This window comes from Sinohyriopsis cumingii, chromosome 8 (assembly GCF_028554795.1).
Source record: "Sinohyriopsis cumingii isolate HCF-2022 chromosome 8, ASM2855479v2, whole genome shotgun sequence".
NCBI classification, from domain to species: Eukaryota; Metazoa; Mollusca; class Bivalvia; order Unionida; family Unionidae; genus Sinohyriopsis; species Sinohyriopsis cumingii.
The window spans coordinates 69,560,013-69,704,191 of NC_142968.1; the positions used below are offsets into that span (position 1 = coordinate 69,560,013).

At 36.5% G+C, this 144,179-nt stretch overlaps 2 protein-coding genes across 6 annotated transcripts; one reads left to right on the forward strand and one right to left on the reverse strand.

Moving 5' to 3' along the window:
* The first annotated feature begins 30,860 nt into the window (after positions 1-30,860).
* Positions 30,861-119,663, forward strand: LOC149793769 (uncharacterized). Of its 5 annotated transcripts, none has more exons than XM_089967757.1 (8): positions 30,862-31,367; positions 93,517-93,642; positions 109,554-109,634; positions 110,917-110,985; positions 112,647-112,763; positions 114,344-114,684; positions 115,137-115,241; positions 116,474-119,663. In XM_089967757.1, exons 2-8 carry the CDS (start codon positions 93,618-93,620, stop codon positions 116,978-116,980), a joined length of 1,245 nt encoding a protein of 414 aa, XP_089823883.1. In that variant the 5' UTR covers positions 30,862-31,367; positions 93,517-93,617; the 3' UTR covers positions 116,981-119,663. The 5 variants fall into 5 exon arrangements, with proteins under 5 accessions (XP_089823887.1, XP_089823883.1, XP_089823884.1 ...); XM_089967758.1 differs by lacking the exon at positions 30,862-31,367 and adding an exon at positions 44,728-44,982; XM_089967760.1 differs by lacking the exon at positions 30,862-31,367 and adding an exon at positions 44,728-44,982 and having other exon boundaries at positions 93,517-93,632.
* On the reverse strand, positions 52,754-53,290 carry LOC149793770 (uncharacterized). The gene has a single exon (XM_089969048.1). It carries the CDS (start codon positions 53,288-53,290, stop codon positions 52,754-52,756), a length of 537 nt encoding a protein of 178 aa, XP_089825174.1.
* Positions 119,664-144,179: the final 24,516 nt, after the last annotated feature.

Below are 144,179 nucleotides of genomic sequence, written 5' to 3' on the forward strand. Positions count from 1 at the left end.
ATGCGGAAATTCTCGTTGTCTCCCAAAGAACCCAGAACATAATCAGAAAACTGTACAGGATGACCACTGAAGATAATTCCATTACCATAACGGAGTTCAAGACCATGTTGTCGGAAATGGAAAACATGCGACTACTACATGCGCAGATACGAGCCCCGAAAAAAAGTAATTGATTTACAGTCATCAAAATCGAGTAAAATCATTCGCTGGAACCAAATCTGTCTAATGAGTAGTATCATAATAAGCGTATACGAGATTACCTCTAATGGCTCACATCACATGCAATCGGGTCACAATTTATACTTCCAGTTCAGTACCCACGAATGTAGTTCTAGTCTGTTTTTAGAACATTTTTTCCTCTCTCATTTTGGTGGTGATAGAAGAGTTTTATTTATGCTTTATTGGTAGGGATTTAAAGGTAATTGTTTATTCTTGAGAATATGAGCTCAGGGTGTTCTTGTCTGTGTGTATTTCGGCGACAGTGCACAGTGAGTAATAAGGTCTTGGTGATGATCCGGAAGTGAAATCTGTGTTATGTTTACATGCTATGTTGACAGTCCAGCATCTCAAAAAAGAGCAGGTCAACCTTTGACGAGAACTTCACCGTGAAGACATCTTTGAAGGTATTTTAGATTAACATATGATTTGTATTGATTGTCACACATTGGAAAGGTCAGTACTGAGAAACAAATATAGAGAACATATAGTAAAATTAATTGTGTTCTATGTCCTGTCAGGGCAGCATTGACTCAACTTTAAATCTCTATTAAATTTTTATTATTAATGATAGACACATGAGATTTCCACACCATGTGTATATTGCCTGTATCAATCAGACAATATAATTAAAATTTTAAAAAATTAATTTATTTTTAAATTAATTTTAAATATTTAAACATTTAAAACAAATTTTTCCTTTTAAATTCACAGAAATGGTATATGTTGGAGATGACACTCATTATTATTAGCTGTAATGTATTCATACACCATAATAGAAGTTGCAATGGAGGATATATTTCAAAGCCTGTCAGCGAAAATCTCATTAAATTCTGTAATAGCACATACTAGTGTTTGTAAAATATGGACAGGAAATGTAACAGCCAATGGATTATATGGCCTATTGTCATATAAGGATCCTGTGTAAAACACATGGAAGAAAACACATGTTCACAGACTGGCACTGATTGTGAAGTTGATAAGTCTGACTATACCAAAGGAGCTGGATGCATCCCATTTATGCCATAATAGCTTGTGTGTGAATGTGATCATCTGATTCTTGAGCGTCATTCCGTTAACAATAATAGGCAGTATTGCAAAGGTTATGGCCATTGCATTGGCCATGGTGACTATCCAGACTGCATGATAAAGTTGTACTTGTAATATGGAATAAATTCAGATATCATGATATATCCTTTACAGCCACCCACATCCATATCAATTTATATCTGGCATGGAAGGAAGGATGGATGGATGGATGTGTTGAGTAACAAGGAGAAAGGAAAGAGTGTGGTCTTTATTTTTGTAGACCATGCAGGTATGACAGATCTTTCTTAAATACATTCCTCCCTCCCTCCCTCCCTTCCTTCCTGCATTTCATTCATTCATTCATAGTTTCGTTCATTCATTCATTCATTCATTCATTCATTCATTCAGCTAGTCTAGTAAGTCATGTCTTGTCATGTCATGTTATTTGAATTTTGAATTTTTTAATCTTTATTTATTTTGCTTTTTAATTTCTTTATTTGTGTCTGCGTATTCCGAGAAAACTGTTTCGACCTCTCCATACGTCTCATCAGGTGGTAGTAAGTAACACAACTACACATAACATGCATTGTGTTACCTACGGATTTCACCACTACAGTTTTCCCTTCTGTACAATGTGTTAATTATGGATTCTTTGAGCACTTTCATCTTACACATGGAATTAAGATAATATTTTCTGTCTGCAGTGTCCATTGGCTCCTGCTAAACCTTTACGTAGAAGTGATCGCCCTTGGTGTCTAGCAGTCTTTTGCAGTAGTCAGACGTCCTATTGACTTGCTGTGTCATGTACCTCAGATGGACCTGTATCATATTTCCTCGTCTTGCTAGAATACGTTTCCTGGTTTGTGGATGCTTTTGATACAACTGAGGGTAAGTGCAGCCTTTATCCATTGTCTCCAGCGACCTCAGAGTCCTTGTTGAAAGTTTAACTCCCAAGTGTGTCACTTTTATTTTCAGTGATGATCCCAGGCCGTTATTGAGTCTATGTATTGTTGAATGCACTCTTGACTAAAAGTTTCTGGAATAGTTCACATTTTCAGGTAATGAAACACTGATTGATCTGTTCACCGCCTCACATTTCTGTTTGTTTGTGTTAAGTCGCCGTCTTTCTACAACATCACAGGAGAGTACCATTTTCTGAAGTTCTAGCAGGATATTCTTATCATTTTCTGTCATGTTGAGATGAGTCACTTGATGAGGGCCATGGTATGCTGATCGCATCCACCAGCTGTTAGTACTTCCTCCCCAACAGACCTTTTAATAATGCCGGCATTTTGAGCAGTCCCCTGAATAATAGCGCAGAGTGGCAACCAGTACTTGGGGAAGTTGACATTTAATTTTTGTAACATTACCACTATTGTCCTCCATCATTTGCTTGAAGATTAAACCGCAAAGTGTTTACCGCCCGTAACTGTCCTATTCATGGATGAAATTCCTTAAAACTTTGCTTCAGTATTTAAGAGACATTAATTTAATCACGGATGGAAGTTTTGTCCATGGAGTTAAAATTGTCTAAACCTGTCAGGAATCGGGTCACAATTAATACTTTTAGCTGACACCACTGTAACACAAGGACAAGCCAATTAGAAATGGCCGAATTTCAAAAATGCATAAAACGTAAAGTTTAATTATGACTTTGCTAATCAAGATAAACACTTCAAATAAACTAATTAGTTTTTAGTTTTTACACTAATCTGGAAATTACTAGAAATTAAACTTGGCTGTTTAACTTTCTTAGACAATTCAATTTTAAAAAATGATACATATTTTGATATGAAAATTTAAATTTAACTTAAATTTTAATGATATTTTAAACTCTAAAGTTTACTAAAAAAATTATATGGCAAAGTATCTCCATTCCTTTGTCATAAACATCAATGGTTTTCCTTATCAGGTGTGAAACAATTAAACCAGAGCTTGTCAATCAATGGTAACACCTGATATCAGTTAGCATCTAAATATGCAAGCTAGGTCTAACCAAGTACATGACATCATTTCCACCCATGAAGGGGGGGGGGGTTCAGATGTTAGGCTTCCAGTAGTATTAAAGAGTTGGTGAAGTTCTCTGAAACCAAGCGAGCATGCCTTCTCCTAGCGATATAAAGGAGAGAGAGAGAGAGAGACAGAGAGAGAGAGAGAGAGAGGCAGAGACAGATGATAATTCTTGTATTTTACATGCAGTTATTGTAACTGAAACCATGAAAGGGTACAAGAAGAGGAAGACAACATTTTTAAACCTGGATCTATTCCACATAACAAAGGAGTCACATATGCGACTGATGATACTCTTCCAAGTTCCAGTGCTGTATCTGTTCCAGTGACCAGAAGAATGGATGCAGACATGTTCTTTCTGATAGCAGTGACAAAGCCGAGAAATTGGGGTATCAAGTCCGTTCAGGTACCATACTGTAATGGCACATCTGGGTTTGCAAAAATGATACGACCATCATCCAAAGCAAAACTGGACCTGAAAGAGACATATTTGAATGAGCACGATGGGACACGTATGATCTGTATGAAACAAACATGTTGAAATGTGGAATGATATCATTCATCGCCATGGTAATCAAGTCAACATATGTGGCAGACCAGAGTTCCAAATTGATAATCAAATAAAATGGGGACTTGCTTGGAAGCATACTATGATGTGTCAAAACTGCAGCTTTAAGTCACCAAGAGTATAACTTGTATGAGGAGATAAAAACAAATAAACCTGGGCGAAATCCTGTTGCTGTAAAAATGATGTTTCAAACTGGACTACAAGATACTCCAATGGGCAACACCAGGGCTACATACTTGCTTGCAGCCACTGACATTCCGCCACCTAGCAGAAGATATATGCTAAGGACCTCCAACCTTATAGGCCAAGCAACTGTGGATCTCAATCAAATGGACATGACAGACAAGCTGAAACTAGTCTGAAAAGTTAATGGCATGCGTGGTGTTCAGCATCCTGAGCACATAAATGTTGCTTTTGATGCAAGATACAATGCTATTAGCTTTGGACTTGAAAAGAAACCTGGTCAAAGTTCATCACAAGCTGTTGGAATTGCCTGCGAAACTGTTACAGAGAAGCAACACATTTTGGGGACTACAGTAGAAAACATGCTGTGTTGGACTGGAGCATGGCTGAAGGGGAAAGGTTTTGATGTGCAATGTCCAGGAGGCGATGTTGACTGCACAGCAAATCTGTCACCAGTTGCACCAAGTTCAGAGTATGAAATGGCAAGAGAAATGGGAAACAAGCTTGTGCTGCAAGAGATTCTCATTGGACATGCAACAACAGATGGAGATGCACAGGCTGCTGCTGGCTTCCAAAATACTTACACCATTCTGCATCCAATGTTGAAAGTAGAAAGACTATCGGATCCCATCCGTTTGGGTTGTTTACAGTTCAAACGGTGTAATTCTGCAATATTTAGTGAAAACATGTTTCCAGGAATAAGAAAAAAGGCTCAAACAGACAATTGTCAGTCAAGACATTAAAGCACGTTGCGCTTTAATCTTCAAGGGACTGCTCCAAATGCCGACATCATTCAAAGGTCTGTGGGGGAGGAAGTACTAACAGCTGGTGGATGCGATCAGCATACCTGGGCCCTCATCATGTGACTCATCTCAACATGACAGAAAATAATAACAATATCCTGCTAGAAGTTCTGAAAATGAAACTCTAATGTGATGTTGTAGAAAGACTGCGACTAAACACAAACACACAGAAATGTGAGGCGGTGAGCAGATCAATCAGTGTTACCTAAACATGTGAACTATTCCAGAAACTTTGAGACAAGAGTGCATTCAACAATACACAGACTCAATAACAGCCTGGGAGCATCACTGAAAATAAAAGTGACACACTTGCGAGATAAACTTTCAACAAGGACTCTGCGATCACTGGATACAATGGATAAAGCCTGCATTTACCAACAGTTGTATCAAAAGCATCCACAAACGAGGAAACGAATTCTAGCAAGACGAGGAAATATGATACAGGCCAATCTGAGGTACATGACACAGCAAGGTAATATGAAGTCTGACTACTGCAAAGGACTGCTAGGCACCAAGGGCGATCACTTCTATGCAAAGGTTTAGCAGGAGTCAATGGACACTGTAGACATAAAAGGATATCTTAATTCCATGTGCAAAATGAAAGTGCTCAAACACACCATGAAGAACACAGTGTACAGAAGGGAAAACTGTAGTGGGAAAATTACTAGGTAACACAACGCATGTTATGTGCAGTTGTGTTACTTACTACCACCTGATGAGACGTATGGAGAGGTCAAAACAGTTTTCTCTGAATATGAAGACACAAATAAAGAAATTAAAAAGCAAAATAAAGATTAAAAATTTCAAATTTAAAACATAATGACGTGACAAGACATGACATTTATACTAGCCGAATGAATGAATGAATGAATAAATGAATCAATGAATGAAGGAAGGAAGGAAGGAACGAAGGAAGGAAGGAAGGAGGGTATAAAGGAAGGTATGAAGGAAATAAAATGAAGGAAGGAAGAAAGGAAGAGAGGGAGGAATGTATTTAAGAAAGCACTATCATATCAGCATGGTCTACTAAAATAAAGACCACACTCTTTCCTTTCTCCTTGTTACTCAACACATCCATCCGTACATCCTGCCTCATATGCCAGACATAAATTGATCTGGATGTGGGTGGGTGTAAAGGATATATCATGATATCTGAATTTATTCCACATTACAATTACAACTTTATCATGCAGTCTGGATAGTCACCATGGCCAATGCAATGGCCATAACCTTTGCAATACTGCCTATTATTGTTAACGGAATGACGCTCAAGAATCAGATGATCACATTCACACACAAGCTATTATGGCATAAATGGGATGCATCCAGCTCCTTTGGTATAGTCAGACTTATCAACTTCACAATCAGTGCCAGTCTGTGAACATGTTTCTTATTCCATGTGTTTGTCACGGGATCCTTATATGACAATAGGCCATATAATCCATTGGCTGTTACTTTTCCTGTCCATATTTTACAAACACTATTATGTTCTAATGCAAAATGTAATGAGATTTTCGCTGACAGGCTTTGAAATAAATCCTCCATTGCAACTTTTATATGGTGCAGGAATACATTGCAGCTAATAGTAATGAGCGTCATCTCCATCATATTCCATTTCTGTGAATTTATTGGGACATTTGTTCTTTTAAATGTTCAACTTTTTAAAATTAATTTATAAAACAATTTAATTTTTTTAAATTTTAATTATATTTTCTGATTGCTACCGTCAATATACACATGGTGTGAAACTCTCACGTGTCTATCATTAATAGTAAAAAAATTTATAGCAATTTAAAGTTGAATCAATGCTGCCCTGACAGGACATAGAACACAATTAATTGTATTATATGTTATCTACATTTGTTTCTCAGTACTGACCTTTCCACTGTGTGACAATCAATACAAATCATATGTTAATCTAACATACCTTCAAAGATGACTTCACGGTGACGTTCTCGTCAAAGGTTGACCTGCTCTTTTTTGAGATGCTGGACTGTCAACATAGCAGCATGTAAACAGAACACAGATTTCACTTCCGGATCATCACCTTATTACTCACTGTGCACTGTCGCCGAAATACACACAGACAAGAACACCCTGAGCTCATATTCTCAAAAACAAACAATTTCCTTTAAATCCCTTCATAAAAAGCATAAATAAAACTCTTCTATCACCACCAAAATGAGAAAGCGATAAATGTTCTAAAAATAGACTACAACTACATTCGTGGGTACTGAACTGGAAGTATTAATCGTGACCGGATTCCTCCTAGCAGGGATTTCGGGCATGATAACATATAATTGGTGAGATGGTCTTTAACGCACATGATGAATCAACTATTGGACAATATACGGTGTCGTCCTCATTCGTGGTCCAGCTAATGCATAGCCACAATAGGATTTATCGACAGAGTTTATCGTCATACATTTAAAAAGAACAGTGACCGTGACGAATACTCCAATCATGTAAACATACGACTTCTTGTCGACGGTATATGCGTGATGGAGACGACTCGTGCATTTTATAGCATCAAAACTGAAGAGTTGAGCCCCCTTTTGTACATAAGCTTTAACTTAACTGGCAAAGGTTTATTGTCATAGCCATTATTATTTATTCCGTCTAGCTACCTTCTGAGAGGTTAAATGTCCTTGGCTCTTACTTTGTGTCAGGTTTTAGTGAAATTATGCCCATGTAGTTTTGAGACAGGTCGAACATAGGACAATGAATGCATGTATGTATGCGCATAAGTATGTATGTTCCAAAATGGAAATAGACAGACAGAGACAGACGGACAGATAGATAGGTAGGTTTTGTTGTTGTTGTTCAGTTGAAATTTAGTGGCGTGCACACAGTTGTGCTTGTGGCACTTTTTTCTGATTGCACCGCATCGTGCTAGTTGTTCCTGGGGAAGGGAATGGTGCCACCTTCCGCAGGCTTTTGTAGATTCAAGGAACCCTGATAATTGGGCCTCAATCTGTGGGTCCATAAAGGTCCCTTACAGCTGAATGGTTGGCTGTCATTAATGGGAAGGAGAGCTCGGGAACGGTCCTGGTTGCTTCACATCGCTGGTTTCTTGTTGCATCTACCTGGTGTTTCTTGCGTTTTTGTTGTTGTTGTTGTTTTATTTCTTTTCAAAATGTTCTAAAAGGTGGGGGGTGGGTGTTCTATGCTGTTTATAGAGGTTGTTAGTAGAAAACATGTATGAAGAGAGATTTTCAAGGTTATTATAGTATTACTAGTCGAGATGTTTAGGGTGTGCTTCCTACGTTATGTTATTTATAAGTATTTAGATATTGCCTCTTTAAGTTATTTATGTATTAATGTTTTTGAAGATTGAATTTTTAATTATACTTTATTTAGCAAGAGACCGGAGTCCTAGCCTATTACACGGTTCGTTAAGGACGTCTAAGACATCCGATTTTGCGGTTTCCTTAGTTTTGTGATAGGTACATCGTATGTGAATAATTTATTAATAATTTTATAACATCGAATAATATGTTATGGGTTATTAAGTGAGGGCATCTACATTTATTTAGCTAGTTACTGGGTCTTTTGGTTTTGTAGGGATATTAATTATATTTTGTTCCTAAGTCCTGCGGAGTCGATGACTTTATTTACATTAGTATATCCTGATTGTTTTGATCCATCGGTGTAAATTCTTGTGTAGTTCTTAAATTCGGTGTGGAGTTCATAGTATGAGTTGTGGAAGACAGAAGGGTTTGTTTCGGATTTTGTTTCCATCGTGTAGCGTAAAAAGTACTTTTGGTTGTTAAAGTAGCCGGGGTGGTATTTAGGAGATGTAAGTTTTCTGAAATTTAGAAAGACCTATTTTTGTACTTTCAAGGCTAGATTATCTTCTAATGCCAAAGGACCGTATGGTATTTGGTTTATTATCGTTTAAGGTTTTGTATTTGGGTTGAAAAACAGCCGAAAAAGCAGGATTCAGAGGGTTTGATTTTAATTTGAGAGCATATTGTGCGGAAAGCATTTCTCTACGATGCGATAACGGTGGTTCGTTCGCTTCAGCTAGTAGGCTTTCACACGGGGATGTTTTAAATACTCCCAGAGCCAGTCTTATTCCCTGATAATGCATTGGATCAAGCATTTTATGATTTTCTGGCTGAACCATACACAACGTAACCATAGTCCAGTTTGGAGCGAATAAACGTTCTATATAAATTCAGGATGACTTTTATATCAGCACCCCAGTCAGTGTGCGCTACTACTTTAAGTAGGTTAAGTGCTATTAAGCATTTAGCTTTTAAGTTCTTTAGGTGTGGAATAAAAGTCAGTTTTCTGTCAAAGATTATACCTAAACATTTTGTTTCCTCAACAACTGAAATAGGTGCTCCGTCCAGCGTGAGTTTAGGTTCATCGTGGTGACTTCGTAACTGACAGAAATGCATGCATACTGTTTTTGATTTCGAGAATTTGAAGCCGTTCGTACTTGCCCAATTTTGAATATTGTATATATTTTGCTGTAGTTGTCTTTCAATTGCATGCATGTGCTTTTATCGATAACATATGAGAAAATCATCAACATATAGCGAGCAATCCACACCAGGGGTCAAACACTTTGTGATGCTATTGAGTTTGATATTGAAACGTGTCACAGATAAAATACTGCCATGGGGCACACCCATCTCTTGCTCGTGCAGATCTGAGAGAGTAGAGCCCACTCATACCTTGAATCCTCTGTCTGAGAGAATGTTGGATATGAAAGAGGGCAGACGGCCTTTTAGACCTAGATCGTGCAGGTCATTTAGTATCCCGTACTTCCATGTCGTATCATAGGCCTTTTCTAAATCAAAGAAAACCGCTACTAAGTGTTCTTTCATGATAAATGCATCGTGAATGAATGTTTCTATTCTAACCAGATGCTCGTTGGTGCTCCGGCCATATCTAAATCCACTTTGGAAAGGAAATATTAAATTGTAAGTTTCCATGTACCATAGAAGGCGAGAACTGATCATTCGTTCCATTGTTTTGCACACGCAGCTTGTGAGTGCAATAGGTCGATAGTTGGTAGGATCTTCGCTATCTTTACCTGGTTTGGGAACTGGTATTACTGTTGCTTCTTTCCAAATCTTAGGTAGATCACCAGTAATCTATATATCATTGAAGAGTTTCAAAAGAGATATTAGTGATGATTCTGGAAGGTGTTTCAAAAACTGGTAATGTATTTCGTCAGGCCCAGCGGATGTGTCATTGGCCTTGTATAAACCCTCCCATTAGCTCTGATAGTGAGAACAGTTGGTTGTAACTTTCCGAGTTGTTGGATGTGAATATTAAATGTGGCTCTTCTTTTTTAGTTTTTAATCTTCGGAAGGCTTCTGAATAATTAGATGATGATGAATTTTTGGAGAAACTGTCAGCAGGAGCATTTGCAATGTCACGTTTTGAACTAAAATTGTTATTGTTCAGCTTCAGATGTCGGAGAGAATTGTGTTTTCTCTTTCCGTTTATTTTTCGGATCATTTCCCAAACTTTCTTAATAGAGGAACAAGATTTTAAAAAGAAACATGTTTCTTCCATGATGCTCGTTTACTTTCTTTGATTGTGCGGCGAGCTTTGGCCCAGAGAATACGATATTTACTTAAATTTTCAGGCGTCGGACGATTGTTAAATATTTTCAATGATTCTCGGCGTTGTCTAATGGCTTTCTTACATTCCTTAGGTGAACCAAGGTGTTGGGGTTCTTTTACAGTTTGGTGAGAATTTGGGGATATATTCTTCTGCAATCTCGGTTAAAATAGATGCAAAATGCTGAATAGGATCATTAGCATTGTAAACTGTATCGTCATTCAGCCTAGTTTTACAGAGTGTTTCAAACTTAGCCCAGTCGGCCTTCTTCATATTCCATTGTGGAATTGCGTCATCAACGGTAGAGTTAATATTTTCAAGGAATATTGGAAAGTGATCACTGCTGTGTAGGTCATCAGCGACCTTCCATTCATATTCCAAAAGCAGCGAAGGAGATCATATTGTCAAATCGATACATGTGTATGTACCCGTTCCTGGGTGTAAATATGTCGGTGATTTGGTGTTTTATAGACACAAATCGTGTCTGGAAAAGAAGTCTCCTATTTTGTGGCCTCTGTCACTTATGTGATTTGATCCCCATAAAATGTTATGGGCATTAAATTCCCCGAGTAAAACAAAGAGTGCGGGGAGTTGTTTAACAAGACTGTCTAATTCGTTTGGTACTAGTTTGGTGTTTGGTGGTATGTAAATAGAACAAAAGGTAATCACTCGATTTAGGGTAACGCTTACAGCAATGGCTTGTAAATGTGTGTGTAAAGAGATGACGCTATGAGGGGCTCTGTTGTTCACAATAACAGAGACTCCTGAGGCCCTGTCAACAGTTTGAGAGTGGGTGTTAACGAGGGAGTAGTTTTTAAGTGTGATGTTATCCATATCTTTCAAAAACGTTTCCTGAAGACATAGTACTGCAGGATCGTGTTGGTTTAAAAGTAGAAGAATATTAGTGTAGTTGGCTTTAAGTCCTCCACATTTCCATTGTATGATGGTGTTCTTCATTACAAGTTCATATTGAAGATTCTGGAGCTAGGTTAGACATTTCGCGGAGACAATCTGCTTAGTTATTTATCTGGAGGAAGTACGGGGGTGTATTTTTTCGTTGTTGGGTCTGGACCTACCATGAGGACATAGAGCAGTTTCTTCTGCATCCATATCCTCAAAGTCTACAAACCTATGGTGCAGCTTTATGGGGTCATCAGACCCCTTTTGCTGCCTATTAGTTTGCGACGTTTTTATTGTTTGGTGATCTTGGTAGTGGAGTATTGTTGAATGTTGTCTGAGTAGAAACTGAATTCTTCGAAGGTTTGTAATGCGGAATATTCCAGCTGGAAGGGGTTTCATGTGGGATTGTTTGGATTTGTGCGTCTTTCGTTGCTTTTTGGTTGCTTTTCACTACAGTTACGAAGGACGGGCCGGAGAGTGATGTTCGAGCTTATACAAACTTCATGGCCTCTGGATAGCGGATGTTAGATGTGTATTTAACCCTTTGGATTTCCTTCTCCTGTTTCCATTTGATTTAGCGTGGTGTTCCTTTCCGCAGTTGACGCGATGCGGAGTGGCTTTGCACTCGGATTCCCGAAGAGAATGGTCTCCACATCGTCCACATATTTGGTTTCTGGAACATCGGTCTTCATGATGACAGTATTGTTGACATTTGTAGCATCGGAGGGGATTTGATATGTATATTTCAACCTTAACTTGTAGGAACCCAACTTTGACAACTTTAGGTACTGTTTGTTTGTTTAAGGTGAGTATAATGGTGTTGGTGTCCTGCAGATTATTGTTTCGTTTGATATAAATCCTACAAACTGCTCTGACACCTTCATTTTTCATCCCCTCTACGATTTCTTTGCCGCCGACTCCAGCTAAGTCACGGCAACGAATGACGCCTTTTGAGGTATTAAGTGATGACCCGTTATGCCACCACCTTCTAGAAAGTCTTCTAAGACTTGGGAAAAGGGAAAGATAAAGGAATAGACTATAGGGGCAACGGTGGTCTCAAGAGAGATAGATACAAGGAGAAAGATAAAGAAGGTGAGGGAGTAGATAAAGACATCCTAGGGCTCGGCCACCCGTCTAGAAGAAGTAGAGGCCAAAATAGTGTATTGCATGGAAAGCCTCTGCTCAACTACCAGGATCCTTTCCTCCCCCGAAACGGAACGCAACCCACGGCAAACAGGTTGCCTCTACTTAATTCGCCTTTAACGACACGTAGCGAGGCACGTCGGGCAAATTATTCAACCCCGGACCCGCAGGGGTGTGAATATGTGCATCTGTGATTGTAGACAATACGAGTTCAGGCGTAAACGTTGTTTTTCGTATTTTTGGGAACTGCAATGCTTACAGATTGATATATAGGGCAAAGCATAAGTGAGTCACTGTTAGGGAATTTCGGTAGGCTAGTACGTAACGCCAAAATGAAACCACAGTCTGATACAAATAGCATTATAAAATAATTTAAGTCTGATGTGAATTAAGTTACCAGACCAATCGAACGGTTATGACGTCACAAAAAGATAAAGTATCTAGTTAGATTGAACGATTCAACAACTGCAACACTTGCAATGTCACAGGAAGCGAAATGGAATTGTTCTCGGAACCATATCAATAGTAACCGGTATCACAGACCGTGATGGTAAAATAATTTCGCTACGATTACAACATAAAGCACGTATCTGCTCAGATTTTATCGCTGCCTCCCAAAGAACCCTGATCATAATTAGAAAAGTCTACACAATGACCAATAAAGATAAAGCCATTACCATGGCGGAGTTCAAGATCGTGTTGTCGGAAATGGAAAACATGCGACTACTACATGCGCCGATACGAACCACGAAACAAGTAATTGATTTACAGTCAGCACAATCGAGTAAAATCAATCGCTGAAATCTAATATGTCTTGATGAGTAGTATCACAATAGGCGTGTACGAGACCACGCTTACCTATAATGACTCACATCACATGAACCCGAAAGGCAGATGTCTGAAACAAAGTTTCCAGGTGGATGCACGCGTGTGTACAATTATGTCCGGTTGGGTAAAATCGTGTGGGTCCTAGCAGGGATTTCGGCATGGGAACAGGCAATTGGTGAGATGGTCTCTAACGCACATGATGAATCAACTCTTGGACAATCCACTGTGTCGACTTCATTCGTGGTCCATCTAATGCATACGCACAGTAGGCTTTATCGACAGAGTTTTCGCCATACATTTAAAGAGAACTGTGGCCGTGACGAATACTCCAATAATGTAAAAATACGTCTTCTTAACGACGGTATATGCGTGATGGACACGACTCTTGAATTCTATGGCATCTAAACTGAAGACTTGTGCCCCCTGTTGTACATAAGCTTTAACTTAACTGGCAAAGGTGTATTGTCATAGCCATTATTATTTATTCCATCTAGCTACATTCTGACATGTAAATTTCCTTGGCTTTTACTTTGTACCAGGTTTTGGTGAAATTATATCCAGGTAGTTTTGAGACAGGTCGAACCTACGAATCATGTATGTATGTATGTATGTATGTATGTATGTATGTATGTATGTATGTATGTATGTATGTATGTATGCATATTCCAAAATAGAGATAGACAGACAGACATACATATAGATTTATTGTTGTTGTTGTAGGGTTTAACGCCATTTTTCAGCACACAATTGGCTATACATGGCGGCCAGAATTAATGGTGGAGGAAGAACCCGGGAAAACCCCAGAAAGAACCACCGACCCACGAGAAGCTACTGGCAAGCTTTCTCACATACTGACATTAGTCGAATCCGAGACTCGAACCCACGCAGGCAGAGGTGAGATGGCAGTGATCCGTAACGGAGAGCGCTTTAGACCACCTGGCCACTCGGGGCCCCTGACAGACAGACAGACAGACAGACAGACAGACAGATAGATAGATAGATAGATAGATAGATAGATAGATAGATAGATAGGTAGGTAGGTAGGTAGGTAGGTAGGTAGGTAGGTAAATAGATACATAGATATAGACTAACTGCATTACATTAATTTTCGTCTTATATAACAACACCAGCAGCATTCGTACAATCGGGACTTAATTTCCTTAAATGCACATTTTAACTGATCATGATCTAAACCTATGATATTATAAGAAGTATCTTAGGTTTAAGCAAATGTAAATGTCACATTTGAATACAGAACGAAACTTAATAATTCTTCACATGGTCCGAATCAGCACATAATTTGGTCCGAATAACCCCGTCATGTAGGCCGTATCAGCCAGTAAGGCACACAACATATTTTCCACGTAGACAGGCCGTCTTGTTTTTTAAATGACGACCCTAGACGTTCCCATCCCAACCCCAACAGTGTAATTTTGTGTTAAACAAAATTCGCGAAAAGTTGATTTCTGCATCTGAGTCGGTTTTGCCCAGTAATTGAAGTGCTAATTACATTTATATACTTACACTTATACTTAAACTTATTATTATTATTGTTATTATTATTATTATTTTGTTATTTATTTTTTTTAAAAAAAACAGATCTACTATAATTTTTAAACCAGTGCAGAAGGAAACTAACATATCTTTGGGTCCCATTTGGGCCAAATAAACCTGGCACGAATCAGTATTGGTCCGAATCAGCCCATTACCCATTACTCCGTCGCAAGTCACATTGTTTATATTTCTCTTAGTGATAAATATTAGGAATGGTCGGACTAAAACAGATTCATTTTCATTGTCAGTAATTGATGACTGCATCTATAAAGTTGGAAACACAAAATATTTCACCAAGTTTGACTTTTGAAAGGATACTGGCAAATTCCACTGACGGACATGGCAAAGGAAATTTCGGCATTCCTAACTCCAAAATAGACTTTATCGATATTAAGTAATACCTTTTGGCATGAAAGTTTTGACTTGTACTTTTCAACTGTTAATAAACATAATTACATCTGGTCTAGATAACTGTCATGCTTACGTCGATGATATTATCATCTATCAAGACACCTGGAAAGATCACCTGGAGACGAATCGGAATGTTTTTGACAGACTCATTGACGTAGATATGACAATTAATCTACCCAACATTGCGTTTTCTAGTGCTTGTGGCATGTTTCTCGGCCATATCATTGGATATGGGCATGTTGAACCTACAGATGCTAAAGAAAAGGCTACCTCTTAATTTACTGTGCTTATCAGTTAAAAGCAACTGGTGCAGTTTGTGGGTATAGTGGGATATTATCGAAAATTTTGCTTCAATGTTTCCATAACTGCTGAACCTCCGACAACATTTGTTAAGCAAGAAAACGAAGTTTTATTAGTCTGGAAAGTGTCAGGAGTCTTTTCATAAGTTAATCTATACTTACGAGTGTACCAGTTCGTTAGTTCCAAATTTGAGTCAATCATTTAAAATGTATGTTGATGCAAGTGATGTTGGGTTTGGTGCAGTATTGATTAAAAAGGACAAAAATGGTGTTGATCATATATTGTGCAGGGCCCCGAGGGGCAATGTGGGTATGTGGGAAAGCTTGCCAGTAGCATGTCGTGGGTCGGTGGTTATTTCAAGGGTTCTCTCGGGTTTTTCCTCCACCATTAATACTGGCCGCCATGTATAGCCTATCGTGTGCTGAAAAATGGCGTTACACCCTACACTAACAATAAATATATTGTGAATTCTTCTGAAACCTTAAAAACGCACCGGAAAAAAATAATCCATAATCGAGAAGGAATGTTTAGCATTGATATTCACTTTGCAATAAATTGAATACTTTGAAGTGTATTTAGTTTAGCCCCTGCTCCACTTTTTGTATTTAGTGATCACAGCTACCTTTGTTTCATTGGCAAGATGAAAACAAAAATCAGAGATTATTTAGATGGAGTTTTGATGCTGAAGGAATACAATATTAATATCAGACATATACAAGAAAAATACAAATTAATAGCAGATGCACTTTCACGTGTATTGAAGTATGATATTGCTTCATGTATGTTATGTGTCATTCATCAGACTTCCTCTTATGTAATTTTTTATCGCATCAACATTTGACAAGTAGTTACAATAAATTTATCACTTCTGTGACAGAATCATTTATTAATAGTCGCTTATGTCAGAGATTTTGACGTCATTGGTCACTGCCGGCTCCAACACTGTCGAAGCCCTCAGGCAGTCAAAATCTTGGGCCCCCCCACTCAGTTTATTTCCTAATACGTTTTAAATTTTACCATCCAACAATTTTAATAAACCAACTTTGGTATTCTAGATAAATATTAACAATTAATAATGTTATTAAACGAAATAACATATTTTCTTATTAAACAAACTATTTTAAATATTTTTAAACAATATTCCGTTTTATTTCTGTCTTCTGGAAACAATTGAACAAACCTTGATTGTAATTTTCTTTCAAGGTGAAATCAATATTATTTTGATCCGTTGTCGCGAGCCCCTAAAATGAATGGGGTCCATAGGCCGGTGTCTACTCTGCGAATTTTGTATACCGGCACTGAGTTTGGTGATTGATCATACACAATTCAGATTTGTGTTTAAATTCTGAACGTATATCATCCATGGCGATATATCCATATAGCAATCAAATTTTTTATAAGCTCCATGTACAGCTATGTGTTTGATTACTTGTTAATTACATGTTCTGATTAGTTCCTGTTAAGAACGAGATAATTTCCTTATTTCCTCTGTTTAACGCGGTACGCACTATTCTGCTAAATCCATCATTGAAATCTCATTCACATCATCGTCTTCAGTGTCTTCGCTAAATCCACTCCCAACCCAAATTCATCAGCATGTTCAAGTTTTCGATTTAATTTCTACAAAAGGGTATTGAATATATTTTTATGTACTTGTCATCGTTTACTTGACATCAATATCTTTAAAGTAATATTTTTTTTATTCAAAAGAAACATTGTGTTTAATTTGTTAGCTTTTCTAATGGCAATACTCTTCTAGTTATTTGAAATATGTGATGATTTCATTTCTTTTGGAAATTTTACTGTGATGTCCCTATTGTGTCATTTCATGTAATTGTTCGTGTTTATTGCTCAATCCAAAGTGCATACATGAAACAGGTGGCACGACAAATTTACATTTCTCTTTTATGTGTGCTTATATGCATTTCGCCTCAAACTATTATTTTTGAACCCTCATACTAAAAGTTTCCTGTAAACAATACAAACCTTGCCACAATATCAAAAGAATATTAAAAACGTATTGGCAGCGATAAGATCTGACAAGAGAAAATGCATTTTAAAATAATTAAAATATTTATATAAACAGTCTAGTTCTTACAGATTGGTAACTGTCTTGAAAATTTAGTAAAGCATTAATACCATTTTAAAATGTCAACAGTTAGTCGGTCATCAGTCTTGCCTTGACTTGTTCAACATTTTTAGTACTGTAAATGTTAAGAGATATCTTTACATTGTAAATTTAACAGGCATCAAAGTTCAAGACACGAATCGCAAATAAATGAGATACGATGATGGATTGTATGTTTGTTTTCATGGTCGCGCTTACTCTACTAAATATTGAACTTTATAAACTACGATATTCTTTCTTCGCAATCTTTCGTACTAAAATCAGCATGATGTAAGGCATTCATTACATAGTTTTGTTCTCTGTATATTTACGTATTTATTTCAGAGCTAGAACTCCCCCACATCCTTCTTTTGCATCTTATTTTCAAACCACTAAATAGTCGTAAAAGAAACACGTTATAGGCCTTGAAGTCTGTCAATTCTCATTTGTTAGCCTCTCGTCTCTCGCACATTTGACTATTTTAAATTCAACGTCTTTGCAGGTGCAAAACCACGCTAAATGAAATATGATTCAGGAAGCACTGTTTCATCCCTACGTAAAAACTCGTGAGAAAAACAGGTGTTCAAACGGTGCGACTGATAATGCAGTTCAAGTAATGCGGCCCACAGAGAATGCAAGCTTACAGAAAAATGACAAGTGCCTTATTAGGGTAAACGTTTTCTATAATTATTCTATAATTACATTTGAAACTTTCTATTCAAAGTTAAACAATAAATTAGACAAGATTGTATCTGTATTAATTCTTTTTATATATAATTATTATTCTAAACATCAAGGATGCGCTTGTCATCATTTGAATTTGATTGAAAATAATGATTTCTTGTTTATTAAGCAAGCATAAATATGATAATTATTCATTTTAACATTTAGCTGATACTCAGATTTTCAGAAACCATAATGCTCATATATGAAAACATAATGCTCATATCTGAAAAAATAATGCTTATATCTGAAAGTTGTCCAAAAATAGTGAAAATATAGTAAAAATGCACTTTGATATTGTATTGTTGAAATCTTAATAACTAGGCAAGGAAAACATTAGAAAGATAGAAAAAACAGACAGATAGATAAATGAACAAATAACGTTGTGTGTATATAAAGACATGCCATTTAAAATATGAGTCATTTTATTATGTCTAAGAATAGTGAATAGTGTTATCAGGATACATGACGATTAATGTTAACGATTCGAATTTATGGAGAACAAAACAAAAACACAACAACAAGCAGCTTACGTCTACCAGAAATTTTCTATGTTTCTCAAGAAAAATGTCAATATTGTCTGCTTTCAACATGCTTGTCTTATTTACAGCTTTCCAATTAAGTGTCCATAGTTTTAGCTGTATATTTAAGTGTCCATATTGTCAGCTCGTAGAGATGGAGTGTTAAATATTGACACATTATACGGCTTTATACACCAACAGCCAGTCTAAAGTTCCTCAAGCTTTCCTCAATTAACCTTGTCGTATTCGTTTTGCATTATCAGAATGAAACAGTACAACTTTCTTCACATTTCGCTAGAGCTGCTATAAACACGATATTATTTTCATTTGAGGTTTTCCTTTTTTTAAACTACATATATATTGTCAAGTCAGTCTATAGTTTCCTTGCATAAAATAAAATAGAGACAGCAAACTCAATATACGGTGTTTCAGATGCGCTTCATTTGTACTGTAGCATGCTGCCTTATAAAGTCTAGAGGCATATGCCCCATTTCCGCAAGAAAAGAGTATCTGACTTTCTCCTACTAATTATTACGTAAAATCGTGTTATTCTGCAATAAAGTCATTGTAGAGAAAAGATTGCAGAAAATGCAGTATAAATTGAATGTGTTGCAGTTATCAACTTGGGACGGTTCTGTCCTGGTGACACTTCAGATCTGCCTCGCTTGGCGCTCAGCATTAAGAGGTTAATGTTAGGACTGGTCGGCCTGGTGTTGATATAATGTGGCTGAGTGGGACATCATCTTTCATGTCTGCCGTTTGATGATCCAGTGCTAGACATCACTATAAACTGTCATACTGCAGACATCGTAGCGATATGACTGAACAATTGTAAAACCTACGTTAAAAATCCAAATCACACACACACACACACGCTTCAGAGCTATATTTGTGTTATTATTCTTCCAAAGGAAGGGAACCCACTGTGAAGCGTGGGCAATATAACTTGTTAAAAAATATGAGTAAGAGTTACTTTTACTCTTTGCATTAGATATTAGGAACAATAAATTTTCATATAATTCGAAATGTATAATAGAATAGATGCTTCATTTATTAAAGTATCATTCGATATTTTTGTCCAGTGTAAAAGGTATCATTACAGGAAACATAATCCCCATTCATATATTAAAACATCTAACGAGCTCAAAACCCTCTACGAACCAATCTAAAAAAAGGTATCATACCTTGCAAGAGTGCTAAAATACCTTAAAACTTCGGTAAACATTAATTTCTTTATAAGGATAAAATTAGTGAACGGTTCTTAACTGAATTCGTCCAGCTTTGAGACTGGTGCCTTTTTTACTCTAATGTATTCAGTGCTAAAATCAATTTAAACATTATATAATAATATAAACAGTCCTCTTGAATCCGCGCGCCCCCAACCATATCTCTATTTTTCTTCTTTCACTGATCATCCTCAATCCGTACGCCTCAAAACCCATCTTTCTTCTTTCACTGACGATATTTGTATGTTGTTTCTTTAAAACATACGCTGTTCATGTGGTTCAATATTTATTTCGTCCTTTCCAATCTTATACGTTTAGGTAATAGAAATCAAAGTAGAGGCATTTCTGAGTGTGAACTAGGCAACGCATCTCTGTCATGCATAATTCCATGCTGTATCTAATAAACAGTGAGATAGGCCTTTAAATGTCTGCATCAGATGGTATGGTGACACAGTGGGTCTTCCAATTAAATCAGGTATTTGTCAGGCTTTATAATGAATTGGGAGTACTAGTGCCCATTAATTCAGTTCGTATATATTAGAAAATGCATGCGATGAACCGATATGCACATCTGAACTCGTATAGATAGTAACATAGTGTTTCTTTACAAAAAGCAGCAACACTAAATAATTAGAACTTTTATGAGAGATAACAAACGATATGTAAATTAATGGATACAATCAATTTATCGTCTTTTTTAACGTTTGATACATGATAGGATATATATCCGTTTCAATGGAGAGGTATACTAATTGATGTATGAGACCGTCTCACCATTTTCCTGCCCCGGACCAGAAATCTCTTCTAGATCCCTTCTGAAATATCTCCTCTCGAAAGGGACGATATATATATATATATATATATATATATATATATATATATATATATATATATATATATATATATATATATATATATATATATATATATATATATATATATATATATATATTGCATAAAACTGCACAAGGTGATACCATAAAAGTCAGAGTTTAGAGTAAATATTCACTGCTTTCAGGAACTCTATAATACGAGTCATGTTGATAGCATCAAAAATTTCGTTCATATTATGCACATTGTAATACTGATCGCGCGTTGGGTGTAGGTCAAAACACTCCATCATAAAGTGCTTAACAGTGAATGGTTCATTGCCAGAAACGCACTCTGGTGGGTCTTCACCTTTTAGTATGTGGGAGTGGGTGATATAAGTATGACCAATTAGGATTCTTGCAATGACTATCTCCTCCCTACGCATGGTTCTGTATGAAGGAGTCCATTCTCCTAGAGTTGGCTTAAATTGCATGAAGTTTGTTATTCACTGCATCATTCCATGATGCCTGCCACTTCTGACATAAGGACGTTCTGACACTAGGTTTAAAATCAGTATACGGTATTTTAAAATCAGATGGTTCTTGAGTAAGGGCCATTTTAGCAGCGCAATCGGCTTGTTCATCACCTTTAATACCAATATGGTTAGGTAACCAACAGTATATTATATTGTGGAAGACACTCAGCTTGGTATTTTTAACGAGTATGCTTTTCAATAATGGATTCTCCAGTTTTTCATTGTATAGTGACTGAAGTACTGATAGCGAGTCGGAGAAGATGATGCTGTTTAAAATACGTTTGTTTTCTATATGTTGCAGAGCAAGGTCTATTGCTCTGATTTCGGCTGAAAAAATTGATGTTCCATTTGTTAGCGAACTTGCGTTGTGTGATTTCCACAAACAATGGCTGCAGCAGACTTTTCCTCATCCTTTGATCCATCGGTGTAAATTCTTGTGTAGTTCTTAAATTCGGTGTGGAGTTCATAGTATGAGTTGTGGAAGACAGAAGGGTTTGTTTCGGATTTTGTTTCCATCGTGTAGCGTAAAAAGTACTTTTGGTTGTTAAAGTAGCCGGGGTGGTATTTAGGAGATGTAAGTTTTCTGAAATTTAGAAAGACCTATTTTTGTACTTTCAAGGCTAGATTATCTTCTAATGCCAAAGGACCGTATGGTATTTGGTTTATTATCGTTTAAGGTTTTGTATTTGGGTTGAAAAACAGCCGAAAAAGCAGGATTCAGAGGGTTTGATTTTAATTTGAGAGCATATTGTGCGGAAAGCATTTCTCTACGATGCGATAACGGTGGTTCGTTCGCTTCAGCTAGTAGGCTTTCACACGGGGATGTTTTAAATACTCCCAGAGCCAGTCTTATTCCCTGATAATGCATTGGATCAAGCATTTTATGATTTTCTGGCTGAACCATACACAACGTAACCATAGTCCAGTTTGGAGCGAATAAACGTTCTATATAAATTCAGGATGACTTTTATATCAGCACCCCAGTCAGTGTGCGCTACTACTTTAAGTAGGTTAAGTGCTATTAAGCATTTAGCTTTTAAGTTCTTTAGGTGTGGAATAAAAGTCAGTTTTCTGTCAAAGATTATACCTAAACATTTTGTTTCCTCAACAACTGAAATAGGTGCTCCGTCCAGCGTGAGTTTAGGTTCATCGTGGTGACTTCGTAACTGACAGAAATGCATGCATACTGTTTTTGATTTCGAGAATTTGAAGCCGTTCGTACTTGCCCAATTTTGAATATTGTATATATTTTGCTGTAGTTGTCTTTCAATTGCATGCATGTGCTTTTATCGATAACATATGAGAAAATCATCAACATATAGTGAGCAATCCACACCAGGGGTCAAACACTTTGTGATGCTATTGAGTTTGATATTGAAACGTGTCACAGATAAAATACTGCCATGGGGCACACCCATCTCTTGCTCGTGCAGATCTGAGAGAGTAGAGCCCACTCATACCTTGAATCCTGTCTGAGAGAATGTTGGATATGAAAGAGGGCAGACGGCCTTTTAGACCTAGATCGTGCAGGTCATTTAGTATCCCGTACTTCCATGTCGTATCATAGGCCTTTTCTAAATCAAAGAAAACCGCTACTAAGTGTTCTTTCATGATAAATGCATCGTGAATGAATGTTTCTATTCTAACCAGATGCTCGTTGGTGCTCCGGCCATATCGAAATCCACTTTGGAAAGGAAATATTAAATTGTAAGTTTCCATGTACCATAGAAGGCGAGAACTGATCATTCGTTCCATTGTTTTGCACACGCAGCTTGTGAGTGCAATAGGTCGATAGTTGGTAGGATCTTCGCTATCTTTACCTGGTTTGGGAACTGGTATTACTGTTGCTTCTTTCCAAATCTTAGGTAGATCACCAGTAATCTATATATCATTGAAGAGTTTCAAAAGAGATATTAGTGATGATTCTGGAAGGTGTTTCAAAAACTGGTAATGTATTTCGTCAGGCCCAGCGGATGTGTCATTGGCCTTGTATAAACCCTCCCATTAGCTCTGATAGTGAGAACAGTTGGTTGTAACTTTCCGAGTTGTTGGATGTGAATATTAAATGTGGCTCTTCTTTTTTAGTTTTTAATCTTCGGAAGGCTTCTGAATAATTAGATGATGATGAATTTTTGGAGAAACTGTCAGCAGGAGCATTTGCAATGTCACGTTTTGAACTAAAATTGTTATTGTTCAGCTTCAGATGTCGGAGAGAATTGTGTTTTCTCTTTCCGTTTATTTTTCGGATCATTTCCCAAACTTTCTTAATAGAGGAACAAGATTTTAAAAAGAAACATGTTTCTTCCATGATGCTCGTTTACTTTCTTTGATTGTGCGGCGAGCTTTGGCCCAGAGAATACGATATTTACTTAAATTTTCAGGCGTCGGACGATTGTTAAATATTTTCAATGATTCTCGGCGTTGTCTAATGGCTTTCTTACATTCCTTAGGTGAACCAAGGTGTTGGGGTTCTTTTACAGTTTGGTGAGAATTTGGGGATATATTCTTCTGCAATCTCGGTTAAAATAGATGCAAAATGCTGAATAGGATCATTAGCATTGTAAACTGTATCGTCATTCAGCCTAGTTTTACAGAGTGTTTCAAACTTAGCCCAGTCGGCCTTCTTCATATTCCATTGTGGAATTGCGTCATCAACGGTAGAGTTAATATTTTCAAGGAATATTGGAAAGTGATCACTGCTGTGTAGGTCATCAGCGACCTTCCATTCATATTCCAAAAGCAGCGAAGGAGATCATATTGTCAAATCGATACATGTGTATGTACCCGTTCCTGGGTGTAAATATGTCGGTGATTTGGTGTTTTATAGACACAAATCGTGTCTGGAAAAGAAGTCTCCTATTTTGTGGCCTCTGTCACTTATGTGATTTGATCCCCATAAAATGTTATGGGCATTAAATTCCCCGAGTAAAACAAAGAGTGCGGGGAGTTGTTTAACAAGACTGTCTAATTCGTTTGGTACTAGTTTGGTGTTTGGTGGTATGTAAATAGAACAAAAGGTAATCACTCGATTTAGGGTAACGCTTACAGCAATGGCTTGTAAATGTGTGTGTAAAGAGATGACGCTATGAGGGGCTCTGTTGTTCACAATAACAGAGACTCCTGAGGCCCTGTCAACAGTTTGAGAGTGGGTGTTAACGAGGGAGTAGTTTTTAAGTGTGATGTTATCCATATCTTTCAAAAACGTTTCCTGAAGACATAGTACTGCAGGATCGTGTTGGTTTAAAAGTAGAAGAATATTAGTGTAGTTGGCTTTAAGTCCTCCACATTTCCATTGTATGATGGTGTTCTTCATTACAAGTTCATATTGAAGATTCTGGAGCTAGGTTAGACATTTAGCGGAGACAATCTGCTTAGTTATTTATCTGGAGGAAGTACGGGGGTGTATTTTTTCGTTGTTGGGTCTGGACCTACCATGAGGACATAGAGCAGTTTCTTCTGCATCCATATCCTCAAAGTCTACAAACCTATTGTGCAGCTTTATGGGGTCATCAGACCCCTTTTGCTGCCTATTTGTTTGCGACGTTTTTATTGTTTGGTGATCTTGGTAGTGGAGTATTGTTGAATGTTGTTTGAGTAGAAACTGAATTCTTCGAGGGTTTGTAATGCGGAATATTCCAGCTGGAAGGGGTTTCATGTGGGATTGTTTGGATTTGTGCGTCTTTCGTTGCTTTTTGGTTGCTTTTCACTACAGTTACGAAGGACGGGCCGGAGAGTGATGTTCGAGCTTATACAAACTTCATGGCCTCTGGATAGCGGATGTTAGATGTGTATTTAACCCTTTGGATTTCCTTCTCCTGTTTCCATTTGATTTAGCGTGGTGTTCCTTTCCGCAGTTGACGCGATGCGGAGTGGCTTTGCACTCGGATTCCCGAAGAGAATGGTCTTCACATCGTCCACATATTTGGTTTCTGGAACATCGGTCTTCATGATGACCGTATTGTTGACATTTGTAGCATCGGAGGGGATTTGATATGTATATTTCAACCTTAACTTGTAGGAACCCAACTTTGACAACTTTAGGTACTGTTTGTTTGTTTAAGGTGAGTATAATGGTGTTGGTGTCCTGCAGATTATTGTTTCGTTTGATATAAATCCTACAAACTGCTCTGACACCTTCATTTTTCATCCCCTCTACGATTTCTTTGCCGCCGACTCCAGCTAAGTCACGGCAACGAATGACGCCTTTTGAGGTATTAAGTGATGACCCGTTATGCCACCGCCTTCTAGAAAGTCTTCTAAGACTTGGGAAAAGGGAAAGATAAAGGAATAGGCTATAGGGGCAACGGTGGTCTCAAGAGAGATAGATACAAGGAGAAAGATAAAGAAGGTGAGGGAGTAGATAAAGACATCCTAGGGCTCGGCCACCCGTCTAGAAGAAGTAGAGGCCAAAATAGTGTATTGCATGGAAAGCCTCTGCTCAACTACCAGGATCCTTTCCTCCCCCGAAACGGAACGCAACCCACGGCAAACAGGTTGCCTCTACTTAATTCGCCTTTAGCGACACGTAGCGAGGCACGTCGGGCAAATTATTCAACCCCGGACCCGCAGGGGTGTGAATATGTGCATCTGTGATTGTAGACAATACGAGTTCAGGCGTAAACGTTGTTTTTCGTATTTTTGGGAACTGCAATGCTTACAGATTGATATATAGGGCAAAGCATAAGTGAGTCACTGTTAGGGAATTTCGGTAGGCTAGTACGTAACGCCAAAATGAAACCACAGTCTGATACAAATAGCATTATAAAATAATTTAAGTCTGATGTGAATTAAGTTACCAGACCAATCGAACGGTTATGACGTCACAAAAAGATAAAGTATCTAGTTAGATTGAACGATTCAACAACTGCAACACTTGCAATGTCACAGGAAGCGAAATGGAATTGTTCTCGGAACCATATCAATAGTAACCGGTATCACAGACCGTGATGGTAAAATAATTTCGCTACGATTACAACATAAAGCACGTATCTGCTCAGATTTTATCGCTGCCTCCCAAAGAACCCTGATCATAATTAGAAAAGTCTACACAATGACCAATAAAGATAAAGCCATTACCATGGCGGAGTTCAAGATCGTGTTGTCGGAAATGGAAAACATGCGACTACTACATGCGCCGATACGAACCACGAAACAAGTAATTGATTTACAGTCAGCACAATCGAGTAAAATCAATCGCTGAAATCTAATATGTCTTGATGAGTAGTATCACAATAGGCGTGTACGAGACCACGCTTACCTATAATGACTCACATCACATGAACCCGAAAGGCAGATGTCTGAAACAAAGTTTCCAGGTGGATGCACGCGTGTGTACAATTATGTCCGGTTGGGTAAAATCGTGTGGGTCCTAGCAGGGATTTCGGCATGGGAACAGGCAATTGGTGAGATGGTCTCTAACGCACATGATGAATCAACTCTTGGACAATCCACTGTGTCGACTTCATTCGTGGTCCATCTAATGCATACGCACAGTAGGCTTTATCGACAGAGTTTTCGCCATACATTTAAAGAGAACTGTGGCCGTGACGAATACTCCAATAATGTAAAAATACGTCTTCTTAACGACGGTATATGCGTGATGGACACGACTCTTGAATTCTATGGCATCTAAACTGAAGACTTGTGCCCCCTGTTGTACATAAGCTTTAACTTAACTGGCAAAGGTGTATTGTCATAGCCATTATTATTTATTCCATCTAGCTACATTCTGACATGTAAATTTCCTTGGCTTTTACTTTGTACCAGGTTTTGGTGAAATTATATCCAGGTAGTTTTGAGACAGGTCGAACCTACGAATCATGTATGTATGTATGTATGTATGTATGTATGTATGTATGTATGTATGTATGTATGTATGTATGTATGTATGCATATTCCAAAATAGAGATAGACAGACAGACATACATATAGATTTATTGTTGTTGTTGTAGGGTTTAACGCCATTTTTCAGCACACAATTGGCTATACATGGCGGCCAGAATTAATGGTGGAGGAAGAACCCGGGAAAACCCCAGAAAGAACCACCGACCCACGAGAAGCTACTGGCAAGCTTTCTCACATACTGACATTAGTCGAATCCGAGACTCGAACCCACGCAGGCAGAGGTGAGATGGCAGTGATCCGTAACGGAGAGCGCTTTAGACCACCTGGCCACTCGGGGCCCCTGACAGACAGACAGACAGACAGACAGACAGATAGATAGATAGATAGATAGATAGATAGATAGATAGATAGATAGATAGATAGATAGATAGATAGGTAGGTAGGTAGGTAGGTAGGTAGGTAGGTAGGTAAATAGATACATAGATATAGACTAACTGCATTACATTAATTTTCGTCTTATATAACAACACCAGCAGCATTCGTACAATCGGGACTTAATTTCCTTAAATGCACATTTTAACTGATCATGATCTAAACCTATGATATTATAAGAAGTATCTTAGGTTTAAGCAAATGTAAATGTCACATTTGAATACAGAACGAAACTTAATAATTCTTCACATGGTCCGAATCAGCACATAATTTGGTCCGAATAACCCCGTTATCTAGGCCGTATCAGCCAGTATGGCAGAAAAAAATATTTTCCCCGTAGACAGACCGTCTTGTTTTTTAAATGGCGACCCTAGAAGTTCCCATCCCAACCCCAATAGGGTAATTTTGTGTTAAACAAAATTCCCAAAATTGGTTTGTGCATTTAACTGAGTCGGTTTTGCCCAATAATTGAAGCGCTAATTACATTTTATATACTTATTATTATTATTATTATTATTATTATTATTATTATTATTATTATTTTGTTATTTATTTTTAAAAAAAAAAACTTTCTACTATAATTTAGAAGCCAGTGCAGGGGGAAACAAACATATCTTTGGGTTAGATTGGGCCAAATAAATCAGCCCTTTACCCATTACTCCGTCGCAAGTCACATTGTTTATATTTCTCTTAGTGATAAATATTAGGAATGGTCGGACTAAAACATTTATTTTCATTGTCAGTAATTGATGACTGCATCTATAAAGTTGGAAACACAAAATATTTCACCAAGTTTGACTTTTGAAAAGATACTGGCAAATTCCACTGACGGACATGGCAAAGGAAATTTCGGCATTCCTAACTCCAAATAGACTTTATCGATATTAAGTAATACCTTTTGGCATGAAAGTTTTGACTTGTACTTTTCAACTGTTAATAAACATAATTACATCTGGTCTAGATAATTGTCATGCTTACGTCGATGATATTATCATCTATCAAGACACCTGGAAAGATCACCTGGAGACGAATCGGAATGTTTTTGACAGACTCATTGACGTAGTTATGACAATTAATCTATCCAGCATTGAGTTTTTTAGTGCTTGTGGTATATTTCTCGGCCATATCATTGGATATGGGCATGTTGAACCTACAGATGCTAAAGAAAAGGCTACCTCTTAATTTACTGTGCCTATCAGTTAAAAGCAGCTGATGTCGTTTAGGGGTATAGTGGGATATTATCGGAAATTTTGCTTCAATGTTTCCATAAGTGCCGAACCTCCGACAAAATTTGTTAAGCAAAAAACGAAGTTTTATTGGTCTGAAAAGTGTCAGGAGGATTTTCATAAGTTAATCTACAATTACGAGTGTACCAGTTCGCCAGCTCTAAATTTGTGTCAATCATTTAAAATGTATGTTGATGCAAGTGATGTAGGGTTTGGTGCAGTATTGATTAAAGAAGACAAAAATGGTGCTGATCATACATTGTGCTATTCTTCTGAAACATTAGAAAAGCACAGGAAAAAATATTCCACAATCGAGAAGGAATGTTTAGCTTTGATATTCACTTTGCAATACCTTGAATAACTCGAAGTGTATTTAGTTCAACTCCTGCTCTAATTATTGTATTCAGTGATCACAACTACCTTATTTTCATTGGCAAGATGACAACACAAAGCAGAAAGTATTAAGATTGAGTTTGATGTTGAAGGAATATAATATTGATATGAGACATATAAAGGAAAAAGACCAATTAATTGCAGATGCACTTTCAGGTGTATTGAAGTATGATATTGCTTCATGTATGTTATGTGTCATTCATCAGACTTCATCTTATGTAAATTTTTATCACATCTACAGCTGACAAGTAGTTACAATAAATTTTCATTGCATAAATCTGTTTTATGAGGGGATGCGTTGTGTATATTTAATTTGCATTTTTTTTAGTTTTCTTAATATATTATGTGCTGTAATTGTATGTAAAATTGTATTTCTGTCAATGACTGTTCAAAATAGAGTTCATTTTGTAAACAACATTGTTTATATTTCTGTAAGGGAAAGAAAAAGTTTAGGAACATTATCTTAATCCGAATCAAGGATATTAGTATTTTTCACATATGTAGACCTGCTGCGTGTGTTGTTTGTCACGTGAATTTCTGTGGTTTGGGTGACCGTCTTTCTATAACTTAGATTGCTCTAGAACAATGCACGTTTGACTGTTATCCGAGTTTTCCTTTTGTCTTAGTTGTGTTATTAATATAAATCATGTTGACCTGGAAATTTGTCATTCGTGCGATAACATCTGAGAAGTATTTTGATTCGAATGAAATTATTTAATTCAAATTGTCTTTCTTATGAAATACGAAGTGATCTATTATATTAATCTTGGACAAAAGGACTTGATATTATAGTGAAACTGAAACAAAGATACATTTTTGGATTATATTGCAATGATTCAACAAAAGAGTGTTGGCACATCGTTAACATTCAGGACACTGGTACATTAGTACAGGCTACTACAGACTCATCAACACCTTCAGTATTTTAAATTATTTGGAATACTATGGGATTATTTGGGATTTTTATGTTTCACTTGGTATTCTCGTGAAATAAATTATTTGCTGAATGTAAGAAAAGCTTCTTGCTTCTCCATAGAGTCGTAATATATATATATATATATATATATATATATATATATATATATATATATATATATATATATATATATATATATATATATATATATATATATATATATATATATATATATATATATATATATATATATATATATATATATAAGTGTATTTGAATGAAAACATGAATTAATTAAGATAAAATCCAGTCAATTATCTTGACAATAATACTTCTTCCGCAAATTTAACAACTGACGCAGTTACACAAATCTTTACATGGGTTACGTCTGCCTGAGGTTTTGTCAAGCTCTGTTACCTAAACTGAATACAACGTTAACTTGAATGTACAATACTCAACAAACTAATAAAACTTGCAGCCCAGCTTTGCATTTCCAGGTATATATCAAATTGCAGGTATGATTTGCATATGTATGTACGTATAGTACCTTATTCGAATGATCCTTTTGTGTCCAGATCCGGGTCGAATGACACATTTGCCAACTCGGCCGTAGTATCAGGCTTCGTTTATGCTGGGTGTTGCTTTGCAGCCCATTAGACCAATCATTGAATAATGAATTTTAAAATGATGGTATATTGAAGCAATAGGTTTTCTGTTCTTCTTCTGCTGTAATCGCTAAAAAAATATACCTTGTCCTGCAGGCGTATATAGTGACGGGAAATGTGCGTCGATGTTCTCCACAGTTGTTTGTACGCTAATGCCACTAAATACGGTACACTTCTTTTATGACCTTTCCACCCTTTAATTACTTCTCAGTCGGTTAGTTCTGGATACACAATTGGTCTTATTGTTGGACGAACTCGTGATTTTCATTGCATTCATACCCGCAAGGTTATATCCGATCAGCTAGACGTGCATTCAACCCCAATGTGTACACCGTTTGACTGAGCAGAGGAAAGAAGAGAATCATTACTGTAGAAAACCATCGAATTCATAGGTAATACGTGACAACATGGGGCAGTACGTCGTAAAGGCTTGAAGCAAAGGTAAGCTTCAGTATTGCTTATATGTAATTTTCCCCTTAAAATTACGGTTTTAATTCTTTCACTTGTATTTTTCTCTTACTTTTGCTGTCTTTTATCCAAGGGGGTCGGCGGTACATGATAATCAGGTCTTGCTGTTTGTTGCTGAAAAATAATAAGCTCAAGCATTTTTGTATGAGAAATTATCGATTACCGATAGAAATAAATTATTGATTTTGGTAATAGATCGTCTCTCATTTATTTTGGACAATTACAGCAGGTGGAATATCGTTTACGTGGAGGAGGGTGTGTTATTGCACGCAACTGTGCATGTTAATGTTGGTGTATTTTTTTCTCCCACCCCACCCCAACTCCTAAAACTTCCGATATAAAAGATTATCATTGTTTGAAACAATAATTGTCGACGTACTCGACTAGTATTCCCAGCGTTACATGGCACGGCTGCTTTGTGTGTGGTGGGGGATTAGGGAAAGGGAAATAAATGGAGGCAGGAATGGGAGGAAAAGTATACCGTAATTTCACCACATATTATTCTTTACGTTTTTGACCCATCCTGAAAATGATAAATAACCGCTACTTGTAATATTAAATCCCCGGCTATAAGTAATAAACTGCAGCTCTGCTCCTCCCAACCCTAACATTAACGTATATATCCAACTTTTAAAATAAGTTATACAAAATATAGTGTACTTTTAAATGGCGTCTGCACGAAGTTGTATTGACTATCTGCTCTCGGCCATTTTTTCCCCTGACATTGGAAGGTAAACTCATTGGTCCGCAAAACTATACAGCTTACATTCCATTTGCTGATTATAATCAGTTCTACACTCGACAGTGGCGATACACCACATTAATTTTATGTATGTATCGAAGTATGATTCGCCCATGGCGATTTAATACACACAAAATGTCGTTTATTGACAGTTGTTTAAGTACTATCGAACTATCAATGTTCGTTTTAGCATTTATAAGCGAATGCATCTATTCGTGGCTATATATCCTTTTATAAATAATTCGAGTTTTAATGGATTTATCTCCATATTCAGGTATAGGCGTATAACAGTAAGCAAAGATTTTGCTTGAGCACGCGGAGGAGAATGAATACTCTCTCTCTCTCTCTCTTATATATATATATATATATATATATATATATATATATATATATATATATATATATATATATATATATATATAGTGTCAATTCAGAGCAGACCAGAACAGAACAAAATGTTTGCTAATGAATGAAAGTAAATCTTAGGTCATGCATAAGTGACAAATGACAATACCATAACTGCTAAAATATTATAAGGCAACATCAAAAAACTATTGAGACACAAATCACATCATTGGTAAACATTACAATTTGAACAAGAATAACATTCAGAGGTACTGGGAGAACATTTCGGTACATAAATGTAACATTGTTATCGCATGAAATACTGACTCTCCTGGAGTGCACAAAAGTCCTACAAGAAGAAGCAATAATATATTTTTTGGAAGTATGACAAATTTCAGTATCCACAAATAGCCCGAAGTTTATGATATTGTATTTATTATACATTACAAATTTGGCAACATTTTGAAGAATGTTGCGTGTATTGGTAGCAAATAAGGTTTGTAGCTTTACAATAGAAGGTTTGTTGTATAACAAATGTTTAGAAACATATCCATTTCTTTGATAAATTTGGTAAACTGACTAAAAGATGGTATTTGTCAACGCTGTCGTTTTTATCACTCTTATTACATGTTTTTTTTATATAAAAACCGTGTATTGTCCAAACGATGGGTTTCAACGGGGAGTCTGTGTCTGGAAGTGCTCAACTTTTCAACACCGATCCCTAGGTAACAGTAATAAATAATTTTCCATATTTTGGTCTTCTTTTTTAAACAATGGTACAATTAATTTTCATATGGATGCTAAAGTCACCAAAGATGGTCTTTCTTGTATATGAATGTCTTTCAAAGTTTATGTTATTATACCCCGCCGTCATACGAAAGACTTATACAAATGCTACTAACACCTGCCTCGCTAGGCGCTCAGAATTAAGAGCTTAGTGTTAAAACCGGTCGGCCTTATGTCAGGATAATATGACTGGGTGTTACATCTGGCAACACTATAAGCTTCCATACTACAGCTATCGTAGCGATATGACTGACAAATTGTTAAAGCTACGTTAAAATTACAAATTAGACACACACACACACACACACACACCTTTCGGATTATCAATACATTCATAACAAAACTGGTCTGGTCTCAGAACAGTTATCAAAGTGCTTGTTATGCTGTTCATTAAGTATTAACGTTAGCATTGGTCTCGTGCAAATGTATTTGATAAAGGAGACTCGATGTTTTAGCTCATTTACCATCGATAATAGACATCCAAAATCATATCATTCGGATTTGATAATTATATCAATAATGATCCTTCTGAGTTCTGAATAAAGCATATAAGTGGGAGTACTTTTCATCAGTCTAAGAATGCTTCTTAAACATTCAATATCCAAATTTGTAATAATTGTGATACTTTCAAATCCCCAACCTTCACATCCATTGTTTAAAATAGTTAATATAGCATAATCGAAAAGATGCTATTGGTAGATTGAATTATCCAATTTTTCGGTCATGTAGGTGCAGGGCTTTTCTAGTTCGATAAACGGTGTATTTATATGATTTAACAAACGTTCGAGTTTTAGAAAGAAAAGCACCTAAATATTTAAATTCAGCACAAATTCTATTAGAATTCCGGCAATTGCTGCTCTGTATTTATCACCTTTTCGTGTATCAACGAGCAAAGTCGTGGTCTTTATGAAATTGGTACTCAATTTTCATAACTTTGAGTATTCATCAAAAACCGTTAAATTATGTTGTAAATATTGCTTAGTCAGTACCAGATGTTAGTGTCAACGGCGTAAAGCAGTGTAAAAATTCGAAGGAAATAGGACATACAGTACTCGGAAAAATATAACTGCATACTAGTGCACACATTTTATAACATATTTTGTCAAAGTCATTTATATGCGTGATAAATAAATGGAATGAAAAATTTTCACCTTGCTTCGTCTCACCATTACTAAACTGAAAGAAAACGGATTGCTCTCGCGCATAACTGACGCGAGACTAATTTTATAATATACTATTGTTAATATTTCCTCAGTGACATTGTTTTCTAATCGTTTCATCTAGAGCCTCATACTCCAAACATTGTAGAAAAAGCTATTAAAAGCACAAAACAGGTACATCTTGCAAGATTTTAAATTTTTAGTAACAGCGTGAAAGGAAAATATTTGATATTTAGCTGAAAAGCCTGACCTGAATCCGGCTTTGTTCTCTTTAAGAAAATCACGACAATGTAATAACTTCTGAAGATTTTTTTATAAAAAAACCAAATGTAAAAAGTTTACTAAAGCAGCACAAAATCATGATACGGCTATAATTATCAGGTGAGGTTATGTCCCCTTTCCCTGTATATATTGGTCTAATTAGTCAAACGTCCGGAATCAGACCAGTATCGAATATTATATTGAAAACAAAATAAATATAAGGGCATAAACATATCAGAGGTGCATTTATATATTTGTTTAATACATTATCATGCGAGACGTGTCTATATATTCTTGAGACTTTAAAAAAAAAACTCATAATTTCTGCCTCAGTAATTTCAGAATTAATAATTTCATCGTTGTAATTACTTTCAATATTTATGTAATCTGCAGAATCAATTTTGTTTTCCATTTCGTTGTCAGTATTCACTTTACAAACCTATTAGCAATATTTTTTGCGTTAAACAGTTTTCCATGTTTTTGCAAAGGTTTATTGGGTATTTTTATTTTATTTTACTTGCATGCCCAACAAATGTCTTATTTTTATGTGTTTGTTTATAGCTATGTATTTTTCTTACAAGGTAATATTGTCTGCGGGCCTTTTGGAATACTGTTAGTACAAATGTTATTGCAATTTGAAAAACCATAAATAAATGGGGGGAAAATAAAATATAGAAGAAAATATTTTTACAAATATCGCTTCCGAAGAAACCCCTTTTGTCGACATTAATCCTAACATCATCTGTTATCTGTATTAGTAGCAACAGTGGTAGCAACAACTGCATTAGTATGTGTTACTTTGAGACGGCATGCAATTCCCTTGACCGTTTAGACCTAATACATTAACTGAACCGCTACCGGTATACATCCCAAGTGCATTGCAAGAACTGACAAGAATTGACTTTGTCTTAATAAAGAAATATTAAAAATATTTCATTATCAGATACACACGACAGACAACTCTGTATCGCCTTCACAACGGATGTAATAATTTAGTTGTCACACTACCTAATGTACTTCCGAGTTACTTAAGCATCCGTGAAAAGGGCTTACATTTCCGCGGGTTTTCGTATGCAGTGTAATATCATCCAGTTGTATGAAAGGTGGACACTTTCTCTGTAAAAGTTGTTGCAGGGATTGTTCAATAAATTATTTTTGCTTTAGATCATTCTGGTTTGCTATTATTTGCGAGCTGAGTATATACTTTACATTCTCAATCCCCGGGATATCATATAATATGTAACCACGTTCTTTGTCTTTCATGCTTTTACATCTTTCTTTAATTTTATCGAATCTATTCCAGTTATTATTAATGTATAAATGTACATAAATACATTATATATATTCTGTAATAAAATGTGCTAAGGTACTTGTACCAGTGTAATTAACATATTATATATGTTGAAATCAATTAGATCAAATAAATCTGTCGTGTACATTTTTCCCTCTAAAGCGCGGGCCTCATAACGATCTTTTTTAAAGCCACAACGAGTAATATAAAATAACTAGATAAAATCAGGTTGCAAAAGCCTGCTATAAAATGGATCAGAAAACTTTCGAAGTAGATACGTTCTATGATAGCCAATAAATCAGTATCTGTATGAATTGTTCTGTCATGCCTGACTGATAACTCCAGCATAATAAATGTTTCCATTTTCTAAAATCCTGTGAAACTCAACGCGTTGCACCACCTGACACATATATTTCCCGAACGAATGTATATTGTATTGAAAGCTTGACGTCATCCCAAAATATTGAAGTTGTGTATGACTCGATCCGTTTATATACTATATATTATCGAAAATATGTCAATTAAATTATGTCAGTTATACGTATTCGTTACTACATTACATGAAAATATGTGACGAATCCGTAATAGGTAATTAAAACTTATTATATTTAATAAAGAGGGAACTAAAGGAGTGAAAATGGGAAAGAAATGTTTCCAGAAAACATCTTAGGTGTCCCTAGAAGTACAGAATATATTCCACTGATAGCATTTCAGAGAGGATGTACTAAATTTAAGAAAGATTAGTTTAAGATATTTGCTAATAAAACTAAATTCCCCACAGAATAACCGATAGAACAACATCTGTTTTTTGACAAACATGGTAGCAATGTGTAATAAAACACAGATTTTAAAAGAGTCGAAAGCCGCCAAGGGTTTTACTGGTTGCAAACAGTTGATGTTTGCTTATTATGGAAAATGGTGGTTTCATTATTCGAGTAACTTGAATATTGATGAGAGAATGTGTTTTCAGGTGTAAGTACTATCTCTTCAGAGAAGAAATGAATACGTAATTTTATACACTCATAACCATTTTAAAATATTTAATATCTGAAAACGGTTAGTTTTTAAGCTTCCTGTTTCGCACGACGATGTGGTGTGTTATTACTGAAATCATGTTTATTTCAGACTCTGGTTGGAATTCTCGCATGGCGAGAATCACGTTTTATGTTGCGGGCGGCATTTAGCTCCATTAGCCACTGGGTGAACATTACCATACTATCCACTAAAAACCATACAATGATGGCCACTTAAAGCAAAATGAACGACCCTCAAAACGAAATAAAATCGTTCACATCCTTTCCCCCTCGACAAAACAATTCCTGGATCCAGGAATAGTGGTGGTGGTGATTGCAGTATTAGTAACATCAATATAAGCAGAGGCAGTAGCAGTGGTAGTAGTAGTGACAGCCATGATGATATTAACGACAATAATGAAACGTGTGCGGTTGTTGTTGTCGTAGGTTTAACGCCATATTTCAACACAAGATAGGCTTTACATGGCGGCCGGAATAACTAGTCGAGGAAGAACCCTGGAAAACCCCGGGAAACACCACCGACCCACTAGAAGCTACTGGCAGGCTTTCTCACGTACCCATGTTAGCCGAGCCTGAGACTATAACTCACGCAGACAGAGGTGAGATGGCAGTGATCCGTAACAGTGAGCGCTTTAGACCACTCGACCACTCGCCCTACCCCCCCCCCCCGAAACCTGTGTGGCTGTTGACATCTGAGATTATTTTACTGTATTTTACTGGGCCGTTTCATTTATTGGTTTTATCGACCGGAGAACATTTTAGACCCGGGACCACAAATAATTAGATCGACTATTGTACGGAGCTGAAATTCGAACAATAAATGCTCTAATGTAATAGTTTCATTATAGCGTTACCCTTTCTTCCGCGTACGTAAAATTGAGAGAAAGTGAATATATATATATATATATATATATATATATATATATATATGTACACACACACACACACACACACACACACATATTAAGGTTTCTGTCTCTAATATTGAGGCAAAACGCTTACGGAATTTGACTTTCAAAATTACAATACTTCAACGCTTACTATTTGAAAAGATGTAATTAGGCAATTATCACCAGAATATTCTGTTCTAAAAAAACATTAAGTATGGACACACGGGATACTACCGCCGTGATTGAATCACTCGCGATATATTCAGCCTATTATGTGCACAGCTTTGCAAAGATGTAATATTTATCTATCGGGTTATACAAATGTAATACATCACTTTCGGCTGTTTTTGTCGGCAGTAATTCGGCCAGGTTTATAGCTAGTTTTACAAAATTCAACGTAACAATGCAAATAAATGGTAAAAGATATTAAGCAAACTAAACCGATCTTGTAAAAAAATTATAGTAAAATTCAACATTGTATTAAAAAGAATAAGCTCACACGTAGAAGAGAATCAACAATGAATATGACGTAATGTGTTTACTACGTGTCGTTTATGGGGAAGAATTACTTAAGAATTTAAAAACAGACTATACGCCGTGAAATTTCTTGAGAATGTCGTTCTTGCGACACGTTTGGTAGCATAAGATATTGTACTTGTGAGGCAACTTCTTACAAAATTGGAAACTTGGATTGAGATGGAGAATTTTTTAAGGTATACGTTTCCATCTTTTATATAATGTATTTATTTATATGATTCTAACATATACATAGTAAATAAGATTTTCTGGGGTACACGATCAAGACAATCGTGGAGTGGGTCTTCATGCTGGCATTTCGAAATCACATTTTCATATGCATTTTGAGTCGACATATGGGATATGTTTGCAATTTATGAATATCACATTTCATAATTATAGTAAGCGACCGTTCAATCTTGATACAAAAAGGATTTTTGACCCAAAATAACATGTGATCCAATGTTTACAGAAATGACGTAATATATATATATATATATATATATATATATATATATATATATATATATATATATATATATATATATATATATATATATATATATATATATATATATATATCATATGACCGCTCCGGTGACCTAGTGGATAAAGTTTCCGCCTCGGATGCCGGAGATCGTTGGTTCAATCCCCGGCCGAGTCATACCATAGACTTACAAAAATGGCACTAACAGCTGCCTCGCTTGGCGTTCAGCATTAAGAGGTTGGTGTTAGGACTGGTCGGCCTGGTGTCAGGATAATGTGACTGGGTGGGACATCGTGCTACATGTCTGCGGCATGATGCCCCAGTGCTAGACATCACTATAAACTGCCACATAGCAGACATCGTAACGATATGACTGAACAATTGTCAAAAGCTATGTTAAAAATCAAAATCACAAATCATATGGCGAAAAAACAGTTCTTTCAAGTGCACTGGATCCAGCAAGGGATCATGTGTGTCATGGATTGATAAAGATAAATGCAATAAACTGACAACGAACAGTGAAAAACTAGTATCTAACTAGCCTGAGCGCTTTCGAGTCTTAATTAGTCTTTTTAAATGGCAAATACAAAACATAGACAGGACAAACAAATAAAACAGGAAAAGCCGTTGTGTTTGCAAAACTTTACCTGGATGTTTCTACATGAATTAAACTTTTATTTCAACTTGTTGATGATGTTGGACAATATTTGTATTGACCAAGAAATTGATGAGCCACAACGACATATGTTTTCTTTTTTTTCTTTTTTTGTGTAAATTTATGTAAGCACAAATTATATCCCGGATATTTCATTGCTATAGTAGTAGTTGTAGGCTACTAAGCAAACTTAGAGAATTGTTTAAAAGAAAATGTTTCGGCTATAAAATACATTTTTACTTGCGCATGGCGGTCTGTTTCTAGTCTTTTTGGTTTAAACCGCTTGGTGTGAATGTTCTAAGGTGGCGCATCCGGTAAAATTCCTTTTCTTTCCTGGTTTTGGATCTCTAGTTGTGGATGTGAGCAGTTTCAATAAGTTTTGTATCACTGAAAGTGTTTTCAGGGATGGAGAAATGTTCTGCGACCAGGCTTCTGTCAGATTCTTTTTCATCCAGTCAGAGCTATGACGGTTGGTCCTTTTGTGTAGCTCTTTACTTTCTCCGACATAATGAAAACTACATATCTTACATGTGATTAGATAAATTACATTCTCTGTTTTGCACGTTTTGTTTGGACCGTGTATGTTTAGCATTTTTTTAGTCACTGTGCGAGAAAACGTCATGGTCTCTATCATATGTTGACAGATTTTGCACCTTTCATCGCCACAGGGGCCACCAGATTGATTAGGGAGGGTGGTCTTGATTAGTGATTGGCTTTAGTTTCGCCATGACTAGGATGTCCTTGAGGTTTTTCCGGTCTTCGGTAGGTTACCACATGTTTATTCGGAAGGATTAATTTTAGTGCGTTCGACGATTCCACGATCGGCCAGTGTTTCTCGATGATTTTACCTACTTTGGGGTTATCTGGATGGTAGGTGAGGATAATGGAATAATATCAGCCTTTTCCTTCTTTCCACATTTTAGGAGGTCATCCCGGCTTGTTGTTTAGCCCTTTTGGGTTGCCTCTGCAATCAGGTCTTTGTCGTAGCCTTGGTAAATTAAATAGTTAGATAGCTCTTCAGATCTATTCAAGAATTTTTCACCGTCGGAGCAAATTCTGAGCATCCTCAGTGCCTGGCCATATGGGGTGTTTCTAATGCAGTGTTTTGGATGACAACTGGTTGGGAGGAGATACTGGTGTTTGTCGGTTGGTTTCGAGTATATAGTAAATGTCTGTATGTTGTTTGTTTTCTACTAGTCTGGTTGTTGTGTCCAGGAAAAACGTGGTGTGAGGTGGAGACATCTGCCGTGAATTTTATTGAAGGATGGACGTTGTTTGCCTTTAATATGAAATCATCTAGACCTTCTCTTCCGTGTTTCCACTTCATTTCTATATCATCGATAAAGTGTACCCATTGGGATGGTGTAAGTTCAACCGATGTTAAAAGATGATCCTCCAGTTTTGCCATAAACTTATTAGCATACGAAGAGGCTATGTATTTACCCATTGCGGTTCCATTGGTTTGGCGGTAGTTTTCTTCATTAAATTCAAAGTTTCTGAGTTTTAGGATAAGCTTCAGGAGATGGACTAGGAAGTGTGTGGGTGGATTGTCTACAGTTCTTGTTTCCAATGCTTCTCTATACGACTGTATCCCTTTGTTGTGTGGTATGTCAGTAGACAAAGATGTGAGGTGGAAGGCAACTACCAATGTATGTGGCAGTAATGGTTCGCTTGTTTTGCTTTTCATGAGGTAATCTGCCGTGTCATGAAGATATGATGGTAATCTTTGGACGTGTGGTCTCATAAAATGATATAACTATTTTGATAACCTTTATGTGGGGTGCCAGTTACCGGAGATTATAGGTCTGCCGGGTTTCCTTGTCTGTGGAAATTAGATAAAATATAAAATCTACCTGCCCTTGGGTTTTCTGGGCTTAAGTAGTTTCTCGTTTTCTGGTATATGTGCCCGATTTGGTACGCTTCGTCAATAATATTAGTGATGTTTTTTCATATTGTAGTGTTGGATCATGGTCTAGTTTTTGGTAGAGCGTAGTGTCACTTAGTTGTCTACTTGCTCCACTAATGTAGTCTTCCCTATTTATAACGGACTTATCGGATTCCTTATATGAAGACTTAATTATGATATCTGTTCTGCTTTTGAAAGAATGTAGGGCATTTGTTTCTTCTTTTGTTAAATTAGAGTATATTTTAGTATGGTTGATGTGTCTGGAAGTGTCATTTTCAAATGAGTTGAGAAAGGCTTCTAGATTTGGAATTGAATGTTTGGTAGAGTTCAATTACTTTACTTTCTAAATATTGGTTGGACATAGCTTATATTTTTCTCTGTTTTTTTATTGGCTGCAAAGCAAAATGGGCCATGAGTATTAGTCGGCGGCTAACCAAATCAGTGTCTTTTTTCAGCTTCCATCTTTCATGTTTCTTTGGACGGGGACAAAAATTCAAACCTTTCGATACAAGTTTTACTTCTGCCTCGGTAAGTTCTAACTTTGAGATATTGACCATAGAGTTAGTAACAGTTGAATTGGATTTTGCTATATAGTGCTTACTATACTTCCTTATACGGCGATTTTTCCTCTTACATTTGTTTTAGAACAAACTTTGTCAGTTTTCTACTCACAAGTGATTTGGTTGTAAATCATGTCTCCTAAGTTTTCTTTCTCTGACCTTGTATAGTTTTGCAGAAAGTCTTTGTTGATCCTTTATATATGAATAATTTACTTGGCCAGGGGCCTGGGATCTTTTTTAAAATGTCCAGCTCTCACATAACTGATAATTGATCATGCTGTGATTAATCGCAATATTCCAGCATGTTGTATCAATTACACTATTTGAATAAATAAATGAATTATCTTGAGATAAAAGAAATTAATATGTCTCAGTTCCAATGAAAACCACAGGCCCTCACCATCCAGAAAATGAAATGGCCAGACCTAAGAGGGCACACAGATAAAAATCGAAAGTATTGATACTGAAGTGTATAGTTTACTAGCTACTGCTATTATTTTAATAGAAAGGGAACATTGAGTGGGGTGTCAAAAGATAAATGTAAACACCAAGTTAAGACATTTACCAGTGAGTTATAGCAAAACAGTGCTTCAGCAAACGAGAAAATTGTTAGAGAAATTACGAAAACGTTTGAGAAGAGAAAACAACAACCGGTTAACAATGGTCATGTGCCGTTTTGAAAAGTAAACAGGCGTGAAGAAGATAATGCTCATTCGTTTGTGAACTAGCGACAGTTCGTTAATTCATGTGTGCACACGATCATATATATATATATATATATATATATATATATATATATATATATATATATATATATATATATTGTTATGTATATTTAATTTAATTATTTATCTTTTTGTTTTTAGATTTTTATTTCATTACATGCTAATGTAATGTAATATTGTTTGCTGGATTTGACTTTGTCCACAGTTGAAACATGATATTTGTTGCTGACCTTGTTACAAAATCATTTGCAGTTTTGGTAAGCAGCTTTCATTTTTTATCTGTCTCAGAGTAAGAATCATTAAGTTGAGTCAAGGTCATACCTGGACAATGTGATAATTATCGTGTAACAAACTTCTCTTATTTACAAGGATGAACTCTTGACCCCCATCCGGGTATCTGTTTTGCCTTTTATTTAGTCTTATAACTGATGTTCTAATAAAGAATTGTCAGTCCAGCTAAAAGCATTTGGCACGTTAAGTTGTATTATGTTATGACTAGTTGGAGTTGAATTCATTTTCCTTTCCCCTCTTATGTGTAAGGGACAAAATAAGGAAACATAGGGAGTGGGAGAGAAAGGCATATTGCGCTGAATGAAAACATTAAAACTGAACTTGCACCAAGTAAGCTACAGTAATCTGGTTCGTCGTAACGGTATGTTTACGATTCCCTTGGGGTCTGTCTTTATGTTTATAATATCGATGATACATAGCAGCAATAACAAGTCAACAATAGACCTTTATATTAAATTTGTCGGTTACAAGGCTAACATACTGTAATGTATTTAACGCCTTGTTGTTGTTGTTTCTTAAACATATTATAATGCTCTAAAAATCAATTATTAATTATTTAATATAAAAATATCTAAATGGACGCCATCATCTCTCTCTCTCTCTCTCTCTCTCTCTCACACACACACACACACACACACACACACTGGGTTATTGTAGCTAGATATGGGCAACAATCCATGAAACCCCGAGATTTGGGGATTTCCGCTTGTGTCATACGACGATGTCTTTGGACCTATGAATGATGGTGAAAGTTAGTCAAACCGTTCAAAGGAGAGAGAGAGAGAGAGAGAGAGAGAGAATGTTATAGTCTTTATAAATGTTAATTAAAGCAGAATAATGACAGATGAACTGTCAATATAGTAAAATGTTTTAATTAGTTTTAAGTATCTTTTGTTGGTTTGTCATTTTGCTTGGTTTCTATTACACGCTTATTTCCATACACCAGTACGTGAATGCCTGACAGTTCAGGTTCAGCGTACAAGACGTTAACCATGTTTTAGTTCACTACTTTCTTCATAAAAATCATGTTTCATGTTTAAATCATGAGTGAGTCTTATATTTATTTAATAAATGTGAACAAAAATAGAAACTCAAAAAGAAAACAATCGATTTATCATTGTGCATAAGACTGTGAACAACAACAAAATTCGTAGAACTATATTTTGTAACGGACACACTCAGAAGGATGTAAGGAGTTTATTCACTCAGGCAATGCACAGTTGCCCGGAGCATATCGTAACTCCATTCAAAGTGCAAATATGTGTATATGCATGTGATATAAATAAAATATATGTATAGTATGTACGCTGTATCAATGATATACGACTCGTATACATTTTCCATTAAAAGATAACTCGCCAAGTCTCGTATCCTTTCAAGGAAAAATTTATACATCTGCTCGTATATCATTGATATATCTTACATACTATATATTAGTATTACATCAGTTTATTTTATTTGTAAAGTTGGCCATCTGGTCTGATTCCAATTAACAGAAATTAAATACAACATGACTGGTATGTGTTCCAGCGTAATCAAGTAGAGAATAACACCGTGTATATCAGGATGTTATTAAACCTTCAATATTGCTTGCTGCATGTATACTACTGACCTGCAACACAGTATCTCTAAGCTGAATGGGAAATTTACCCTTGAGAACGACAATGCATGATTCACAGGTTTATCAAATATGGGCGTTTAATAACTTTCACATGACTGACAAATTGAATTATTTATTCATGCATGAGGAACACCGTAAGCTATTTGAAATGTTGGAACACCGTGAAACGTCGGGGATGGCATTGATGAATACTATTGATTTGTTATTAGTAATAGTGATTATGGGACTGGCTTGAGATTCAATAGCGACGTTAATGATATAATGATACATTATGTTATTTTTCTACATGAAAAGGATAACGATCTTCACAGGTACGCGGTAAGTCGTCTTATTTTGTAAGTACTGCCAATATTAATGTGTATGGAATACGCGTACACACATACCCGTACATGCACTCTCCATGATTGCACTCTACATGATTGGAGTTACTGTATTGTGTTCCAGATGTAGACAGGCCTAATCACACCGCTGTAGTTGTAGCAAGTGCGTCATTTAGCATTTAAATAAGAGAAGTAGTGTGTAAGGTAATATATATATAAATATATATATATATATATATATATATATATATATATATATATATATATATATATATATATATATATATATATATATATATCCATCCATTAATATTTATAAAACTACGTTATGGTTTTCAAATGATCGATAAGTAATCATTTAATAAAAAAAATTCTTATTCTGCTCTCTCTCTCTCTCTCTCTCTCTCTCTGTTTCGTTTTTTCAATGTCGAGAAATATTGAGTCTCAGCCTTGTTTTGATTTATTGCATGCACGAACCTTTGATGTTATGTCCAAACGCATGATTGTATACCGTTAAACAATCTATATATATATATATATATATATATATATATATATATATATATATATATATATATATATATATATATATATATATATATATATTTGTAAATAGAGTAGGTTCTTGCTCATATTAAACCGGTTTAACAATGTTCTGGACAAAATCCTTAGCTCACCAACATGTGATCCCCACTGGTTTCAACCACTTTTTTAAAATGAGTCATCTGGAGGTAACATTACTATTGTTAAACGTTTTAAACTCGCCCGGCTCACTAAGATGTGGCCCTCCACTAGTGTCTTTTTCAAAACATCCTTGCTCACAAAGACGTGACCACATCGTTTGTTTCTAACAAGCTCAAGATGTCACCTCTACTCAAATCATTTTTAAATTTCTAAAATAGGAAGAAAATAAACTATCTCACTAAAAATCTTTATTAAAAAAAATTCCATTGTATTCACATATAACAAACAATCCCGACCGCCATTTTTTTAAACACTGATTAAAAGGGCACAAGCTTCAACGGAATATATTATATCGCCTCTTTGCACATCCATGATGCACCATTGAGAAAGGATAAGTCACTAAGTTAAGACATAAATAAATAACCACTTGTAAAACATTATATTATATAAACTCACATGTCATGGAGTTTCAAATGTTCCCTCACCATGACCAGCATAGTTCAGCTTAGCTTTTCATAATCTGAAAAAGTCGACACTGTGCTGCTTTGTAGGCCTAAAATGTCCATCTTATCTTTTAAAGTATATTGTAGAGTTGATATGGACTTTAACAGATGTTGTGCACTCGACATTACTCTAGATGTTCCTTTAGCTGATAGCGTATTGCTATCTTGTTAAAAACAATAATTCCGAACTATTTGTTTCAGCATATATCTTTCGTCAATATTCAACTGTTCTGACTCCTGAAGTATAATGTCATTTATTGACTCAAACACCTCAGATGGTGTACGTTTTACAAAAGCGACAAAGAACAGCTTTATTCATATATATTTTTTAATTTTATTATATTTGTTTCTTTATTATTTATTTATTTATTAGTTAAATGTTTGCCCGTTAATATGTAATCATATATGATAAGTAGGAGCGAATAATATTTTCCAAAAATATTTAAAACTGCCTTAAAATTTATATTATTGTTTTCCTTGGGATTAAAAGATATGGGTATTTTGCATTAAGACAGTTTTTGTATTATTTTGAAAGTAAATGCAAAATCTAGATATTTTATAAATGTATTAGGAACATGCGAATAAGATACTCAATACCATTATATTGCCATCCATACTGCCCAAATTACGTGATCTTGCCAAAGTTTGTATCACTGTGTACTATATCTGAACATGGAATCATAATTATCATATCTAAAAGTACAAATGGGAAAATTATTGAATGGTTTCCATGAAACATGGCTATAGTATGTGTTGTATAGATTAATCAGGTTCATTTGCTATTGTATTCATCAGCCTATGCATCAAACTGAATTGCAGCAGAAGAGAAAGGTGCAATCCGTGTCCTTGTACGTATCTGAACTACATTTATGTCATAAAATTATTTCAGTAAATTGTACTTTGATAATAATTTTTCCCACATAAAATGGCTACCTCTCCCTCCCCCCCCCTTCACCATACCCGTGTAATTTGCCTTAATTTCGTAATGTTTGTATTGCTAGTTTCACACGGCTTTTTATGGAACTCATACATTGATATTGCACCTTCCTAGCATCTTTATGGCTGATAGTGGCTGCTTCATTTTTACGAACACATTGTGCTGTATTTAACTTTGTGTTTCCTTCAGCATCTTCTCTGCGCCTCGGATACGAGAGGTCGCGGTTTCGAACCCCGGCCGAATCATATGAAAAACTTATAACAGTCGTATTAGCAGCTGCTTCGCTTGGCACTCAGCATTTAGAAGTTAGTGTTAGGACTGGTCGGCCTGGTGAAAAGATGATGTAACTGGGTGGGTCATGATGCTACCTGTTTGCGACATGACGCCCAGGTGCTAACCATCACTATAACCTGCCACACTGCAGATGTCGTAGCGACATGACTGAAACATTGTTAAATTTGCGTAATAACATCAAAATCACACACACACACACACACACACACACACACACACACACTAATATTGTGTATTCGATGTTAAGATTAGTTTTCTCTTCTTCGTTGTGCTATATGTATGAATCAGTAATGACACCATTTTATAACTATGAATGATATGTGCCGGGTTGCAAATATTGCATGCCTGTTTTATGGCTGCATCATCTGGGTTAATATACCAGTCATTAATGTTTGCGATATAAAGGACACTAGCATCCCTAGTTATTTAAAACGATTGTTCTCTTCGATGAAGTGTTTAAGTTTAGACTAATTAGTTATGCGTTGGTGTTTTATTGGGTTCATGCGTAGCACACCGGCTGAGCCACGAGGTGCACAAATTATTCAGTTTAAATATGTGAATGTATGTATGCTTTATCTTATTTTAGATAGGTGTAGTGAATTGCAATATTACAGACTGCCTGAGGATGCTGTAAAATATATTAAATTAAGAATATAATTATTCATCGTATTGCTTCAATAGTTGGTCTCTATTGATTCTTAGAAATTGTATTGGTCTTGGAATGTTTAAAAATGTTGGAAAACGTGTAAACTGATTGTGTTCGATAGGGTGTTTTTAAAGTTAGAATTAAAACGGCCAAATGTTTGTGAGCTGTGGTTTATTAAACAACGAAACTGGTGGGCCTAGTTAACAGACTTTCCAAAACTGAAAATGGGAAGAAATCATATGCTTTGCTTTAAACACTGGTCTAAAGTGATTGAGTGAGCTAGGTCGTACATTACTCATCTGCTTGTCTCGATGCTGTCTATGTGTCCAGTGCTTTTTTTCCAGCTGATAGTATATGTCTTCAGCATGGTATTATGTTTGATGTTGGTAATGTGAGCAGGCTTTATATAATGGATGAGGGTCTATAGTCAAATATCATCTTGAGAACTATTAAGTAGCAAATTATACAGTGTTTACTTTTCACACTGACAATGGAATGAGCCGGTAGAAATTGTTTTGCGGAAATGATATTTACAAGAGCTAAATTCTGATATTGTATTTTAGGCCAAAACATAAAGACCTTGTTAGAATCGAGCGATTGTGTCGTAATTTTCAGGTTGTATAAAGGCCAGATAAGGAGCAACGAATTCTATAGTTTGCATACATATTGCGTCTTGCGTTCACTGCATGCGGCAAGCATCATATTGTCATCGAATGGATGTTGCCATATTGATCCTGTTCCAATCAATGTTCAAGTCCATGACTTAGACTAACATTACAAGCATATCCGTAGCCCGATCGCTATCACGGTTTCTGCAGACGGATGTGAAACCGTGGTTAACTAACCTGTCTGCAGGACTTCGCCGCTGAATACTTAAAACTTTGGCAAGTATTTTCAGCGTGCAGTGGACTTAAACCGTCACTGCTTGTGATGGTCCATACATGAAAGCGCTCGTGTTCACATGCCTGTATGTTGGAATATGTTATTAGTTGTCTTAGAGATACATTTGTCGCGAGATGGTTTTTATTCATTTTTGGATGGTGATGTTTTGCACAAAATGATTACAAGTGGATTGATAGCCCTCTTTGGCATTAAATGTTAAAAGAAACGATTATATATATATATATATATATATGAAAGCACATTTTCGTTAATAAAAAACAACAGAAAATACAACAACTCGTTGGTGTGATCACATATCAGATGATAACTAACTTTATCATCTAGCTTAATTTACTTTTTCATTTATTTTTTCATTCAATCAACGATATGAAACACTTATAATGTCATTGACAAGCAGTAGAAACAGCTACCTCACGTTGTTTATGTATCCACTTAGTGCTTGGTTAATATATTTCCCTTTCCTAGTGAAAGTAATAACGATGTTACAACATATGATTTATTTAAAAACAAAATCACGTAATACTAAACACAGTTTAAGTGTCCTGTTTGCATCATGCATGTGAGTAAAAACATATAATATGGACACTGTAAGTTTGCATATTGTCTGTAAAAGGAGCGTGCTGTTCACCTCTCTGTAATAATGAATCCATTAGTCAAGCAGAATTCACCCATATTAATATTTTAGTGAATGTGAATTGCCTGTGATAATATAGTCACTCCAATTTCAACATAAAGACACGGAACAAGTTTTCCCTAAGGTCAGTAGCTCTAAAGTATGTGATTACACAATTATATTTCTAAACTCGATAATTCCTGGGACAGTCAAAAACAAAATATTGACAAAAGCTCTTTATGATTATAATAAAGAAGCAACTGAAATTATATTGGTTCTATGTTTATTATTTAAACACTAACGGTGGTTGTAGATTAGTAAGTCGTGCACACGTTTACCATCTTTGATTGATTGGTCATGGATACTGGCGTCACATACTGCATCAGTCTCAATTTTTTGTTGTTGAGCTTCTCTATTGCTTTTTCAATATGTATCCGTAGATTAGAAATGTTTTTAGTTTGTTGTAATTTGCGCTTGGATAACTTACTATTACATTTAGTTGGTATAATATTGAGTTTTATACCTTTTGGAGTGGTTAGGTCTGATATGAAAACTCTACATCTACAAAAACGGCATATCCACACTCACGTATTTACGAAATGCCAGACATGATAGTAATTTGCCTGTCTCGCTATTTTGCACAGCTTTATACAAATTATTGGTCTTTCCGGGACCGATGTGAACATGTGCAAAATTACCTTTTGTGCATTTTTCAACTTATTACTGTCAATGGATCAAATACAACAATGGATTTATACTGTTGTTGTTGTAATGGTCAAACATATCAACTCGCGTGCAATGTCATGAAATCAATACCTGCCGGAAGTTGGTTTCACCGGTTCCTCGAATGCAAAAGAGTGCTGCCATGAGGACAGATAAATCATATTTTTACATTCGTCTTAGAACGTACATTTATGGTCGATAATGTTAATAGCGAAGAAAATTCGGAAACGCGTGCTTGCCACCAACTGAGTTATTCCAAGTTTTATTTAAACTAGATTTGATCCATGACGATTCACTGCAAATAATTATATAAAAATTAATTCCCGTCGAAAAGTAATATAAACTAAGTTAAATTTTATACATACATACATACATATATATATATATATATATATATATATATATATATATATATATATATATATATATATATACAATAAACTGTACAATAAACTGACAACGAACAGTGCGAAACTAGTATTTAACTAGCCTGAGCGCTTGCGACTCTTTAATGAGTGTGTTTCAAAGGCAAATATAAAACATAGACAAGATCAACAAATGAAACAGAAAAACTGTTATATTTGCAAAATTTTACATGTCTGTTTTCACAGGAAATAAACCTGTAACTTTGTTATGTTTCGAATAGTTTATTTAAACTCGTTGCTTATACTGTAAAATATTAGTATTGACCTAGAAATCGATGAGCTATAACGACACCTGTTATTTTATGTAAATTTATGTTAATTATGTAAGCGCAAATTAGATCCTTGATATTTCATTTTTATAGTAGTCTAGTCATTTTTGGCTATTAAGCAAATTTAGAGAATTATTTAAAAGCAAATGTGTCCGCTGCAAAAGATAATTGTATTTGTGCATGGCTGTCTTTTTCTAGTTTTCTTGGTTTAAACCGCTTGGTTTAAATGTTCTAAAGCGGCGTATCCAGTAACATTCTTTTTTTTTTATTGGTTTGGGAACTCCAGTTGGGGTTGTGAGCAATTGCAGTAAGTGTTATATCACTAAAAGTGTGGCCAGAAGAAAAGAAGTATTCTGCTACCGGTCTTCTGTAAATATTCCTTGTCATCCGGATCTATGAGGGTTGCTCGTTTTGTGTAGTTTTTCAGTTTCTCCGACATACTGAAGGCTACATATTTTACATGTTATGAGTATCAGCAAATAAGTTGAAATAACTGAAACAATCATTTGAGAATGAAAAATTGGTCTATTAACATATACATATTATTGCATCAGATCGGTTGGTTATGATTGTCACTAATTTTGAATTCTACGCGAAGTGTATTATTACCTGGTCAGAGGCGGTGAGTCTTATATGAATGTATATGTAATATGAATGTATATGTATTTATCTCTTCGTGTTCTGCTACAGTGTAATCTACAGACTGCTAGTTGGGCCATGTTTAGGGTAAAAGTTACACATTAATCATCGATATACTTATATACATATTTTGTTGTCTTCTTGACATTTATGGTATTCGTATTAAATACTTTGTGCATTTGCAAATGATTATGGGTCAGAAAGCATGTTCAGTGCTACATAGTCGTTTGAAAAAACATGTAGTGCTTTAGAAAGAAAAAATAAAAGAGGCAATTATATGCCAATGGTGGTGGTGGTGGTGGTGGTGTGTGTGTGTGTGTGTGTGTGTGTGTGTGTGTGATTTGCATTTTTGACGTAGCTTTAACAAATTTTCAGTCATATTGCTACGATGTCTGCAGTGCGGCAGTTAGTAGTGATGTATAGCACTGGACATCATGCCGCAGACACGAGGCATGATGTCCCACCCAGTCACATTACCCTGACCTCACGTCGACAAATCCTAACACTAATCTCGTAATGCTGAGCGCTAAGCGAAGCAGCTGTTATTTCCATTTTTTAAATCTTTGATATGAATCAGCCGGGATTCGAACGCACGACCTCTTGCAACAGAGTCTTAGGCTGCATAAGTTTTGTCGAGGCTATCAACTAAGCTATCTATTTCTTGCTTATGTCCTGCTAGTCCATCAATGTCGCTGGCAAAATGTAAATTGGTCATTGTTCTGCCTCCGATGCCGACTGTCCCTTCGTGCGACAGCCATGATTCTCTCCAGAAAGATGTTGAATAGTGGGGGAGAGAGCAGACAGCCTTGTCTGACTCCCATTGTCGTTCTGAACCAGTTCCCTATGCTGCCGTTAAAGTATACTGCGCTGGTGGCCTTATCATAGGGGTGTTCTATTACTAGGATGAAGTTGGCATTGATGTTGTTCAGTCTCATGGTCTTCAACAAGGCTGTATGTCATACCCTGTCAAATGCCTTCTTGAAATCCAAAGATCTTGCTGGCGATGGAAGTATTTTCACATAATATCCTGAGGTTGGAAATCTCTGTTGTTTTGCGCCATGCTCTGAAACCTGATTGCTCCTCGGCAATGATCGTTTCTGTGGCTTAATTCTTTAGTCTGTTCAGAAGTATACTCAACAGGACTTTTCTTTGTGGCTTATAAGACTGATCGTTCGGTGGTTTAGACACTGTTGCAAGTTGCCTTTTTTGGGGAGGGTGATAATCAGTGATTGAGCCCACGGCAATGGCCATACTCTTGTTTGCCAGATCTTGTTCCAGATGTTTGTGAGGGCACTAATCATTGCTTCTCCCCCAGCTTGGACCAGATCTGCTGAGATGTCCATTCCTGCTGACTTTCTCTGTTTCAGCGATCTGACTACGGCTTGTACTTCTTCACATAGGCTGGGGTGATTGTCATTGTTTTTTGCTGGAGGGACATTCAGCACCTCTGGATCTAGTGTGACTCGGTGGTTGTAAAGTTCTGTGTAGTACTCTGTCCCTCTTTTCAGAATGTGTTTATCTTCAGTGAGGCAGTTTACGGCTCTGTCATGTAAGGAGGTAACGTGCCGTTGTTCTGTGTTTGATAGATCTTGGACCATATAGTTTGCTTTGTTTTTGTAGTTCATTTTCATGTTTGCCTCACAATCTCTTTGGACTGTTCTTCTATCCATTTCTCTTTGGCTTTTATCGTGTTTTCCTGGACTTCCATGTTAAATTCCTTGTACTTGTCTGCCCTCTTGTATCGTTCTTTTTCTTCTTCAGCTCCTTCCTCTTGTGAAACAGGTTCATGACCTCAGCTGTGACCTAGGGCTTCTTGACTGGGCGATGTATACCAAGGATCTCGCTGCCATTTTTTATCGCTGCTGTATTTAAGGTGATGAAAGGTGATTTCCCGCCTTTCATTGCCCGGAAGGTATCCGCTACCTCGGGATCCTTCAGTTTCCCGAGATCAAATTATGTTATCGTGTGGCTATCTATCTTGATCTTCTTTAGATGTAGCATGAAGTTCAACATCACCAGATCATGGTCACTTCCTGTCTCCGTTCCGGGAAAGCTTCGCGTCTTGACGATGTTAACACTTAACTCTACGCGCCACTTCACCATGATGTAGTCGATATGACTGTGATGGTCTCCGCTTAGGTTTTGCCATGTCCATCTTCTGGATACTTTGTGTTGACCTAAGGTGTTTGCCAGCATGTCGATATAACTAGCGAATTCGAGAAGCATCAGTTCTCACACGTTCGCCTGTGCATTTCAGCAGCGCCTGCGTGTTCCTTTCCTGTTCATGCAAACGTCCTTGCCTATCTTGGTACAACCAGAATATCTTTCTTCGGTATTTTACCCACAACGTCTTATAGCTGGTCATATACGTCTTCCACATCGCGTCATCATAGTCTGATGAGGGGCGTATGCCTATAATCTGTTAATATTGCATGGAGTTGCCCTGGGGCGGATGGTGATGATCCGGCTATAGATTGGCCGATATCCCATGACCTACTCTGTCCTTGAGAGGCCAATTCCCTGCTAATGTTTGTCTTCTCTGCCACTGAAGTACAGTTTGTAGCCTTCCAAAGTAGTCGTTTCTTTGATGTTCTTCCATCGTATCTCACAGAGTCCTAGGATGTTCCAGCGGTATATGTTCATTTCATATGTAAGGTCCTCAAGCTTTCCTGTTGCTCTCGGTGTTCTCACATTCTATGTGCCAATGGTGATGTTGTTCCTGACACAGATCCTGCTGCTCTAAGTACCAGTCATATACTCTCCACCTCCGCCTTGGTGCACGACGGAAGGCGCGGCCCTTGTTGAACCGGACGACAACCGAGGAAGTATGGGATGAGTAATGGTTGTCATTTATCATGTTGAATCTTACATATTGAAAATTCTAAGTTGGGATCTTTGAGGGTTTACGGTATGTTTAGCTTAGTTGCGGTACGACATTTTAATTAAATACATACATGCACATATAATATAATAATAATGACGATGACGATGACGATCATGATGCTAATCAAGAGTCTTTTGTCAACGAGAATATTACATCTGGTCATGAAAGACCCATTTGCCACGTTGTCCTCTGTTGTGCAACGATTATGTTAGTAAAATGAAATCACTTACACACACACAGGTATGCTTTTATACGCACTCATGCACGTTAAAAAATTGTTTAATACATGTACAAATGGCATCATCAGGTACGTATACGAATATTCAACCATACATATCGTCATATCAGAAGTTATCGAGTAAAACATGCACAGATTATACCTGGATACAAACATAAAATTCTATAGTGTGCATCTGTATTATATCATTCCAGCTGGTATAGAAAGAATCTCGTTCATGTGGCTTTGGACGAATAGAGTGAATTTGTATTAAGTTTCCTTTGGGGAGAAATCCAGGAGGGAGGTGCTGACGCAGTAAAAGATATATTCAAATATCATTCTTAATTGCTGATCGGATATTACACTCAGCACTTGATAAAAGTAGTTCGTGTAAGCTAGCGATATAATCTGTAGAAAGATTGTTAACATGCATATGTCTCGATTCCCGTCAAACAGAGATTAATCCTTTGTATCTGTATCCGCAATACGTACGTGAAATAAAACAACAAGAAAAAATATTCAATAGGTACATATAAATATGTAGAACTTGTACAGAAAGAAATATGAAAGGAAATTTGTAAATATTCCAAATCATTCAGCTGGTGATTGTCACATTGCTTGTCAATGACATTATTCTCATTTTTGTTATTACCAACAGACTTGTACACTTAAGACATTATTTCTCATTAGACACGTTTTATTGCTAGCACATGCCCCCATACCATTGATGAAGCTTTAGCTTCCACATTGTCAGGCTAAACTGAATTTATATGTACAGTTTGTGCAGAAAATTACCCCATGCTCAAAGTTTCAAAATTTTAACAAAATCAACTTACCTGTGCCACTTAATTGATTGTTGGCATGTGTTAGTGACAATTTATTTTTCATTGCTTACAAACTTCGTATAGATGAACGCTGTTTCAAAGTCTGTTGATAAACTAAAGATCACAAAATTAGGGTATGGAATTGTGTTTAATTGTAAATATTTGTTTCACAGACATACTGCTAATTGTTATAAAATACTTTATTGAAGTAGGTAAGTAGGGCATCACTATTACCAAAATGTATAGCCATTTCGTCATATCCAAGTAAACTCCATTGTCCGCCTGAACTAAATTGTACATTACTAATACACATCAATTTCTGTTTTGGTTTTTCTGTACGGTATCTACCAATGACATATTATGTACTTGATATCCTTTGTGACCTTTAGGATTTGGAGTATTTGCGTTATGTCAGTCGTTGAAGCTATAGAGATATGATTTAACTCAAGATGTATAGTGACGATGCATATCCGACTACCATTATTTTGTATTATTCGTTTATTCACACACACACACACACACACACACACACAACGAGGACAATACACTGTAACATACAATATTTGCTAAACACGGATGAAAATTGAGGATATGAAAACCGCAACACAGGTAACAGCAGGCGTGAACAATGCTTGCAAAAGGATATGCAATATTGGATATTAGATGGCCCATTATTTTAAAGAAATACATTGTTAACGATTAGTTTATATGTATGTGCGGTAGGACGATACAGAATAAACTGATACACTGTAGGTAACACTCCAACAAAAGAAACACAATTAAAAAAATGATTGACTAGAGTAGGGTATTCAAGAGGGGCTGGCATTTTGAATGTTATAATCACAACAGTACGGACTACAATTGAAACAGCTCATCGTAACAGTATGAAGCCGGGTTGGGAACAGATTTTTATTTTATCGAAGACAATGAAATCAACGTCGTGAATGAGATGTTTATATACATTGTAAATGGATGATGATTAAAATATGAAGCCAAACTCGTGTCGCAAAAAATCCTAACAATGGATTTTAACAAAAAGATGAACATCGAGCTCAACAAGGAAAATAATGAAAATATAGTTTCTAACTGGTATTAATCAGGACACGTAACTTAAACTAGTAATCACACACAAATCAACATACAAAACCTACAAATAAATATGATTGGTATATTGACCTATCGGCATGGATGATTAATATTAAATATTTTGTCACAAACAAAATAATGTTTAGCTACGAAGAAGGGCATCAAAGTATAGGATTTACACAACCATGAATAGGGTGTGATTCTGCCACCAATGATGATCATTTACAGCAAAAATGTAAATAACGTTTCATCCACAAGTATGATATTTTACCCTACAGTTTTTTATTTATTGACGCAACCGTGCTTATAGGTGTATGCCTTTCTCAACATACGAACAATACCTGGTTTGTTTGGGCAGCTCCCGCTGTAAGGTAGTTTGCCTTTCAGACTTTATATTGGTCATGAAGCCATCCAAAAGTGAACAGTTGTCTGAGACAACTCGTTTTTTGTGTTAAACAGTCTGGCATGTCTCTGTAAGGACCCTGGTTATGGGGAAATGCACTGGAGCCTAACGTCATCAGTTTTCAAACACCAATCACTTTTCTCATGCAGCATTCGGTGACCCAGAAATCCGTATTTTGAAATACATGAAGAAAAAAATAAGCCATCCGCGGGTAATGCTGTACGCGACAACGATACCCGTGAACATTTTCGCCCAAGTATAATGCCTAAATATTCAGTACACGCAATTCCGTGACACGATTTCGAAAACAGTTTGCAAACAAATACCTATAGCTATGTATTCAGATACTGGCTTTTTAAACTTGTTGCAATATAGTGTGTGTGTGTGTGTGTGTGTGTGTGTGTGTGATATTTGGATTTTTAACGTAGCTTTAACAATGTATCAGTCATATCGCTTCGATGTCTGCATTGTGGCAGTTTATAGTGATGTCGAGCACTGGGGCATCATACTGCAGACATGTAGCATGATGTCCCACCCAGTCACATTATCCTGACACTAGACCGACCAGTAGTAATACTAACCTCTCAATGTTGAGCGCATAGCGAGGTAGCTGTTAGTAAATATGTATAAGTCTTTGCTACAACTCGGCCCGGGTTCGAAGCCGCGACCTCTCGTATTCGAGGCGGATGCCCTAACCAATATGCCACCGGAGCTGTCCAGGTCTTTGTGATTTTGTATATATATATTGCTCCTATTATCTTTGATTTTGTTGCCAGATAAAATGTTTGTCTAAACTGCAAGCAAGAAGTTATTGTGTGCTCAAATGCAGCAACCTGAGTGGATTATCTAATAAAGAAACAAATCTGTGCAGAAAGTGTTGGACGTCAGTTTCTTAAATTGCAGCTGATACATGAAAATGAGGAAGCTCCTTTGTTTTTAACTCAGACAATTGGCTTACGGTAATTTTCATTTCTTGTTTAGCTTTCAGAATGAAAGAATCACCAACTCCTCCTTCTCCGCTACTAGTTTCCACCTCTACCTCCAGATAAACCTATACAAATTTGATTTAGAGGAAGAGGTACTGATATCGTGATCTGTCTTTAGCGATAAAACCGTAGCAATAGTTATGCGCTTTTCTTTGAACATTAGTTTTAATCATTCGCACAATGGAAACTTTTCTTTAACTTTGACATGTTTATGTTTTTCTCTAAAGTTATTTACCAAATCTGGTTAATGGTCAACATAACGTATGCACGGAACATACACATTTATTACCTGCTCCACTGGCAGCTTATTATTTTCATGGGGATGTGTTTGGTTGTATTTAGGGAAGTGGAAAAACACGATCCAGCTTTCCGATCATCTTTTTCTGGGCATTTACGTGTAACCACATACTACGGATAGTTAAAACGTAATCCGGGCAGCCAATATTGGCAAATCCAGGCGGCACTATTAACGATGATTACTTAACTTTTCATCCTCGAGGGGACGTGTTATTGTTTCAAAGCATTCGTATTTTAAAACTCACTGTAAACAGAGAGCCATGTGTAAATATTATCCAATCAGGAAGTTATTTAATTATATAAATGTATTGTGCTGCATAGTTCATGTATGTCACCTGTTAAAATAAAAAGTACATTTTGACATAACCCATGTGATTATGGTTTCATTATATTTAATGAAAGACTTATGAAGATCAATTTCTGGTTGGATGTAAGACATTTACATTAGTCAATGTTAATGTTTTTTCATCGACTTTCTTCACAACATTTTCCAAGTGTCAGCCAACGCCATGATTACGTAAGAACTGTACTCCACTTTATAAATGTTTGCGACCTGAAATGTGCATCGTCTAATCGATTAATCACCAGACTCGAATCGGTAAGTGTAATATTCCGTTTTATTACTGTCTTAAATTTGTATTTTAATATGTGGCTTTTTCTAAATATCTTATACTGACGGAATCATACTAGCCACACCAAGTCATACCAAAGACAAAAATGGTACTAACAGCCGCCTCGCTAGGCGCTCAGCATTAAGAGATTATTATTATGACTGGTCTGCCTGGTGTCAGGATAATGTGACTGGTTGTACATTACGCTACATGTTTGCTGCATGATGATCTAGTGCTAGACATCACTATAAACTGCCACACTGCAGACATCGCAGCAATGTGGCTGAACAATTGTTAAAGTTACGTCAACAATCCAAATCACACACACAAATAGGGGGTTTCACGGTTAATATCTCCCTTTGAAAACACTCAAGGGCATCTCGGTGCAACTCACTTTCGGATAGTTCATTCAATTAAGATGGCAGATGTAGATCAAGAAAATGTGATAGACCGCTCACATTATGCAAGCAGGATCGATGTCTATCTTAAAAAGAAATTCAATCAATATCTGATCAATTGTTTTTACATATTTTATTTATTTTTTTACTAACTTGCGCTGCTCCCAGTTTTCAAATAAATATTATCTGCTCATTTTAGAACTTCAGTATTTTTCCATTACTACCTTATGCTCTAGTTTGTATTATTTGATTGTGCGAAAGTGTATCGCTGCGTAAAAAGGTCTTCCAAGTTATCTCGCTTGGAGAATAACGAAATTATGTTTATTTTTTTGCAAATTCAATCATAGCAGTTAATGAAGGTTGAACTACAACGAGAAAAAAATTATAACTTCTTAAGGTTATTTTATTAATGTTCATTAAAAATTTCATGAAATAACTTGAGTTTTTTTCAAAAGGCACAAATGTCAACCACGTTTGAACAGACAGGCGCACATACAAGTCTCCTTGATGATTATTTTAATTGTATTTCCTTGAACGGTTGGAAATTTTAGAGTATACAGTTTGGAGAAATATCGATGTTAGACACACTATGCATGTATAGGACATATGTGACTCTCATCTATCTGCCCGTCTGTCTGTATGTATCATCTGGTGCATGGGTATGTATATCCTCGAAAGAATGTGTGTTCGCATACGTATATTACATAAACATACTTCTGGTTAAAAACAAGTATACAATTATGCTAAGATAGAAAGAGTGACTGATAGATAAAGACAATAAATATGAATATTTGTGAGTATCCATTTAGTATTGACTTGTAGAACATGTTCTTACAAGCAGTATCTTTTTTAAATCATAGTTCCGGTAACGTGGATCAATATTGATTTAAAAGGCGAACCAAAGTAATAGGACGGAATCTGTGAAATATCTGGATCTTTAAAACTTACATATTTGATGCAAGGAAAGTTAAACAGAATTAAACTAATTTTTAGAAGGCTGTTCTATACGAATTTGCTGGTGGAAATCAGAAATCCTGTCTAAAGACCCCAGCAAATTTTAAGAGTTTTTACGTGCTAGCATAAGCAAAGAAAAATCATGCTGAAAGGTATTGCATGTACCGTCCGATACTTGATGTTTCAAAAGTCAAAAGGAAAATGAACAAAAAAAAAACAAAACAAACGTCATTGGACATCTTATTTAATCTGAATATTGTACAATATTTATACCCAAATATGAATAAATATTCCGTCTGCATTAATTACACTCCTTTATCTTTATGAGAGCTAGTGTAATTATTGCTTTGTCAAGTTCCTCTTGAATACATTAAGATACTGTGTTCCATTTGTTGTTTTTTTTTTTTTGTTTTTTTTTTAAATCTGGTTTTAAATATTATGCATTACAAAACAGCTGACGTATCGAATTCGTGTTATAATTTTATTAATGAAACTTGTGTTATAACTTTCTTAACTCGTGTTATAAACGAACTATTAGCCTTGCGAAAGTAACTGATAAAGAAGGATATATTAAGATATGAAATATGCAAATTGTTGAGATTGTTTTCGTTAAAGTTATATAGCCAAAAATGTGCACTAAATGTTTAAAATCGGAGAGCAAAGTGAAATGTTCCTAGAAATGTATCTGAAATTATGGATAATGAATCTATATTATCAGGTATGGACATTGTATTTAATTTAATTATTTCATATCATTTAAGTATGGAAAGTAAATATTATTTAATTATCTGATATAATGTAAGTATGGACACTGAATCTAATTATCTGATTTAATGTCTATAATTATTCTGCTAGTATGAACAAAAGATATTATATATATATATATATATATATATATATATATATATATATATATATATATATATATATATATATATATATATATATATATATATATATATATATATATATATATATATATATATATATATGTTTCATTGTTTTAGTACAGCTAAGATTCCTTCCTTTGTTGACTTTATTTTTCGCTAACCAAATGTTGATGGGTGAACTATCCGGAACTGGAATTGTGTTTGTAGCCATGCGCATTTGAGCTAAGGGAGGTTATTTTAGGCGCCACGATCAGTAACTCCGTTGCAACCGTGAAACCCCCTGGTAGGTAGGTAGGTAGGTAGGTATGCATGCATGTATGTATGTATGTTTGAATGGATGTATGTATATCCAGTATCGTCAACAAGCTGGTATTGTCCCAAAACATTTACTCGACCCATTGCCTAATATAGTCCATGATCTGGCATTGTTACGAAACAATTCATGAACTGAGTTAATATAGTCCATGATTTTGTAATATCCCAAAACTATTCCTAAGCTTCGAATCTCTATAGATCATGATTTGGTAATTTTCGAAATATGCCCTCAGCTCTTTAGTCCAGTAGAATCCATAATCTGGTATTGTCCCGAAACAATTCCTCATGTAGTAGTTTAAGTGTTCATGATCTGGGTTTTTTCTTTCTTCAGAAACGGTTTTTCTTCTCTGAGTTTTACTGAGTGCATGATTTTGTCTGCGGCCAAATACGTTTGACTTTATTACATGTAATACGTGTTTGAACGGGCATATAAACATTAGGCGGTGTCACGTGCTCCCTATGGTATTATTTCTAACACCGGAGAAGTATGGACAATTGAAAGATTAAATAGCTCTAAGCCCCCAGTCTGCGAGGTCGACGGTCTAGGTGTATAAATATATACAATATAAGGTCAAAGGTATAACAATTTAATAAAATATATCATGGTATTAAACAATTATTGGACAATTTGTCAGCGCAATGTCTTTCAATGAATAAAAAGACCTTTTCAAATTGACAGTTATTACATCAGGCGAAATTGAATGTGAGAGTGCTTCCTTCCTGCGTCCCTTCTACGTTACTCATCTACAACTTTCGCCTTGTATTCCTATTCGGTACATTCGGTACCCTTGTTTCTGTTCTCCGACCCTGCACCTTTGCGCAACTGCCTATTCTGCCAGCACTGCACCTTCAAACAATTGCCTATTTTCCCGGGCTCTCCACGTCTTATCGTCTCACTAATCCTCGGGTGGAGCCCAATCCCACCCGGAAAGCTTCATCAGAAGCCTTTGTTCCAAATTTCATCCGAATTTCCTAGAACTCCTTTTTCCCGCTTCTTTTACGAGTGCACATTATGTTCTCGGAGTACCGTGACGTTTCTTTAGTCACGTTTAAACTTGTCCTGATTCGTCCAAAATGAATGTAACAGGATAATGTCTAGCTGCCGGGGAAACCCGCCCAAAATTTTGACTATATTAGTTCTGATTGGATACCGGTGGTGTCTTTGAAAACTGCATATGGTAGTAGCACGGACATGTTATAATGTTGACATCACTGGCTGATTGCATAATGAACAGAGTTTCTCACCACAAGAATCTCTTTGCAATAATCGCGATCTTAAATGTGACGCAATGGCTAAGTCACGGACAGGTGGTTTCTTTTTGTCAGAATCGGTGTAAAGTCGTAATATTATATAACAAGTATGCACATTACCCAAAGTACTTTGAATTTCAAATTCTGTCAAAAGACATTCGTAAGCATGATGCAGGCATTGTAAGCTAATATCTGCACACATTGTTCACACATGAATTTGAAACAAAATGTAGCAAATGAATCTCTGTTTTCCATTCCTCTATGCGGCAACGTGAACATACCAGTTATCCAATGAGACAAATATAATTTTTAGTCATTATTTTGTTTCTTCTTTACTTTGATTTTACTGAGTCTTCTGTGACACTTATTACTTAAACTATGGATTGTACATACATACTTTAACACATGCACACACACACACACACACACACAACATTTGGTGGATCATTCGTTCAGTTGCATGTACCGATTTGTTGATAATTGGGTTTCAATAAGTGCTATGCCCAAAGCCCACATTCTACCCGATAGCCTGATTGAGTCCAATATATGTTTAGTCCCATAGCCCATCAGGCTGGTACACGAATTCAGTATTTGTTCTATGTTTTCTTTCCCATCCGAAAACCGCAAAAATTAATCACTAAGGAGGATAAATACAACTAGTTCCTCAAAAGAGAAACAAATTCCAAAAAGTAAATTGATTCTTAATAAAGTGCCTTTTCCGAGGTATATAATTTAAAGTTTGACTATCTCATTATTTTGCTTTTTATCCGCAGGGTTTCCGTGTGATTTTTACATTTGTCGGGCTATCATTTGTGTGATGACAAACCCAATGGTTATGATTGTTAGGTTATATGTTTAGAAATCCTGGTGAGATCATAAAGAGTTATTCTATATGAAACCTTCTGTACGTATTAAAACAATTACAGATATGATTTTTAAAATGTGCCAGGTCCTTCTCTATCCCTCCTCCATATAAACGTAATGTGTATGCAAATAATATAAATACAGTGTTATCAGCAGTTGACGTACTTCATAGGAAAGATAACTTCATCCACTTGTTGACTTACTGTTTACATTTATATTTATTTATTTATTTTCAATACCCATTATGATTTCTTTAACATTGTATGTATACACTGGCAAAATATGCAATATAATTTTGGAAAATGTTTATATTATGACTAACTGAATTTCTGTATGATAATACATGACAGTTATCTTGGCATCTCAAACCAGAATGTATCAACGAGCGTCGAATGTGTCTGAAGATAGTAATGTACATAAATCTTTAAGAGCCTAGCGAACAAGCCAGATATGCGAGTGTTCTTGGTGCAGAAATTACTGCAAATGTTGCAGTGACATGCAGCCTGTCACATAGGGTGCACAGGGACTTTCCATCAGATTCAGCTGTCTTATCTCATTGCTCTTGCAAGTTGTCTCAGGTCACCTTTATGCTCTTTGTATCTGGCAATATCAATCTGTATCATCGTGTTTACGTTTGATCTGCCATGTACAACTACATGCTGTGTTTAATCACATATAAAACTGCATAAAACGTGCCAGAGTTTTATCCGTCGTATACTACTTGCTATGTTATTCACACATCAACCTGCATAACCTTGTCTACGTTTTATCTGTCGTGTACTACATGCAATGTTACTCATCTGTAAACCTGCATAAAACTTGGCTATGTTTGATCTGTCGTGTACTACTTGTTATGTTACTCACATAAACCTGTATCAACTTGTCTTCACAGCAGTGTCGTATACAATAGGTTAAGTATTCTTACAGTTTTCTGTAAGTTCGTACACATACATGAAAAGATGGTAATATTTATAACTATTAGGTTTCATGTATTTTTGGCCAAAAGAATACATGCTTAAGTTCTGTCCAACAGGATTCTACTAATCGTACAGTAGTCATGTCACAAAAGGAAAACGGAACATGGGCAATCTGTAACAACAAAATGTTAAAATAACACCTAGCTGTCGATTCAGATATCAAAAGTCGTAGACTAAGGATGACGACGCAAAATTTGATATCCCGTCTGTTGTCTCCAATACGTACTAATAGACAGATTTGTATCACTGGCCATGGCATGACTTTAACATTATATATACTGTATGTGCCTGTTGCTCCAACAATTATTTGCAGTAGAGGCCGACCGAAACTAAATTTCTGGTTTCTGCCGAAAACGAAACGAGACCGAAAGTTATAATTGACTTTTGGCCGAAACCGAAGCCGAAACCGAAAGTTTAACTGCATCTTCGGCCGAAACCGAAACCGAAAGATAAACCGAAGTTGCCGAACTCAAGATTTATTAAATAGGCCTGGGTCATGATGCAATGCTACACTTCAACAACTGAGTAGGGTAACATGTCGACAACGATCAGGGGTCCATAATGCACTTATCAATTCTCTGAACTGCAACGTGGTCATCAGGCCAGACCATTCTGCTCTCGACCACTGATGTCAAGGACGACTGCACAAAATTCGGTAAGGCATGTTTAGTCGCTTTCTCTTCCATCATCATCTTTTTCGAGGCACGCTCTGCTCCGTCGTTCATGGACCTCTTGAGATACGTATCATGGAGCTCCGTGTGGCAGCTGGCCAGATGACCTTTCAAGTCTGAAACTGTCTGAAGTCTTGGTTTATCGCTCCCAAGTGATAACATTTTATTGCATTCTGTGCATCGCGCCTAGCTTGCATCAGAACCGATTTTTGTGATGTAATCCCACACTGCCTTTTTCGATATTCTTTGCGGTGATTAACTAATCCGTTTATTATTAACTTCAATTTTCTACTTCACACAGATTAACTCGCTACAGTTTAACTAACTGAAATTATCAATATTGTCAGACTTCGAAATCTCTGTATTCAACACGCGAGTAGACTGAAATGCAACAGTACCTAGAATTGCCTAGCGCCGACTGACCGGCCGACAAGCAGAGTAATAGACGCAGCACTAGCGTTGCATTCTGAAAGTTACAATAGATCTTCGGCTGATGACCGAAAGTCAATATCAGTTTCAACCGAAACCTAAAGCAACCCGAAAGCTAACTTTTTGGCTTCGGTCGAAACAGAAACTATGCCGAAAGAGGCCATTTGCCAACTTTCGGCGCCGAAACCGAAACCGAATTTCGGTCGGTCTCTAATTTGCAATGCTGTCAAGAATGCACGGCTTCATGCTGTATTCGCAAGGGATGGTTCTTTGAATAAACACATCTGCAGTAACCAGGTTAAGGACTAAGTTTTAAAGTTCTCACCTTCAATGCGCACTAGCGGGTTCACATTTTCCCCAAACTCTAAAGTTATGAGTTTATCATAATTTTCATTATGAATTGTTTAGTGGGAAATTTGTCCGTTGTTCATTGTTGGTCCTTTTGTCTCTTCATTTAATTTATATATGGGATACAGCTTCCTTATATATGAAATATTTCAGACTTATTTTTTCAGTATAGGTATTTTATTGGGTAGACAATCTTGAATATTAGACATGTTCTCGGGTCGGAGATGGGGTTGGTGTGATTCTAAAACGGGTAATGATAAAATGAGGGGCGTTGCCCTATGCATCATTCATCAAATCGGTGCCTCCATTCTCTGACGAATTTAAAATGTGCACATGTTGATATTTATGGAATTTTATTCTGGTAGCGCGGGAATGAAAATGGAAAAAAAAATTGTTGACTTCCAGCTGTAGCGAAAACTGTTTATTCCTACCAAAACCGGATGTGATGCAAGATCTGAAGAACACAAAAGTTAGCATTAGGCGCGATGTACAAAATCCCTATAAATTCTATGAAACCGTCTTTTGTAGGCAACCTAAAACTGCAATCAGAAGATATATTCGAGCCCGATTAAAACAAATGATGCATGTTAGTAAATTTGGACTTTCAGGCTAGTTACGTATTTAAAGATTGCTTCTTAAATAGTAGGTACGCCTAAGATAACCCCTGACCTTCAAATGCATGCAAATTGTGTATTCCTCCGCACATGATTTATGCTAATTACACCCTCTCTAACTCAATAGAAAATAATTCTTTGACAGAGGAAACTCGGACTCGGATGCACCCCTAAAGAGCTGCACACAAGAGCATGAATATTTTAGATGCGCCTGTCTAAACATTATGGTGACATTTCGCCATCGATCTCATCTCTTCAGGTAATCTGACCTCATTATACTACGATTAAAATGGGGTATTCTTTATGTTCACCCCTGTTGTGCTTAACTGTGCTATTGCAAACTTTTACCAACATGTAACATAATTTTTCGATAGAAGATCAAATCGCTTATCACCTCCTTCAACTGGAATAAACAATGGATGCAAACACCACGTTTCTACTTACAAAAAATGTAGTAAACCAGCCATTATACACTCTAAATTTTCAAAGTGAATAATCACTGTATTGAAGTGGGCACAAGAGAAAGATATGTTTATATTTCCTACCTGCAAGCAATCACTTGTTTCGCAAAGGAATGATTCAGTCTACTGTAATGTGTAGTACTCTAGAGATGAAAAGCTCTATGGATTTAGAAGATGTTAAAAATTGTGTCTACGACAGGTGAATTGTTTTTCACGTCAATTATCTAGAGATACGAATATCTTTCCGTTATTCTGTCTGTCTGTCTGACTGTTTTTCACTCTCTCTCAATCGAAGATATCTTTCTGTCTGTCCGTCTGTCTGCTTTAGGTTTAATTTAGTGCATCATTAAGCTATATTTGATCAGCGGTACACTGCTACCAGATTCTGACTTTCAATTCGTTTATTGCTATATTGGAGTTCGTCTCCTTTTATCAAGGATCAACATCTCTCTCTCTCTCTCTCTCTCTCTCTCTCTCTCTCTCGTGTTTTTTTTTTTTTTTTTTTTTTTTTTGGTTTGTAAGATTTCATCTATACATCTTTAAGAATGTTGCGCTGACCCACATTTTTTTTGAAGTAGCAGATTTTTGTGTATGGCATGAAGTCGTTGACACACGTGTACAATTCATTTCTGTGTTATCTCAAGTTCAGTACATGTATGCACTGGAATTGAAAAATTTATCAGTACGCCTGCTTACTAAATGGACTGTCATCCGCTCAATGTATATACACCAAAATCATAAAGCATGCTTTTTTACTTACGTCAGATTGATTAACTCAGTGTTGTCTGTTTGGATCTTAGTCCGCTTCAAGGTTCGACATACTTGGAATGTGAAAACAAGGTATGTTACACTGCTGCATTGTTGAATGATTTAGTATTTACAACACATCCCATAACATGGGTGTTTGAAACTTTGTGTCAGTTCTCATTGATTGTGTAAATATTACTGTTCGATTGACTGAAGGAAAGGCGCATGCATTGTCGTGAATCGGTGTGTTAAAACAGAAAGACAGACTAATGGTGAATAGGCAGTAAAGTTTACTACTGATAAACGCATTCGTGCACTAAGTCGACTTTACTGTATTTGAAAATGCAGTGGGTATAATTTTGTCAAGCAGCCTGAATTGCGGTGTGCATATACTTCTGAACTATAGCCTGACATGCAAAATGCATTGTGTATGTACTTGTGTCCGAAAGCATTAAGTGCGAATAGTTTGCAATAATGGCCCGATGGTATCATGAAAGGCCCCTGCTGCCAATGTTCCCTCCAAGCTGCTGCGCAGCTGCTCAGACATGCCCACACATCGCAATTGACGAAGATCTAAAGATTTTGCTCAAGTCACCGTAATACTTGCAGAATGCAGCACGCATAATGCGCACATCAACCATTCGCTTAGAAGGAACGTTGCTTGCTGCCACGAAAAAGGGTGTTAAGTAACAATAATAATAATAATAATTATAAAAATAAACTATCTTTAACGAGGATAACACATTTGGTCATGGCCGACCCATCTGCCATGTGGTCCTCAGCCTCTGTAATCGGCTATGTTAAAAAAAAAATAATATTTAAAACAAATAAGAAAGAAAGAAAAAATACACAAAATAAAAATAGAAGACCATGCACATAACCAGGTATCGTCGCACACTCATTCGCACATATTGAACATGAATGACTATGTGTGACTATACTGGTAAACATACAAATATGAACAATTTTCAATACACAGGTACATACATTTCAGCATAAGTCCTACTTACTATATATATATATATATATATATATATATATATATATATATATATATATATATATATATATATATATATATATATATATATATATCGAATAAGATCTGGATATATCAATTATGGATATGATTATAAAGTTTTCTATTCAGAGATTGTAATATCATTCCAGCTGGTCTAGAAAGAATTTCTTTAATGATATTTTAAAAGAAGCAAGGGAAGTTGAATTACGTATCCTCGTTGGTAAGAAATTCCCTACAGTGGGTGCTGATACAGTAAATGAGCTTTTGTAATGATTGGTTTTCGACGAAGGAATCTGCAGATCGTTGTTAGTCGTCGATCGGAGATTACGCTCAGACAGTATTTGATGATCTTAGTTCAATTATGTTAGAGATATAATCTGGAGAAAGACCGTTTAAAGACTTGTATGTCATGATTCCATTAAAATAAAGAATACGTTTTTGTATGGGTAGCTATTGCAGACGTGAACACAAAATATTTGAGGGAGTCATAAAATAACGACGTTTTACAGCTTCTCAAATACATTTTGTCAACAAAAGCTAATAATTCACTTTGTAAGGAATGCCATTGGTCGTGATGAAATATTTTCGTGCGAAAGAAAACATATATGCATTTCACAATAAAGTGGGAAATATTATATTGCCGAAAGTGCCGAACGCATGAGTGACATTACACAGCTTCCACTTCACGAGTGAACAATTTCCTGTATGTACTCAGAAACATGGATATTTTTCATAGCAAACACCGTCGATTTGCATAGATTTTTCTCCATTCATACAATGCGATTAACGACTGCATTACTAGATCAATGATAATAAGTTCTCAAATTTTTCAATAATTTTAGGACAACGGCTTTTTTGTATACAAATGCATGATTGCTTTCAATCGAAATTGAAGATATTTTAATTTGCGATAGCATATTTCTGGCGTGGATTGATACAGTTGACACTGTTGGGGTGGAGTTACTGTGGAAACATCACATGGTGGACGCATCCGACAGAATTCTAAGCATAACATCTTCAAAGAAAAGATTTTAATTATCTTGAGGTAACTTGTATAAATTCTTGTTCTTTATTTTGTTTGTCTCTTTATTCAGGCATGATCCTTTTGGATTCGATAATCTTAGTCTAGTTCAGTAACAGACGCTGTGCCCAAATTTTTGACTGTCATTTAATTTCGGTATGCAATCGACGCTCATCAATGTCGACGTCTCCGGTGGCCTAATGTCTAGAGGGTCAGCCTCTGAAGCAGGATGTCGCGGATTCGAACCCCAGCCGAGTCATACCAAAGACTTATACAATTAGTACTAGCATCTGCCTCGCTTGGCGCTCATTTATTGTTAGGACTGAACTGCCTATTATCAGGATAATGTGATTGGGTGGAACATCATCCTACATGTCAACGGCATGATGCCCAGTGATAGATATCACTGTAAACTGCAACACTGCAGACATCGTAGCGATATGACTGATACAATGTTAAAGCTAAGTTAAAAATCCAAATCACACACATACACACACACAGACACACATACCCATCAATATCCTATTTCTCCATCATTTTCAGACATGATTATGTTTGTGTTGTGATTTAGAAGCGCTACTTAATACTTAAACAATTCTTGTACTGTATTTAATCAAGAGTTTTCCAAAGAATGTGTTCGTTTTTGTCGAAGAATGTAAACGGCACAAAATATTGTATTGAAAGCACAGACGAACGAATAACAACATTTTATTTATGTTCCGTAATTAATATTTTGCAGGATTCGTGCAGAAAATCAATTATTACAAGTTACTTACTGAAGCCATCTGCTTTATTGTTTGGAGTTCGTTTTAGGCCTTTTTTATATATCCCCCTTATTGAATAAATAAATATATATTAGAGGGTCTACAGTCTTGAAAAATCTCTAGATCCGTGGATCCTAATGAGGAGACAGACATACAGAAGTACCAAAATAAGAAAATGGAATCGGCCGAAAAATGTAAACACAGATTTGAATAACATGTATAAAATCAGATATATTTTCTGATGGGGAAAATGTACTTCTAAAAGTGATACCGCCACTGTGGCTATATCACTTTTCTCCAGCTGGCATTTTTCATTATCTGAGCATGAATTATATAATACATCAACGTTTTCGGTTTGATTGTACATGTCAAATCCCTGAATGAGGTAAGCGAAAGAATTCAGTTTGCTCAGACTTTATCCACAGTATCGTAATAACATTCCGAATTCATTTATTATTTCCGAGTTATTAAAATAAAGATCGCACGGAGTGATACAAGTGTTGTAATGGTTAACAAATCACTAATATATCGAATAATATAACCCAACTGTGCCAAAGGATTAAATTGGTCATTCAGAGTTTCTATTGTGCCAAGTACTGGTTCCATTTCAAACGAGATGATATCAATCAATGGTTTATTTATGAGATGATGTATTGATAAAATATGCACAATGTACCCCGATCAAAGGGAAGGAGTCCATGACACTGGATCGCCATGAAGTGATGGAATATTTATATTTTTAATTAACAGCCCCAGCTCGAACAATCTGAGAAATAGTCGATAGCTGGAACTGAAGTGACGTTAAGACTATACGGTAAAGAAAGTTAGCATTTACCGCCGATATCTGTTCTTTCGTGTCAACTAGTGCGTGGGCTGTTTTGTCTCAATATTAACTGGAATGAGTCTTTTGTGAATGGGTGCTTCTACGGTAACTTGTATGGGTTGTATATGCATAAGACAGGGTTGTGCCCCTTGGTATGCGCGACTCCCTATTGTCGCTGTGCTGTTTATGGTGACATAAATGGCATGTGCATTTTGTGTGCAACAGAATACACGTGATACACAAACACCACTACATGTTAAACATCGTGAATTTGTGGACGGTTTTGTTGTTGTGGTTGGTAGGGCATATTATGAGTCGGCTGATATACATACCGATAATTATTCCGCTGATATTTATTTGGAACTGAAGGTGCTGGTGGAGGAAAGTTAGGGAAATTTGTTTGATTAGCTAACGAATTACGTTTTTTTTTTTTTTTTGTTGTTGTTGTCAGCAGTTAGACTATTGAGGTCTAAATGGCTATTTGTGTTACTTTGAAATGTGCAAGAAATTGTGAACAGGGGTTGATTTCTGTATTTTGTCTTATCTTGGATTTTTTAATTTAATCTTTAATTTGTTTGATCTCTTCTAAAACAGTGCGAAATTTAGAAAGATCAGGATTGTTAGCGACGGTAATTGATTTCTCTGCTGAAATAGCTGCTGAACGTAAGTCTTCAGTGTTGGTAGTAATTTTGTTCATTACAATTTATTTGATAGCTTGCTTTAATCCATTCAATGGCACCACTAACAATACTTTTTCTGCAATGGTATCCTTTGTTGTCGTTAGTCGTAAGAGGCGGTTCAAGTAATTTAGAACCGTTTTAGAAGATTTTGCTGAATTTGCATGATTGACAGATATGACATGACACCATCATAACGATATTTTTACTGAAATGTATCTACAAGTTTAGACCAGTTCTTAGAAACAGTATCAGATGATCTATCATACCAGATTGTTTGCCTGCCCTTGAAGATGAAAAGGAAAAGCATTCAAAACCTCTGATTCGGATAAATCATAGAACTTAGTCCATTGTTCAAAATGTTCTAGCCATGTTTTAGGGTTCTGAGATTGATCACCGTTAAAAGCATATAATTTGATAGTAGATTACATGCATGTGTGCGAGGAGCTGATCTCTCCTAAAGAGTCTGCACTCTGAGAAAAATGGTTTGTAGGAATAAAAGTCACGTCTGCAAAACTAGACGGCTGAACCAGAAATGTTCTTGAAATGACGCAGCGGTGCATGTATGTGTAATGTTTGACGGGTTTGTCAGCGGGGAACGTATGTTTATTTCTTGATGGGTTTGTCAGCGGGGACGTATATATAATGTTTGATGGGTTTGTCAGTGGGGGACGTAAGTGTAATGTTTGATGGGTTTGCCAGCGGGGAACGTATGTGTAATGTTCGATGGGTTTGCCAGCGGGGGACGTATGTGTGATGTTTGATGAGTTTGCCAGCGGGGGACATATGTGTAATGCTTGATGAGTTTGCCACCGGGGGTCGTATGTGTACTATTTGATGGGTTCGCCAGCGGGGGACATATGTGTAATGTTTGATGGGTGTGCCAGCGAGGGACGTATGTGTAATGTTTGATGGGTTCACCAGCGGGGGACGTATGTGTAATGTTTGATGGGTTCACCAGCGGAGGACGTATGTGTATTGTTTGATGCGTTTGCCAGCGGGTGTCGTATGTGTAATGCTTGATGGGTTTGTCAGCGGGGGACGTATATGTCATATTTGATGGGTTTGCCAGTGGGGGACGTATGCGTAATGTTTGATGGGTTTGCCAGCGGGGGACGTATGTGTGATGTTAAAGGTCACCGGCCATACTCCTATTTATATCAGATTTGCGTTACATAATTAAAAGGAGTTATACTCGCACAAATAGAACAAAAAAATTATCAAGTGTAAAGAAGAAATAATAATTTAATTACTCGAAATAGAAGTATACAACGCTGTTACTTCCCCTTAGTTACGATTTCCCACCTATAGAGGACGCAACCGGAAATGACGTACATTTATCCCTACAAGACGAAGTACATGTTTCTTGTTGTCGAAAAATAAAACACTATAAACTGTGGGTAGGGAATATTTAGATGAAACTAATGAAAACTAATTTACTTTTCAGCCTTATATCGGTATGCCTGCACGAAGCACTAGATTTTGTCGCTTTCAAAACTGTTCCATTGTTTCAATTTATTTTCCCAATTCCCGGTAATACAGGTAACAAGAATCAATGCTGGCTTCCCTGCGTTTGCAGACTTAATATAAAAAGGATGAAATAAATCGACACAATTAAAGAATCCAAAAGGAGCCAAAGTTGACTTTCTTTTGTCGGCTGACTTCAGAAGAAAAAATTGGCACACTAAAAAGATACTCAAGTCAAGATTCCGGGGTTGGTTTGCATTGTAATAAAATAACCTATGTATTTGATATCCTGTCGGTAAGTTTAAACAATGAGTTTATTGCTCCTTGCTAGTTATGGTTATCACCCAGGCTTCTATTTGTTTGCCACGTGATAATTGATGTTTGCAGGGCAAATAGTATACACAATAATAACTTCATTTAATAATAATTTTGTAACCCATGCTAGCAAAAAGATTATCATTCGCAGTCACACTGAATGTATTTTAAAATAATGATTTTTTTTTTTGCGAGAAACCGACTTAAAGTTAACCTGGATACAATACAATCTGGGTCAGTTTGCAATAAGTAATTTATAATGCGTAAATGGCAGGTGCCTTCAAGCAATCGGGTGATACTTTCATCTCATTTGCGATTTTGTTATTTTACATAAGCGATACACACTACACTAAGGATGCATACGCAAGCCGGCAGCCGCTACATATACGAAGTTCCTGGATATATATATTTTTTTCAAATAATTTTCGCATGATGAAAAAAGAAGGAATATATGATAACAGTGCAAGGTTAATTTCTTTCATTTTATTTTCAAACAAGTGTATGTTTGTCAGTTTATTTTGTACCGTGAGTGTGTGTGTGTGGGGGGGGACACAAATTCAACACAAAATGATTTCCTTTCTAATTTGTACGGAATAATGGAGCAAATATGATTGACGATATTGACCAGTAATGACAAGCTTTCAATTTACGCACGCAAACACTAAGACAACTTGAAAAATAAAAACAAACAATAAAATTAACTGGTAAGAGCTTCATATTGCAGCAACTAAATACTGACAAACTGCTTATCATTATTTCTCTCTCTCTCTCTCTCTCTCATGTGTAATCTAGTATGTATTGTATGCAGCTGGGTTACAACGTGAAGCCTAAAATTAAGTATATTTGTTATAATGTCTTATGTACACTACCCTTAGCAAAATGTATGCGTATTATGTAGAATATTATTTGTTACATAGTTTTGTTTTATAAATGATTATTGATAATTTGACCGGAAGACTTAAATTGAGAATGTCGTTGTGCAGATGCATATAATTTTTAGCATAAAAATGTACGTAAATATTTTAATTAGAACAAGCAAGATATATCAGTCTGTGTTTTATCTCATAAATATGTACGTTATGAAGTATGTTCATTTTCTTTCAAAGAAAATCAAAATAGTTTGTTTAAATTTATTTTGTTCCTCCTGAAACCTATCTTACATAGCATCTACTTTTTTTTGTTGGAGAAAAAGAACGTACAAACTATTGTTAAGTTTGGCCGAATTGTATTTCGAGTTGGGCCAAATTGTCTTTGGGCCAAATTCACTATAATCCTGCATAAATGATACAACTTTCCCATCTCTCCCCTATTCGATCCCACAGATTAAATACATTTTTTTCTGGTAAACATGGTTTTTCTGAAAACGAAAGAAGGCTTTTCTCCATCATCACTCTTTTGGTTACATCCGAATTCAACACAGTGCACCATATTTGCTGTATAAAAGCACGATCGTACGCTATATCACATAGACATTTACGTGGGGAAATTAAGCACTTGAATGGCTAGGTTGAATAGAAGGAATAAATGTACGTCATGTCCGGTTTTTGGCATGCGGAAACTACCGAGTATTTACGGAGATTGCCGAATAATTTTTTCATTTTATAAAGCGAAGTTTTAAGTCTAATTAAACATTTTTATGATGTGCATACGTAGCCAATGCGTTTTGTTTATAACTATAATAATATCACACGTTTGTACAATATAGGTGGCAGGTGACTTTTAAATTGGTTTTCCAGCCGGGAACGTATGTGTAATGTTTGATGGGTTTGCCAGTGGGGAACGTATGTGTGATGTTTGATGAGCTTGCCAGCAGGGGACATATGTGTAATGTTTGATGAGTTTGCCATCAGCGTACGTATGTGTACTATTTGATGGGTTCGCCAGTGGGGGACATATGTGTAATGTTTGATGGGTGTGCCAGCTAGGGACGTATGTGTAATGTTTGATGGGTTCACCAGCGGGGGACGTATGTGTAATGCTTGATGGGTTTGTCAGCGGGGAACGTATGTGTAATGTTTGATGCGTTTGCCAGCGGGGGACGTATGTGTAATGTTTGATGCGTTTGCCGTAAAAGGAATACTATTAGAAGTTACTATCTCGGAGTGACACTTTTTATTCGTTATGTTCTCCACCACTTTTCATGTAATTCGCCACTTTGTATGTAAAGCTGCTGCTGTTGTGTTCTTTCTACTTGTTGGATTGCATTTATTGATGTTAATTCTCAGATTTAATGAGAGAAATACATGTATCATTCTGGCCTCCATCCCCGGATGTGTCACTCTTGACGATGAGGGTATTGTTAATGGCTGTACAGGAGAGGTGAAGGGTTCAACCTGCAAGAGGTGGTCATTCTGCGGAGGCGTAATTCTTTATTATAAAGATCAAGCAATGCTCAAGAAAAAGAATTACACATAAATATATCATATATACTCATTGGATTTACACATGAATCATACATTTATTGTACTTTATCCAAAGCTTACTAACTTTATACGATTCTAAATTCTTTCATTTTAAGCTTGTACAAAACTGAATACTAATTGAAGTAAAGATCTACAGACATAATATACTAACATTCTAGCAAGTATTTCTAATTAATACCTAGATCGTTTTGTCGTACGAACAAAATGTTGGGTCTTACATACGGAAATAACATGTTTTGTTTCGTCTAAGGTATTTTATTATTAAATAAATTACTGTTGAGCATGAATTTGATCGCAGGTCGTTCGAACATAAATTCAAACTAAAGTTATAATGTATAATTAATGGTAAATTTAAACAATATACAGTACACATAATTCGTAACAAATTCAAATAATTCACACACACACACACACACACACACACATAAATATATATATATATATATATATATATATATATATATATATATATATATATATGTAATTAATATTATCGAATTTAAAAAAAAGAAACAAAAGAAGAGAGTACGTTGCAAGAGAAAACTAATTACTTTCCATTATATTTTTAAAACATAATTAAATGCACTGAGATTCTAATATATATATTAGACTATAATGCAATATATTGTTCTTACTTGCAAGAGGTGTTCAGAGTCTGTAGCGACGTAATGCGTAGTCCCGCTTGTTGCGTTGAGTATTTATTGAATTTTTGAGGGAACACCTGTATCCATAAAGGACTAATTTTGTAACATACGCGTTTAATTCACACATCTGGTTATTCAATTCGATAATAATCACGCCGCCTGTCTCCAGACCTTTTGACCTCTCTCTGGTTTGTATACATATGTAGCCTACGCATGATGCGAATGCAGTTTCAATTTGCGCATATTTTTGTATGTTATTAGCCACGTATTGTGTGAATATAGTTGTTGATAGTCGCGGTTTGAAATGTCGTTTACCTGGTGTAACATAGAGCTGGGAAACTAATAGTTTTCCGTAATCTGAAACGTGTAGTAATTATTGAGAATACAAATCATTATACATTTATGTAGAATAAAAATATACGTTATAACAATATAAATTCCATTTTATAAAAATCATATGAAAATTCAGTGGTATCATAAAGCCTAGCTGTGTGCTCTCAAACCCAACTACACCCCATCATTAATATATCAAAATAATGACAATTCTTGTTTATATAAGCCTGCTCTAATTAACAGTGATAAACACTAGCGGATACCTGTTCCTTCTAAAATGCGAAACTCAGAAGCGGAACCACACGAGATTAGATGATGTCTTGGATAGCTGAGAAAAATGACATTCGGGAAAATTATTTACTCTGGATTAGAATATAGATGTATAGGTGTAAAAATGATTGTTCAAGTTAAGCATGCATTTAATATTTTTCTCCCTCTAAAATCTTTAATATTAGCAGCGCTGGCAAATTGTGTTCTCTCCGCACGTAATCAGCACATTCCATAAACATACGCGGTGCCCGATTTGGATCATTTTGGCGGGGTTTCTTGGATTTAGGCGCGAGGCCCCGTGTGAGCACGGCATTTGGAAATAAACTTCTAAACACGTTTTATATAACATTGAACTTAAAATTTTCTTCCATTGCTTTAAAATTACTTTTTCACTATAGATATATATGTAAAAATTACTAACGCGTGAAGCCTCTGTGAGCGTGGGGCCCGAATCAAATTGGTCCAATCGGCATAAGGCTGGCCCTGCACGCAATTTATGTTCACCAAGCTCTCCCCATAAAATAGATAGTAATATTGCCGAATAAAACAGCAACTCTCAAAACAGATGAAAGCCGGTATAGTGTGCACTTTCGATAAATATCAAACAACAAGTGCATTCATTGTCATGTATGCTAAATGCGCTACTATATCAACGTTATGGTAACACTTCACCATTGATTTCACCCCTTCCAGCGCCTTCACTCACTTGCAGTAAAGAACGTTTTACACACTCTCTATTCGTCCAACGAAATGAGCAGACCGGTTATTATGCACTATTTTCCCATTATTTATTTTAAAAAATATAGCCCCGAACTCCACAAAGTAAAAACAGTACTGTCTTGAAGTGGATACAACTCAGAATCGCAGAAGTCGAGAGCTGCACATACAGTTATTATCTGCATGCATTCAGTGATTACGCAATATATTGATTCAATGTACAGCATTTTTTAGTATCTAGGAGATGAAAAGTTTTGCGAATTCAACAGCGGTTATTAAAAAGTCTGTGTCTAGAAAAGTAAACTTTGTTTAACTTCTCTCATTACATGAAGATTAGATTGCACTTGACAGTTGTAAATTTGACATTTTTTTTCCCTTATTGATTTCTCTCTCTCTCTCTCTCTCTCTCTCTCTCTCTCTCTCTCTCTCTCTCTCTTAGCCTGAACATGAGTGCGATGAGTCAATACGTCATGTTTGATCAGCTGTACAATGTAAAAAAAAAAAATGATCCTATCATTCCATCCGTTTAAGGCTTTGAGGATCTTTTAGACGCATATACTTTTTGTTTTTACAAATTTGAATTCTTCTTCCTTTTCTCGAGTATCAATGTCTGCTTTCTTCCTCACTGGAGTATGTTCTCTTAAAAACAAAATAAAATCTTTAACCATATTGTTATGGCCCCGATTAAAATTAGCAGAGGCATTTATTTCTTTTTGGTATGATGGTGGTGACATTTTCAACACAAACATATTTATATTTATATTGTAACCCATGTTCAATACATCTTTGCTTCTAGCTGTTTTCTCTGCACTGTTCTAGTTCCACTGAAACTAAAGGTTGATAGAAAGTAAGGAATTAGTATTACTAGTACACAGAATGGCTATTTAACCAAACACCACCGTCCACCTACACTATGACACCTTTCAAAACTGACAAGCTTCGTTATTTTTATATTATTATTATTATTATTATATATATATATATATATATATATATATATATATATATATATATATAATGTAAAGTGAGATACTGCATAATGTGGATAAAATGGGCATACGTCACAACAATTATGTATAAAAAAATAACATATCCTTCCGTTTTTTTCATTAGTGCAGATGCTGAAATGATAGCAAGAAGTACGTAACATGCCTGTTTTAATACTAGCTGAAATATTTATATTTCGACCGCATTCCATATGATTTCGAGGATAGATATTTCTGATTTGAATACTTTAGACCAAAATCAATATAATTAGATGTATTTCGTCCATAAGTCCTACGTGGCATAATGATTTAACAACAGAGCAAATTGTACTTCTGAATAACGTGTATGGAGAAAGCAGCATACCACTTTCACTAATTTCAGCATTAAACATTAAACATATATAGTACCTGCAATACAGTGGAAGTATACGTCGTCCGAAAGCCTCAAGAATGGACGATTTGTAACAATGACATAATGGGGTTCTTAAAGTTTGTAAAACAAAGAAATGTGACAGTTTCCCAAGTACCTCCTTACTCAACAAAGTTAACAAATAAATAAATTTTCAGTATATTAGGTTGGGGTGAAATATTTCTGTGCAAAGAATCACTACATTCATACATGCATGCAGACAGACAGACATATAGACGTACATACATGCATTCATGCACTTCTCTGATGGTAATAATTCATTAGTAAATTGTTTACCTGGCACTTTAAAGGGGTATATTTGACTTTTACAGCCCACTGTACTATATAAATTATGATGACTGGGACACATCCAGTGAAACACTCTTTTTAATATTTTGGAACACGAGCTGATTATTTGCTCTTTTGTGGGGAAACAAATAAATAATGCCCATAAAAATGTCTGTAGAAGAAAAACAAAACATTTATCGGCATGGAAGACCACTCACATTGTGTCAGCATTTTTGCTCTTGAGTAAAATCGACGTGTGCATATTTGTTACAATACGGGTCAGGTTATATTTTAGTTTCCACAGAATTTTATCTTCTGGCACGTATGTCGTCTGTTTTAGGTTACGTCAATGCGATGAAAACTGCCGAACAGTTTGACTTACCTACATCGAAAATCCAAAACTAGTTTGTAAACGTGTGTGTGTGGGGTGAGGGTGGGGGTGGGGGTAATTTGGAATTTTAACATAGCTTAACAATGTTTCAGTCATATCGTTACGATCTCTGCAGTGTGGCAATTTAAAGTGATGTCTAGCACTAGAGAATCAGTTTGTCATTAGAAGTCTCATTATCCTGACACCAGGCCGACCAGTCCTAACTCTAACCTCTTAATGCTGAGTGCCTAGCGAGGCAGCTGTAAGTACTACATTTAGACGTCTTTGTTACGACTCGCCGGGGTTCGAACCTGCGACCTCCCGCATCCGAGTCGGACGCGCTAACCATTAGACTACTGGAGCGGTTTTGAAAACTAGCTGAATATTGGTAAAATTTCCCTATCCCTGTTCTGATCAACGATTTTTCAAACTCTTACACTGGAATGGAGACTGAATCACCTTAATGTGCGGGCCCCCAGTGGCCGGGTAGTCTAAAGCGCTCTCCGTTACAGATCACCGCCATCTTATCTCTGTTCGAGTCTCGGAATCGGCTAACGTGGGTACGTGAGAAAGCTTGCGAGTAGCTTCTCGTGGGTCGGTGGTTCTTTCGGGTGTTTTCCCGGGTTCTTCCTCCACCATTAATACTAGCCGTCATGTATAGCCTATCGTGTGCTGAAAAATGGCGTTAAACCCTACAACAACAACAACAACAACAAACTTAATGTGCTTTACTGTAAACTAATTATGAATTAGATCTGATTGGTTAAACTTGTTTGCACCTATTTATTTTCTAAAACTGTGGTTTACTAAGCGCATTGTTTCGCGTTCGCTAAACACTCCCAGCATCCAGCACGCATGAAATGCTCCCAGCATCCAGCACGCATGAAATGCTTAAATGGCATTAATTTACGCCAACACATCATCTCCGAATTCTTCGTTAAATATTATATGGTCATAAAAGTAGATTTTTAAGAATATTATTTTTGTTAACGAATCGTGTGCAAAATGCGAAACTGTGGAGAGGAACGTTAAGGTTTATAGATGTGTTTTGTTATCTTTAATAATTGGGCCTGTATACCCACTTTTTGCTCTTGTTTCCTTTTGTAATACAAAGTGTACAATCTCCTTTTTCATAATAAGTACTCTTTTTACAGGATACAATATTCACCCAATCGATTTTAAGATTTAGCCGAATTATGGTAATTTTACACTGATAAACCTTCTACGATATTCATTCCTCGCTAGAGTAATGTAATTGCTTGGAATGAACATAAAACTACATACTTCCAATTAAATTGTGACGATGTAATTTTTGTGAGAAATGTTTAGACAATGCAATTTCTGGAATTGTAATTTAAATTCTTATACTTTTATTAAAGATGTTGATCGTTAGAATTTTTGTACTGTGTAATTTTAAATTGTATGAATTTACTAAAGTCGAACATTGTTAGATGTTTATTATGCAGAAACAAATCTTCAGTAGAAATTAATAGCCCTCTCATTAACTACAGTACTACACGTACAACTAATAAAGAAATGTAGCAAATAACCTACTAACACCTACATTCTCAGCCACTAACGTTAGCAGGTATAAGGTTCTTCTTTCCTGGACACCAGGTATATCATGCGCTGAAAAATCGTGTTAAACCCCCAAAACAACACCACTACCACCAAACAACACCACTACCACCAAACAACACCAACAAATGTCTGCGAAAAACAAGGTTCTAAATTAGTGGAAAGAATATGTATTCGACAGTGACATTACTTCATTACGGTCACGTTCCACTTTTTTACAATATTTCGCTCTCTGGCACGTGTGTCTTCAGCTTGAAATTAAAACCATAAAATGACCCCCTCCCCCAACAAAAAAAAAAGTGGCGTATTTGTGACATGTGTTCCAAAATAAAATACTCTAAGTAGTGCAGATGGCTATGTTATTGTATTCTGGTGTCAGAATTATTTCGTTTAGTCCAGCTTGTGAACTTAAACAAACGCTTTAAAACAAAACATGAACTGGATATGTGTGTCATATCCCTTGTTTTGACAATCACATCATTTGCCATTTTATAGGTAAAATTTACAGAAAATCTCATCAGCTTTATTTTTTTTAAATGTGATCTCCAACACACGGAAAACGTTTTTGCTTTACTAAACTGTGCATTTACTCTGTGTGCATAATTTTGCATTCGTACAATGTGATAATCACACAGAGCTATATGATCGCAATATGTGGTACAAACCAGTTGCTTGAATGAAACAGATTTATGTCAATACAACAATTCCTGGATTTCTTTAAAAATATAATCAGCCAATACCTCAAATGTTGTGACTAGCTTTATTTTTTAAAATTAAGACCTGTGAAAAATTCGAAACCAAAGAGTTAACCTCAAAGCCCTATTTCCGGTTGGTGAAATTATTCGATTTACTTCGATTTTATTCACAGTCTTGTACTAACATTCCAAACTCCATTTATTTGCGAGTTAATTAAAGAAAATTTGGAAAACATGGAACAAAATGTTTTACTGATTACCAAGTTATAAATTTATCGAGAAGAAACTGTCCCTAGATTACATATGTCCTTGCTATCAGAGGTTGATAGGGACAATTGACAAGTGAATCGAATTTCAAATGAGATGATAATGACTTTAGATTCGTTATTACCAAGATCTTGATGACAGAAGTATGGACAAAGTGTCATGACGTACACAAATAGTTGTCTACCTCATGGCCAACTTACCTAGTTATATATGTACCTGCCTATCCACCTACCCGCATACACACCTGTATATATGTCTGCATCATAGTTTCCTTGTGAGAAAATGAAGTAGGGGGAAAAAGATTTTGCAGTTCTTCAAGATCGAGGAACTCGGTAAAATTCAATGCATGCATTCGTTTTTTCACCAATTTTACATTTACATAAACATACAATTGTATATCTTTGCCAATTTGATGATAATATTTTCATTTCTTGCAAGATGCAGGAATGAGATGCATAGAAGTAAAATGCATTAGACGCATCTTTATGGCGATATCAAAATTTTTCTAGAGACAGTAATGAAAGGCTTTGGCACAGCGCACGCTCCATTTCTCAATTCATATTTTGTTTTACGGCTCATACAATGTACTAACTGTGTGAATGCCTATTGATTGTCAAAATTTTACATCAGGTACTATCATTTATTTCATTTATCTCTCTCTCTCTCTCTCTCTCTCTCTCTCTCACACACACACACACACACACACACACACACACACACACGAGGTATATGTCTCGACGTGGGTAGCAAGGCTGTGTGCGAAAGTTTGCCAATAGTTGCCCTGGTTCTGTGAAACTTCCCGGGTTCATCCTGTACCTAGTATTTTGGCCGCCATGTATAACCTATTATGTGCTGTAACTTTGTTTTCACAAATTGGAATAAACGTTCAACAATTTACGGATTCAGGAAACAGTCCCACTTCACCAAAACCAAATATGCTTAAAGTCTCTTTTAGGAGTTTAACCCAGTTGATAATATCACTTGAATCGTTTGAAACATATAACTGTGTATATGCCGTGCTCAGGATGACAGTTGCAGAAGTTTTAATTCTAAACAAATATTTAACTAACTTAACCAGCGTTAAATATTTAAGTAAGATTCTGCCAAGATCACAGTATAAACCAACGTCAGAAATATATACTTTTACATTTACGAAATATTTTTACAAATATCAAAAAGTTTAAAACATTAGTTTTAATTTAAGTATCTCATTGTTTTAAATTAAAAAAAAAATGAATCTTCCTTGTCGCCTTTACTGCTTTATCAGCCAATGTTTGTTGAGCATTAGAAAAATGTTCATTGCTCGCGGAATCAAGATCAAGGAAATAAACATTTTCCAGCACCTCAATATTAGTTCTCACTATATTCCATATTTTTTATTGCTTTCATGGACCACCTTTTATAAACCCCATTCCTTTGGTTTTATCAAGATTAATATTTACATTCCATTTATTACAGTAGTTATGGCTATTATCCATGAGTTTTTTTAAACCCTCAATATTGCAGCAAAATAAAACTAAATCGTCAGCAAAAACCACAGTGTCAAAATTAAAGACAATTTTCTAATTCTATACTGATATATCCAATGGATTGTAATGATGTTTCTAGATCTTCGAAACATAAGGCATCTGAGATAGCATGTCAATTTGTGTCAAGTATACGTGAAATGAAACAACAACAACAAAAAAATGCACGACGAATATCACTGTGTGAAACACGTTATTTAAATACACTGTGTTTAGAATGAGGAACATTTAACAGCTTTTTCCATTTCAACCTTGTATAAAAACCTTTAACTGTAATGACTGTCAAATGCCTTTAAAAATCATAAAAACTTTCCTAAATCCTATTACTGTGATTTAAATACTTATTAATCAAGCAATGACTTATATACTTACTAATCAAGTAATGTAATATATATATATATATATATATATATATATATATATATATATATATATATATATATATATATATATATAGCGTCAGTAGCTCCTACTCCACTCTTGAATCCCAACTGTGCGTCCGATTTTTGGTCAGTTTACCTCGCCCAGTCTGTCATTTTAAATATTGGTAATACTTTAATGTAAGTAGCTGATTGCGGTTTACATCGCCTTTTAGCAAACTGCTAGCTCCGCTTGGTCCTTTTCGCTTCCTGGACTTCGAAGGTAACTTAGACGGAAAACAAAACTAGCCGATAAGTATTTACTTGTTCAGTCTTTCATAATTCATTTATTGCACATTAAGAAGCTGATATTAGCTGATACTATGTACTCTAGCAGAATAAATTTTCCCCATTTTACAAATTTCTAAATCTCGTGTGCTTTGGAATAGTTCAGGCTCGTATGGAATTACCCACACTTTGATATTTTATGGGGGGGGGGGCACCAGACAGATGCCCCCCCCCCTCCTAATTTAATAAATTATTTTATGTCTTTTTGTTTTCCCCCAGATTTGTTGTATTGTGTTATTTCATCGTTTTTGTAACGTGAATTAGGATTTCGGGTATTTTTCCGTCCCTAGTGTATCTATAGGGGTGTATCTCCGAGAGTGATTTCAATTATCCTCTCGGGTTACTTCCCCTAATTTGCTTTTTCTGTGACCTAGCTAGGGTCTCCTACATCCCGTGTTTGTTATATGTTTGTGCTATAGGTTATGTATGCTATATTGTGTTATTGCTGGGATAGCATTTACGTCAAATTCTTGTAGTGTATCAGTTTTCCTAATATATTCCATGTTTATAATACATCGGAAGATTGTTTAATTTTGAATTTGTAAGATGGGTGATTTCCCCTTAATATTTTGAATCTTATTGATTCTTATGAATGCATTTAATTCACCTTTCTTTATGAGATGAGACTGAGCTCCAGGAGGGGTTCGCATTTTCTTTAATTTTTATGTTTCTCCCCCATGGAGCAGGTCTATCTTTTAATTATAATTGTTCCAAAAAGTTCGTCTCAATAGTGGTGGTTGATACTGATAGAGGTAAAAAAAAAAAAAAAAAAAAGTTTTTCATTTAATTTAAGTTTGTAATCCAAAGTTCCGATTGCATAAAATTTTTTTTAAATTTTTGAAAAATAAATTTTCTTTTTGTTAGTATAGAAGGATGAAAGTATATATATTCATTTTAAATCTAATTTATATTATCTCAAGAGAGTTCTTTTTCCAGACTCTTACATGGGCCTGTTCACTTCGCGTAGCGCCATGTGACATAGCCCCACGTCATCATTATCCGTACTTTCCCTCTTGAAATCTATTCTAGGCTAAAACTTAATTGGGCCTCAAATTTTAATAGTATTAACTATAAAGCTGGAAATTTTATATAAAGTATGTTTATTAAAATCACCATCCAGGTATAAAATGCATTGTGGCTTAAAATTACTACTTTTGTTAATTTCATCTATTATAATTTTCCAAGCGTTTTGTGTTTCACTACAATTTAAAATAACATGTTTTTTTTTATTAAAAATACATATTTTGCACAGCGGACATTTTGGCGGTACTCTGACCATATGCCGTCTCGCTGCAGCCTCTCCTGTCAACCACGCATCATGCATGTATTTGAAGGCGAGGCTTTGTATTTTCAAAGAACCTAATTGCGACCAATGCCCCCATGCCCTTTTCCAGTTAACATATAAGTTTTCTTTTTCCACTTTACATTGTATGTTTTTGGTAAAGTCATTCCGAATCCATTTATACGAGAGTTTTTCGTCCATGTCCCAAAAGTTCTTTTTTATCCCTATATTTCATTAATAATTCTTTGATGCTTTTAAATTTCCTAGGGGTTTCTAATAGTTTCATGACTTTATTGTTTTTATATATACCCTCCTTGTTCCGTAAAACGAATCCAAACCAATATATGTAAATCCCTTCCCAAGGTAATTTTGGGTCGCCATTCAGTCGTTTAAATCTATTTAAAATATTTGTAACTTTTAAAATTATGGGACTTGGTATCCCTATCCCCCCCCCCCCAATTATTTTGCTTTGTACAGAGTTACTTTTATTACATAATGTAGTTTAAAATCCCATATGTAGTTAATTATAATTTTATCTATATTATTAAGTATTTTATTTTTTATATTGGTTGACTTTATTATATAATTAAGATATACGTACATGTACGTTTTGGCCACTTGGGCCCGTTCCATTAGACATAGCGGCGTGAGTGCCCAGATATCCACATTCCGTTTTATCTCGCTTTCCATTTTTTTACAGTTATCCTTCTCTTCATTTTTCCCAAAGCAAACCCCAAGTGCTTTAACGGTATCTTTAAATACATGGGCAGGTATGGTTGAGTGCCTACCACGCCAGTTACCTATCTCTAATATTTCCGTTTTGTCCTGATTTATTTTAGATCCCGATGCTTGTCCAAATTTTTCATATTCCTTTATTAGGTGCTCAAAGGATTTTGGATCATCTAAAAAGTTGGTGCAATCAATTGCATGTTGTAGCATTTTCACTTCATCTGTAATGTTTGGAACTTTTATACCTTTAATCTCTTTGTTTAGTTTTATGCTAATACTTAGCATTTCGATTGCTATTACATATAATAGCATTGATAGTGGGCACCCTTGCCGCACTGATCTTTTTATGTCAAATTGCTCTGTCATTGCTCCGTTATTTTGTACTCTAGATTTTATATTATTATATAGTATTTTAATCCATTTTCGGAAAGATTCTCCGAAGCCAAGTTTTTCTAAGACTTTCTGTACATAGTTATGCTCAATTCTATCAAAGGCTTTTTCCTGATCAAAAAGTACCATAGCAGCTTTTTGTCCCTTACTTTGTAAATAGTCAATTATTGTAGTTATATTTAAAATATTGCTTTGCATATCCCTATTTTTGGGCCCACAAGTTTGATTTATATTAATTATGTCCCCATCCCCTTTTTTAGCCTATTACTTAAAATCCTACTTAATATCTTATAGTCTGTGTTGAGGAGGGAGATGGGCCTCCAGTTTTTCAGCTCTTCCCTGTCCCCTTTCCCTTTATATATTAAAATAATGATCCCTTCTTTCATTGTTTCTGACATTTCCTTATTTTTTAAAAATATATTATTATATAACCATTCGATAATGGGCAACAACTCTCCGCAAAATGTCATATAGAATTCTGCAGGGAGTCCATCTCCTCCTGGCGATTTTCCCTTATTCATTAATTTTATGCTTTCTAAAATTTCCTCTTGTGAGATAAAATCATCACAGAGTTGTTTAAAATCATGGTTAATTTTTCCACAGGGTATTTTTTTCTAAATAATTATCAATTTCATTCCGTGCTATATTTTGTGATTCATAAAGTGTGGCATAATAGTTTTTAATATGTTTCATAATTTCTTCTTTTTCTGTTATTATTGTTGTTATTGTTGTTGTTGTTGTTGTGTTGATTTTAATTTTATCCATAGTTTTATCTCCCCCCAATCTTTTCTCCTCCCTTTTATACAACCCCTCTGCTTTTTTGTATATCCCCGTATATTTCCCTGCCCTGATTTATCTACCCCTGCTTTCTATTTTATTTATTTCTTCCAATCTGTTTTTTAAATTGGTCTCTTTATCATTAGTGTTTAATTTTTGCAGTTGGTATCTAATCGCTTCCCTTTCCATTTTTAGTTTCTTACTTTTTAAATTACAGTGTTCTATCGCTAATTTTTTAAATTTGACTTTTAATTTTTCCCATTCTAATATTATATCTACATTTTCCCTACTTTTAAGTTTATCTATCTCCTTTTTGATACTTTGTATAAAATCTGTATCTTTTAGAATCGAGTTATTTAGCATCCATCTTCCTTTCCCCCATTTTATTCTAGTTTTAATTGTTGCAGTCATATTTATAAGTTTGTGATCAGATATTTTAAAATCAGTAATATTAGTTTCTTTGTGTACATTTTTATCATAATTATTGCAGTAAAATTTATCTAAGCGACTTCCTTTATTAATTTTATATTCGTAAGCAAACTGTTTCCTTAATAAATTTTGTATTCTATAGACAACTATCAATTTGTACTTTTTTATAAAATATTCCATTTCTGGTTTAATCCTAATGTCATTCGGTGCCAGGTTTCCCTCCCTATCTATATTGTCTCCCACCCAATTAAAATCACCCCCTATGATAAGATTTCCTGTAGCATTTTTCTCTATATATTTATTTAAATGTTCTAAAAATTCTTTCTTCTGTTCCCTGTTAGCTGGCATATATATATATATATATAAACATAATATATATATATATATATATATATATATATATATATATATATATATATATATATATATATTAATTATGTTTATTTCTTCAATTATAATATGCATCATTCTACCTTTAAAAAACCCTTCTACTTCTATTCTATCCCATGATAATCCCTTTTTATTTCTAATTAAAATTGCCACCACCACCACCCCTTTAATGTCTGTATTTTCATAATCACTAGTTAGTAAAATTCCGTCCAGGTGACTTTCAAATGCTACTTTTATGTTATCTTTAAAACCATTGTGTGTTTCTTGTATACACAATACGTCATAATTTAAGTCTTTCGGAAATTTAAACACTTTTTCCTTATTTATACCATTTACATTGATAGACAGGAGCTGTAAGTTTTTTCCTTCCATTCCTGTCTCTTACCAGGGTGTTGCTTTTTGATTCTATTAATTTTACAGATTGTTATTAGTGTTTAGGTTATATACTTAGTTGTGAAATTTCGGGAGTGGGGGCACTGGTTTCCCTTACCCCCTCTGATGTAGTTATAGTGCTTTCACTTTCGGCTGTACTGGTGATTGTAGTTTGTATTGTGCTTTCTGTTTCGGTTTTATTTGTTTGTGTTGATTCGGTTGCCTCTTTTGGTTCCTGTGTCCTCCTCCATTTCTGTCTCATTTTCTGTTTCCTTGTCCGATTCCGTCAAATCTTTTCCTTCTTCGCTATGGCTTTCCCGGTCTTTTTCTTCCTCCCTGGCTTCTACTCCTTTATTCTTCTTTTCTTGTTCGTTTAATTTTATCCTTGATATTGACCTTTCTTGTGGCGATCTGTCTTCCGTTTTGACCTCCTCCTCCTCCTAGGCATTGGGGTTGATGTTAAAGGGGCTGCAGACTGGGGATTATCTTCCTGTTGCGTTGTTTCTATCTCCAGGATCTCGTACCGGTTTCTTGTAAGTACGGCATCATCTCTCTCTACTTCCGCTCTTGTCATTTTGTTTGGGCTCAGGTAACCCTCCCATTCAAGGGTCTTGAGCCCCTCTATTTTTGTTATGTCTAACTCCGGGAGTTCTCTTATTTCTTCTTCCCTTGCCTCCCTGACACTCCTTATTAATTTCAGAATTTCTTCTGTTTGTTGTAGTTGTTTTTGTTGTTGTTGTTGTTGTTGTTGTTGTTGTTGTCCTTGTCCTTGGCCCGCTGTCTTGCTTGCATAAGTTGGCCCTTGTTGTTTTTGGTGATCGTTTCTCCCTTGACAGTCTCTGGGTCCATGACCTGTCTGGTGACACATGGGGCAAACTCTGTCTTGCTCACTCCCCTGTACCACGTTTTGAGCCTGAATCCCAGGACATAAAAGAATATGGGAACTTTCTTTGCGTCTTCTCTACTCACGTAGATCAGCCTATTCCCGGATTTTATAGGCGCAAACCCCCATACAGTGGCCATCTTGTGTGTGACTGTTGTCACTCCCATTTTCTTCTTTAGTTTCTCTACTAGCTCTTGGGTGTTGACTTCTATTGGCAGGCCCATTACATGTATTTCCGTTAATCTAGGCTCCATTGTCCTAATGAAGGGCGCAGTTTTGTATATTTTGGCGACCACTCCCTTTACTTCAATTTCTCCCTCTTCCAGTAAGGCTTCGCCTCCTTTAGGGTATAGGACATATTTGTTAAGTCCTCCATTTTGTAGAGCTTCTACTTTCCCAATGTCTATTCCCATGGTATGGAGGGCCATCAACACCTCGTTCTGTCTGGGTGTGTTTGTTGCCCCCTCAAAGTCGACTGTCTGGCACCCAGCCGGGTGGTTAACAATTAGCCTGTTTTCCTCCATGACGGTATGGAAATACTGCTTTATTTTAGATCTTATTGGGGCGGTGTTTCCCTCTTCCTGATTCATTTTGAGTTGTTTTGGATGAAATCAGCCGAAAGTGGGTCTCACACTACTGTCTCTATAGTACCTAACTTTCTAACTATTTTAAAGACTATAGAGCCGGACAATACCCTCTAAATGTTTATAAGTTTTATAGGTCTAACCTGTATAAACTACAATTAAGGGTATAAACATGCAAAATCACTGTTTGCAATGTTTATATATGTTGAGTATAACTCACTCTGCTGTGCTGCACCTTAATCCCAGCCGGGATTAATTTTATGCAGCAGGGCTGAATAAGTGTAGGTGTTACAATAAATAATAAATGGTGAATAACAATCTTATAAAGGTATTAGTTCAACAAACCCTTGTACTTCTCTCTTCTACACACAATCCGTTTGCTTTGTCCTTGCCATTTTCAGACGATAAAACAACAGACTGGACTTCGCAAGAAGGAGTATAAGAATTTTGATAGTGCTTTGGATGGTGTATGGTGGGCAAACTACGGCCCGCGCTTTCATGCGGCCCGCCAAGGGTTTTCATGCGGCCTAGGAACAAGTCATCATTCGCACTGACTCTGTTTATGTTACTCTGTTTATCAAATAAATGTGCTTCTTTTGAAGTTTAAGTTTTCAAATATTAACAACATATTAACAACTGAAAATTAATTAAATGTTATTTAGAAAACCCTTTTGTTTTTGTTATTTCAAATATTAATTATTTTGCTTAATGAACTATGCGGCCCGCGACAAGGTGTAAATTTGTGTATGCAGCACTTGTACTGGAAAGTTTGCCCACCTCTGGTGTACAGTTTCCATAACCGACACACATAAAGACATTTCAGTCACTGTACATGAATGTAACATTTAGCGTACGAGGTATGCCAACACTCTCTCCGTTGTGCATATTGCCATAGCAACCAAACTTCACCTTATTCCGGTTACTCTCTCAGAAATACAGAAGTATAGAGCTGTACCAAAATTAATATTTGGAACTAGAGCATATTTTATGACGGTTTGATAACTATTGTGCCTGTCAATGTCGGAAGTCGCCAAGGGAACTAACTTTGTACGTATGCGAACTGTACATTACACATCTATAACGTCTGGTTAATTTATATCATTCACATTGAATTCGATTTAAATTTGATTTGTTTAAATTAGCTTACTCAGCAATTCATCCAACTTATAAACAACCAAAAAATTCAAATGCGTTAACTTGATGGCTCAGATATTGGAATATAATGGTGAGAAAGATAGTTCAAGCAGAAGAACACGGAGCAAAGAAACTGACATTAATATTTCCCTCCACATACACGTGCTTCTTTCAGAACCGGGGACGAACTCGAGACATAAGAAACGCTAAAGGACCTGCCTATTCAGACTCGTATGTCTTAGGGATAACATGGTAAATTTAGAATGACTCTTTCGATTTGAAATGGGTTATTAGGGAAGTTTAAACCAAGTGTGGTAAACAAAACTCTTCGGACAGGGTCGGGATCATTATGAATGCTTATTGGAAATTAAAAAAATGAAATTTGTGTCGTACAGAAACAAGTATTCCACGCAATTTGGTATCTTACCCGCATTCATGAAGTCATGTATCTATTCAATCCAGTATCAATCATGAAAACCTTGAACAAAACTACTTCAGCACAAACGTTTAACGCTACGATACCGCCGTCGTCACCACTTGCATCATACTCACGCTGGTGGGAAAATAAACTTAGTCGGATTACGACAGAAATATAAAACGTTGGATGATGTCGTTGAATTTGGGTATTTGAATAAAGATGAAATATTGAATTAATAATGTGCCCTACAGAGACATGTATGATGTTTCCAGTCTGTCTGTTGAACTACCTACCTCCATAAATACAAAACGTCCTATGGTAAGAAATGGTAAGAAGTCCAGAGAACTAACATGAGTGATTGATATATTAGTAACTAAATGGGTGCATAAATTAATGCAACATTTAAATGTTACTATTGCTGATGTGTAAATATGCATCACACACACACTCTCTCTCTCTCTCTCTCTCTCTCACACACACACACACACACACACACACACGGTAAATATCGGTGTAGGGGGAGGGAATAGCAGTTAAAAGTTGAGGTGCAGTACAGATTCTTGATTTATGATTATAATAACATATACTTACCTTATGTCCTCTTGCCAATTTAAATTTGGACGCGTTCTAGTAGAAAAGGAGCAAGCCTTCGAAGTAATTAGACTAGTGACATGTATTTGTTAGAATGGCCTGGCCATACACCTCTGCTAGTCGATATGACGGGTATAACAGCTCTTTCGTTCATAAATACATGTTTTTGGCAAACAGTCTGTCTTTTTATAGCCCCTTTGACTTCGATAATGATTAACATGTAGTGTTTGGTTTGTTAAGAAGTAATAAAAATAGAGACAAGCTGACATTATTTATGCATCCTGAAGTACGACTGTTCCTCATAGTCCCGCAATGAATGTATGGGCAATGACACCACTAGTTGCACAGCTGTGCAGAGCGACTGATACATACGTTTTATCAATTTGCAGTCAAACAACACACGGAAGAAAGTTCAGTTAGGGAATAACGACATAAATTCAAACGGAAGTCAACAGCCCATACATATTGGAAAACCGAAACAGACGCCAGGATGATTCCGCCTCACGTGTGGAGAAGTAAACTCTCTCTCTCTCTCTCTCTCTCTCTCTCATAATCATTGTATGCATATATCAACATAAACGTACGTGTGTATGTATGTATGTAATTATGTATGCATGTAATTATGTATGCATAATGCATGTAATTATGTATGTATGTATGTATGTATGTATGTATGTATGTATGTATGTATGTATGTATATATGTGTGTGTGTATGTATGTATGTATGTGTGAGTATGTATGTATGTATGTATGTATAATAATAATAATAATAATAATAATAATAATAATAAACTATCTTTAACGAGGATAACACATTTGGTTATGGCTGACCCATCTGCCATGTGGTCCTCAGTTTTTGTAATAAAATAATAAAAATAGAAGTTTATGCACATAACCAGGTATCGTCGCACACTCATTCGTACATATCTGACATGAATGACTATGTGTGACTATACTGGGAAACATACAAATATATATCAATTATGGATATGATTATAAAGTTTTCTATTCAGCGCTTTTAATATGTCATTCCAGCTGGTCTAGAAGGAATTTCCTAAATATTTTAAAAGAAGCAAGGGAAGTTGAATTACGTATCCTCATTGGTAAGGAATTCCATACAGTAGGTGCTATACAGAAAATGAGCTTTTGTAATGATTGGTTTTCGACCAAGGAATCTGGAGATCGTTGTTTGTCCTCGATAGGAGATTACGCTCAGTATTCGATGATCTTAGTTCAATTATGTTAAAGATATAATCTGGAGAAAGACCGTTTAAAGACTTGTATGTCATGATTCCTTTAAAATAAAGAATACGTTTTTGTATGGGTAGCCATTTCAGACGTGAAAACAAAACATTTGAGGGAGTCATAACAGGAAGTTTCAGTATTATTCGGGCTGCCCTTTTCTGGAGTCTATCAATTCTGGACAGAATATTATTTGATGTGTTTCCACATATTTTACAGCCGTAATCTATCAGTGGTAGTATATAACCCGAAAAATAAATTTCAAGTGATTGTGGAGGTAGAAATTTTGAAAGCAATTTTAACAGAGTTATTCTTTTGACTACCATTGCACATAAGTGATCGATATGCGCATTCCAGCTGAGGTGTTGATCAATGTAGATACCAAGAAGTTTTTGATTTTTGACAATAGATACGTCTAAGCCATTTTGAGTTAGAAGTAAATCCATGTTAGTAGATAGACGCTGCCTTGTTCCAATTGTCATACATTTCGTTTTAGAGATGTTAATATGCATTTTGTTTTGATGACGCCAAACTGATATATTGTTGAGGTCGGTTTGAAGTTTATTTTTAATGGAGTCTAGAGATTTATCAGATAAATGCAATGTCGAATCGTCAGCGAAAATATCTGTGTTAGCGTGCGCTGGATACAAGGCTAAGTCATTGATAAATAGTAGAAAAAGAAGAGGCCCTAATATAGATCCTTGAGGAACACCACTTAAGATATGACTTGGTTCGGATATATGTTTACCCGTGCAAACAACCTGGTGTCTGTTTGTGAGATACGACGTGAACCAGGCAACTGAGTTTGGAGAAAACTTGTAGGCTGAAAGTTTTCCAATGAGCACCGAATGGTTAACCAAATCGAATGCTTTTTTAAAATCAATGAAGATTGCACCAGTAAGTTCACCTGATTCTACTGCTAGTAGCCATTGGCCTATAAGTTTTGTCATTGCAGTCTGACATGAATGATTCTTTCGAAAACCTACTTGTGATCTATGAAGGAGTTGGTACTTGTCAAGATATCTGAAAATATGCTTGCTGACATGTTTTTCCATGATTTTTGAAAGTACGGATAGAACAGATATGGGTCGATAGTTGGATGGGTCATTCTTTTCATTTCCCTTATAAATTGCGAATACTTTTGCTAACTTCAATGACTCATGGAATTTATTGGAAGTGATACTACAGTTAATTATTTCTTTCAACGACTCTGAGATTGATAAAGCCGAAATTTTCAGAGTTTTGGGGTGAATGTATGTATGTATGTATCAATGTATGTATCAATGTATGTATGTATTAGATATCATAACAATACAATAAGAACACAGATGCAAGGAATTTATGGATAATACAAAAACTGAAATCATATAACCGATAAAGCAATCGTACTTGAAAATGTGTTGACCTTTCAAAATTTGTTGCAAAATCAATTCATCTGATGTCTATAAAGCACTCCCATGCACAGAAACATGTAACATGTCCAAATGGATGACCAAATAAATGGAGTCAATAAAGAGATAATTGGTTTTACGTTTGCACAATAAAGTTGAAATGATTAAATCTCATTAAAATAGTTCCTTCAGGAGATATATATGTAAAAGTGCATCTCGTGTTAAGAAAAATGTATTCATTGGTTTTCATCCCATGTTTCCAAACAATCAAGGATGACAAATGAAATATAAAAGATTAATATATCTTTACAATTATAAAAATACCATTAACATTATATTACAAATGTCAATGTTTGTCGAAATTTTCAAATCATCAGAAAATTGTGCCAATGTACAGATAAGTGCGCGGATGGTAAAATAAAAGATTTTATTTACGGGTTAACGTAAGATGAATGCCACGACTGTAGACTGGGATACAATTCTTCCTGATCAATACCCAGCTAAGTTGTTCGTATTCTTTATTTTGAGATTCATTATTACTGTGGTTGTTAAAGCAGCGTTGTGGACGTACACATGTAAGTCATGCATGTGCTATGGTTACAGACTATGTTTTGATTGACCCGGAAACGGAACTCGTAAACATGATGGTCAGGATATGATAAGTCTTGACTTGTGTAATGGTCTATAACGGCACTATCACCCCTAGTAATCCTAGTGAGTTTGATATATTGGTCTGTAGTACATTATAAAATGATTGGTGGTCTGACCCCTTGAAAAGTGTCTCTCAAGGGCTCTATAAACAGTATTAAAATACAAAGGTATATCCATCAAATATTAGTTAAAAATCGATACCATGCCATCACAAAACAGGCTGCAAAACAGTCTCTGTAATGATCAGGCCATGCGTGATAAATCATATTGGGTACTGACAGTACATATACTTCACGATCTTATGTGTTGCTGTTGTCAAGGTCTGCTATGTGTCTTTGGATTAAAGATCATCAGTACTTTGACTTCTATTCCTCGTAATTTGTATTAGTAGCTTCTTGACTGGGTAGATTTTTTATTGTACTTTTTTTTTTAAATTTGGAGCGGCGAAATTTCAGCCATTTTCTAAACAGTCAGAATTCAGAATAAACACGAGATATTTATTTCAGTTTGTACTTAATTAGCGCACTAACAGACGCAGATCGATAGCTAAATGATATTTTGACATTATTTAGTCAAAAAGTACAAAACGGAAACATTTATTTGCATGCTCGGTTGCACTGAACCAGCAATCCGTCATTCTAAAGTAACGATTCGAAATGTGTGTGATTATCGTGCCTTTATTACCTGGTGTATTTGTTAAACCTTTCTTACTCACCTGTTATGGATGACGTGTGATTATGATGTTTTTGCCACCCGGCCCCTTTATTGTTGCGCCGTTGTTATTTACATTAAAGGCATTTCAAGGAACATTATAAAAAGCTTTTAAAATGCATATTAATAAAGTATTTGATTGGGTAAATTAAAGTAAAACGTGCTAGCAGTCGAAACGATGTATTCAAGTTAGAAAGAAACGATCTTTACTGTATATTGTTGTGCTTATGTCTTGTTCCTGATTGAGTGTTGTGTAGGTTTTGCCTACATAACTTTTGTCATGTTTGTAAGTAGTAAAGAATACGTCTATTAAGATCTTCTTTCATGTCCTAAGCTTGTTTACAATTTGAGGGGATTTACCAATATAAGTGATTAGTTTCAACATTCTGTTGCGTCTTATGACTAGAGAAATAGGTATATATAGGGGATCTTATAAGCAAGGTTACGTTCCTGGTTCATGTCAGTCTTTCCGAATTTAAGATCGGAGTTAGTAGCTGTGTTCATACATAATTTGAGATGAATTATTTATTTAATTATTACTTGGAATTACACAAGTCTCGCTGACATTTTGGTCTAAAGCAATACTTTGGGATTTCTGAGAACTCATTCGAGGACAGTTTGAATTGTATCATTGTGGTCCATCAGAACAGTCAATACTCTTGGTAAATCAGGATATTCAAGGCTATTTGAATTCATTCGGAACATTTGTTACTTTTAGAGTTGTATTGGAGCATTTGGGATTAATTGGGATTCAATTCACAACAATGTACTCTATTTGTCTCTTAAAGTTTATCTTTTCAACTCAAATAACTAAATTGTTTGTTGAATTTTACATAAGATGTTGGTTTTAATTCTTTTATGTTACATATTTTTAGATCGCGAACCGTAACAGAAATTGGAGACTCATGCGGATCTAAATTTCCTTAACTAATTTCAGAGCCTTTAAATTTTTAGTTGAATCTGTTTCGGAATTTCGATTGTCTATGGTAAATATTTTAATGTCGCACATTTGAAAAATCTTTGGTGAATTCATCAAGCATTCACAATGTTTCACGTCCTACCCAGGAGGTTATAGGACGAGTTGCTTTATCTAACCATACATTATTATCTTTCTGAATCAAACGCGTCTTTAACAAAGTATAAAACATATTTGTATTCCTTATTTAGTGAGAAATGTGATTTCGGATGATAGTGCTATGTGTTTGGCTGGTAATTTGTCTCTGATTTTGATTTGAAATTAAAGGAATTAGTGTTTAAAGTCCGATGGAATTAGAATTAACAATGCTTCAACTTCAGAAGAGAAAATTATGGGAATGGAAATTCAGAAAGAACAAACAAAAGAGACAGATACAAAGAGACAAGAGAGAGAGAGAGAGAGAGATGTACTATAGAATTAAAATAAGTATAGCTTCATTCGTTGATATTACTGGAAATATTCAATTAGTACCCTCTTTTCAGGAAAAAGAAATAGATAAATAATCTCTTTACATTGTGAAAATTGCTGAAAACTTAAAAAAACCAAGGTAACGTGAGACTTTATTGTTACATGGTTTAATTATTGTAGTTATTGGCACAGCTCGTTGGGTCTACACTTCACTTTCGTTACACCAATGTGCTGATTATGGTTTGGTTAAACATTTTTTGTGTCTTGAATGGTTCCAAGCTGGTACTGCAGACATATCGACAAAGTGATTAGCATTTGTAGTAAAGAAACTGCACAAGTCCATGTCAAATTTGCAGGGAAAAAGAACAACTATTTGTTAGGTGGTGCTCAGCCAAGAAGGTTGTTAAGCATTATGATGGCTTCAGACAGCTCACATTCAATGAAGAGTTCAAGAAATGCATCCATGGTGATGTCAAGACATATCTTGATGACCAAATTTGGCAAATGCTACTCGCACAGCTGAAGACTATTACGTGATTCTAAAGATCAGTTTCTCGAGGTCTTCATCTAGGCAATTGTTGATATAAAAATCATCCCAGTATCATACGAACACTTCCAAATCTCAATCTGCCACAGCAAATATCTATTAGGACTTAGAAATCCTTGTATCTTACTACCTGCACCTATTGTAAACAGGAAAAGGACATCATTCATAATTCTTTTTGGATAATCCAAAGAAAATATAATAAAGACAGAGACATTCCAAATGCTTTATTTCCAGGCGTTCAAGGTCATGTGCTGACAAATGGCGTTAAACCCACAACAACGACACCAACAACACCATATTTTGTTCATATGTTTCGTTTAAAAATTTAAATTAGAATTGCAGAGATGTTTCTCTTCGAACAACTAATTCATTCCAGGAATATGGTTTAAGACAGTAAAACGTCCAAGATAATATACTTCAAATTCAGGTTTGAATTTCCATTGAGGGCATATTTAACATTTGCACCGATCTTCCCCCATGTGCGTGACATCATTATGAGTCATTGTTTCGAATTTCACCGTACAAACTGAGACTCGCAGGGACTACTCAATTTGGAATAATGGGATGTATCGACGGATGTGGGATGGATTTTTGTCATTTGCGAACTAGATTGAGATTGAATTTAACGCGGTTTGCACTGGTATAGTGGTCGTTTCAAATATCAAAGCAGTCTCGCCAAGTGAATACTAATCATAATTAAAGTAACAATGTATTAGCACTTGAAGTCACATGTTGGTAGACAAATTACTCTATTGATATTACTTCTATTTTAGAACAAATATTTCACCAGACGATGAAACCATTAGAAAAGGCATTTATTGAGACAAATCTGTGGAATGAGTCTGTGTCGTCCATGCGTTGTCCGTGGGCTTTTTAATACTGCATTTCGTATGCTCAAAATCTTTTGCTCTGTAACTGTTCATGTAATCAATGCAAACGTGGAACCGAATGGAAATGCGACGATGCGGAAATTAAACACGTCTTCTCCACTCGTTTCACTCACTTAAAACAGGAAATATGATCCCTCTAGAAAGATTGTATAGAAGCTGTCTGTGGATGATAACACAGAAAAACAGTGTCCGACAATAGTTCAGGAAAGCTAGATTTTGTACTAGATTTCATTCATTAACGGATTTTAAAATAGAATAGTATGTATCACTTCAAATACAAGTCATTTATATATTTTATAAGGAAGAATGCAATACAATGAAAAATAAATGGTCATTTGATTGCATCGTCATCCCTATTACTAATCAGACGAAATACAGAAGAAGTATTCAGACTTGAAAGAGACGCTCACTCGACATGTTCATACTATAGTTCCAGCTTGTTCTCAGCGGAGGTCATGCTTGGGGTTCTCTCTGACTGATACCAAGGCAGGCTTAGATACGGTTTGCGGATGTACTTGTCTGTCATATCCTACAATTTTGATGTGGTTTCATCGTTTTATATATGTTCTTAAATCTATGGAAGATGACGGATGTTCTGGAAGACCGTTGTCTACTACTGGCGAAGGGGGTGGGGGTAGGGAAGCTGCCGTGGTCAAAGGGTCATATATGAAGATGTTCGATACACAGTGGACGATATTTCAATTTTAGGACCTTAATTCTTCATTTATATTTATTTAGTAAATTGAGGAATGTTTGTAAATTCAAAAAGTGTTTTGTTAAACATGTAGGCTGATCAAAGAACATACGCGGGTTGTAATTGGCAAACAGTTGCTCGCCAAATATAAAAATAATGACCAGAAACGTACGTATGTGATTTTCACGGGTAATAAAACAGGGCCTTTCTTTAACCCAGCTAAGGAGAAAATAATAAGATTTGGATCAATAACAAACAAACTCGAGCAAAGAATACAATTCTTGAGACGTAGACAACATGTTAAAAGAGTTTCGTGTACATTGTATTCCTATGTAAAAGACCCTGCCGCCCAGTTACTTGTGTCTAACTCTTCCAGTGTCACTGGATATTTTAATGTCTCCACACTGCTGTCTATGGTTTTGTGACACTAAAAAACCACCCGTCCGTGTACAAGTACCATGCGTATCCATCTACTCCATGACAACGCAACAGCGCACAAATCCGCCGGTGTGACAGACTTCATGATTCCTGTAAGAGAACAGCACCCAACCGTCGCTACATCCTCCACACAGACCTGGTTTAACTCAAGTGATTTCTTGACGAATCTTGTTATCGAAGTTTCGATATTGGGCATATAATTTCAAAGCTACCATCCCAGTGAAACTGTTGTGTTTTATTGCAAGAACGACATACCAAAAAGTGAATAGAAAATGGCATTTAATAATCGGATAGTCAGACTGAGTATGTGTGTAGAACATAGATGTTTTTTCAACTTTTTTCGGGTGGTGGTGGCAGAACTTGATGGGGGAGGGGCACAACTTGACGGGCTTGGTAATTTTGGTATATAGGCTACAGCAATTTTACAGCACATGCAAATTCGGAGGGGTGGCAAATGAACCCCTGCGGCCCTCCCCCCTCACCCCCCCCCCCCCCGACATCCCTGGTGTAGAGGTGTATAAGGAATACTTTTGAGATGATGCACTGATGTACAGTTCACCAATAAAGAAATTTTTGGTACTGCATGTTAATATTCAGAACTTTTGAAATACATATCGTATAAGAAACGGCAAATAGTTTCAAAGAACAAAGGTACATGTATTTTTAGCACATTATTAAATTTTAATACACTGAGTATATATATCAAATAGGACAATGACAGTATTGGTCAATCATTCGGAAAGTTCGAATATGGTCATGTTATGTAATGGAACTGTTCAATTTAATATGACTTGCATATTGTGCAATATAACTGATTACAAACTGTATACGTATTTATCCTTTATCTCAAACCGGAATATATGATTGATTATATATATATAATTCCAAAGTCGAAGAAGTCCAATGTTGTCTGAAATGGATTCCACTTCAAACAGCCGTATATTGGCAAACAACTATTATACAATTTTATAAAATATCGCTTTGCATGTGATGGAAGAGTTATGTGGTACTACTTTCATACTTGTTTGAATAGTACATATAAACGGGAAATGTTCAAATTCATTTTTAAAAAATCGTATTCAGAGGTTTAGATTTTGAACACTCGGTATACCACTAAAAAAATGAAAGTGTACATTTTCAGCAATATCTCTCTTATCAAACCATGAATCTCACTTGCATCCATCTGAATATTTCATTTCAGACAAGGTCAGTAGCATCCAATCAATGTCATGCAAGGTATTGTGTTGCACTGAAAACCGGTAATTGATAATATCGACATGACATCATGTCTGGAATTCAACCAATCAAACACCGCTAATTCATTTAATTAGGTGATTGGATCAGTTTTTATCCTATTAGGCATTTGTCGTTCATAGTGGAAACAAAATCCCTCCAGCATGCTTATTTTGTTTTATAGCCAAATAACACGTTGAAATGTATTCCCAAGATTTTCCAGGATTCGTTGTGAGAATTGCTAGGACAACGAAATTAGATACTTGTAACGCAAGATAAAAGATAAGACCTGAACAAACCACATGAGTTCCCCTACCCTGACTGGGCGTCAAAGCCTCTTGTAGCGTGTATGTCGAAATTAACAATACTCCACGTAATGGCTAGTTTGCAAAGGGTGTGATGGTGTCACATAATGACATCTTGCTAATGGCACCAATACTGTATGACTTCCGCTCTATACTAGGAAAAGACAATCGATAATTCGTACAGAATCGAGATCGTGTTGCATGATTTTTCTTTATTTTTATTTCAATGGATATTGAATCCCAAGTGATGACTTGATACACTTTTACCTGGCCATCTGGTGCCCACGCTCACACACTGTATACAGAAACAACCAGTAAGGGGTAAAAAAAGCGGGTCATTATTGTGCACACGAGACTGGTGAGAAGTCACCGAAGAGTTAAATCAAAACAAAGCAAACAAGGAAGTAATAACGCCTAGCAGCCCTGGCTATATTGACCGTCGTGAAAAAGATAGTTTTGAACAATTACAACACTAAGTATAGTTAAGAATGTTTCTTTGTGCAATAGTGGATGCTTCCTCATTCTCTGGAGTCTAGACTACAACAACAACAACAAGGATGTGTCATATTTATATATGATTCAATGCATTCATTTGGTTGAGATAACCATTAATACACGCCAACGTTGCATTATCCCTTAATGAAAACAAGTCCACTATCTTCACCAAATTTCAAAAGCAAATAATGTAAGCTTAATTCAAGGCCTTACTTATTCGATTCGGATATATGACTATCTTATCTTTGACACAATGTTTGGGACCACCCACATATAAAATATTACGCTGGGCGTAGATTTTACCACAGCCTAACAATGTGATTGCGGGCAGGGAAGACTAACGAACACATGGAATGCACGAGGCAGTCTTGGCTACCCACGACCGTGGCTTGCTCGGGAGACAGAAAAACTGTCCACAGTTCCAAAATGTAAGAATTGATGAGTGGTGCTTATTTATATTAGTCGTATATGGTAGAGCCTGCCGACAAAGACTACAAAATAATGATCTAGCTAACCAACATAACGAGTGTATTTGTAGCGAGTAGGAGAGCGCATCAGACGGTCGTGTACCAGGTTAATATAAATAAATATTAAACGTCGCGCTAGACTATTACGACCCATCCGCCATATTGTACGCAATTCACTAAATGTTTGTAATCTGCTACCCTGCCTTTCTTCGATAGTCCTGTCACTTAATAAAGAATGCATTGTCTCAGACTACTCAGACACTGGTACATAACGGACGTACATGATCTGCGAGTTGCCCGTATACAGACCTAAGCCGCGCATGTTAACATACGTGTCATGAGTCTGGACTAGTGGAATTGACGAAAAGTACTAAAACATTTCTTAAAGTAAAGAACACCTTTATTTACGGTATAAAAGAGACCGTATTCTAACAAAAACGGAAATACACTCCAATCAAAACGAAGTATCCTTATAAATTATATTTGTGGTAAGCGATGAATTGCTTTATTTTGGTAAAGTGCATAAGTACAATATGAAGGCTCGCATTTTTTTGTTGTTGGTATTATTAGAAGATTTAAATGTATACCCTTATGCTCTCGAGTTTTAGGTTAAGCTCGTGATAGAGAGACAATATAACCTGTTAAAACATAGAATACACATATATCTTCTCTGCTTTCAGATAACAGTAATGCCCTTTGTCTAAAGTGTGTGTGTGTGTGTGTGTGATTTCATTATGCGTTAACTCTCACGCTGAAACTTAGCTCACAATTTTTTTTTTTTTTTGGGGGGGGCTGATTGCTCATTTATTTAAAAGGTAACCAATCAGATGTTTGCCCATTAATCAGCCAAACAGATTTAAGAATTTGGCTGAGTCTTCCTTTGAGCATATAAATTATACCTTTGATCAAAACGAGGTAGTACAAATCTTCAAGTTTTACTCAACTAAGTAGACAAATTTACGTGTTTGACAGTGACGCCAGGGTGCACGTTGTATTTGCATACTCATTATCCCGCGCTCTAGGACGATGTAACAACTTTAAGGTTCAGTAGCCTACACAAGTATACGTCGTTTTTATATATTGACGCAGAAAACGAAATCGAGCCAGAAAATCATTCCTCGAATGTCACTAGAGGGAAATATAACAGCAATGGACGATAAAATCCAATCAGGTGTCATATTCATTCTGAACAATGCTGTGTTCGATTTTATTTTGTCAGTGAAGGGGTTTAAGACCTGGCCTACTAAACATTTATTACCAGCATTTTATTGTGTTTACGTCACAAAATGATTGCAAAACTATTCAACCGCAAAACGATTGCGAGTTAAACGATCAAGTCGATGGGTGAGTCCTTCACGTGCATTTTTCTGGAAACAGTAATACTGCTCTTAAGCGTTGGAGTACACTTTAACACAAATTCAAGATGTTTTTTGCTGTTGTTGTTGTTTTTTTTGTTGCCAGGTCAGTCCATTCCTGTAGAAACTACCATATCATGGACAATTCACTTAGGAACAAAACCTGTAGCTCGAGTATCTCTACTAATTATGTATGTATGTATGTATGTATATATGTATGTATGTATGTATGTATGTATGTATGTATGTGTGTGTGTGTGTGTGCGCGCGCGCGCGTGTGTGCGTGTGTGTGTGTGCGTGCGTGCGTGTGTGTGTGTGTGCATGCATTCATGTAAGCACGTACGTACGTACGTGTTTGTGTGCGTAAATATATGCGTTTGTTGGTATGAGAGTAGGCATGCTTGTCTTACTATCTGTCCTATATTACCATTATCGTCCTCATCTTTATGTATTTGATAGTAAAGTAAATATTGGTAACATTTTCTGCATGTATACAGATTTTCTTAAATGGCACAATGCCTAAACTTTTCATAAAAACATTTCACCATTTTTCCAATCTGACTAAAGTTTGGGAGGAAGGAAATGATCTGTTAAAGCAGCTCTCTGATACAAACCGTCCCTTGAAATGATCACGATCTTAGGTTTAAACGATATTTAAATTTTCAGTTTAGAATTAAGACGTGTCAGCCGTTAATTCAGTCACCGAAAACGCTCGCTATTCCGATCTTATTCGAGAGTACTCCGAAACAAGTAATGGGATTAATTCGACAAAATATTGTCTGTGGCAAATCTAACAGCGACATTCACACGTTTCGCACAAATTGATTAGAAAAGGAATAAAGATACAGGTCTGCTTTCTTTCTTCTTCTAAAATCGAATCGGAAACGAAAAAGCATGCATTAGATGAAAATAAGACTCGGATGAGTATTGGTGTTCAGTCGGGGCACTGAAATACACACTGAAGAGCGAACTTAGTCTTAAGACAATCCGATATAGCGTAGTATTAGTTTCTTATGTTTACAACGGTGACGTCATTATTTCGACTGAAATCGGTTGATCCACGGCTATCGCCGATCAAAATCGGATTAATTCGTACAAATGTAGAGAATGGCAGGGTACCTCAGTTCGAGGGAGAAATTACATGGCTCATATTGTGATGAAACGTAGATATGGTCTGGTTTTAATGGAACCCAACGTTGCTATGGACCAATATATTCCACAAAAAAAAATCATTATTATTCAGATGATTTGACACATACGACTTTGTGTACGCAATGGCGGCATTAGGACTTTAAACATTAGCAAATATTTATTAAGTATCAAATAAGCTGACGTGTTCCATTTTTATATCATCTCCATACTTGTTATGTATAGAATAGGCCTACATGTTCTATTTTTATATCATCTCCATACTTATTATGCATCGAATAGGCCTACATGTTCTATTTTTATATAATCTCCATACCTATTATGCATCAAATAGGCCTACATGTTCTATTTTTATATCATCTCCATACTTATTATGTATAGAATAGGCCTACAGTTCTATTTTTATATCATCTCCATACTTATTATGTATCGAATAGGCCTACATGTTCTATTTTTATATCATCTCCACACTTATTATGCATCGAATAGGCCTACATGTTCTATTTTTATATAATCTCCATACTTGTTATGTATCGAATAGGCCTACATGTTCTATTTTTATATCGTCTCCATACCTATTATGCATCAAATAGGCCTACATGTTCTATTTTTATATCATCTCCATACCTATTATGCGTCAAATAGGCCTACATGTTCTATTTTTATATCATCTCCATACCTATTATGCATCAAATAGGCCTACATGTTCTATTTTTATATCGTCTCCATACTTATTATGTATCGAATAGGCCTACATGTTCTATTTTTATATCATCTCCATACTTATTATGTATAGAATAGGCCTACATGTTCTATTTTTATATCATCTCCATACTTGTTATGCATCGAATAGGCCTACATGTTCTATTTTTATATCATCTCCATACTTATTATGTATCGAATAGGCCTACATGTTCAATTTTTATATCATCTCCATACTTATTATGTATCGAATAGGCCTACATGTTCTATTTTTATATCATCTCCATACTTATTATGTATCGAATAGGCCTACATGTTCTATTTTTATATCATCTCCATACTTATTATGTATAGAATAGGCCTACATGTTCTATTTTTATATCATCTCCATACTTGTTATGCATCGAATAGGCCTACATGTTCTATTTTTATATCATCTCCATACTTGTTATGCATCGAATAGGCCTACATGTGCTATTTTTATATAATCTCCATACTTATTATGCATCGAATAGGCCTACAGTTCTATTTTTATATCATCTCCATACTTCTTATGTATAGAATAGGCCTACATGTTCTATTTTTATATCGTCTCCATACTTGTTATACATCGAATAGGCCTACATGTTCTATTTTTATATCATCTCCATACTTATTATGCATCGAATAGGCCTACATGTTCTATTTTTATATAATCTCCATACCTATTATGCATCAAATAGGCCTACATGTTCTATTTTTATATCATCTCCATACTTATTATGTATAGAATAGGCCTACAGTTCTATTTTTATATCATCTCCATACTTATTATGTATCGAATAGGCCTACATGTTCTATTTTTATATCATCTCCACACTTATTATGCATCGAATAGGCCTACATGTTCTATTTTTATATAATCTCCATACTTGTTATGTATCGAATAGGCCTACATGTTCTATTTTTATATCGTCTCCATACCTATTATGCATCAAATAGGCCTACATGTTCTATTTTTATATCATCTCCATACCTATTATGCGTCAAATAGGCCTACATGTTCTATTTTTATATCATCTCCATACCTATTATGCATCAAATAGGCCTACATGTTCTATTTTTATATCATCTCCATACCTATTATGCATCAAATAGGCCTACATGTTCTATTTTTATATCATCTCCATACCTATTATGCATCAAATAGGCCTACATGTTCTATTTTTATATCGTCTCCATACTTATTATGTATCGAATAGGCCTACATGTTCTATTTTTATATCATCTCCATACTTATTATGTATAGAATAGGCCTACATGTTCTATTTTTATATCATCTCCATACTTGTTATGCATCGAATAGGCCTACATGTTCTATTTTTATATCATCTCCATACTTATTATGCATCGAATAGGCCTACATGTTCAATTTTTATATCATCTCCATACTTATTATGTATCGAATAGGCCTACATGTTCTATTTTTATATCATCTCCATACTTATTATGTATCGAATAGGCCTACATGTTCTATTTTTATATCATCTCCATACTTATTATGTATAGAATAGGCCTACATGTTCTATTTTTATATCATCTCCATACTTGTTATGCATCGAATAGGCCTACATGTTCTATTTTTATATCATCTCCATACTTGTTATGCATCGAATAGGCCTACATGTGCTATTTTTATATAATCTCCATACTTATTATGCATCGAATAGGCCTACAGTTCTATTTTTATATCATCTCCATACTTCTTATGTATAGAATAGGCCTACATGTTCTATTTTTATATCGTCTCCATACTTGTTATACATCGAATAGGCCTACATGTTCTATTTTTATATCGTCTCCATACCTATTATGCATCGAATAGGCCTACATGTTCTATTTTTATATCATCTCCATACTTATTATGCATCGAATAGGCCTACATGTTCTATTTTTATATCATCTCCATACCTATTATGCATCAAATAGGCCTACATGTTCTATTTTTATATCATCTCCATACTTATTATGTATAGAATAGGCCTACATGTTCTATTTTTATATCATCTCCATACTTGTTATGCATCGAATAGGCCTACATGTTCTATTTTTATATCATCTCCATACTTGTTATGCATCGAATAGGCCTACATGTTCTATTTTTATATCATCTCCATACTTGTTATGCATCGAATAGGCCTACAATTCTATTTTTATATCATCTCCACACTTATTATGCATCGAATACAATTATGCGTTCCATTTTTTCCATCATCTCCATAATTAATGTGCATCGCGTACGCGTACATGTTCCATTTTTATATCATCTCCATACTTATCATGCATCGAATAGGATTATGCGTTCCATTTTTTCAATCTCCATACTCAATATGTGTCGAATAGGCTTGTGTGTTCATTTTAATATCATCTTCATACTCAGTGTGTGTCGAATTGACTTACGTGTTCCATTTTTATATCCTCACCATACTCATTGTGTATCTAATTGACTTATGTGTTCCGTTCTTTTGACACCATCTCTAACGTGCAGTAGGTATCATATATTTGGTTTTGTATTGATGCAATTTATCTTCCGTTATTGAAAAGTAAACAACGTTGTTCCATCTAAATAAAAGAAAACCCTTGTAGATAAATAGATGTATACTTAAATGAAGTTAATGAAATCTATCATTCCCATCGGTATTTGACGAATTAGGAGATAAGAAAGAATGCCTTACTCATTGTCGGTGGAGTGATGAATCGTTATTTTGAGTCCAACATGTCTTTGTTTTCAGAGTTAAGGAAGAGATGGCTGCTCTTTGTCGTTTTTGCCGTGGTTTGTTTGTACATTTTCCAAAATATAATGTGGCAAACTCGTGAGTACATTGTATTTGCTTCTATATCTTTAATATTTATAAAACTACTTTATGGTTTCCAAATGATCGATAAATAATCATTTAATACAATTATTTCTTATTCTGCTCTCTCTCTCTCTCTCTTTGTTTTTTTTTCAGTGTCGAGAAATATTGAGCCTCAGCCTTGTTTTGATTTATTGCATGCACGAACCTTTGATGTTATGTCCAAACGCATGATTGTATACTCGTTAAACAATCTATCTATCTATCTATCTATCTTTCTATCTATCTATCTATTTATCTATCTATCTATCTATCTATCTATCTATCTATCTATCTGTATGACTGTCTGTCTGTTTGTCTATCTATTTATATATATATATATATATATATATATATATATATATATATATATATATATATATATATATATATATATATATATATATATATGCCAATCTAAAGAGCGAATACTTATGCTTATACAACCACTGAAGATTAGATTAAAAACTGTGAAGGATAAAATACACTATAATTAATCAACTGTATATACACCCTCCAATTTATTTTGTACCCCATCCCACCTCAAACCGATTTTAAAAATGAAAAGCATAAAGGATATGAAAAAAGCATTAAACCTATTCATTTCATTCATCAGTTAATAATTTCTAACCTGATTGTTGCGAGAGAGTCCATAACATTGTCAACGTATTGGCATTCAAACCAAACGGAAGCTCTACGTGTGAACATTGCTCACTGTCCATTTCTGGCTTCTAAAACAGTCCATTTCATTAAAAACTGTGTCATATGCATTGAAATTTGCTATGTCTAGTTTTAATTTCTCTAAACCGAAAATTGAAAAACTAAAAAGAGTGCAATGTGTTCAAAGAGATGTAGCTGCAACATTTACGGAATGTTTGAAATTATCAAAGACATGAAGAACATCACATCTGTTGTGTGAAAACATAGACTCGCCCATGCAAATATTGCGACCGTCCTAATAAAGAAACTCCGGTTTGATTCGAAACGCCAAAACTATACAATGTTTGGAACCCCTTGGTGACAATCATGGCAAAATTTGTTAATTGATGAATGAAATGGTAAAGTATTATGTATTTGTATATCCTTAGTGTTTTTTACATTTCAAAATCGGTACGGGGTTGGAGCGTTCAAACAAACTGAAGGGTGTCCGAATACAATAATAATATTTCAGACTAATAGTATTGTTTATACTTTCACCAGTATTGTAACATTGCTCTAATAATACTAACATTCAGTGAGTACTAAAATATACTATTAACAGAGGTTGCTGATCGCGAAAGAGGGCGTGAAGTTGGCGTGGTTCGGGCGGACCAAAGAAAGGATTTCAACAGTAAGCAATAATTCATTTAAATTGTCTGTGCTGTCAATGTGTGTATGTAATTATGTATGTATGTGTGACTGACACAGCCTTATCCAACTTGCTTTGAAGGGCAATACATTCTCAGATTAGCGAAAGATTGCCCTGACGAATGGCATGTACTATGTTGCCAGAAAATACATGATGCCCCTTGAGTTTATAAGGGATGTCTGTACATGCATTGCATATTGATTAGGAAGCAAAAAGTAAACTTTCGTTTGCTTTCATTCCGAATCATATACAGAAGCGTCGAAATTCAACTCTTAATCATTAAAACACAGATACATTCTATCCGAGGATCAATTGTGCATCAGGTCCAGAAATCACATACTGTTTAATGTAACAGTGTTTCCTTTTTATCAATGCATTGAACAATATGTAGATGAAACACCAGCTATGAAATCATTCAAGCTAAAGGTCAACCCAAGGTTTAAATAAATGATTATTTATCTTTGTAATCTCACTCAAGAATCTATCCTTTTAAAATCCAGACAGCTTGATAAAATAACACGGGGAATTAGTGCACCTGTAAATATAGTTTATCATACCGTTATGTGTACAGCTGTTAAATAATCATATGTAGCTTTGTTTCAGGATCAATATTTCATTTGATCCATATTGAATAGTCAGATGTACGATTATGTTCTATGCGCTTTATTTCTCAATAACTGTGTCCATACAAAACGCACACCCCTGCCAAAATGCTGCATTAGAAGAAACCATACATGCACAGGCCCAGTTCTTGTCGTTGCATAATACACCGGCAGATCTGGGCCAGTGCAGTTTGTTAGGAGTAATCAGTAAAACAAATAACATTCACCCTGGTTTAGTATGCCATAGCAGATTAGCATCTACGTTGTTTACATCTTGACTCAGCTTACCTTAAGTGCAAAATGGGCCTGAACATGACATTTAGTTACAAAGAACAAATCATTCCATTGTTATTGAGCGTTATAGGAAATTTTTACAGTTAGACAGGGTTTAAGTCTATGACGTGTTACAGTCCTATAGAAGTTAAAGAGCTGAATCAAGTTGTTTGAGGCATGGGTTAGTTATATAGATAAATGAAGGCAAAACATGGACAAAATATATGCACATCCACTCACCACTGGTAACATGCTGGTGGTGTGCGGAAAATCGCTAAGACAATTGAATGTTTCGAAATGTATGCGTTGGTGTATTTTCTCATGCGTAGGATGGTATAAAATCACTATTATTATTATTATTATTATTATTATACTAATTTGACAGAGAATGTTATAGCCACCCACCCCACCCCAAATACACAATTACATACACATTCGTAATGCTTACTGTTTAAACCGAGGACTTAATGTATCGTTTGGCATTATTTCATTTGTTTTATTGTCTGCGTTTGGATCGCTTACTGTCCCCCTCCCACAACACACACACACGCGCGCGCGCGCAAACATTCAGAACATTGAAGGATCGAAATAAGAACTTAGTTTATTATTCTGTAAGAAGGCCATTGTCCTCATCATGATCAACATCGTTACTATTATTTAATGTTACTGGTTGCTATGATTGCAAATGATCGAACATAATGACCCCTTGTCATATTAAATAAACACTTTCCATTTTGAAGTGATTTTCTGTATTTCTTTGCAACACAGGTGTACAAGGGGAAAACAACTTTGAAAATAAGGAAAACTTTCAAAAACAAATAGCTCTGCCTGCTGGTGTGGATAAAATCAGTACCTCCAAGCTGGGTGTAGATGCTAAACTGAGAGGTAACTTTAAATTCCATATATATCCCCCACAACACACATATACACACATAATATAAACATACATACATACATACATACATACATACATACATACGTACATACATACTTTAGCACTATGCGGGTAACAACTATTTTGTTTCTACTAAATGGATTATTGAAAGCAAAAATATAAGATAAATTATAATATATGTGTTGGTTTTAGGTGTGTACAAATTATATGATAAGTAAATGGATTTTTCACTTTAGAATTTATGTGTATACGTGTATGTATTGAACAGTCACACTTTAGAATTTATGTGTATACGTGTATGTATTGAACAGTCACATTTTAGAATTTATGTGTATACGTGTATGTATTGAACAGTCACATTTTAGAATTTATGTGTATACGTGTATGTATTGAACAGTCACATTTTAGAATTTATGTGTATACGTGTATGTATTGAACAGTCACATTTTAGAATTTATGTGTATACGTGTATGTATTGAACAGTCACATTTTAGAATTTATGTGTATACGTGTATGTATTGAACAGTCACATTTTAGAATTTATGTGTATACGTGTATGTATTGAACAGTCACATTTTAGAATTTATGTGTATACGTGTATGTATTGAACAGTCACATTTTAGAAAGTGAAACCCTCTGGACAATGATTATGACATTTTAGCAAATAACCGATTGAACACAAGAAAGTGGTTACAAGAAAATAGCCAATCCCACTTCGTCTTTATCCTGTTCATCATGCTTAACTATGCTTATATTGGTGTTTAGAAAAAATGTCAGATCGTTGAACAAGTTTAAACAGTAGTTTCAAACATTTTGTAAATATGCTTTGTAGAAGATTGTATGGAAAAATTTTCTGTGTACACGTATTGGCCGGGTATGAATGATTCGAGCAAGAGGATTCTTTTGGGAGTGCTCCTGAAATATTTGCTCATAGCCAGCCGTGTATTATCCTTATTCATGCATGATCAGTAACTAGGTGCATGGACAATTATACTACAAAATTTAACACATTTTGTTTCTAACTAGAAAAATGTCTGTACTAAAGCAACATCGCCATGGTTGAGTACAGCTAACGAGACGTAAGTGCATGACTTCAAAAGAGCAAGTACCAGGAACCAGTCGGATCGTTATAACATATTTATGTGCCAGTCAATCTGCAAGCTGATACATCAAAACTGCTGGGCTTGAGTTAAACGTTGCGTTTCATTATCAGCCATTCATTAGTGATGTTTAATTCGTAACATGACGGTCAGATGTTACAAAAATAAAAGGGCACGCGATTGACTGAACACAAATCTCAATACATGCTTAAATGGCACTGCTATCTATTGGCTACTTTTGATACAGGAGTATTAATGAAAGATACTAGATCATTCTATTTGCCATTTTGCATTTATCAGCGAAATAATTTGCCCTCCCAGTATTTAGTTCACAGAATATTAATTTTAATTACTAATTTCTATTTTTAAAAATCAAGTGAAGACATCTACCGATCATGCATAACAAAACTTGTTTACGTTCTAAAGTTTCTAGAACTTAACAATTTCTATTGCTTAATTCTACATTGTAGCGAAATATGGATCAGCTCGAATAGTTCTGCAGCCAGACAAACATGGGCCAGGTTATAGCGAGTGTCCCACTTGGTTCCACAACTCATTCGAAGACAATCTAGCTGTCATAGCCAATTATTCTATAGGCGACGCTAAACCGTATTTGGAAAAACTCGGAGCCTATCAAAAAGAGCCGAACACAACTGTGGATTTCCCTGTATTTGTAACTGCCGCCAACTCGGGATTCTTTGATGTCACACAGGCGCTATTGAAATCAGTCCACGAGATAATAATGCCAAAATACAAAGACATGAAGTTGATTTACTATGATCTTGGTCTCCAAGATTCTGAAGTAAAAAGGGTACTTATCAATCCAATTTAACGTGGTCTAATCAGGCAGTATTACAAATATTTTATTATTGAATGCACTTATCTCTTGAAAATCATCCACTATAAGGAGACATATGTTTTTGACCACAATGAAGTTAATGGTTCGATAATTACAGAATTCCCACCTCCTTTTGCAAACGCAATGGATGCCTGAATCGTTTATTCAGAGAGAGAGAGAGAGAGAGAGAGAGAGAGAGATTTTAATATAATTGTCAAATTCAGAAATATATCACTTCTTTAGGACTCGAGGTGCGGCGTAAACTTCAGTTTAATACATATCAATTTCATAATGTGGAAATAAAAGAAACGGTAAAGAATGATTACAATTTAAACATTTTATTTTGTGCGTTAAGTATAGCACTTAGCAAAATTAAGGATTCCATTAATAATTCTGTGTAAAGCTACTCTTCGATCGAATTTCAGCTGAAGAAGTACTGCAAGTGTGAAGTGAGGAAGTTTCCATTTGAAGAGTTCCCAAGTCACGTACGACAATTAAAAACTTACGCATGGAAACCAATTATTATTATGGTAAGTGATAAATCTGACCTCTGTGTTGCCTGTCAGAGAAAGCGTTAAATTTCCTGCTAGGGAGAGATGTTTAGTAACGATATGTTCTGAAAGACATGTATCCCTTTCAAACATTTAAAAGATGAGATATTTTTTATGAATCTTAATATCTACATAATATGACATCATATTGGTGCCTAAAAGACAGCCGCTTATCTAAATAGATAAGAACTGTCTGATTTGGATTTTTAACGTAGCTTTAACAATTTTTCAATCATGTCGCTACGATGTCTGCAATGTGGCAGTTTGTAGTGATGTCTAGCACTGGGGCACCATGCTGCAGACATGTAGCAAGATGTACACCCAGTCACATTATCCTGACACCAGGCCGATCAGTCCTATGACTAACCTCTTACTGCTGATTGCCTAGTGAGGTAGCTGTTAGTACCAGATAAGATATGTTTTGATCCTGACACCTGCCGACCAGTTCTAAAAGTAACCTCTTAATGCTGAGTGCCTAGCGAAGCAGCTGTTAGCACCAGATAGGATATCAATTTTGATCCTGACACCAGCCGACCAGTTCTAAAACTAACCTCTTAATGCTGAGTACCTAGCGAGGCAGCTGTTAGCACCAGATAGGATATCAATTTGATCACATTGTGTAAACAATATCGAGAAAGGAAGTGCTACCATTTTTAGGAGTCTATATAAAAAGATTTAGACTTCACTATTTCCTTTCTTCTATCGATTTTAAACTGAAGAAAAAATCAGTAACGAAATAAAAAAGAACTCGCAGAAAAAGGAACATGCACATACAGAAAAGAATTAGACAGTTGATGGCATTTGAGTGTGAAATTCAAATTGCCAATCTATCAAAGCCTTCAGGACGTTTGAGATAATTCAAGGAGAAGAATGAAAGAAAAAAAAAACACTGATGAATTAATTCATGACTCAATTGATGGAAAAATTGCATCAGGCAATATATACTATTTGCATGACTTTATATCCCTTCGAATTCAGAGGAAACTAAAAAGATGCCATTTTAAAACATTGAAAAGCGCTTGTAAAACATTTGCCAAAGTGAAGTGATATGATTTGATGTCAGTAAATCATGGAGAACAAATAAAATGTTTTTTGAAATTATAAATAACAGTATGCGTAATGTTCACAAGTAAATACGGTTTTCTTATAAACTATTAGTACATTTGATCCTTTTCACTTATTCTGGTCTATTGTTTTAAAACTTATTTCAGAAACTTTTAATGGAATTTGGATTTGTATGGTGGATGGATTCTTCAGTGCGGTGGACTACAGATAAACTCGAGGAATCTCTCATTTATTGTAAAGCCAATAGTATTCTATTTTTTACGTATGACAAAGTTTTTTCGGTTGCTCAGCACATGGATACACAAACTATGAAATACTTTGGGGAAGATCCATGCAAATTCCGCCATTTTGGTGAAACAGAAGCCACATTTGGCGCCTACCACTTTGACGAAGTCTCGCAAACGTTGGTCCGATCTTGGGCCGCATGCGCATTGAATGAAAACTGTATGGCGCCACCTGGGACGGCTAGCAAGCTTTCATGCAGTATTCATAGAACCGAAGATGGTCGATGTCACAGGTTCGACCAAGCGGTACTGAGTTTATTGCTGAGACGCTTGTACCACGAACAAAACGACTATCCGCAAGTACCAGTGCCTATTAATTTACGTGTGATAGAGCGTGGTCATAGAATCAATTATTTTCCAAATGACTGAACTATATTTGGACATTATTTTTTTTACAAAGCTTTGTAATATGATGACACGTCCCTTTTTAGTTTGTTAAATATGTACAACTTTTTCTTTTGCGTCAAAAAGTTCTATTCAGAAATGGACTTAGCGCTCACACACACCCCCACCCCTCAAAAAAGAAATTAGCGTGGCGAAGCAACTAGAGCATTTCCTCAAGCAGCTTGCTATAAATTTACATGGTTAACATACGTCTTGGAAGCGCGTAAAATGTGGGTTCCACAGACCGCTTACCTCATGACTCTTTGTGTTTACGTACTCCTTACACCACCCCCATCCATTCCTGGATCGTTCCCAGCTACGTTTTCAAATTTGATTCCTTTAGAACAGTCTAAACTTTATTTACTGTGTTTTTATAATCTTTTGTCTTAGTCTTTTACTGATAAATATATATATATATATATATATATATATATATATATATATATATATATATATATATATATATATATATATATATATATATATGTGTGTGTGTGTGTGTGTGTGTGTGTGTGTGTGTGTGTGTGCGTGTGTGTGTGTGTGTGTAATGGACTGATATTAATGTTCATATTAATATTATGGTAGACAAGCAGTGCTGCACAATTGTTATTTATTTTGCATAATGCGATATTAGGATATTTGATATTAAATTCTTTTTCGAAAATGCATTACACAGAAATTCGTATAAGAGTGTCACACCATTCATTTATTCTTACAGAGAGAGAGAGAGAGAGAGAGAGAGAGAGACTTTAATTGAGATGAACTTTACCGTTACTTTTTACTAAGCGTTTACATTTTTAACTCAATATAACTAAGAATGAAAACATATAGTTCTTTCTATCAACAGTGTTGCCTTATGTTTCCAGATTTATTATTTTTCCAGTTGATAAAACGGGTGGACTTATATTTCCCTTTCTTATTTCAATCGTTTTAACATTTCAGTGTTAAAACTGTTTAAGAGTTTTATGAACTAAATCTATTTTAGGAAAATATGTACTTTAATTCCATTTGTATACATTTTATGCACTGTATATATTTTTATGCTATGTATATATTTTAATGCATTGTCTATATTTTTATGCAGCATATTATGTAAATGGTCTTTATTATATGCTCATTTTTTCCCCGTTAACTTTACATTGTCGGAATCGTTCAGTATTCCCCGATACTGAACGCGCGCGACAATACACATATAGCATTCACGTGAATAAAGGAACTGCTTTCTATTGCAAACAAACAATGACGCAGACACCAGCACTTTTGATTTGTAAACAAATCATATACACTCGCGTAAGAGGCTCTTTACGTTGTGGTTATTTAAATTTGTTTCTGAATGAACTAAAACATGTTTCGTGGACTGCAAAAAAAAAAAAAAACCTCAGCTGTTTTGGCACATTCCGCGTTGAGACAATATGTTACGGATTTAGGCTAGCTACATTATATGAAAGACGGACGATTATGTCCTTACAAATAACATATAAGTGACAAGGAATATACTGTATTCTTTATCTGGTGATAAGAATGGCAAAATAAAATATACTTAGTTTTACATCCTGAATTTCCTCAAAATGTTTTTTCTTAATTCTGCAAATCCGAATTACATGAGCCATGTCATATGTTTTCAATCTGGATTACACATTTCGAAAGTGTGCTGTAATTTCGATGATAAGTGCAATTGCATCCTCCTTACTGCACTCAAAATGAAATACACATTAAATTCCATAGCGCCTTTTTTGAAAATTGCAATTGAAAGACTTCATATTTGTCCCACGTTATCATTTCAAACATTCAATGAAAGAAACAGAAACACATTTGCAGACGTAAACACGCTTCTTCCGCGCCACTTCAATCTGATGTATTTCATGTATAATTTGCACAGATGAATCCAGTCCAAAATCACAAACTTTCGTCGAATCGAAACAAAATACCAAAATATATTCACTCCAGATCAGATGGAAAAGTCGTTGCAATGCGCATTCATTCACAATATGACTGCAAATTTCAATTTTAACTAGACACGCCATTTTCTTTCGAAAGTTATGTCGACCGCGCGACTAAGTTCAAATTTATTTGGGCGGAGCTATGTGCGCATTAATAATGATGTCATTTTGTAATGTCAAATCTGCGCTTATGTATTTAGTTTGGAATACGGCATTCATTCATTTACGTTGTTTCTTGAAATGTATTTTGTTTATATAACTAAACCTTAGGTAGAATTAAAAAATGAGCATATAATAAAAAGGTTACTGCATTTGTATGGGAAAATATGAACTCGTTTTGTCGGAAGGATATACTGCACTCACAGGTTCGTGCAGTATTCATTCCAAAAGCTCGTTCGTATTTTCCCATACAAATGAAGTAACCTATAATTATCTGTCTGTATAACCATCAAGTAAACGATCATTATTTACATTCTATGCTCGTTTGGAAGTAGATTCGAACTAGAAACAACACAGACCACGTGATGTCGCAAAACTTGTCAGCAGATCAGGGGTTTTATTTTACTTCTTCTACTGATTATTATAGCAAACTGCGTAGACTTAGATCTGCTGACATCTTTGGTGGTGGCATATCTCGGTTTGTGCAGTTTGCAGTAAGACTCGGCTTACAAGCTAATATATACGGTAAATCTATTTAAGCAGCTTGAATAAAATCGTTTAGATTTGTTTCCCGTCTAATGTTGTATTTTTTTGCTGACACATTAAATAAAACAAACTTATCTATTATCTAACCGGAAAAAAATTGTTTTCAGTTTAAATGGTCAGGGGCCCCGAGTGGCCGAGTGGTCTAAAGCGCTCTCCGTTACGGATCACTGCCATCTCACATCTGTCTGCGTGCGTTCGAATCTCAGATTCCACCAATGTGGGTATGTGAGAAAGCCTGCCAGTAGCTTCTCGTGGGTTGGTGGTTCTTACCGGGGGTTTTCCCCGGTTCTTCCTCCACCATTAATACTGGCCGCCATGTATAGCCTATCGTGTGTTGAAAAATGGCTTTAAACCCTACAACAACAACAACAACAACAACAACATTTTAGTTTTCACTGTAAAAAGTCAGTGAAGATACCTGTTAAAGCCAACGGCAAGACCCAAGTTGTTAGACTAAGTTCACATGTATCATCCATGTTTTCTTTGTTTATAACATCCTATGGATGATGTAGAAGTCCAGATTGTCTAGATACTTTACATGTCTGATCTTTGGATTATTAGTATTTTCTTTTTCATTCGCCAGTCGTACAGGCCAGTCTGCGGAATAAGATAAAACAGCAATTGTTCAAGGGAAGTAAGTCTAACATATTGCCAATTTCGAGAGGAAACACATTTGTAGTTATTTCCCTTGTCTAGCTATACATCACGATACTCCGCTTTATTCCAAAACGGAAACATTGCAATAGAGTCATAATACTAGGTTTGCTTGTTTTGATGCAGTGTCTCTTCATGTTATGATATTTAAAGATATATTTTCACATATGAATATTCAATCAAAGTTTCTCTATAAATACTCAGAAATTTTAGAGATACACCCTTATGAACGAACGTACATGAAGTACCGTGCAGCGAATTGCAAAAAAATAAATAAGTGCATGTGTTTTGAATTTTCAACGCAGCGCTAACGATTTTCCAGTCATAATGCTACGATCTCTGCAGTGTGGCAGTTTATAGTGATATCTAGAGTAGTCGTCTATCAGGGGATTTCTGGAGCAAACCCTATTTTTGTAATAGGACGACCAACACCTTGCCATAGCCCTCAACGTTAGACTAAACAAATGAAAGCCAATTTTTGTTGATGCAACAAATCGATTTCTAAGTCGATAGGCTAACTCCAGGACATATCATGGAAATTAGCATCGTCGTCGAACAAAAATAAGGTTGATCCAGAAACTCCCCTTATACAAGACTACTGCTTTATTTTACACAAACGTTTACACAGCCACTTGTCGAGATATTTTTAAAGTCTCAGCTTTTGCTATTATATAACTCTAATCATCATGACAAAACAAGTAGAGTTGATCTTACCACTGATGAGAGAAGCAGGTTATGTAATTTTAGTAAAATATAAATGCGAGACTATTGATTTATCCACATGACACTTTTTTTTAGTTCGTCATTGACTGTGATCGTTGTGTATTTGTCTTGTTAGATCGGATTGTAAAGATTATCAATAACATCAGAAATTGAATATGTAATCAAAGCATTCTTACTAAAACATTTTGAATTTTCTGTCAGAACCAAAGACAATTTTACCTTATTTCTGATTTTGAAATACATGGAATACTTCGCCTTGTCAAGCATAATCGTGATATGTTTAACTCATTTTTAGCCTAGTATCTTTTACTGTATTATCGTCCATTATTTTTCATATTGCACACACAATTTATCGTATCTATTTTTACACAAAAGTTTACCATCCCTATTTTTGACATTCACAATTGTTCTATACTGAGTGTTGTTTTCATATTTCACACCTGTTCCGTATCACATCAAGATGCACATCGTCTTTGACTCGTAGCTGCTGTGTCAAATCTAGCATAATTAACTTCTCACCTCTGATATACGCTCAAAGCTGACTAAGAGTTTTATTATAAGTCGCTATTGCTATTTTACAAGAAGTATTTTTGTCTTTGTATTTTGGCTCGATAATTTTGTTCTCGACCATTTTGTTCTCGATCTTTTCGTTTATTGCTAATAATACAACACCTGCCCCAGGCACTATCAGGAGTAATAGATTTGATGTTACTCTGATGCGATTCCAATTGTTGAGAATGCTACTAGAATGTAGTTTAGCACGCCTGTTTTTCTTCTGTAATATTCTCTGACTCCTCTGACGCACTAAAGTTCTGTATGATAGTCCTTATGTTATTTGATCAGCTCGTCCCTGTCGTTGTCTGAGAGACCTGGTGAGATATAATTGCAATCAATATATTTTTGTCATTATGAAACTGTTTCAGTAATTTTTTCAAATGACGCAGTAAAGGTATTTTCAGCAGCACCCTTATCAACCAGAGCACTACGTATACTGGTAACAGGATTAGCAAGAAAATCTCCGTATGTATCATAAACTTCAGATGAGATATCATGATTTCTGCTATCTATTAAAACGTTACGATCTAAGGATGAAAATGAAGGATCACAATTTGTTGGTATTTCAGTAAAATCTTTGACCATGTCACGATAAATATCTTCTGTTTTATCGATATAACTAACAACATAACATACCTGTCCCAGTTGATATTTTTTCGTATAGTGAACTAAATATTGTATGAGAACTGTATCTGCTGTTGTAAAAACTCAAAAGACCGCGAATATATGCTACCTCTATATTTCTGTCATTGACTGATAGGCTTAGGTATCCAACAATCAACTCATTGATATTTTTGTATTTTAGATCTCTCAGTAACTTTCCAGTTTCTTTTCATAGATTTTCAAAGCAATTTTGTGAGAACTATGATGCGCGTCATAATCTTCATCAATACTAGGTTTTACAATTGTGATATTGTCAAGCTCCTGATAAAATATGCCTCGTTTGACATCATCATATGACTTAATCCGATTCTCAATTTCTGATATTGCGTTTAGTGCATTATTAATGTAATATACGTTATTCATTTTTTTAATTACCGGTGAGATAGTTTATTATAAGGAGATATGATGTTGTTAGCAGATTGGTATCAACACTATTAACTAACATTTCCATCATCGTCTTTGCATCATAATAGTCCGTACGTAGCACACGAAATATTCGACGTTTAGCACATATATCTTTGAGCTTACGATTTTTAAGAAGCTTATGTTTTCTTGTTTCAGATAGTTTGTCCAGCTCATCATGAATCTTTTTCAGTCGCTTTGACTTTTTACCACCATGTGATTTTGTTTTCACAATGTTAGATTTGTCGACAGTCAAGATATTTTCTTTATTTAGTACGATTGACGTATTTATCAACAACTTGTAATCGATGACCTTCGCAGTCACGTACAGGACAGTATGTATTAAGCATATTAATGTCTTTGATTGCGTATTTCATTTGAGGACCTCTAATTCCTGCAACTCCAACATAGTTGTCACTGCTTTCATTTAAACTGGGGGAATTTAAACTCGATGTTTGTTCTCATTGCGACTTTCACTGATGGAGGATCCCTGTCATTATATATTACAATCACATTAAATCGCCAAGTGTATTTATCTGAAACATAGTCAATCCAGGATAAAGACCCACGGCATTTACAACATAAACCCTGAAAGGCGAGTACGTGTATTTGTTTGTGGTTACAGCACAATCAAATTTATATTGCCAAGAAATAGTAGCATAAACATCCGATGCATCAAAGAGATGTGGAATGTGACCAACACATTTTTATCACGTTTTGTACTGCCACCAATTGAAACCGATTGGGAATCACTATCCACGGAATGTTTATTCACAAAATGGTATGTATAAACAGGTACATACGTAAAAGTTATCTTATTGTCAACCATATCGATCGCACCTGCAATTGTGTCTCCTGTTGTATTAAGATAAGCGGCATCCGCAGCAGTAATTGTACTTGTTGATGCTGCACTCATTACAGCGTCCACGTTTTGTTTCTTTATAAGATCCGATGCGGCATGTGCATGATTTTCTTTGCGCCCATGTTTATCGATCCAGTCATTGTTCCGCCTCTCAATGATAGCTTAATATTATCGATCGTCTTTAGCTGAGAACACCTTACTGATTGTGTGTTATCTACATCCACAGGTGGGTATGTTGTTTCAGGGTCTAGCACTCGCTAACACGACAAACTTTAATTACCTGTCATTGTATCTAGGGATTTTTTTTAAATTAGATAATTGGTTTGTCTGCCCCAGTCTCAGGGGCTGTAGTTGCTGATATTTTTCTCTTGAGATGCCGATTAACGTACCACATTTTGTGTAATAGATGATTCCTGTTATTACCGCATGATAGAATGTAACTTTGACCACCTGATAAAATTCAACTTTGACCGCTTGATAACATTTAGTTTTATAAAATGAAGTTTAAAACATAATGAGTATAATTAACTGTGAAACGGAGCGATTAATAAAACATTCATCACAACCACGACGAAAGAGAATGTAATTCTCTGAAAGTAGGAAGAAATGGATCGGGCAACAGTAACCTGTGATCTATATGCCATATCTTCAACAACGATCGAGTTCATATTTACACAATAAATCCAGATCAAGGTAAATATAACCTGCTTAGGGAATATAACGAAAACTAAAATATGAACTTCGAGTTATTGATGATGTTTTTCTAAATCATAAACCAACCTAAAGACCGTATTACAGTTACCGAGCTAGATTCAGACGAGCGTAAAATAGTTTGTTTTTGATGATATCCCACTAAGTAACAGGAAAATCGATAAGATAAAATCTTATTTTTCACTGTCGCGCAACAGAAAGCGTAATGCAGTTTATCTATTTCAGGTTTTTATAACGTCGCTCGATTTACTAGGCGAAATACATGTTGTTTATATTATTAACTGGACTAGGCAACATTGAATACAGCGCAAGAGCAATGCGGAGATGTATTAAATGATACCTTTGCTGAACTTTATCACGATGCTACTGGCTGGGCATTAGCATTACAGGGAAAGCACAATTTCTCGTTATTTGATAAAATAGCAAAATTTTAAAATCACTTATTCATATGTGGGATATAAATTGTTTGGACTTTGAAAATTAATATAACTGATGCTTATAAAAGGGGACCCGAAACGATTAGAGATTCTAAAGAAAGTAGTTTCAACGTGAGCTGCATTTAAGAAAACAAAATTGAAAAGTAATGTCGTGGACAACACCAAACAGCAGAAAAAACTGCTAGACATTTTAGATCTGTGACTGAAGCAGTACTTGGCAAACAGTCAGATATATCTGAGGTATCACCAGAAGATGTTAACAAATTATATGAGGATTGTTTGCTGCGTAGACTTGAATAGGGACAGAAGAAAATTAAAGAACAAACGACTGAAAAAAGATTGAAGGACAAGCTGAAGATAAGGAAAATATGCTACAAGAACAAGAACAGAAAGAAAAAGATTGATTGATAAAATAGATGAAGAAAGAAAAAGTAACTTATTAAAACACATATGTATGATAAAATGATATATTTTGAATATGATAAATTTAACGATAAGAATATTGACAAAAATATGTTTCTTCTTAACACATTAAAATCCTTCTTACAAAATATTCTCAAAAAATATCAGAAGAAACAAAAGAATCTAGAATTACTCCTGAGGAAGCTGAAACATATGTCAATGCTCATGATGCTGTTATTTTATTTCGATATTTTCTTATTGCCAATAATCATAATGAGGTTGTACAAAATTTAATTTTAAAAAAATGTTAAAGGTTATGACACACGATATAACTTTGATACTTTGCTGCTAAAGTGAATGATACATATATAAAAGAAAGACCAGGCTCTGGCCTTAAGATCTATATCTCTCTAGCTGAAATATTTGATCGACTGAAGCCGGAAACGTGAACACATAAATCGACATCGACATTGTTGTAATGTTAGATAATCTCAGATCAAACGGTTATCTAACATCCGCGAATTAATTTATTAACCACACAGTACTCCAAGTTTTATCTATCAGATAAAAACAATAGCATTACTACATGACTCATATGAGACTACGGAGGACCGTGCAAATATCTCTGTTATTTATAATCCACCAATCGAGTTTGGCACGGGGGCGCAATATGAAATAGGTTTTGTTTCAGCTACTACTTGGCATGCATTGCTCAACATAAAAACTAACTTGAATGATCTCACATTCGGAGTAAGAACAGGAGGTGATGTTATATGGAATTCTATTAAGATACCATAAAGCCTTTACAACGTTACATATCTAAAACAAAATAATACAATATCTTATAACCTTTGGCAGCAGCGATATCTCATCAGACAGTTTTGAGTTCATTCCAAACTATAACAAATTACGATCAAGAATAACATTGAAAAACAACTGGTTCATCGATCTCAGTAAACAAGATACAATCGGATCATTACACGGATTTAATAAACAACAGTATGGATGTGAAACAGGTACAAAAATAACGTATGATAGTGAATCAGCTGTCAGCATCACAGAAATAAACACGATGCTAACAGACTGCAACTGGATAGTATTCAGCACGAGGTAGCCAAGGACAAACAATTTATTTTTTCTCCTGATGTTCGTAAATGTTCATTAACGCCAGTAAATCTAAGAAAGGCTATATGTTATCGTGTGAGTGTCAAAAATCAAATATCTTCGATCACTATGATGCTGACTGATCAATCAGGTCAACAGCTAAATCTCAATAACAAAATTGTAACATGTTATCTGCACTTGAGGTTGGTCGGATAAACTTTATCAGACAGTTTTGTATAACAAAATGAAACAACGAAACATTTATCGTATACACATCGTAGAGGTTTCTTCGGAAACATATTCTCGAAAGTAATTGAACGTGTACATGGAATTTCTATAAAAATAGTAGCACCTATCGCGTTAGACGCATCAAAAGCTTTTGCCACAAGAGCCGCATGTGCGGCGGGTACTGCAGTAGGACAAAATATAACAGATACAAACAAAGTCAGAGTGAATGTGCAGAGCACCCCAGGCTTTCCGCCAAGTGCACCTCTCCCAAACGACATGGATATAAAACAGGTAGTTTCTGAAATATCACCAACATCAGAAACAGCTAAGGCGTTGATAAAAACGACAAAAATATGCAGTCTCCGTCAGGCAAAGAAATAATCAGAAAGTTAGTAACTAAAACTATACTACATCTAGATATTGCCGCATTTTAGTGGGTTGCTTTAACAACATGTAACCTCGATTCACGATTTTGTCTAACAATTACAAATAAAAAATGTCTATGAAAAATTACCATGACCTGACCAAAACAATAACAACTGCTCATTCAACAACATAATTTGAGCATGATGCGCACCTCGATGAGAATTCAAATGAGCCTAACAAGATGGTCAAAAGAACATTCAACATACGAGACGAAGTTGTGTTTGTGCTGCCGCACAAAGCCGTACATGAATTACAAGTTAGAATCCGAACGACTACTAATCCACCTAGGAATATTGCAGCTGATACACAAATAACACTCGTGAATAACGGTTGAGTTTATTTAAAAGCGGCAGATATCAAATCGTTTATCAAACTGTAGAAGATTTTATATACGCTTGCAAGTAGCAAGCACTATTCTTAAACTGGCGTCTTTTAAGTGAAGATTACTCGAGATGTGTTGAAACAAATATGATGCGTTTTATTAATACTAGATCTGATACAACTACTGTAGCTGATTTGGTTAGATTAGCTAATACCCTTCTTGTAATTGCTGGTTCTGACGATTCTGGGACTCTTGCTAATATTAACGCATATTTAGTCCCACTTCATGTTCAATACGAGACAGCGCCATCAGCTGATATTGCAATAAATAACGTTAGAAACGCGCTGATAGCTCTTTGTATTGAGATTGGAACTGTTACTCCAATAACCGCTGATGGTAATGTAGATACGCTGTTAACAAAAGCTCAATATATTATTACTTTCACTTCAGATAACTGAAATCAAATAACAATGATGCTGCCGCTTAGCAGAATATTCCGATTTTTTCGGGACTACAATAAGATATTTCCGGTTATTAAACATACACTTTTACTTGCTCGAGCTGATCAAAACGATTATGTGTTGAAAGCTGCAGTTGTTGATGATGCTTAATTTATAATTTCAAAACTTGCACCGTGGATGCCACAATTCGTTCCGTAAATCAATACAACAATCGAATTTGAGGCGATGTTTACCAGGAAACTGTATTTTATGCACGAAACGTTATGTCCTACGAGTAAGCAGTAACCTGAACGACCAATCAAATTCAATTTTGCAGCTAATGCTGCAGTGTCAGCTGATAGAAATGTGTCTCATGCTTACATGTATCATATGGAAGCAATGCAAAAGTATCAGGATGCTGACGGCGGATCTCGAATTTCAATTTTAGAAAACTTTTCCGATATTTGCTTGACGTATGAAAGCACTCCGAACGAGTTATTTGATCAACATCTGATATTGACACTGAGACAATTTCCAGCTGTTCCTGCTGTTAATTATTACGCTTATGCGCTAATGTGATCAAATAAAAAGCAGAATTAATTGATTGTCTAGCCGGCGATAGAATGACTATTCAGGTGTTAAGTTATCTGAAATGCGTGCTCTTTAAAGCAAATTTTATAATTTTGGCAAGCAAAAGAAAAATAACATACGAAAAAATATATTATGCACGAGTTGAATTTATCACCGGGACTAGTTAAAATAAACGAACACAAGCTATTGCTAAACAATAATCTGTTTCGTTGAAGATATATTTCAAAACGCAAGATGGCGGAACGCAGAGGGATCCACTACCAGCAACACTGATGCTAACACGAAGACAAAACAATAAAATGGGACTGCAAAAACCTTGTATCTTACGTTTATCAGCATCACACGTTACTTCAATGGCTCGAGGTAATGAAATAAGTCGAGCTACTATTGTAAACACGGTACTACCGAAATTATTGCCAGTACTTGTAACATTAGGAATACCTGCAGAATAAAGTGCCATATCCGGAGCAACTGAAAAGGCTGTTTCCGGTGACGGAGTCACCGGCGATGGGATCAAACAGCTAGTAATCTACGGATTTTGCCTAAGGATTACAATAACAAATGCAAGAGAAACGTAAAACAGCAACACAATGTAAAACAACGAAACAAAACAGAACTTCAAGGTGGAACCATAAGACCGTTGCTTGAATAGTGGGAAGTTTACTTCCTAATCTGCTGGGGATATGACGTGGGAGAAGACTGATGCTACCTGGTATCCGCCGTTAAACAACTCTGAGATTCTAGATAAACTCATACCGCAAGCGGGCCAATCGCCCTCGTTGTGTAACAAGTATCCGAAAGATCATAGAAGGATATGGTACACATTGGGTAGCGCTTTACAACAACAACTATTTTGATTCGTTATAAAACAGTACGTTCTATCATCGAGAAAGTATAAAAATAACAGTTACTCTTCTGATCAACTGCAGTCACTTGGAACTGCAGCTTGTTGATATTATTGTGTTTGGTTTATGAAATTTATATTGCAGTTTAAACCTACATCAAGCCTCGAACACGTCACAATTGCAATTTTATATAACAAGCAAATATAAAAATGACTCCGTATTGCCTGAAGTGCAGAAGTAAAACAGAAAAAACAAACAAAATAACAAAAACTGCTTAAAAACAATACACTAATGCTTCAACATATCTGTGCTACCTGTGACAGAACAAAGAGCGTGTTTCTTAAACTTGATATACTATCTTGAGGAACGCAAAGAATTATTGATGTTATGTTAGTGACGATTAAATTATAATAAAAATATAAAGCGTTTCATGCTGATCTGTGTAAAGAGCAGGCAAAAATAATAACTTACTGTCAGAGTTTCAGTCATCGAGCTGTAGTTGGATCCGGCTTAGATATTCATAGGTTAATTGGCAAATTACCGGAACCCAGCAAAGGATGGACATCGCCATTTTACAAGTACACATGTCCATGGAATCCGCTCGATAAAATAATCGATGAAAATGCAACCCAGTTTCAGGTCGACGCAGTTGCAAGGCGTCATGACCTAGGTTACCGTGACAATGAAAACTATAAATATGATTGTGATCATATTATGCATGACGAGCAAAGAGATATGAAACCAAACGGCAGCCTGTTTCACAGACTGCGAGAGCAAATTCATCGTAAGCTAGTGCAAGGTATTATTGGAGCAAAATATAAACTTAGCATTGGGACAATGCCGCTCGGAGACAGCGGAGTGCAAAGCACTCTCGCACATGAACTTCACAGATCAAACCAAAACAAGTTTCCTCGACGAAATGTCGTCACAAATGCAGTTTGATGACATTTGGGCGATAGGTCTTGCTGATATGTCAAACAATGCACATTAAAAAGACAACAAAATATAACTGATGAACATTATTTATATTTTTTTAGCAAATACGTGTTTGATGTATCTGTTGCAGATAAAACAGAAAAAACATAACTAATCCGTTAAGAGATATTATTATCTGCTCAAAAACAAAACCAACCAAAAATTGGACTGATCAGGCAGCTGTGCTTTTTAATAAGCAATTTAAGCAGTTTCTAACGCAGAAAAATCTCATCAAATGCATCACTGGAAATGAAAAAAAATTGTCAACGTCGAGAGATTTAATTGCACGTTAAAAGAAAAGAGCTATAAGCTACTCACAGCTAAAAATACTAACATTAATATTGATCTGTCAAATATTGTATCGGATTTCAATATCACTAAATATAAAACACTTCGAATGTTGCTCAACGAAGCAGTCGAATATCCAATACTTGTGAGTGAGAATATATATCGAAGACACAATTTTAAAGTCGTTGATCGTGTTAGAATTTTATTAACGATTTAAACCCCAAATTGGTCCCCGGAAGTGATCTATAAAATGCTAACAACAATACCTGTTACGTATAAGCTGAAGAATCTAGCCCGGGATATAAAAAAATCCCGGAGAAGAAATTATTGGAAGTTTTTTCGCGCTGGAGTTGCACCAGACAGAGCAGGATATATTCGTGATCGAGCGAGTAATATCAAGAAAAAGTAAGCCAAGTTTGGTCAAATTGATAGATTATAGTGATAGTTTTAATAGTTGGATACAAACTAGAGATTTCAAAAACGTTTCGTCGCAGGATGTGGAACACCCCATGATCCAGTCATAGTATATCTTTTCATATTTCAAAAGGATAGACTTACATTTCAATGGCCTGCACAATGATATTTAATGTTGTCTTCACGTTGTTGTTAGTGGTGAGTGCTCGCACTCTCTTATCAGGTTGATAAGTTTAACAAACCGAAAAACAGATGTTATAAATAGTGAATGGGGATACCCTAGGGACAATGGGAATTAGCATTACAGACCCCCCCCCCCCCCGGGACAATCTGGGGACTATGTAAATTTAACATGGAAAAAAATCGTGGGACAATCTGGGGACAAGGGGAATTAGCATTACATGGGAATAGAGTTTGGGACTGCCTAGGGACAAGGGAAAATTGAACATGGTCAATAGAGTTTGGGTCTGTCTAGGGACAAGGGGAATTGAATATGGGATTTTTTTTTTTTAAATTTTTTTAAATTTAAATTTAAATTTAAATTTAAAAAAGGGGTAGGCAATTGAAAAGTCATTCTCTTTTCGAGAAATATGCGTGGCAATGAAAAGGGCCTTTGGGTTTATGTTAATGTATCCATTAACATAAAGGGCACCGCATTGGTCTTCTTCTTGTCCTTAGGCTGCGTCTCACTGTAGGACCGTAAATCAGGACTCTTTTGAGGCATCCTTGTCTTTCTACGTAGATCCTACGTATCCACAGACTGGTGTCTGTCCTGTGGACAATGGTCCACTTGGATCGGACATACATGGGTATGTCCGTCCGGAACATCATGGAAGACGCAAGCGTAGAAGATTGCACATCGGTCCACATGTTGAAGCGACGAGAACAGGTGAATCAATGCACTGAACTGCGCTTATTTATAGGTAGAGGAAGGATTGAAACGGATTGAGTTCATTCACCAATCCGAACACGCGTTACAAAATTCAGTCAGCCCGCATCCAATCCGAAGAGAGTAGTCTGTGACGTCAGTTGGTCTATATAGATTCGCTAGCGCTTGTGTGCAGTCAAGCTATGCGACAGTGATTCAACATGACGGAAATTCAGAAAACGATCCATTGGGGTGCACCAACAGGGGAGACTGCCCAAGGGAACCCGGATTTACTTTCAGAAGAGGTGAATTGGGATTTTGTGGATTTTCTTACCTCGCGAGAATTTGTTCCGGAACCTTCGTTACCTTCTTCATTACCGCAAGTGGAGAATTTTAGACAGAGACAGAAAGAAGAATTGGAGAAATTTATACAACGACAAAAGGAAGCGGAACAAGCCTTTCTCCTACAGCAACAGCAGCAAGAAGAAGAGGTAAGAAAAAAACAACAGCAACAACAGCAAGAAGAAGTAGCAGCAAAGAAACAAGAGGGTGAAAATCAAACGGTCACGGTACTGTTGGACATTTTAGCGGAGTTAAGAAGTCTGAAACAAATGTATCAGACTTCTTTATTACGACCGAAGAGAATACGACCTAACCGATCTAAACACGTCAACCCTGTGACTAAGCCTACCGTACCACCCTTAGTGATTTCAACCCAATCATCATCATCATCAACGTTACGCAGCCCAGAAGTAGGCCTTGGCCGTGGCAAAGGCTTAAGGTAGTTAAAGTTGATTTCTTAAACTCACCCCTGCACCAAAATAAAAAGGCCCTTTTCAGGGCCACCCACATTTCTCGAAAAGAGATAGCCTTTCAATTTGCCAATAACTCAGAAAAAAACCCACCCATTTTACCCCCTATAGTACGTGTCTTTGTATGAGTGCGTGAGTGTAGCCTCTTATTTTAAAATCAAAACTCAAAGACACTTACCTTAAATCATTAATTTATTCTTTTATCCATTATTACAATCCAATTCACAATTCACAACACAACACTTTAATAAAAAAGTTCATTGACTTCTTCTTTCTCCTTGTTTAGTCTCTCTGTTTTTTGAATTTCTTCACCGTTTTTTCCTCATTTTCTTCCCTTCTTCTTTTCTTCTCCTGTTTCTTTGCCTCTTGTAAATAGAATTGTCTTCTTTCTTCCTCTTCTTCCTCTGAAGAATCCCTCTCTTCTTCCGAAGAATCCCTCTCTTCTTCTGAATACTTCCTCTTTTCTTCTGACTCCTCTTGTTTCTTTTTTGGGCAATCTGGAGACCAATGTCCTTTTTCTTGACAATAATAACAGGTATCTTGACTTTTGTCTTTTTTAGCCCCTGCTTTTTTTTCTTTTTTGACGGTCTGGACACTCTGAAGACCAATGCCCTTTCTTCTGACAGATATAGCAAGTATCTTGACTTTTATCTGGAAAGGAAGGAGAGTAGTCCGTCGGCTGGTCTGAAGAGAATTTTCTAATGACCCCTCGCAAAGCTCTGACGAAACGTTCGATTTGGTTAGTCTCTTCCATCGTTGTGCTCGGCTTGAGAGTGAAATGAATAGTGAAAGGACAAGACACACACCCTTTTATATACGCTGGTCTGCCATGACTATAAATTAGTCTATGGTGTTTAAACTTGAGTCATTTGACGTTTTGCACTCAAGATGAAACGATCCTATTCATTCAAGAAGAAAGAAGAAGAAGAAAGTAAGAGGCAGAAACGTGATCTATCGCCTCGTACCAGGGCTGAAATCTTGGCACAGATTCATGCCAGTGATTTTGAAGAGGACATGAGTGAACCAGAATCCGAACCCTCTAAACCAAGTTCACCACCCTTAGTCAACCCTGAAAAATACTATTCCATTCGAGAGACGGAAAAGCGCTCCTCTAGAAAATTTAGAACCACGGCTTACAAATACACAGTGAAGTTTAAAGATTTCAAGGCTGAAGTGCCGTTAGAGAAAGCAGAAGTGTTTATCACTGGGGTGTGGGATTCTTTGCTCACTGCACTCAAGCGACAATGTCAACCCAAAGAAGACAATCGCTTCAGACTTTCCATACAACACGACGGTTTGAAATCCCGTTTGGATCGAGTTTAGCACCCCTGCAGAATTGACTGCTTCCAAAGTCATGGACAAGATTCAACACGTACAACAATCTAATGATCAGTTCGACATCACCGATGGTAAAGCCACACTCGACATGACCCACGTCTCTCCTCCTCAAGGGACTGGACACAAAAAGATGTTATTGGTGGACGACCTTCGCAACACCAAAACAAGTCTCGTCCGAATTAACAACCCTCAAGACCAGATGTGTTTAGCCCGTGCCATCGTGGTGGGACGAACCTATGCCAACAAGAACGACACGGTAGAATGGAAAAGAACCTGGGAGAACATTCGAAAATCGAACCGAGCCAAACAACGAAACGAAGCAGAACTCCTGTTACAACAAGCCGGACTGTCCAAAGACACACCCTGTGGCATTCCTGAGATGCAAAAATTGCAAGATGCCCTAGCTCCACGATACACCTTGAAAGTGCACCCTCAAGAAATGCGCGGACCTCTGTTGTTTCGAGGCCAAGATTTTAAGGACGGAAAATACATTCATGTTTATTATCACGATGACCATTTCGATACCATTACCAGTATCACTGCATTCCTGGGATACGGTTATTACTGTGAGAAATGTGACCATGGTTATAACAATCGAGAGCAACACAAGCATTGTGCATTGAAATGCTCAGGATGTTTGGCCACTTCACCCTGTCTGAGCGAAGAACCAGTGCCTTGTTCAACTTGTCTGCGCACGTTTGTCAGCCCTACCTGTTACCAACAACATCTGAAGACGCAAGGTTCACAGCAGAAATGTGCTTGTCAACTCCTGAGATTGTGTCCTACGTGTGGACAAGGCATACGTACCAATAGTACCAAGGCACACGTATGTTCAGGAAAAAAAATGTCACATTTGTCATCACATCGTGGACTTGAAACACCAATGCTACGTGCAAAAATACCAACCCCCACCAGAGAAAGAGGACGGTCACAAGAAGAAAGGCAATTTCATCTTTTTCGATTTCGAATGCATGCAAGAGACCGGCATTCACATTCCTAATTTCTGCGTGGCTCATCGAGCGTGCGAGAAGTGCATTCAAGAACCTATCTTCAGTCATTGCCCTCACGGCAGCAAGATTCCTGGAGGGCGTGAAAAAATCTTTCGGGGACCGAACACGTTAGCCGATTTTGCCCAATGGGTTTTAGACCCCGTCGACAAGACGTGGAGCCAAGAGGACATCGAACGTTACGGAGATTGTCATCGCCATGCCACGGTGATGGCTCACAATTTCTCCAGATACGATGGACAGTTTCTTTTGAGATACTATACGGAACAAGGCACCGAGCGTCCTAAAGTGACTTTGAACGGAGCCAAAATCATTTTCATGCAAGTGGGACAAGTACAGTTTAAAGATTCGATGAGCTATTTGGCCATGCCTTTGAGTCGAATGCCTAAAACGTTTGGAATGACAGAAATGGCTAAAGGGTACTTTCCACACTTTTTCAATACGGAAGCCAATCAACACGCCGTTCTACCCCATTTGCCTGAGGCTCACTATTACGACCCCGACAACATGCGTACCGAACAACGAGAAGCTTTCTACGCTTGGTACCAGGCTCACGCCTCGGACCCTTTCGACTTTCAGGAAGAAATGCTAAAGTATTGTCGTTCCGACGTGGACATTTTACGGCGTTGCTGTGGAAAATTTCGAGAACTGTTCATGGAACACGGAGGGGTCTATCCTTTGAAAGAAGCTTGCACCATTGCCAAAGCGTGTTCCTTAGTGTATCGACAACGATTCATGCCTGAAAACACCGTGGCTGTCATCAGCCCTCAAACGACCCACTTTGTCAAACGTCAATACTCGGTCAAAGCCCTACGTTGGTTACATTACTTGTGCGACAAGGAAGACAAGTGGATTCAGCATGCCCGCAACGGAGGGGTGAAAAGACCATCGGAACGTATTCGGTCGATGGCTGCGACTTAGAAAACCCCAAGATCGTGTACGAGTTTAACGGTTGCTTATTTCACGGATGTCCCGTCTGTTACCCTGACCGTAGCACTAAAAATCAGTTTTTACAACGAACCATGGAAGACATGTACCAGGACACATGTCAGCGGCGCTTAAAGTTGGAACAGCAAGGATACCAAGTGGTGGAAATGTGGGAACACGAGTACGATCACCGTATGAAAACCGATCCCGAGTTTAAATGCCTCGTGGAAAGTTACCAGTTCATGGAACCGCTGAACCCTAGGGATAATTTGTACGGAGGAAGGACCAATGCCACCTGTTTGCTGTACCAAGCCGACGAAGAGAAAGGAGAAGAAATCAAATACTTGGACGTGTGTTCGCTGTATCCCTACGTGTGCAAATATTGTCGCTTTCCTGTAGGGCACCCGCAATTGCTGACGGAACACATCGACCTGATCAACATTCGACAATACGAAGGCTTGATCAAGTGCAAAGTTTTGCCGACCACGGACTTGTACCATCCCGTCTTACCTCACCATTGTCAAGGCAAACTGATGTTTCCCTTGTGCCGTACTTGTGCCGAAACGTGCAACCAAGACCAACCTTGTCAGCACACCCAGGAAGAACGGGCCTTGACGGGAACCTGGGTCAGTGTAGAATTGTTCAAAGCTCTGGACATGGGATACCAACTGTTAGAAGTGTACGAAATTTGCCACTTTCCCAAGACACAACAATACCACAAGGGTGACCCCAGTCAGAAAGGCATTTTCGCCGACTACGTGGATGCCTTTTTGAAACTGAAACAAGAAGCCTGCGGCTATCCTTCCTGGTGTCACACTCCCGAAGACCAAATACAATTCAAAGAGAAATACTATGAACAAGAAGACATCTCTTTAGACCACATCGAGAAAAACGAAGGCAGGCGATCGTTTGCCAAAGTGATGTTAAATTGCTTGTGGGGTAAAATGGCACAACGACCGTGTTTAGCCAAGACGGAATATTTGACAGAACCTTCCCGCTACTTCCAGATGATTCACGACAAAACCAAATACATGAAACACGTGGACGTCGTTCGCGAGGATTTGATCTTGGTCAATTACGAAGAAGATCTGGACTTTGTACAAGACGACCCTTTTGGAAATGTCATCATTGCGGCTTACGTGACAGCTCATGCTCGCTTAAAATTGTACGAAGCATTAGAACTGTTAGGGGAACGCGTCCTGTACTTTGACACGGACAGTTGCATTTACATCCATCACCCGAGTCAACAACACCCTGGCATCGAAGGAGACCGTTTTAGGAGCCTGGACAGACGAGCATCCCGACGACAAGATTCTAAGTTTCGTCAGTGGCGGTCCCAAAAATTACGGCTACGAATACCGGGACAAACAAGGAGAAGTGCACACGACGTGCAAAGTGAAAGGACTGACTCTGAATTATCGTACCAGTCGAGTGGTCAACTTTGGGGTATTGAAAGAAGCCTTGCAATCGGGAGAGGATGAACACTTTAAAGTGACCACTCACCAACCCAACAAGATTGTACGTTTACCCACTCACCACATCGTCAGTCGGCCCTTGGAAAAAGTCTATCAAATCGTGTACCAGAAGCGAGTTCGACTTCCTAATCATTTCACCTTACCGTATGGACACGTCGGTATTGGTCTGTATATAAAAAGGAACTCTAGGCAAGATCGATAGTTCATTGTGACTACCAAGACCGAGCGAACAAGATGAATACTTTCAGAGAAACACAAAACAAGTTGTTTAGAAAGGCACAAATTAAGTGTGGGACTTCTGAAGTGGAATGCGATTGTGAGCCTTGCGATGGGTACGATGCTGTAGGTTGTGACCTTAGCGATGCCGTAAAGCATCATGGGAACTTTGTTCTCACGACCCCTATCATGGAAAGGGATGCTGTGCGTGTCAAACCTGAGGGATGCGAAAGTGATGCCGCTCGTCCTCTTGGACATTTTACTGGGTTTAAAGGGGAATGTTCACCTTCACGTCTACCCCCCTACGGATGTCATCCAGCCCTGAGCAAACTCCTGTTCATGTCACCCAACCCTCATCGAAACGAACCTGTGCAAGACGAATATTCGTTTCCTGTGCATTTGTCGGAATACTGCGACTTTGAAAATCGTCTTCAATCGTTCAAAGGAAAATGGCCTAAGTATCTGGGAGGACCGACCCCCGAAGAATTAGCCAGAGCCGGATTTTTCTACTTGGGCGAAGGAGATAAAGTCAAGTGCTTCAGTTGCGGTGTGTCACTTCACCACTTGGAACCGCAAGATTCGGCCTACGTAGAACATGCTCGATGGTCACCAAATTGTCATTACTTACCCTTAGTGGGACCGAGACATTGAAGTAACTTACCATAATCTGTTCATGGATACTTTACAAGAGAACATTCGTGCTTTGCCTGTGGAGTTGAGAGAACGCATTTACCGAGAGCTGGTCAAAATACAAGTGAAACGTAAAGAACAATTGCATCCATTACGTCACCGGTGTTTGAACCACTGGTACCTGAAGGCTATATAAGGACTGATTCAATTGAAAGTGTTCCATTGGACAGACATTGATGAACGATCCCCTGGTTTTAAAAAGGAATGGTTTGGTATGGACGATTCTATCTACTACATCATTGTAAACTTACTGCATCGAATTCCAGAGGAAGAGTTAACGAATTACCAACATCTTGAACACAATGTCAACTTAGCGAAAGAGGAAACTTCTGAACGAATTGTAATGTGTAGATTAGTGACAAAACGATTTAAATTCGACACTGAAGTAAAACCATGTTTGTGCAAAGAGTACATTTCTTGTGTCAGACCAAAGAGGATTTAGTATGACCTATTCATGGATACTTTGCTAGAGAACATTCGTGCTTTGCCATTGGAGTTGAGAGAACGCATTTACCGAGAACTGATCAACATACAAGTGAAACGTAAACTCAAAGTTATTCAACCGTTTTTAAATTATGCTCTGTTCCAAAGTACAAGAAGACTGATTATGAGTGGATATTACATTAGGCACAAAGTTAAACGAGGCTATTGGCCACCACCCAAGGATTCCAAAAACAGTGTATATACTTATGGATACTTTACAAGAGAACATTTTGGGCTTGCCTGAGGAGTTGAGAGAAAGGATTTACCGAGAGCTGGTGAAAATACAAGTGAAACGTAAAGAACAATTGCATCCGTTACGTCACCAGATCTTTAACCACTGGTACCTGAATGGTATAAGAGGACTGATTCGTCAGAAATTTTTTCAGTGGTCAGACCTTGTTGAACACTTTCAGTTTGTGAATGATGATGACTAGACGTTCGTAATTTTGGTTACTTCGAGATTCACTTACTGCAACGTATTGAGGAAGACGAGTTAAAGGATTACCAACATTTGTTACATGGAATCTGCTTAGAGAAAGACGAAACATCTAGACAAACTCTGACGTTTCAGTTACAGTATGTAACATTTAAATTCCCTACTGGAGAACGAACGTGTTTAGTTAGAAATTACCTTTATTGCTTCCGAAACAAAGACACTATAAAATCAAGTTGCCATGCCACGGATTATGTCACATATCATTAAACAGATTCCGTGGAAGGAACTCAGTGACCATATTCAAACCGTGGATCATTGCCATCGATTATTACAAGAACTGTATCCATTCAATTTGGGTCGACAAGTGGTGTGTGTCTTAGTGACTTGTTTTCTGGGATTTCGTTTACCAGCCGATTCTTTGTGGACTCTTTACGATCAGTACTTACCACCTCAATGGCCTTAAATGGTCACGAAAAACTCCTTTTGCTCAAAGCCTTGCGTTTTCATCTGGATACTTCTCGACCTCAACAGGAAAAAAAGATTCGTCAACTTTTAGCTACCCAAGACGTGTAAGACGATGTGTGTGTAGCTTGTGACTTACATCCCCATTGGACAGATGTCCGTGCCTGGAAAGAATGGGGTTTTGAGGCTTGGACCCAAGAAGTGGCCCAGTATGCACGAGAGTTGTTCAAGGAAAAAAGTTACTTTTCAACCCGTGTTAGTGACGGTGCCAGAAGAACCCGTCACCCAGGACGGGACTGTCGTGGACAGGCCTGAAAGACCCTTTCGGGAGGACACTTGTGTACCTTACTACCCCCTACTATAGAACTGGTTAGAATATTACCCAAAACATGTTGTTGTACAGACACTTGTTTTTATTCCACGTTAATGGTTATCATGTGCCTTTTATCCTTGTACTTAAGCCTTTGGCTTTTATGTATTTTTGTCTTTCGTATTCATGTTTGAAAACATTCAATAAACGTGTTCTGAAAAAGGATATAAACTCTTGTCTTGTTTGTTTTCGTGTCACAAGTGACATTTCTCACACTATGGCTACCTCTGCTGTCTCTGCTCCCTCTTCCTCTACTGTCAAAGTCATCGACGAACACTTAGATCGTGCCAGTTGGGAGGCTTTGTATCTTCGCCATCCCTTTACCATCCCTTTAACATGCTTTGGTGGACCTAGCGGTTCAGGCAAAACCGAATTCGTCAAACGTTTGATCGAACATAAACATCATTTGATCGATCGGCCACCTCAGCGAATCGTGTGGTGTTACAAAGAGTGGCAATCGGCGTATAGCCTCTTGCGAGAAAGTCAAGGCGATTCCATCGTGTTTGTGGAAGGCATTCCTAAAGAAGACGACGGCATCGTCTCTGACTCCCGTCAAACCCATTTGGTCATTTTCGACGACATGTTAGGAGAAGACGAAGAAGAAATTAAACTGTGGTTCACGGGCAAAGGGCATCACCGTAATGCCAGTGTCGTTTACATCACCCAAAATTTGTTTCAACAAAGTAAAGCCCATCGCACCATCAGTCTCAATGCGCATTACGTGGTCTTGTTTAAAAGCCCTCGAGATAAATCGCAAGTGCAAGTCTTAGCCAAACAGTTAGGAACGCCTTGGCTGACTCAGGCGTACGACGATGCCACTCAAACGCCACACGCCTATTTACTCGTCGATTTGAAACCTACGACCCCCGAGGATTTGCGATTTCGTACCCACTTATTTCACCACTGGTGCCAAGACGGAGGGCCTGTCCTGTACACGTCTCCGTCCTCGACTTCATTTCACTCCACATAAAAAAATCTATAAAAACCTCAGACCTTTTTTCGTCTGTCTCACGCAACGTCAACATGACGTCCCTTCAGTCGCATCTTCCCGTCAAATTGATTCGTGCCTTGTATGGCATCAGTCGAGAAAAAAATCCACAAACACGAGCTCGTGTCTTAGAAGCTAGTCTCAAAGAAGTCTTACGATGGTTCACGGTGACGGCACGTCAAATACTCCAAGGAATCAATCAGATTCCTCATCAAACCAAACGCTTTTTCGATCGAAACAAAGTCGCTTTGGTCCAACTGGCCGATCCCCGCATCGACACTCAAACCAAAAAACAAATCATTTTGAAACCTGGAGGGAGCGGTACTCTAGGAGGGGTCATCATTCGCTCTCTCTTAAGATGGGATCCTAATGCCCCCAAAGTTATACCCAAGAAAAAAGTCCAACGAAGCCCCAAGAAGAAAAAGACCAGGTCCCCAAAGAGAAGGAGAACTTCTCCAGTGGCGGGACCCTCCTCTGATCAGACACCACCACCCCGGAAAAAGAAAAGAAGCCCCCAGAAAAAGAAACAGAGAAAAAGTCCCCAGAAAAAGAAAAGCCCACAGAAGAAAACTAGTCGCAAGAGAGGCACTTCGGCCAGGACGCAACTTTACACTCGCAAACCACGACCTGCCACGGCAGTGACACGGTCACCGGCAGCCTCACGTTCATCCACTTCTCCATTAATGACACCAAGAACTGAAGAGTACTTGGAGACGTTGATCACACCAAGAACATCTCCGTTGATGACCCCAAAAAGAACTTCCCCAGTGGCAGGACCCTTCAATTTAGCGGCAGTGGCTGCTGCTCACAAAGTACCTTCTCCCAAAATCAAAGTCCATGAAAGATCGGGCATGTTACAAAGTTTACTGGATTTGTCCAAGCAAGAACTGGCTCGATTTAGTCCGTTGCGAACCCCTGCACGACGTGTCATGCCTGTCCTCAAACTGATACGACGTAAAGACAATCAGTGGCGACGCGTTCCAGGATAAAAAATGTGTGTGACCAAGTCGGGGGTATCAGTGTTTTTTTGGTGCTCCTGAAGACTCAAAGATGTCACCCTCCAGAAAACCCCAAGGAAAGAAAAGAAACGGACTACCACCACGTATAGTCAAACATGGGGACATGTTATCCGTCCTGTCCAAAGCTTCTTCACCTCTACGAAAAAAACTCATTCAATCGGCCTCCAAAGAGGTCATCGATACCGTGTGCGAATGTTGTTTGAACGTCTTGAAAGGCACGATCCCTTTGTCCAAACACCAGAAACAATGCTTAAGCAAACATCGTCACGTCCTTCGTCAAATGGTTCGAAAGAGAATTCCCATTCATCAAAAGAAGAAGATGTTAGTGCAACGTGGAGGCATTTTGCCTCTCTTGTTAGGCCCCATGCTGAAAGGAGTCTTGGGAACCATGTTGGGAGGACTGGTGGGAGCAAGATAAAAAGGCCCTCGGAAGTCCCAAGATCTCAGAATCGACCCTTGACAACCCCATGGAAGGACGAAAACTAGCTTTAGTGCCTTACAAACGATGGATGGAATACCATCGGTGGCAAGAACAACGCACCCCGCATTTACCTCCCAATCCCAATTTAATCGCGATGTCCCTGTTACAACACGAATTGCAGTCCTTGATGGATCGCCAAGATTTGTCCGAAACAGAAAAATCGCAAAAGTACCGTCAACTTTTGCAACGACTGCAACTCTTTCACCAGAAAGCTTTAGACGAAACAGCTCTACCCACTCTGAAAGATTTTAAGACCTTGATGAAAAGTCCAGCACCATCACCAGTACCAGTACCAGTACCAGTACCACCAGTACCAGTGACCAAGACAGAAAAAGGAAAAGAAGAAGAAGAAGGGTTTCAAACTCCACCAGAAAAAATACGCAAGTTAACAACACCACCTACCTCCAGAATTGGATGGATTAAAAAGATGATGGCCACCCCTTCTTCATCACAAGAGAAAAAGAAAGTGAAGACAGAAGTGAAAACAGAAGTGAAACAAGAACCGATATCCCCTGCTCAGACATCCTCCTCCTCTTCAACACCTATTGCCGGTCGCACACGCAAAGCATTGCAATCCAAGAAAATACCCCAAGAGAAAAAGAGTAGCCTCTTCCAAGAGTGGGTGCCTTATTAACACACAAACAAACACAAAAAATGGAAAAAGTCTTAGCCAGCATTTACTACGATCCCTCCCATCCTGCAGGTTACGCAGGAGTTCAAAAATTGTATCGTGCTGCCAAAACGCGACTGAAAAGTCTCCGTTTACCTCAAGTGCAACGATGGTTACAAGAACAAGCTACCTACACTTTACACAAACCCATTCGACGCAAGTTTGCCAGAAGTCGTACCCGAGTGGAAGGCATCGATCATCAATGGCAAGCCGATTTAGCCGATGTCTCTCATTTGGCCAGCTACAATCGTGGCTACAAATATTTGTTTTGTGTCATCGACGTCTTTTCCAAATTTGCCTGGGTCGTGCCCTTGACTTCCAAATCGAGCAGCGAGTTAGTGCGAGCCCTGCAACGAGTGCTGAAACAAAGCGGTCGTCACCCTCTTCGATGGCAAACGGACAAAGGCACCGAATTTTTGAACCAAGCTTTCCAAAAAGAATTAAAGAAACGTGACATTCATTTTTTTTACCACCGAGAATCCCGAAACCAAAGCCAGCATCGTGGAACGTTTTCAACGCACTTTGAAAGAACGCATGTGGAAATATTTTACGCATCACCACACTCTGAAGTACATCGACATCTTACCGCACCTGGTGCAAGCGTACAACCAATCTTACCATCGAAGCATCGGACGTGCCCCGCAAGACGTGACTCCCGACAACGAAGTGTTGGTGTTTGAGCGCCTGTTTGGTACGTCCCCGACGAGGGCTGTCCCCAAGAAAAGTGGAATGTTGGCCGTAGGAGATTGGGTACGCATTGGCAAAACCAAACGCACTTTCGACAAAGGTTACTTACCTAACTGGACGACCGAATTGTTTCGTGTCACTGGACGAGTGCATGGCCGTCATCCTACCGTCTATAAATTGGAAGACATGAACGGAGAAGTGCTCAAAGGAACGTTTTATTTGCCCGAGTTACAACGTGTCACCAAAAAAGAAGACGACGTGTACGACATCGAAAGCATTCTCGAACGCAGAACCCGTAAAGTGGGCAAACGACGTGTCAAAGAAGTCAAAGTACGTTGGAAAGGATATCCACCCAGTTTTGATTCTTGGATCGACGCTTCGCAAGTCATCGACTATAAAAAGAAGTGACCATCGTGCCCTTTCACACAGCAGACGTAGCTACGTCGACCACTCCTTCACCTAGTTCTTCTGTGCAAGATTTACAAAAACAACCCTTGTGGGTGTGGTGTGGAGAACGTGTGCCTAAAACGCAAATCGTCTTTTTCTGCCAAATCTTCGTGGTGTATTG

Bases quoted from the DNA above. Each gene is read 5' to 3' on its own strand.
- LOC149793770 (XM_089969048.1), bottom strand. From the start codon at position 53,290: ATGGATAGAAGAACAGTCCAAAGAGATTGTGAGGCAAACATGAAAATG.
- LOC149793769 (XM_089967757.1), top strand. From the start codon at position 93,618: ATGATTCCGCCTCACGTGTGGAGAA. The intron at 93,643-109,553 runs GTAAACTCTCTC...CTTTGTTTTCAG, and splicing joins TCCGCCTCACGTGTGGAGAA to AGTTAAGGAAGAGATGGCTG. The intron at 110,986-112,646 runs GTAAGCAATAAT...TTTGCAACACAG, and splicing joins CCAAAGAAAGGATTTCAACA to GTGTACAAGGGGAAAACAAC.